This window comes from Bos grunniens, chromosome 11, assembly GCF_055505025.1.
Source record: "Bos grunniens cultivar Pamir isolate PY7600 chromosome 11, Bosgru_T2T1.0, whole genome shotgun sequence".
Lineage (NCBI taxonomy): Eukaryota > Metazoa > Chordata > Mammalia > Artiodactyla > Bovidae > Bos > Bos grunniens.
The window spans coordinates 81314156-81444699 of record NC_141175.1 but is presented as its reverse complement, the minus strand read 5'-3'; the positions used below and the strand labels follow the sequence as shown (position 1 = coordinate 81444699).

The 130544-nt window shown below is 37.8% G+C and overlaps 1 protein-coding gene, 1 long non-coding RNA gene, 3 other non-coding genes and 1 pseudogene across 7 annotated transcripts; 3 read left to right on the top strand and 3 right to left on the bottom strand.

Annotated features, from left to right (window-relative positions):
• Positions 1-1943: 1943 nt before the first annotated feature.
• TRNAY-GUA (transfer RNA tyrosine (anticodon GUA)) lies at positions 1944-2015 on the bottom strand. Its single transcript has one exon. It is a non-coding gene; the product is annotated as a tRNA-Tyr (tRNA).
• Positions 2016-10389: 8374 nt separating this feature from the next.
• Positions 10390-109768, bottom strand: LRPPRC (leucine rich pentatricopeptide repeat containing). Of its 3 annotated transcripts, none has more exons than XM_086327197.1 (38): positions 109578-109768; positions 97836-98035; positions 96383-96505; positions 92435-92556; positions 92271-92329; positions 91517-91603; positions 90723-90849; positions 90044-90188; positions 89585-89730; positions 89230-89335; positions 89041-89148; positions 81591-81709; positions 80035-80128; positions 76790-76856; positions 70503-70530; positions 67948-68005; positions 66755-66861; positions 66456-66533; positions 66081-66125; positions 65632-65736; positions 64527-64657; positions 63735-63820; positions 62106-62313; positions 54471-54595; positions 53848-53954; positions 42687-42755; positions 41793-41883; positions 35709-35851; positions 35467-35572; positions 30767-30893; positions 25038-25126; positions 21223-21427; positions 19293-19432; positions 19049-19164; positions 16548-16622; positions 15287-15371; positions 12654-12796; positions 10390-10548 (listed from the first exon to the last, which is right to left on the bottom strand). In XM_086327197.1, exons 1-38 carry the CDS (start codon positions 109724-109726, stop codon positions 10492-10494), a joined length of 4176 nt encoding a protein of 1391 aa, XP_086183323.1. In that variant the 5' UTR covers positions 109727-109768; the 3' UTR covers positions 10390-10491. The 3 variants fall into 3 exon arrangements, with proteins under 3 accessions (XP_086183323.1, XP_086183324.1, XP_086183325.1); XM_086327198.1 differs by lacking the exon at positions 109578-109768 and adding an exon at positions 108933-109518; XM_086327199.1 differs by lacking the exon at positions 109578-109768 and adding an exon at positions 108558-108576.
• LOC147363412 (heterogeneous nuclear ribonucleoprotein A1-like) lies at positions 32824-33870 on the top strand (annotated as a pseudogene).
• On the top strand, positions 44854-44940 carry LOC147363411 (small nucleolar RNA SNORD35). Its single transcript, XR_015137498.1, has one exon. It is a non-coding gene; the product is annotated as a small nucleolar RNA SNORD35 (small nucleolar RNA).
• Positions 109769-110058: 290 nt separating the features above from the next.
• Positions 110059-119075, top strand: LOC147363409 (uncharacterized). Its single transcript, XR_015137043.1, has 2 exons — positions 110059-110343; positions 118917-119075. It is a non-coding gene; the product is annotated as an uncharacterized LOC147363409 (long non-coding RNA).
• Positions 119076-125506: 6431 nt separating this feature from the next.
• TRNAS-GGA (transfer RNA serine (anticodon GGA)) lies at positions 125507-125579 on the bottom strand. Its single transcript has one exon. It is a non-coding gene; the product is annotated as a tRNA-Ser (tRNA).
• Positions 125580-130544: the final 4965 nt, after the last annotated feature.

The window sequence follows — 130544 nt, the reverse complement described above, 5'->3', positions numbered from 1 at the left end:
GCAAGTCCTGGGCCACTGTAAGGCTAGGAAGCCCAGGAAGTCTCCAGAAGATGAAGAGGTTTATGGACACTGTGGCAGCTCAGCCAGGCCTCTCACGGTACATCTCACCTCTCTGGCTGAGTCTCAGACCAGTCTGGAACCTTTTGCAGTGACTGGTATGGCCCTGGTCATGTGTTTCCTGTCTGAGCTTTGAGGACCAGCTGACCCAAAACAGGTACACAGAAAGTAAGGAGGAAATTATCCTCAAAGGAAAACCAGAGTGTGAAACAATAAGAAGGGGCAAGGTAGATGGTTAGGAGGCAAACAGTGAATGTTCTCCTCGGGTTTCCTAGACTATCCCTACTTGAAGTGTGAACCCTGGGCAGCAGCATGGGTCCTGCCTGGGAGCTGGTTAGACTGTCGGTATCTCAGGCACCAGCCAGACCCACTGAATCAGAATCTGTATTTTGGAAAGATCGCCCGGGCTTCCCTGATAGGCCAGTGGCTAAGAATCCTCCTGCCAATGCAGGGGACTTGGGTTCGATTCCTGGTTCAGGAAGTTCCCGCATGCTGAGGGGCAGCTAAGCCCATGCGCCACAACTGCGGAGCCCACATGCTGCAACTACCGAAGACCATGCACCTAGAGCCCGTGCTCTGCAAGAGAGAAGGCCCTGCAGTGAGAAAGCCTGCGCACTCCCAACAGAAAGCAGTCCCTGCGTGCTGCAACTAAAGAAAGCCCACATGCAGAAATGAAGATCCAGTGCAGCCACAAGAAAATTAAGAAATACCTATATCCCCGGCCAAAAGTAAATAAATAGATCCCCAGGTGATCTGTATGTACATCCAGGCTTGAGCAGTCCCTAGCACACTTCCCTGATATAAGACATCCATCCAACTTGGGATATTCATGTTACACTGTAACACTTGACACGCGTCACTGTAACACCACACATGTGTCACTGTTACGTTGCCACCATCCCAAGGGCGGACCCCACTCAAGACTCATTTACTGTCCTGACAATGCCTGCATAGCAAAAGGAGCCAGGGCAGGACCAAGCATTGGATCTAGGCGTCAATTCACTTTGGTCTCTTTTAGTTTAGAATAATCCTCAACTTTCCTTAACTCCCATGACCTTGACACATGAGTGTTTTGTAGAATATCTCTAGATTTGGTTTGTCTGAAACGTTTTTATGATTAAATCCAGGTCATGCCCCTTTGGCGGGAGTATCACAGAGGACTGTGCCCTTCTCGTTGCATCCTCTCGGTGGCATGTGATTTCAGTTTGTCCTGAACTGATGTTAACTTTGACCACCTGATCAAAGGAGTATTTGCCAGGCTTCACATGGTCAACAGTTTCCCCTCCTTTTGTAATTATTAATAAGCATTTGTAGGTAGGTATTTTAAAACTGCTCCTCAAATTTTCCATTAATTCATTTTAAAATTTATATCAGTATAAACCTGTGATTTTCTATTTTATTCAGTGGGCTGTAATCTTTTACTATCATTCTTAATTTAGATGTGCAAACTGTCCCTGACGTGGCCATGAGAGCCTCTTCAAGCTGGCTCCTGCCTCCTTTTGATAAGTCCTCCTCATTCTCTGAACACTTTTGCAACTGTTTCAGACTCATCTTGTACTTTCCCACCCCACCACCCCTCAATCATGGAAGCAGACATTTCTCTGAAGAATCTTGGTTCCTTTCAGGGGAAAATGCCATTTAGAAGCCATTAGAAGCCAAGATATGAGTGATAAGTACGCTCATTGCCATTGGGGCGTCACTGTTTCCAGGCCCTCAGTGGGAATATATACATTTGCACGTGTACACACCAGTGAACCAGTGAAGTTGCTCAGTCGTGTCCAACTCTTTGCAACCCCATGGACTGTAGCCTACCAGGCTCCTCCATCCATGGAATTTTCCAGGCAAGAGTACTGGGAATGGGTTGCCATTTCTTTCTCTAGGGGATTTTCCCAACCCAGGGATCGAACCCAGGTCTCCCGCATTACAGGCAGACGCTTTACCGTCTGAGCCACCCGGGAAGCCTCTGTCCAAATTTTTATATATATTAATATTTTTCTCCCGCACCGATACATCCAATTCCAATCTACCACCACAGAGTGGATTCTTCTTCTCTTTTCACAATTGTAACTCCCTCCTCCCATTGTAGGAAACCTGGCTTTCACTAACCTTAATATTTTCGCTTATTTTGTTCATCTCCTGTATATAACAAATCTCCCAACTACACCATACTCCTTCGCCTGTGTGGATACCCTGCTAAGACTCTGACTCCCAAATCAAGCTGTCTCCAAGTCAGCAGAGATGCCCTTCTCACCCTACTCTGGCCCATCACACATCTCTCCCACCCCCATTCACAGCCCATAGCCCCCAACACCCAGGCTGTGGTCACCTAGTGGCTTTTCACCTAGTGGCTTTAGGCCTGAATGGAGAAGGGGGAAGACCACGGGATTTTTTCTTTAACTCCCCAGTGATTCCAGCATGTAGGGAGAGTTGACGGTCACCAAGGTACATCATGTGATTTCATTCTGCAAAAGGTTTTAGTAACTCAGTGGGCTATGGTGTGCAGGACTGCGGGGTCACGGAACAAGGGGCAAGGTGCCAAGGCAGGAGAGATGCAGAAACTCCAGCAGGACCTTTTTTTTCTCTCTCTGTATCCTGGAGCTTTACTAAATACCAGTGTGCATGTACCCCCTCAGAGATTCGTTCCACTGGTCTGTTTTTAAAAATGCTCCTCAGGGGATGGGAGGCCAGGGAGAAGAACCACGGTTCTCGAGGCATGCACACAGTTCAGTGAGCCCTCCCTGCTCTAAAAGGGTAGAGATCTGCTTCTGTGTAATTATTAAAAGCAGGGGTTGTGACGAGAACATAGAAAACATTCCTGAACATAAAGAAAAGCAATATTTTCTTAGGTCAGCCTCCCAAGGCAAAAGAAATAAAAACAAAAATTAAAAAATGGGACCCAGTCAAACTTAAAAGCTTTTGGACAACAAAGGAAACCATCAACAGAAGGAAAAAACAACTTACGGGAGAAAATATTTGCAAATGATACTATCGACAGGGTGTTAATATCCAAAATACACATTTTTTTTTCCAAAATACACAAACAGTTTATACAACTCACCAGCAATTTAAAAAAAAAAAAGCAAAAATTGGGCTGAAGATATGCAGATGGGCAACAGGCACATGAAAATATGCTCAGTATCACTAGTTTTTAGGAAAATGCAAATAAATACAATGAGGTAGCACCTCACATCAGTCAGAATGGCTATTATCAAAAAGTCTACAAATTATAAATGCTGGAGAGCTTGTGGAGAAAAGGGAACCTCCTACACTTGTTCATGGGAATGTAAATTGGCGTAGCCACTATGGAAAAGTGTGGTGCAGTGTGGAGGTTTCTCAAAAAACTAAAAATAGAGCTACAGGATGATCCACCAGTCCCACTCCTGAGCATATATCAAGAAAAGATAAAACTCTAATCTGAAAAGGTAGATCCACTCCAATGTTCACAGCAGCACTGTTTACAACACTGAAGACATGGAAATAACTGAAGTGCCCATCAACAGACGACTGGTTTAAGAATATGTGGTGTATATACACACATACACTAAACAGAATGTTCAGTTCAGTTCAGTTCAGTTCAGTCGTTCAGTCGTGTCTGACTCTTTGCGACCCCATGAATCGCGGCACGCCAGGCCTCCCTGTCCATCACCCACTCCCGGAGTTCATTCAGACTCACGTCCATCGAGTCAGTGATGCCATCCAGCCATCTCATCCTCTGTTGTCCCCTTCTCCTCCTGCCCCCAATCCCTCCCGGCATCAGGGTCTTTTCCAATGAGTCAGCTCTTCGCATGAAGTGGCCAAACTATTTCACTCAGCCATAAATAAGAATGAAATACATGTGTGCGAGGAAACTGTCGACCGAAACCGGCTGGCTCAGCCAGGCATGATAATAACCACTTGCATGAGTTGTCTCACAACAAGAGGTCCTGATAAAAAATATTAGTGCTACGACGAAAAACTGAGGAGAATTCAGGAGGGGCCAAAAGGAGGGAGGAGATGCCAGCCCATAATATGTCCTGCCAACCTCCCAGAAACCCTCACTCTGGAATCCATCATGGCTGAGAGATACATACACTACCAGGAAGAACCCCAAGGCCCAGGACCAAATGTAGGCACAGGAATGATGATTGGCCAAGACAGCCTGGAAGGCTAACCCCATCACTGTCAAACCTGACACTGAGTCACGCGGCAGAGCTGTTCTCTTTCCCTGCTGTTCTTCACATAGGTGCCGCTTTCCAACCAAGTCTTTTGCTCGGTCAGTCCGTGTGACTCCTCAGTTTACTTCCTGGTGTTAAACAAGAGTCCACTCTCTGGCCTTGGACAGAGCCCCACTCCAGTACCATCTGCAGCAATGGATGGACTTAAGAGAATATCATACTAAGTCAAGTCAGGCAGGCAGACAAATATTATGTGATATCACACACGTGGAACCTAAAAAATAATACAAATGACTTTATATACAAAACAGAAGCAGACTCATAGACATAGAACACAAACTTACAGTTACCAAAGGGGAAGGCTGGCGGAATATAAATTGGGAGTATGGGACTATAAAGAAAGCTGAGCACCGAAGAATTGCTGCTTTTGAACTGTGGTGTTGGAGAAGACTCTTGACAGTCCCTTGGACTGCAAGGAGATCCAACCAGTCCATCCTAAAGGAGATCAGTCCTGAATATTCATTGGAAGCACTGATGCTGAAGCTGAGACTCTAATACCTTGGCCACCTGATGCGAAGAACTGACTCATTTGAAAAGACCCTGATACTGGGAAAGATTGAAGGTGGGAGGAGAAGGGGACAATGGAGGATGAGATGGTTGGATGGCATCACTGACTCAATGGACATGAGTTTGAATAAATTCCCAGAGTTGGTGATGGACAGGGAGGCCTGGTGTGTTGCGATCCATGGGGTCTCGAAGAGTCGGATGTGACTGAGTGACTGAACTGAACTGAACTGAATTTATGGGATTAGCAGATACAAACTAGTACACATAAAATAGAGACGCAACAAGAATTTACTATACAGACCAGGGAACTATACTTGTTATAACTTACAATCCAGGTTCGATCCCTGGGTCGGGAAGATCCCTTGGAGAAGGAAATGGCAACCCACTCCAGTACTCTTGCCTGAAAAACTCCATCGCCTGTCGCCTGAGGACCCTGGTAGGCGACAGTCCATGGAGTCGCAGAGTTGGACACGACTGAGCAACTTCACGACGACGAATAACTTACAATGGAAAATAAACTTAAAATGTATACATGCAACTGAATCACTTTGCTGTACACCTGAAACTAACATAATATTGTAAATCAGCTATAATTAAAAAAAAAAGCAGGGTTGCAATCTTTCCCCTTTAAGGGTCAGATAGCAAATAGTTGTCTCTGTGGGCCATACAGTCTGTCGCAACTGCTTAAACTGGCTGTCACAGTGCGAAGGCGCCACAGACATCTCTGAAGTCTGGGTGGTGTGGCTGTGTTCCAGTGAAACATTATTTACAAAAACAGGCGGCGTGCAGATTTGACCTGAGGCTGTAGTTTGCAGACCTTTGATCAAAAGGTAAAGCGTTTGAAATTTGCATTTTTAAGCCCTCTGATTTCAACTTGTGCTATTGACAGGGAAATTTTAATTAAGCAGAAAATAATTACCTTTATATTGACTCAAATGTTTCCTGATGAGATTTTTTAAAACTGCTTTCGCTCCTATAAAGAAAGATTATTTAAGATGCAATCATTCCCTCGGTCAAGCTGATCTCCTCGGTCAGGCTCATAGAAGCAGATCTTGCATTTGTTTCTTTCCTTCCGCTTTCTTCTTGTTTTGATCCCAGATTAAACAGCTAGCAGCAGTGATCTTTAAATCTGTACCAAATCCAAGTGTGAACTACAAACCTGGGGCTAGGGGGTTCTGCTGAGATGTAAATTAGTCACTGGGCAGAGTTTAGCACAGCTGCCCTGGGCCCCTCTCCTTCAGGCCCAGTCAGGGAGCTGGAGCACCAAGCAGGCTCTGAAGGAGAGAGCAAGGGCCTGGGATGCTGGTATGCAGGAGTAAGGAAGCATCTTGCTGGCTGATCTCTGCTTATTTACATCCAATTCTCATGCCTGAAAGCATCCTGATTTGCAAACAGTCTAAACTAGGTAATTCAAATCTCAAATCATCTGTCATCTGTGTTGATAAAATGACTGGTTCTTCTAAAGTGGCCAGGGCATGGAGCCTGTCTTTATCCCATAGTCTGCCTGGGTAGGGCAGGAGGCAGGCAGATGGAGCACAGCCCATTTTCTGGTGGCAGCCTGGAAGTAGCCGTGCGTGTGGTTGTTAGCAGCTAATAATTAAAACAATCGTGTTTTAAGCACTGGGTTGAGACTTTTAAATACTTACCAACTCAAAGACTGGATAATACTTCTCAGCTTTCCAGGTGATGGTGCTCACAGTTATGGTTGTTTCGTGTTTCCCCAAACTGCTAAAAAGCCCCATCATGGTCCCATGTTAAAAACGCAGCTCTTTGTGTTTGAGTCCACTCCTGCACTGTGCTTGTGCTCAGCTTGAGGTTGTCTGATTTCATCACACATCTGTGAGCTGTCTTCCTCCTGGCAGCCAACCTTGAAATGCTTACCTGCGGGCACACAGGGTTTGCGACAATTCCTCGGGCGTCAACCCCAAGATCCTAGTTCCGAGCTAAAGGTGGTGCCTCTATCTCCTATGAAAAGGTGTATGAGGAAGAATGCCCACCCCCCAGCACACAGAAACAATAAAAGCAACATGCCTTGGAAAGGGGGACAAGTGAGGTACCCGTTGATTTCATTCAATGATGCTTACTGGGCACCTACCACTGCCAGAATGGTGGGGCCACAGAACACCAGGAGAGCTCAAGTTCTTGGGGGAGAAAAACCACAAGTAAATGATTGAGAGAATCTCAGCAAGTGCAGGGCAGTGGCAGGGTTGGTGAGATCTGTTATTGATCTCTTGAAGATCCAGAGTCAGGGCAGTGGCAGGGTTGGTGAGATCTGTTATTGATCTCTTGAAGATCCAGAGTCCAAACTCACGTGCAGGGTGGTAGATCTGAAGCTGGTTAAGTGTGTTTGCTCTACTTGGACCTGATGACATTGCTTTTCTTCATGCAAAAAAACCCCGATAAGTGCCTATTTCAACTTGCTAATACAGCCATTTTCCTTATTAATACTAAAGCTGCATAATGTGGGCTATGTAAAAGTCCGCAGGCCTGCAAACAGGGTATGTTTCGGATGGAAACACTCACATGTATGATTGCACAATAGCAAAGAGATAAATGACCATGATTTTGTAACCCCCTGCTGCTGTTAGCTTGACCATACTTCAGGAATGTTGCTTTCACTTATAGAAACTACACAAAGGTTGGTTTGTCAAAAAGACAAATATTAAATGAAAACTGTTTGCTTGAAGACATGAGAAAAAGTGTGCAGAGGACACACACTGCACAGACTGAAGAAATAAAATGTTCCAGGAAGATTCATTTGCAATATAAAGCTTAGTAATTTATTGCAACTTGAAAATTTGCTGATTATGCCAGACACTGGGGATTAGATTAAATGGAAGAAAATACCTTTATAGTGCAAGCTATCCAGTCTGGAACACTTGTATTGATGTGAAAGGTTTTAAAAATATATTCTTAAAGTTTAGAGATTCTGATTTGATTTTTAACTGAGTCTAAGATTGCATCTTTTGTTGTTGTTGTTGTTTTGGTATTCTCATAGTAATAAGTACACGTCTGTCTGGAGTCCTGGCCATATATCGCTGATTCCGGGCAAATTAACTTCTGTAAGCACCTCACTGTGGGTATCAGGCAGGAGGGGCGTGTGACACATGGGAGAACCCACAAAACTGACCACTGACAACTGGGGAATGCACTAGGCTACGATACAGAGACAGGAGACAAAGCACTGACCCTCAGGGAGTTCACAGCCTGTGTGACTGGCTTCTGCTCTGCTTTCAAGCAGCTGCGGGGGTCTGGAGAGCAGGGAGGCGGGCAGGGACACTGAAGCATCCTCAGAAAGCACTCACAAACAAGGCACAGGAGAGGGAAGGCAGGAAGACAGGTGTGCGCGCAGCCCTGGGGGAGTGGAGCCCACTCCGCTACACAGCTTTAAAATGCTTTGTCTGACACTTAAAGTCCCCCTTGTTTTGTCATTTACCACATCCAACTCTAATTCTCACCAACCATGGACCTCGGAGATCTCAAGTATCTGCGCATCCTTAAGAGAGATAAGCAGTGACTTCATACGCACAAGCTGTGCACCATTTGACAAGCAAATTCTGGCCACAACAGAGGCCACCACACAATTTTTAATTAAAAATTTTAAGACTCAAGTCCTTGAAATGGCTTAAAGTGGTTATATAAAAATTTGATAGGATAAAAATGAACAAGCCCACAGGTTGCTCAAATACAATTTATTCAAAGCAATTCACATTAAAATATTAGGTTTAAATACACATACAACTGTATTATAAAACACTACACTTTTCCAAGGTTTATGACATTTACTTTTTAGAATCACCTGTATGCTTCTAATTTGAGTCTAAAAGATACCACTGAGTGTTGCTATAATTGTATTTATATTCCCATTTATTTCAACTGTGCTAATAGATATTTAGAAAGTATTCATAAGCTCATCTAGAATACACATGGTTATATGTTAAATGTTTACATTTAAAAGGGGAAGCCAATACAGTGCTACAGATACATGACTTGATAGTTCTTTAATATATGAAATATATTTAATGGTTCAGCTTGCTAGAAATGTTATTAAGCAGGAAAAGCTCATCAAGCGGTTTATATCTACCTCCTCTGCACTAGACCCACATTCTACCAGAGTCCTTATACAAGGCTGGCTGGGAGTCACTTCACGTAAATGAGATTGTACTCTTGAGTTTCTGTAAAAATGACTGGGAAGTTCAGATTTTGCCCCAAGGTTGTTCCTCATCTTAGAGATCTATGTCAATGATTATTAATAAAATTTAGCTCAACTAACCTATGATTGGCATAACTCCAAAATACAGAGCCTGTTTCAGTGGAATCCCAAATGAGTGAGGCTCATGGCAAATCAGGTATCATCAAAACAGCACGCGTAGGTCCTGCACCAGAAAAGTGCACAAAGGGAAGCTTAGGACTGCGTTCTGGAGGCTGGGACTCGGCACTGACCGAGCCCCATTCCTCAGGTCTGATTCTACAGAGCAGAGATGAAGAAAAGTATGGCTGCTGCCACCGTAACATTATTCCTTGGCTTCCCTCTGTCAACCCTTTCTTATGACACCTGCAGGCCCCAGATGCAGGACGGTTGGTCCCCAAAACACACAAGTTAGCAGCATAAACAGCGTGGGGCTGGCTTATTTCCCACCAAGGCAAGGTCCCCCTTCTTGTACATGGTGGGAACCAAGCAACCTCATGGAAACCAAAACAGTAGCTAATCACTGATTTCAAATGAACAAGGAATACACCAAATGGGGATAAGTCCAATTAAAGCATTCTCAACTTTTAAATAATACCATAATCCCCAAGTAGGTCAACATTACATAGTAAGATGACAGACTATCTTGACCACCCCGCCTTAGATTCTTTTATAGTAATGACTTACAGTGTAGATATTAACAGGCATGAAGGCCTACTTGAGGACAACTTTGGTAAAACTGAATACAAACCAAGATTTCACTCCTTCATATACTTATTTACATATTCACTGGGTGTGCCATGAAGTAACAAGTCCAGTGCAGGGTAGAGCTTATGCTGATGAAGACCTGAAACCGGGATGAACGGAATGTATTGCTCTACTTCATGATCAAACTCATGACTCAGATGCAGATCTGGAGACTTCAGTGAACAGAGGTCTGTGGGAGCCACTGTGGTAGAAGGGAAGGCTTGGAGGGAGCACCCTGAACCAGCAAGTCTCTTTCAGTCTTAGCATCTCACTGGAAATGACAAGCGATGGATTTGATTAAACGTCAGATGCCTCTGGCACCAACATTTTACAAACTGGAAAGTATGCGGGGTGTGTAAGTAAAGAATTTCATAGAATATTAAGCACCAGAGAGCCCACTGAGCATCATTTTGTCTGGCTCCAAAATTTTTCAGATAAACAATACTGACAAGCAAGTCAACTAAAGGGACAAAATAGCAGAGGATCTGAAAAGTCAATGGGGAGAAGAACCCTCAAAAACTATGGCCTCATACACCAGGAGCTTCAAAGAAAATGCCATAGATTCACAGTGTAGGCAAAACCCAAAAATGTCCAGTGACTTAATATACACAGTTATGGTCAGTAAGATGGTGAACATTATCAACATTATGAATAAATAAAAGTACATAAACAAAGTCACTTTTTATTTGTTTATTTTGTCCTCTAAAACACATTTAAAAAATAATATTTAGACACAGAATCACAAATACACATAAAATAAAACAGTGCTGGCTTGCTTCACAAATGGGTTTCCTTTGACTCCTTTAGCTGCTTTGCATAAAATTCAAAGCTCTCCTGTAGACAAGAAAAAAGGGAGGGAAGTTACAGATAAGAGTTACCAGCAAGAGATGATGGCACAAAACTTGGAAATCATAAAGTACTGCCAACTGGCAGGACAGACTGCTGGGCCCATGACAGCTGCCGTCCCCTCAAGGCTTCAGCACTCTGCTTTGTTTCATGAAATCACCTATCCAATAGCCTCCAAGTCAGAGTCAAAGCACCAAGAGCCCCTGCTCTGTGTGTGCAGGTGTTAACACTTGGGAGACTCTGCAGTCTCCCTTGGGAAGGTTAAGAGGTTTGAAATAAACATGTTTTAGCCACTTCCAGTTCAGTGAAACAGTAAAAAGGAATTCTGCACATATGATTTCTCTTATTAAACAGCCAAGTAAAACAAAATTTCCCAGGCAACCTACTGAATGGGAGAAAATATTTGCAAAGGTATTTATCTGATGGGGGTTAACTGTCATACAAAAAATTTATATAACTCAATAGCAACAATGGAACTGAACAGACATGTTTCCAAAAATGCACTACAGATGGCCAAGAGGTGCATGAAAAGCTGCTCAACATCACCAATCAGGGAAATGCAAACAAAAACACCCTGAGATGCATCTCCCTTCATATCTGTTAGAATGGCTACTGTCAAAATATGACTAGAAATAACAAGTGTTGGTGAAGACATGGAGAAAAAGGAGCCCGTGTGCACTGTTGGTGGGAACATACATGGTGTAGCCACTAAGTAAAACTATGGCAGCTCCTCAAGAAATCCAAACGAAAACTAACATATGATCTAGCAATTCCACTTCTGGGTGTTTATCCAAAAAAATGAAAACATTTATTAAAAAAGATATATGCTCCCCGCATATTCACTGCAGAGTTAACAGGAGCCAAGACAAGGAAACAACCTCAACACCCATTGATGGATCAATGAATAAAGAAAATGTCGCACACACAGACACAGGAATATTATTCTGCCATAAAAAGAATGCAATCTTGCCACTTGCAGCAACAAGCAAGGATGGACCCCGAGAGTACTGTACTAAGTGAAGTAAGCCAGACAGAAAAAGATAAACACTGTGTGATCTCACTTATATCTAGAATCTGAAAAACACAAAGCTCATGGATACAGAGAATAGATTAGTGGTTGCCTAAAGGTTGCCTGCGGAGAAGGCAATGGCACCCCACTCCAGTACTCTTGCCTGGAAAATCCCATGGACAGAGGAGTTGGTGGGCTGCAGTCCATGGGGTCGCTAAGAGTCAGACACGACTGAGCGACTTCACTTTCACTTTTTACTTTCATGCATTGGAGAAGGAAATGGCAACCCACTCCAGTGTTCTTCCCTGGAGAATCCCAGGGACGGGGGAGCCTGGTGGGCTGCCATCTATGGGGTCCCACAGAGTCGGACACAACTAAAGTGACTTAGCAGCAGCCACAAAGGTTGCCTGAGGCAGGAAGGGGTGAGGGTTGGGGAGGATGAAGATGGGTAAGCCATGGGGAGATAATATACATATATATATAGTTAATAATACTGTACTGCACATTCTACAGCAGCTAAGAGAGCAGATCTTGAAAGTTTTCACACACACAAATTTTTGAGTATGTATGGTAGCCACTGTTAACTGGACTTACTGTGGTTATCATTCTGTAATATCTACAAATATCAAATTATTTTGTACACTTGAAATTAATATAATGCTATGTCAATTATACTTCAATTAAAAATCCTAGATAAAGAAATAAAAACCAACTTATTTAAAAATGGAAATGAACAAGTAATTAACTGTGACATAATATGCTTAGCTATTGAAATACAGGCCATTAAATCCTATTTCAAGTTGAAATGAAGAGAGAACTGCCCCAAGGACATTTGATAAATTCATACCTACAGCTGAAGGTCTGAGAGTGACCTTGTATTTTAAACCCTGGTCTCAGAGGGCTATGTTCTGCGGCAGCCAGACCCGTAGCATAACTTTAGTTCCTGAAGCCCTCCCTGGAGGGTCCTTCACAGAGATCTAATCCTCATGTAATTAAGTATTCACCTTATTTTTCACACATTATTATGAAGCATACACAAATCTGTAGAGGTATTTTTCCCCCCTCTTAATTAAGAAACACTCACAGGAGGTTCAGTGAAAGGGACAGACTCTCCAGCATTCTTCAGCAGAACTGCGTAACGCTTTAGAAACAGATCATTCAATTTTACATTCTTTGCAGTCAAACTTTCATATAGTGCTTTAGCAGATGCAACATCATTGTCGAAGACTAGAAAAAAAAGATATTAATCATAGATAAAGTCAACCTATCTTCTTGTTTTTCCCAAACACTTAGACATTCATCGATACCTGGATCCCTTTATCCTAAAGGAAACCAATACTTAACTACCTTCAACAAAAAACCATATCCAGGATCTACAATCCAGTCTTCCTTCCCCACACCTCTCACTCAGCATTACCCACTGTGAAAGAGAAGGCATGACAACCCAGCTATTTTAAAAGACCCATGCTAGTTCAACTGACCACAGACAGAAGTCTCCAATCACAGAGTAAGCGCATACCATTCAATCTTCTTCTGTTTAAAACCACACTTTGAAATCGGCTAATTCAGTGACTTTTGTGATGAGGGGCATGTGAAATAAGTAATGTGGAGGTCTGTATCTACATCAAGATCAGCTGCTAAACAACACCAGAAGACTTTCAGTATATTCTCCTATTCTAAAATATGCAAATGAGGCATACAGTTAGCTAGTGATCCCCCCAGATTCATATACATTATTAATATACATTAAAAAACTACATACATCTGTGTAACAAGCTACACTAATATTTCATGTAATTGGATGATGCAGCAGCCTAGGAGCTAAGTTTACCTGGCTCTCTACTTGTGGCTGACATGCAAATATTTTTAAGTTCACTGTTGAAATTATACAGGCTCTGCTAAGAATTGTTAGTGATCTGACTCTTTGATCTTGCATTAGATTGTTAACATCTACCCTACACTGATGCTGAATAATTAACCCCAACTCTACCAGCACCAAGGTGAGCCTCCAGGATGAAGTGGGATGTTCAGGGATCAATCAAGGATCTCCCTAAGGGACTGAGGATGACTGTACACCTCTCACTGAAGCTGAACAGATCTTTAGTTTGGGTGAAGTCAGTTTCCTCTGTGTGAATCCTTTGTTCCCGTCCCTAAGAGACCAAAGCCTTCTCTTTCCACTGCCAAGTGCTCAACCCAAGCTCTAGCATCTTCTAGGGAGCTACTCCCAAAACTCTATCTTCTCTTTCCTTACTTCCTGATCTCCCTGCTCTTCTCCCTCCCAACTATCACGCAATTTAGTAGTAACTTCATGCTGTTTTACACTTCATCTTACATTTACTAATACCTGCCAATGCTAAAGCTGAAACTCCAGTACTTTAGCCACCTCATGTGAAGAGTTGACTCATTGGAAAAGACTCTGATGCTGGGAGGGATTGGGGGCAGGAGGAGAAGGGGACGACAGAGGATGAGATGGCTGGATAGCATCACTGACTCGATGGACGTGAGTCTCAGTGAACTCCGGGAGTGGGTGATGGACAGGGAGGCCTGGCGTGCTGCGATTCATGGGGTCGCAAAGAGTCAGACACGACTGAGCGACTGAACTGAACTGAACCTTAAAAAAGTTTATGATTATAGCACTATTTCGAAATATATCATGTTCCGCTCATAAGGGGAACATGATATAAAAATGGAAAATTCTGATTGCTAAGTCTGGTGTCCTGCCAACAATCAAGTCCACAAAGCAACTCTTTATTTACCCTTTGGCTCAAGTGAACAAATCAGCGGGTCTCAGATGGACAGCTGATCATAACTTACAAATGCTGACATTCATCTTAATTACTGAGGAAACTTTAGACTAGTTCCCTTCCACATGTGGTCGCCTGGCAACCAGGGAAGAAAACTGTTTAAAAGACTACAATTTCAAATCTGTGACTTCAGGTAAAACCTCGGGGCCCACTTTTTAATTAAGGTGTTTGCTATTTCCAAAAGGAGGTAGGTAGGCCACTGAAGGAGCAAACAGGCAAGTGAAGTCTTAAACATATAGCCATTTTACGCTGTATTTCAGGTGGCAGGCCCCTGGAGGGGCAGGATTGGTTCCCAGAATGTACACCCAAGTGGACTTCAAAGTCTTTCCAGGAACCTGGATTGTAACTCAACAAAGCAGGGCCTCACAAAAGATGCTCAGAGATGGTTTATAAGAATAATTTCAGATTTTTTTTTTTTTTTTTTAAATACAGGGTTTCTTTTTTTTCTTTTTTGGCTGTGCTGGGTCTTTGCTGATGCATGGGCTTTTTTCTAGTCATGGCGAGCAGAGGCTACTCTCCAGGGGTGGTGCGCAAGCTTCTCACTGCAGTGGCTTCTCGTGTTGCAGAGCACCAGCTCTAGGGCACATGGGGCTTCAGTAGCTACAGCTCCTGGGCTCTAGAGCACAGGCTCAACAGCTGTGGCACACAGGTTTAATTCCCATGGCATGCGGGGATCTTCCCAGATCTAGGATCAAACCCACGTCTTCTGCATTGGCTGGCAAATCATTTACCACTGAGCCACCAGGGAACCCCCTTAAATATAGTTTTAAAACGTATCCTAAGGCTAAATAAATTATTTATACCATAAGCAATTATCTGATACTCAGGATTACTGCTTTTGAGCTGAAGACTTGTTGACTATACTACAAATATTTAAATCACTTAAATAATGCAGTTACATGAGACTTATTACCATAGCTTTTCATGAGGCAAGTGTATGCTTCTTCCTTGTCAATTAATTCAGGAATCAATTCTAACAAAGACTTCATAACTGGTGCCTAGGAAATTAAATATAAGTAACATCACCACAACTCAAAAGAACAGTGAAATATGACACTGATATATGGACATTATATCATAAAAACTTAACAATAATACAGTAGAACTGCCTACTCAATTTAATGGACTATTTCCCTTTTGTATCTCTTAGTATAGTCAGCCCCTCTGTTACCTGTGGGTTCCAAGTCTGTGGATTTAACCAACCCTGGACCAAAAATATTCAGAAGAAAAAAAAAATTCTAGAAAGTCCAAAAATGCAAATGTTGAATTTGCTGGGTGCCAGCAAATATTTACATAGCATTTACGTTGTATTAGGTATTGTCAGTAATCTAGGGATGATTTAACATTTACAGGTAATGAGTGGTAGATTATATGTAAATATACAGCATTCTATATAATCTCATAGAAAGGAAAAAAAGGGCAACTCAGTACTTCCTAAATGATGCTTGCTGTAACTAAATACATGAGTCAGAGAGAAAAGTGCAATTAGGTAAATATTTTTCTTTTGAAAAGTGTGTTTATGTGAAAATTAAGGAAAATTAGTTTCCAGAGTTGGAAACAACCTAAATGTTTCACATAAAACAAACATTACAATTGGCGCTCAGTTTAGAACTTTATAATGTGCCCAATAACCTAAAAACAGGGTTTCTGGGGCCCACTCACAGGTAAAATCGAATCTAAAAGGACAGTTTTGAAATATGCTTTTCTTCTTTTTCTTTTTTTAAAATAAACATCAATAAGACTTGGTTCTGTTTCATACACACACACACACACACACTTTTAGTATAAATAAGCTAAAGAGCTCCTCCACCTCGCGGTTTCTCCCTGAGTGACCTGACAGGAGGCACTCTGGAGCAGGCAGCTCCCTCAGGCTCTGCGCTCTTGAAACTCACCCAGCGACCCAAGCAATGGGATTTGTATCTTACATTCCTAAGGGTCCTTTCTTGGGGCTCAATGCACTGCATGAACCTGTTTTGCATTTCCAATACAACCAAGGAGCCAGAATTGACTTTGCATCAATATAAAAAGTAAACAAGTTCAGGCCAGCAAGTGTTCAATCTCTATAGCATTTTTAAAAAAGGTCCTGAATCAAAAAGCTCTTCTATGGTACTCAATACCTTTGAGCAAGACTAGCTCATAGCATTATTGCCTTGGCAGCAAGTACAGCACCTTACCTTTCCTGATCTCTGAGAATTCCTAATACAGAACACCAAGAGAATCGGGATTTGTTCAGCGATTGCACCACACCTCTAAAAATTGAAACATTATTCAGTAAGTGACGGTTTTGATAAACAAGGGGACCAAGGTGAATATTTCCAATTAAGAAAGTTCACAATAATATAGTAATGTATCATTACTAACAGGAAGGCCTAATAGTCAACCAATTGTTTCAAAGCAAAAAAAGAAAACAAGTGCAAGCTCTGCCAAGCTTTTGTGAATGTTGTCCTCGGCACCGCAAGTATAAAGTTTGTTTAAAAAGAAAAGGGAAAAATTAAACTAATGCTTCAACAACCACAGAATAAGGTTTAGGACTGCAAAGAAAGAGGGAAAAAAGAAACACTATGCCTCTCCAATTATACTGCCAAGCATTCACAAGTGAGCTAGGGATCATAAGGTTAATTATACATTTAATAAGGTGTCAGGGAGATAACTGCTCGTTTCTTTATAAAAATTAAAATGTACAAAGCAAGTTCTCTTTAAAGTATAATTACCTACACTTATGCATACAAAAGGACTGATTTCAATCTCTCTATTTTATAAAAGGCTTTCATTGCAACAGACAGCCAGTGCTTGAGAAAGAGACAAAAGTTAAACTCAAAAAAAAAAAAGTTTATATGACAGACCAGCTAAATCAAGTGTCTATCCCATCTTAGATGCTATAGTAAAATCAAATATGGCAAGACAATATTTTAGTTTACATTCATCGCAGATGTCATTCTCTTAAGTTTCCAAAAGCACATTGCTCTTTCAAAGCTTTAAAACATTGTCAATACTAAAACGACTAGTATAAAAAGAACTTTGGGGACACACAGAACATTTACACTATAAACGGATGCTTTCGACATCTGTGAACAAGGCATTCTTCACTACAGTAAGAATAATCTTTAACTGTTTGGCAGGCAGGTAAAGAATGGGTGAAGGGCTTACCATCTGAAACCACAGTCTATTGAAGGAACAAACATGCAAAGACGATGCTGTTGCAGCAGCACTTGGCTGCCATAAAGCGCTCTGGACAGGCTGCTGCGGGCACATGCAGCTCTGAGGGCGGCCATCACATCCCCAGTGCCTCCCACCCTGGGCTACTAAGTAGAGCCTTGATGACCATGGCTCAGAAAAAGCTTGTAAATGAAATACCAAGTGCATCTTTCTAAAGAGCTATTGTAATAATGTGTCACAGCTGAATGAATACTCAGCTAGACATGCATATACCTGAGTAGGTACACTTAGGTATGTACCATACAAAGATAAAACATGAGAATTTACTCTTTTCAAGATAAAGCTTTTAACACAGAAGGCAAGAAGATAGAACAATGAAAAGATTCTTGAATCCCCATTATAAATTGCCATTTCTGTTTCAAAAAAAAATTTTTTAAGGGGAAAAAAAAAAAGTAAACAAGAAAATTCTCAAATAATTCGAATTTCTGTCTCTCCAGGAACAAAAGGAAAAAAAGCCTTAGAGGCAGTGCCAATTTATACTTTTCACAAAACTGTTAACACAGAGAAATTTCTTAGGAATTCCTTTTACAAATGGCTTGGATTCCACTCTCGAACTGGATGACCCTTCAGGATCACAAGCAGGTGAGTTCACTTTCTCCTTCCCTATCTGCTACCTAAGATGTGTCACAGCTAGCAAAAACACAAGTGAATGTAATACTATTTACTATCAGAAATTGGTCCCAGGCCTCAATTTGACACAGGGAGTCTACACAAACACAGCCGTTGGCGGGATCACGGTGACTGTTTGACTGCCACCTGCTGGGAAGGGGCTCCCTGGCGGTGCCTGTTTGTGTACATTACCAGTGGCAGCTCCGATCACCCACCGTTCTGTCGGCACTTGGCGCAGCTTTATATTTAGTGCTGTTAAAATGGCATGAATGCAGTTGTCTCCTTCCCTGAAGATTGCTAATTTAACTGAGAGTGCGGGCCACAGAGACCTGCATTTGTCATTTAATGTGTCTGTGACACACAAGTGAATAGAAAGCAAATTTGACTCTTAATAAATCTTGAATAAGGCACCAAGAGTGTTTGAGTATTCAAGAGAAGCAGTACTTGCAAAGCAAACATTTCCTACTTTTTGTTTGCAAACTGTGTTGCCATGGTGACGCACAGTATTTAGAGCGCTAGAGAAATTAAACTAGGAAATCAAAGGAACTGTTTTGCAATACCTATCTGCGCTGAAACATTTGTCTTTAAATCATTTTGGCAAAAGATGTCTCTTTCCACCCCCATTTAACTCTAAAGACATTTCCAGTCCAATGTGGCATCTTTAAAACCAGCAAGCTGTAACATACAATCCAGTCCTTGTCAGGTAACCTTGATTCACACTGAATTTAAACGTGCTAGCAGTGCTGCACTTCACTTCCGGTCTTCCACCACATACCCAACCCTAGTAATTTCTCAGCTGACTTCACACAAGTCACAAAGCCTCACTGCTCCACGTGTGGTGGGTCATTACCTGCAGGAGAGCTCTGGCATCATCCACCTTGCCTGAATCCACAAGCTGAAGGAAAAGATCAGTTACAGGTTTGTAAACTGCAAACTGATTGGCCAATCTCTCCGCCATGATGCTTACTGAAAAAAAAAAAGGACAAGAAAAATCTTTCATTTAAACAATGGTATAACTCACTCACCAAAGACAGTCAGTCCAGACAGGCTAGAGAAAGTGCTTCTTTGCTCTCCGACCAGAAGAGCTCACTTACTCTTTTCAAGTGCTGGTTCCAACTGTCCCTCTATGACTTTTCGGAATAAGTATGCCAAGCCAAAGTACTGAGGGTCCACGGTTTGGTTCTCTGAAGTAAGCATATTTTCAATGCTTTCTATTGCAACATCTATGTTATTACTGTAAAAGAAAGTAAAATAAATTATAAAGAAATATTTGCTTTTATATTAACATCACAGGCAGTTTCAGTACAGGTAATTTAGTATTTACACATGCAAGCACTTTAGGGGAAAAAAAGACAATATATTTATAATTAACCAGATAAAAAACATTATACAAGTTGAACCAAATTACATTTACGTGACAAAGGCAATCACGGGGTGCTTTATGCTGCGACAAACAACTGAAGCAGCTGCTTATTTTAAAACACTGCTCTAGAGAAAAGAACAACCAACTATATACAGAAGAATTAAAGACAGTAATTTAAAAAATTACTGTATTTCAAAGTTTTGTTTTTGCAGCTGTTTGGATATGAAATGAAATCTTTTATACTTTATACTTTGGCGTTATAATCTATAACTGGTCACTACTGCATGAAGTAATAAAGATAATGTTAATCTCAGGATTCTTAAAATTGCTGATGATGTCTGCAAAAGGTACATTTTCAGGTCTCTCAACCCACAGTCACAACAATTTGTTCTTTTCAGGTGATATACAACATTCGAAAAATATTCAATTTATATCAAAGTTCTCTGAACAAAGTATCTTCATACTTCATTCTTAAAAAATTAATTACATGGCCTTATTAAACAACTTATGATGAAAAGTATCTTTATGACTAACTTTTTGGTTAAGGTGCTCTTTAACTGATACTTTACAGTTTATGGTATGGTACTCCAAATCCAAATAATCAATTTTATGTTGGAATTATCACCTGAAACAAGAATTCTCTTAAAATGAACCCCATTACAATAAATTTTTCTTAAGGGTTTTAGTTAGAGAATTATTTAATAGTCAATTATATTTGATAGTTAATAAAAACATCTCCACATCATATAAAACTCTGATTATTTAACATTTAACATTTAATGTAACATTTAAAATTCATCCAGATCTTTCTTAAATAATTTTCTGGAATTTTCTAACTTAAAATAATAATCACATTTTCTTACTAAAGGTAGAGTTAAAAGTTCTATATGGGGAAACAGTTTTAAAACGGGGAAAAACCAAATAACTTCTGTCCAAAGAAAGAGGAAAAAACAAAAACCCCATAAAAGCCAATAAGACATTTCAGTATCACAAGCCATTACCTGTATGTAAGAGTAATTGCTAACGAATATTTTTTTCCCTAAAAGCATGCAGAATGTCAATTTCATAGTTACCCACATGAATCTTTAACTTCACCAGTGAGGCTAATAAAAATCAAGTTCTTATTTATTTCTAGAATAGTGATTCTCAATAAGCAATCTAGAAATGGTGGTAAGAGAATCACCTGTAAATACCTCCCTCTGTGTGGGTGTGTGTTGACAGGGGTGGATGAACAGGAGAGTGGACAAAAGAGAAAGGTGTGTTTTTAACGAGCTTGCTGGGCCCCCCATTTCATGATGTTCTGGCAGAGTGTCACTGTCAAGTGTTGCTGACATTCGAATGAACTTATTTTTCACTTTCGTAAAGAAGTGTTTCAACAAGGGCCTGGCATGTATGAGTGAGGAAAGTTACCAACTGTGGGGCAAATTTTATGAATTTGAAAATTTTGATCAATGTTGTTTACGATTTAATTTACAGCTAAAACATATTTTGTAACACAAAATTATTCCCTGACAATTATAAAATAGGCAGCAACTGACACACTATTTTCTCTACAGTTGACACGGTTTCTAATAGCCTGCCTAGTTTTTAAAAGGTGGTATTTGAGATAATGTTCCTTCCAGTGTGTACAGTGAAAGAAAATAAAGTTTGAAGATACTCACTTCTTTATTTGTGCTAAAGCAATGTTATTGATGAAAACCATACGAGAAAGTCCAATTGAATCCTCGAGTCCATTTACCAACTTCTGAATGTCCTGTACGCTTTCTGTATCACCCTTCAGGGCACATGCCTGAATAAGGCGGGTCACTGCTAATCGAGATGGTATCTGGTCCAGATCTAAGGCTGTTTTTAGTGTTGTCAGAGCATCTATAATAGAAAAGCAGGCGACAGTTTTTCTTATATGAAATGTACTGACAATACAGTTTGAGAACTAGCTTTTAAATATGAGCACCCAATGACTATACACAAAAAGCTATTAATACTTTTATTCTATATTAAATATTAATACTCTATGTGAAATTTGAAAAAAAAAAAATTTGACTATATCATAGACCAGAGAAATGTCTTCTTTAAGTCACACAGAAAATGCAAATGTTACTGATAGAAAGCAGCTTCCATTCAGGGATAACATTTAGTGACAAATTTCAAGGAAGTTGACAAGTTTAGAGAAATATAAATAAGGAAGAATTTAAAAAATTACAGACTTTCCAAAACTATGTAACTTTTACCCGCATTCACACTTCCCCAGATTTTATTACACTCCAAAGATTCATGATTATCAAAAATCTTCTAATATCCCAAAGATTCTTTCTTGAAAACAGTATCTCTTTCTAATCCAAAAAGGTTTGATCATACAAGATGAACAGCCAACCTGGAACATTCAGCTCACACAGAGACAAATTTATTTTACATGATTAAATACCATGCGGATATTTTCTTGCACTGATTTTTCAGAGAAAAGAAACCTTATCAGGTTCCCAGGGAGACTCTCCAAGGGAGTTTGTTTTTTTAATATCAAACTTACAAGTATTTGATTATGGATAAATATGGAATATCCTTCTGAGTTACTCACTTAAGTGCCAGAGTAGCAAAATAATTAAACTAAATACGTGGTGGACTGGAGGGAACATGTAATACTTAACATAACAATCACTGCTACCGAAGAAAACTTCATGGCTCTCTAGCAATTAAGGCAATGCAACCTACACAAAACTAAGACTCTCAAAGCAGCTTTCCAAATAAGAACAGTCCATCATTAACAGAAGAATAGGGAAACGGTAATAATTAAACACACTATTAAAAGTGACACGATCAAAGACATCACAAATTTATATTTATTACTGAATAAAAAATTTATTGTTACTCCAAATCTATACTTTAAATCAGTGATTCTTAAATGGGGAAAGGGAAAAAAAGGTTAAAAGGTATATTCAGTAAAATTTTACAGATACATATGAACACACAGGAAATAAAAAATTTTATCTATAGAAAATAGGCTTGATAAAATCTTCTTAACTGGTGGTCATACACAGATAATCAACTTTGGAATATTCATATTAGCCAGCAATACTGTCAGCTAAGAGGGCTCTTCCTACAAGTAGATCAAATAACAGTTACGATAATCATGTTGATGATAGTAACTAGCATTTATCAAGTTTTTATTACGTGTGTTGAGCACTTTCTACACTCCAGACACAGATCAAGCAGTCACACTCACAACTAACCTTCTGAGGTACCGAATTTATATGTGGGAAACTAAGGTACGGATAAATAATTTCCTTCGTTTTTTTAAGGTCATACTGTTAGACACCAACCCAAGAACTTAACCACACTGGAGCTTGCATCTACAGATGCGCATGTGTGTCAAAGAGTGAAGGCTCGAGAACAGATCACCATATGTCTACCCAAAGGAAGCAGGAGACCTTGGAACTGAAATCATATTCCCATACAGAATTTGCCTTCTGTACAATTCATGACTTCTGAGACATCAAAAGTGGTTCCCATGCACACCCTCTGCCCCGAGTAATACTCATTATATTGCCAAGTTCTGATGTATCAGCTATTAATATTCCACAACAGCATAAGCTAGTTAAATTAGATTAAGACTGAATTGGCTTTATTCTTCTTCCTGCTTTAGATGGAATTGAAAAAAAGAAACCTGAAATTTTTTTTTTTTTAATTGGGAGCTATAGTCAGCCATGGACCACAACTAAGGTAATATGGATAGTGCCAACACCATCCTGCCCTTGACAGTGACCATTGGAGGTTATCAGTCGGTGGGAGGCACGGAAAGCGGGCTCATGACTTCTGCTCTCAATCAGTCTCCAACTGAATAGATGAAAACAGATGTGAAATTATATCAGTTTCTTGTTGTTTTCACAGGATAACCTAACATACAAGTAGGGTAGCAGTCAATTAAACATTGATCAGATTCTGCTCAAAAAGCAACCTCTTGAAATTAAAAAAAGTATTTTATCCTGATCTCTATGTCTACAGAAATATAAGCTTTTTACAAAAATGAGCTTATTGATATGGGGAGAAAATTTAATTTTTTGATGTTTTAAAATTGTTTATCAGGGACTTCCCTGATGGTCCAGTAGTTAAGACTCCACACTCCCACTGCAGCAGGCATGGGGTTCGATCCCTGGTTGGGAACTTAAGAGTCCAAATGCTGTGTGTAATGGCCAAAAAATAAAATAAAAATACAAAAAGTAGAAAAAACTTGTTTATCATTTCTGCGTTTAAAAGCAACTTGCCCAAAAGCCTTTGCTACTGAAAATGAAAGCTTTTAAAGTTTTAATAGCAAACCTTACAACACTCCATTATGACTAAAGGCTGGGCTGTTTAATGCGCTGGTCCTGCCTATAGAATACTGAAGCAGCAATTCTGCAAAGGCAGAAATCATCGCTTACATACTCAGTCCTCACTAATTAGGAAGACATCTATATAGTCTAATACATCTAGGCATTACAGGTAACATTAAAGCTGCACAATTAGACAGCAACTTTCAGAGATGTGAAATTCTATTATAAGCATGCAAGTGAAGAATAACACCATTCTCACAGACTGAAGAGAAAACTAGGTAATATATATATTCAACAGTTAAAAAGCTGTTTCAACCTTCCTTAAAGAGTTCCTAAGTAGGTTTTGCTACATCGGCAAAAACTGTGGTTTTTGGCTAAAATTCAAACATAAAATTAAATATGAACAGATGCTTATCTAAATTAAGAGAATCATCATTTTTCCCCCTTGGGAGCTCATTCATAAGCCCATCCCATCCATATCCATCCCTTTGCAAACCCATAAATAGCCTCTGCCAAGCAAATGGCCCCATGTCCCAATCCTCCCCAAAGTCATCTCCAATTTCTCTGGTGTTATCCTCTTAATATTCATTTAAAAACTCCAAACTCCAAATAAACATGGTATCTTACTGCTGTTGGTATTATGAACTATTAAAAAAGTATTAGATTAAGTTTTAAAAATCAATATTATAATCATTTGGTGCACAATCCCACACATTTAACACTCAATTTAACTCATTTGCTATCTCACACACAACCAACACAATATGCAAGAAACAACTGCTGGGAATTGTTTCAGATGCTCTAAAGTATGTTAATTTCCAAAGCAAAAAATGACTTGTGCTGTGAATTTTAACGCACTTGAAAGCCTGTACTTTCTCTCGTTCTGGAACACAAATTTTGCATGTCTGAAGAGCTGTGATTCATCTTAAGAAAACCCATCTTGTGTTAAATGGAATGGAAACTGGACTAAGTGGTCAAATGACAAGTACATTCACATTCAAGCTGTATTATAAATGCATGTACAGTAATTTACGTCTCTCAGCTACCACAAAAGGCTCTTGATAAGCAGGTAATTTGCTAAATGGACTCCTTTATCCAAGTATTCGAAGGGCGTTACAAGAAAAATCTGCAGAGGCATTAATGTGACGTAAAGGTCAAGCATTGTGACATACCTTTCAAATAATCCCGCCTAACTTGCGTTATGATGAGGAGGCTGTTGGCAGCATCGTTCAGTGTGAAGCCCTTGATGTGGGTCTCAGCGCTAAAAGAAGCAGACATTTAGAAAGGAATTACTGACATGCTTCTGATACGATAATAAATGGTTGAGCACCAAGGTGAAATTATAAAAACTACTGTTCGTATGTTAAAAATATTGCTGCAAAATATCGACCTGGAGACAGCTTTTGTGTTATCCTGTCAATGGTTATAGAAGGATAATTTTTTTTTGCATTCTGACAGATGACAAAGTTGGAAATGAGCAACAAAAGAAACAAAGTACAAGATTTTTTTTAAACAATCGGTTCAGATTCTTGAATGCTGACATATTAGATGACTAAAATAACTGCATGCCCTGCATTGTTCTACTGTATCCTAAGCGGGATACTTTTTCTTTTTTTTCCGACACTCACCGTAATTTATAACATGTAAAACTAGTCTTTCGGCAACAAAAATGAACATTTATTTTCAGCACTTTATATTTTAAATATAAACTAAAGCGTATTATTAGCACCATCTCATTCAGTTGATTAATTTTCAAATTTCTGTCATCTAGATACATAGTTTTTAAAGGTGAACCTACTGCAGAACTAAAACCACGGTTACAGTAAAATGTAAGATTTCACATAATCTTGTCCCAGCCTTAAATTTGAAATCCCCCAACTTTTTAAAACTCAAGGGCAAAAACTTGCTTTACTTATGACTAAAACCTACATGATTTAATAAAAAGAAGGAAAAAAAAACCCTAGCCAGAGATGATCTGTTTGCTACACAGTGTGTGTATCACCTGTATTGAAATTTCAGCTTCCTTAATGCCCCTGGGGTTCATCTCCTGATCAGGAAATCTCCAAAGGTCAGAAGGAGCAAAAGCAATTGCTGCCATTTGCCTTCTCAAGCTCAGTGATGGTCTGGCTGCTAACAACCTTGGCCTGCCGACACGAACATCTAAGCTGAGCAGATTGCGAGAAAAGCAGGGTCACTGCTAAATTATTCTCATCAATCCCAAGAAAATCCTCCAGAACACCGTGATGTGCCCATCCTCTCAGTCACTTCCAGCCTCTGGGGATCCCCCCTGCAGTTCCCGGGTGCAGGATTTTCTTATTCCCCCGACGATCCTCTTAATCCCACCAAAGCACCCACTGCTCAGTTCGACTTGTTTCCTTTGTCCCATCTGTCAAAGCTCTTAAGTCAACAACTCGTGCATGAGACTATAAACTGCAGACAATAAAGGATTTACGTTCTCAATCTCTAGCACGATTAAATAAACAAGGAGACACTATTAAAATTAACCTCACTTCTTATGCCAACATTATTACATGTATTATACGATACTTACGTGAAAATATTAACTAAAATTCATTAAAACCACAAGGTAACAAAACTTCTGACACCACTTGATGTCAAACCTTTTGAAAATCTCAAAACACAGAATATTTTTCTTTTAATAATTTCTTCCTATCTCAAGAAGGTATGTATTCAATACAAATTTGAAATTGGGGATAAACAGGAAGAAAACTCTCCCCAGGTCTATTATATGCTGAATACATACACGTTTTACATATAGAAACTGACCAATCACAACCAAAATGTTTCAAACTGACAAAGGGAGAAAACTACAAAGCATACTGATAACTTTGCAACGGATTCACTAATAGAACAAAATAAGAGAAGTTTACTTCTGATTCTTAATTATGATCTTTCCTTTCGGAAAAAAAATCTAGTAGAGATGTCAGATCAAACTTACTGTGATGATGAGAATATTTCTTATTCATGTCACCCAATAGGGTAGCCACAAGTAACATGTGGCTACCTGGCTACTGTGGTGGAGAAATGGAAACTTTAATTATATTTAATTTCAGTAATTTAAATTTAAGTGGGCAGTTATAGCTAGTGGCTACTGGATTGGACAGCACAGAACTATAGATATTTTAATTTTTAGAGCTGCCAAAATAAAGGAAAAAAAATCACAGAGAGAAAAGGGTATCAATCTTTTAACTCACAATCAACTGCAAAAGTTAATCTGTCTTAACCAAAGAAGATAATATTATAGGGAAAGTTTCATCTTAGAGATTTCAAAGCAATGACTGGTCTATGGATTGTACTTACATAACATGCACGTGGGGCATTAGGCAGTGATCAGAATTTATCTTACTTTGGATAACAAAAACTGGCCAATCCAGTAAAAAGCATCAGTGATTGATTTAACATTATTTTTAGACAGAATAAATAAGCTAGTAGGAACAAAAGAAAATAAAGTGCTATTCTCCAAAGATAAAGCAGAGCTATCACCACATGATTCTCAAATTTCATAACTATACAGTTCAGTGTTAACAAAGATTTAAAATAACAGTTTATATAACCCTTACTGATTTATGAATAAGTAGTTCCCCTCCTCTGAAAAAATTCACTATACCTAAATTTTTTTTTGGAACACGAAGAAATGTATTTCTAACTAAAAATGAAAGAACATCATTCTTTCAAAAATTTTAAAGGCATCTGTTACTTTTGAGGTTTCATTACTTGTTGGGAAGGTTAAATAACCTTCTTAATAAAACTGAAGAAATCTCATTAGTAAGTAGTCAAGTGAATCTGTAACACATTAGAGACAGCAAAGGTATAGCAAAAACAATGACTGCATTAGTTCAACGGGGAAACAACCGTTCTTAAGAATGAACAAGTGGCATCATGTAGGGAACTATAAGAGACTGCTATTTATGGAGTAATGTGAGAGTAATAGTGCCAGAAAAATACTAGGGGTACAGCCACTTGCTACAGTAGCTCATTTGGCCAGACCATATTAAAGTAATGATGGCTCTAAAAAAAAAAAGCAACAATTCTGTTTCATTCTGATCACTGATGCAGAGCTGGAAGTGGAAAAGATGACCTAGTGGAATGTTGGTAATAAACCAGGAAACCAATGGAGGGAAGTTATAGGACATTCCTTTGGTAACAAAGAACTGGAACTCTAACTTCCACTTCTGAATTCCCAGTCCAGAGGTATTTTCAAAACTACCCAATGCAGATCTAACCCAAGATACAATCCTTACAATTATTCATAGTTAGATACAACATTTTATTGGTTCAAGGAAAAGGATGTGCGCAGATTCCTAGATTAAGTGCCTCTGGGCATTCGAAAGCTTTGCACCTAGGATTCTCTTTTGCTCACACAACTACATGGGGAAGCCATCTACAAAACACTCCCCAAACGGTAACACAGCAAAGATGAAAGTGACCTCAGTAGTACAGCAAGGGTTCGTGAAGATGCAGAGAGGGACGGGAGGAAAGAAGATAAGCCTACATTTTACAGGCTGTGGACGTAAGTGGAAATAGATGGGATGTGCTTATGACCACCTTCTAGGTCAACAGCTTTCACACTTGTTTGATGGAGATTCTCAGTCAGACATGGTAAAAAAATGATGTGTTACACCACAAACCAGCACACCAATATACTACACACATATAACAGAGAGCAAATGTTCACAAAATATCTTTACTACATGGAGTGCTTTGGTGTTTTCTATTCATTAAAAAAGATGTTGATTCTGCCCCATTGAATAAAATTCATCATCTACTAACTGGTTACAAATACAATCTGAAAAACGATTCTAGACCAGGGGACTTCAGTAAGAGTATGCACACTGTGAGAATGCTCTAGGCGATGCAAGAAAAGGCTTGTGTCTACTTTTAAATCTTATCCTCTGAAAAATTTCTATTTTTGGACTATGTTTTATAATATATTTACATATCATACAGTAGTGCAGCTCACTGAGAATGGTATGTGATCAAAATGTTTAAGACACAAGATTCTTGAATCAGCTGCGATGTCTAGTAAAATGCAGATTCTTGGGCCCTACCCTAGATCAGGCGAGTCAGAACTTCTGGGGTGGGCGGAGAGGAACCTGTGCTACCAGAATGTGAGGTTCACCGTTCAAGAAGCAGCCAAGTTACAATGAAAGAATTATATAATCTGTGCTTTGAGGAAGTATTTCAGAGGTCTTTGTGGCCAACCTCACGATTATAAGACTTTTGAAAAAGTTTTCTTTGTTTCCATCTCCTCAGATAATCTCAACTCAAAACTCTCAATATCCAATTCTCAACACAAAATGTCCCCCTTTTTTTCCTGCTGTCCCTTCCTCCCAAATCCCTGTTGCCTCAAAAATACCTTTGATAATTAAGCATAGTGTTTAGTCAATACTTTTTTGAGAACAGTAACTTTTGGAAAAAATCTGCACCTCCTGGATGACTTCAATGGTTGTAGATGACAGGATGCTGTTCAATGTCAAATTTTTCAAGTCACTAATTGAGGATACACTGAGTATTCCTGAGATAGATAATTTAATTACTAACAGCAACTGAGTAAACACACAAATGAGACATAATGCATTAAGAATCTAACCTTAAGTCTTAGTGTGGCTGTTCAATATCAAATATACAAATGACTCAAGATCATAGATAAATATGATGCATGGGTATATCCACATACGTAGCACTTATATGTACATATTATGAATGTATATATATACACATGGCATGTGTATATATACAGAGATATAGATGTATTTCCATACACAAGTACAATCACACACAACATATTTTTCAAAATAGAATATCAAAACATAAACAGTAAATATGGCCCTATGGTGCCTAACTTTAACATAACACTAATATTAACATCAGGTTTTCCAGTGAACTCCAAGAATGGCAAACATCCGTCTTCTATTCAGGATTCTAATATTCCAAAAGTGCTGCAACTTAAAGATTTTGAAGGCCAAAAATTAGCCAGGAAACATCATTTCAAAACTTGCAATATACTAGGAACACACTGACTTTGGCCATTGAAAAATAAAGCTATTGACTCATTAACAGGACAGGTCTACATACCAGAGCAGGTAACCTTGATCCACTCCTTTCTAGGCCCTTCCTCATTATTTACTTAATTTCTGAAGTTAATTCCTTGGGAATAAGACAACTGAGTCAGTTAACTAACACATCAGGGAAGAAAGCTTTACTTTTCTGATTTAAAAAGTATTTTACTCTAAGGAACTAGCCAGAGAGACAAAACCATTACCACTTACACACCACAAAACAGGTTACAAAACAAGAAGGGACAGAGAAAAGGTATTTAAAATGTGCTGAGTACCATATATTTTTTCCTACTTCACCCTATGTCTTTCAATGCCTAGAAGAATTAATGTAAGATTTATTATCATTTCATTACAGAGAAGAAAAACTGAGGTTCAGAAATAGGAACAAATTTTCCAAAGGGCTTTCAAGTACAATTCAAAGCCTTGCGTAAGTTCAAAACCCTTGATGCCTTCATATATTAGGCTGCTTCCACCATAAAAGGTACACAGATCGAGCTGCTGAACAAGAAATAAAACAGATACCTATAAAACAAAACAGAACCCTCCTCCCAGAAAAACCAAACTACTTTTCTGTATATGAATAGCATACATGAGTTGCGAGGTTCTATACGGTAAAAATAAAATAAACTGCAGTGTGCAGGACAAATAAAAGTTCTATCTTTTGTAGTTTAAAAACCCCCTTAAAATTAAAAAACCATTTATATAATTCCTATGGGTAGTTGAAGACAATTAAGCAACTGTTACTATAATACATTAGAAAAATCCTAATTATAGGTTTTTCTTTTTTGAGTGTGAAGTTTAATAAATGAACTGATACTTACAAATCTTTCACTTGCATTGCTTGCGTAGAATTATCCTTCATCAAAAGTAAGTTTATAAGCCTGGCATAAGCTTCATTGTCAAACACAATGTTTTGCTTTTTTGCTGTCAGGAAAATATTAAATGCATCTATGAAGGAAAACAAAAAATGAGATGACATTATTCTGAAATGGCAAAAAGGAGGGGGAAAGCCCTGAAGCAAAGCCCCAAACTCCCTATTTCTGCTTCTTTTAATACTCACCCAGTACACCACTCTAAGAGATACATACTGACCAAATAAGCAGATGGTATCACTGTTCCAATCTTTAAAAAAGTAAGGGACAGTTTTGGAAACTACTACTTAATTCCAGTGGATGGTAATACAAAGGGCTTCCTTTTACAATGATTTTTTCATACTAGCTCTCTAAAGTCAATAAATTATTTTCATGGCAGTAAAAACAGAACACAGCTCTTCTGAATTTGTTTGTCAAAAGATCCCAGTTTCAAAATAAACTGTAAAATGTGTGTTAAAGTCCAAATAAACCAGGGGTATAATTTAGATTGAGGGGAGCAAAAGATTCACTTTAAAGCAATCTTTAATCTATAAGTGGGTGGTTACTACGGTTAACATTTCAACACAATAGCATTAAAGTGAATATAGCCTATAATTCTAAAATTAGGAGATCAAATTATTTGGCTACGACAGGACTTATACAAAAACATACAATTTTCAAATATACAGATATCTAACAAGTAAACTAAGCAACATTTGTTTGACTGATTAACAGTTTTATTTCACTTGTTCACAATAACTGTCAGTGAATGAAAAGATGTTACCAAAAGAGAAGTAACTACACTTTTCAGTCACTTACTTTTCTGAAATAAAATTGCCTGGCTATAAACACCCAACTGAAACTATAATCCACACTCTGTTGTGTATAAACAAGTCACAAAAAAGGTGGGGCATAACGGAACTATCACTCAAGACCTTTTATGGATATAAAGCTCCATGTAAAGAAATACAGAACACATAACTAGGAATGAACATGATATTAAAGCTCAGAAGAATATTCTGTGCTACTTTAGACATTTCTTAACAAGCAGGAAAAAAAAAAAAGAAAGCCCAAGCAGAAATTATGCTTGTGTTTACAAGTTATGGGAGCATGAACTAACCCTTCAATTAAACTGAAGAGACAATACCAAAACCTTAACCTTTCAAGTTAAATTCTGAGAAAACAAGAGAAAAAGATATGACACTAATATTTGCATCTTAACTAAGAAAAGACAGACTTTATCATTCAGTACATAATGCATATATTTTTCTTTAAAGGTAGCTTAGAAATTATGATGTATTGTAATTACTGGCTACAATAGGTTCACTACTTTGCTAAGTGAAAATTTATAGTAAGTACAGTCTGAGTACTTAAGATCAACAATGTAATACAGAAAAGCTTACTAGTTGTTTTCTAAAATTGTAGTCTTGAATTCAGTTTTCAAAGTACATTTTGCCAAGCATTTCTATACAAAAGTAACTAAAACCTCTTGAATTAACAGAATGAAACCAACTAGATAAATGCATATGGTATATTAAAACTAAAGCAGGGGTATATCTTTATATTTATAATGCATTATATTTAGTTAACTGGTTAGATGTTTTTACTTAAATAAAAACAACTAAAAAAAGGCAATATATGGAGTTTTGGAATCTTAAAATAGGAAGTATACACTAAATGTACATTCATTTCAGTTAAATCAAAATTCTATTAGAATATTTAAACAGTATCGATAATAATGAACTTTAGGTTTAAGAGATACATGGCAAAAGACTCAAGGATGTATTAGACTGAATATGCAGCCAAAGAAAGTAACTCAGAAAGAATAAAGTTATTCTGCAGGATTGAGAAAGCTTAAAAGTTTAGCTTAATTCCTACTTCAGACACTGTATATCTGTGTCACAAAACCTGTCACAAAATTTCTAGTTAAGAAATTAAGAGTGAGATATGTTCGTTATGTTCCTCCTTTCTGCCCATGGACGCCGCCCCGAAAGCATCATTGAAGTCTCCCCCTCTCCACTGCCATCATGTCTAAGTCAGAGTCTCCCAAAGAGCCCGAACAGCTATGGAAGCTCTTCGTTGGAGGACTGAGCTTTGAAACAACTGATGAGAGTCTGGGGAGCCATTCTGAGCAATGGGGAACGCTCACAGATTGTGGTAATGAGGGATCCAAACACCAAGTGCTCCAGAAGCTTTGGGTTTGTCACATACGCCACGGTGGGAGGTGGATGTGGCCAGGAATGCAAGGCCACACAAGGTGGACGGAAGAGTTGTGGAACCAGAGGGCCGTCTCAAGAGAAGATTCTCAAAGACCTGGTGCCCACTAAACTGTGAAAAAGATTTTTGTTGGTGGCATTAAAGAGGACACTGAAGAACATCACCTGAGGGGTTATTTTGAACGGTATGGGAAAACTGAAATGACTGAAATCGTGACTGACTGAGGCAGTGGCAAAAAGAGAGGCTTTGCTTTTGTAACCTTTGATGACCATGACTCCGTAGATAAGATGGTCATTCAGAAATACACACTGTGAATGGCCACTACTGTGAAGTGAGCCCTCTCTAACCAAGACATGGCTAGTGCTTCATCCAGCCAGAGAGGTCGAAGTGGTTCTGGAAACTTTGGTGGAGGTCGTGGAGGAAGGTGCAGCCATCGTGGTGGCAGATATGGTGGCAGTGGGGATGGTTATAATGGATTTGGTAATGATGGAAGCAATTTTGGAGGTGGCGGAAGCTACAGTGATTTTGGCAATTACAACAATCTTTACATTTAGGACCCATGAAAGGAGGAAATTTTGGAGGCAGAAGTTCTGGCCCGTATGGTGGTGGAGGCCAATACTTTGCCAAACCACAAAATCAAGGTGGCTATGGTGGCTCCAGCAGCAGCAGTAGCTATGGCAGTGGCAGAAGGTTCTAATTACTGCCAGAAAACAAGGCTTAGCAGGAGAGGAGAGCCAGAAAAGTGACAGGGAAGCTACAGGTTACAACAGATTTGTGAACTCAGCCAAGCACGGTGGTGGCAGGGCCTAGCTGCTACAAAGAAGACATGTTTTAGACAATACTCATGTGTATGGGCAAAAAACTTGAGAACTGTACTTGTGACTAATTGTGTAACAGGTTATTTTAGTTTCTGTTTTGTGGAAAGTATAAAGCATTCCAACAAAGGGTTTTTAATGTAGATTTTTTTTTTTCCCACCCATGCTGTTGATTGCTAAATGCAATAGTCTGTTCATGATGCTGAATAAACGTCTTTTTTTTTTAAGGTGCTGTGTAAAGTTAGTCTACTCTGAAGCCATTTTGGTAAACTACTCCAACAGTGTGAAGTTAGAATTCCTTCAGGGTGATGTCAGGTTCCATCTGAAATTTATTTACAACCTGCTTTGGTGGAGAAGCTATTGTCTTCAGAACCTTGGTGTAGTTGAACTGACAGTTATTTTGTTGTGACCTGGAGTTCACCGTTAAAAGGGTCACCCTTGCCAAGTCATGGAGTTCTTTTTTGGTTATTAATGATTGTTGGCATATCCTATGCAATATATTTAAATTGAATTATGGTACCGATACAGTTATAGATGGGAATGAAGCTTGTGTATCATCTATTATCACGTGTATTCAATAAAAAATTTAATACCCTCTTGGGAAGAAAAAAAGTTAAGAGGTTCTATAAATTTCTAAACTGATGGCTTTCTATGGAAGAGAACTCAAAACTGTCAATACTAGAATGAAAACAAATCTGCTGCATAATGGTTAAATTATCATAAAGCATACTTGGAAATCTAGATAAAAACTGGAGAAATTAGAGATAACAGAAGCATTCTACAGAGAAAACTTAAGTGAAGAAAATGGAAGTAGTGCATGATCTGGGAAGAGTATGATGAAGTCTAAATGAAAACATCTAGAATGTGAAAGGCAAGCTTGTAACAGAGGGTTCAAGATAGTCATAGAAATTTTAAAGTAGTCTTAAGAGAGGTAGGCATACCTTCTGGAAATATTACCACTGAAAAAAGGGAAGAGCAAGAAACGGGTCTCATATCCAGCCTACAACCTTGAGATGTTAAGCAGAGATACTGTATGAAGCGTGAAGTCCTAACCGTTTTTTGCTTTCACATAAAATCAAAACATGTAACAAATACATTTGCCAAAAAATTTATGATCACGTTATTTTCAAAGTGCAATTTTGATAAAATAACATCTATTTTAGTTTTCATTATGAAAAATTTCAAGTGTACAGAAAAATATAAGGAATAGTATAATGACCCCTGCCATATACTCATTGCCTACATCTAATAAGCAACATGTTTCCTGATCTGTTTAACCTTTAAACACATGGCTCCTGACTTAAATATTTTATGGCTTACAGCTTAAGTATTTTAAAATAAATTACAGAAATCTTCAGTTTTTTCATTTCTCAATACTTCACTACTGATCTCAAAACTCAATGACATCTATAAATCATAAGCTGTTATTCTATCTAATATAAACATGAGAGTGATTCCTTAATTACCTACTACTGAGTCGACATTTAAATTTTCCCAATTGTACCAAAATGTCTTTGTTAAGTGAAAGAAAATAACTAATATATACAGAGAATTCCATCTCTTCCTAAATCACTACTGACTTGCTGGGCTTAGATCCCACGCTGCTATCTAAACGAAGACCCCAGGGCACGTGTTTACCTTTGTTTCTCCTCGTGCGGCAGGCATTCAATAGCTCTTTCTGGAGATTAACTTCTACAGGTGAGGGTAATGAAGTTGGGGAATCTTTTTCTTCCTCATACCACAACTTAAAAATAAAATTATTCAGTTAAAGAAAAAGTGGTAAATACAGCAACCATTTTCAATGTAAAGCTGGGTTAATCTATAACCTAAATTTACATCGACGACAAAATCTATTATGCTTGTAGTTAAAAACAAATTACCTCGGGTACATCAAATGGAACCTCTTGATTATTGTTCCTAAGGATTTCTGCTAATAACCTTAATGTCTTCTCACGAGGAATAATATTTTCTTCTTGCATTTTATTCCAGACAGCATCAGCTTTTTGCCAGTCACCATTTACTTCTGTAAAAATAAATAGAAACTAATGAACATACTAAACAAAATTCATGAAAATATTGAAAACTTTTTATTTGCTGCTAAAGCAAGTATTCCAAACACTGCCTCCAGGGAAAGGACCAGGGTATTGCGGACCAAAAGTGAGAAGACTTCTCTCTGTACACCCTTTTGTACCTTTTGAAGTTTAAACCACAGAAAGTCCTTACCTATTAAAACACAAGAAAAGAAAAACCACACTTCATTAAAAACTTCTCAACTACGAGCAGTAGACTCTGGAAAGATGATAGGATGCACATACACAGTCCAGTACACAGCTACAATGACTGAAAACGTACAAAGGTATGAGCTTTGTCAAAAGCGACAAATCAACAAAGTTTTTTGCTTAGTTCAATAGGGAGAATCCTGTCTCTTCTGTCGACCTTAAGAACTTCTGTCAGTGTGTAATAGATTTCTCATGTCAACAGACTTAAGTAAGATTATAGGGGGAGAGGAAGGTTATTGGAAAGAAACTGGCAGATTTCCTTCATAATGAAATATCTAGTTTCTTCTGTGTGATAACCTAGTTTTCACAAATAGCAAAAACTTTAAGAATCAAGACTTCATTTTTAAACATTCTATGAATTTTGAAAAAAGAGAAAGTCATTTAAGTTTCTGCCTGTGAAAAATTAGAGCAAAATATGAAAAAACTTATGACACTAAGTTCAATACACCTGTTACAAAGAAATACTGTTTTAAAAGTGGCCTTTTGAAAATATGAATAAGAAATATATCAATGGTGTATGGTCAGCTGCAGGAAGAGGGTTTGTTTCAGGACACGAATGTTTCAGAAAACATAAGAATGTTTGTTTCTCAAAAATATCAAAATACTAAAACACATTAAATTTTCCTAGATTTCCTCCCACCCTAAAATTGAAAAGCTAATAAGCTTTTTGATAACGGACTCTTCAAAGTAAAAAAAACTCAAAGAACAAAAACAAAACACATTCACACTCCATCAGAAACGTCCAGTAAAGAAAAAGAAAACAAGTAGAAAATTTCCTAGGAGTCATACATAGATGGCAGCCCAAGGTTTCATACGGAATATACTAAAAGGTGAACCAAACAGTAGAAATTAACCTAAAGTTCAGAGTGATTTTATATACACTTTGATAATAAAATTAGCCTAACATAAAATCCTTACTAAATTTACAATCAATTTTCAAAGCAAGATTCTCATAAGCTAATTATGCTTTTCCTTCATTAAGATGTTTTCATGTAATATAAAATTCAACAGTAATTTTTCAAGTATGTTAATATATAAAACTTTATATATATAAAGGTTATCAAATACACTTTAATTAAATAAAAACAAAAACCCAAGCCCCCAAATCTTTAATTCTGTAGAAAGGGAAAGGTGGACCACTTCTGTTTCATGCCAAAGGGTACTATGGACTGTGGAGGACACAGGGAAAGTTTCCACACATTGGGGACAGAACTGCTTAGGCACTTTTTTTAAGCTAATAATTATTATTTCGGATAGTGAAGAGATGGATGCGGTTCCATGCTTTCAGACTGGAAGGAGTATGGGAAGATAATTCACTTTGGTAGAACAGGCTACAACAGAGAGGCACCTGTTCAAATGGACTAACAGCTTACAAGAAAATATTTCAGAACACAGATGAGAACTAGACAGCATATACAGCACGAAACTGAGATATACACACTTTCTATCTTGGAAATGTACCTGGATTACAGAATATAGAACAAAAATTTGAGGCAACCAAACTAGTCAGTGCCAAAATCGGTAGCCATGCTCTCACCAAGACACACAAAGGCTAAGGCTTTCATAATATACCCCGGGGGCTTTAAATTCCTTTAACCAAAACAACAACAATCATACTTGTTATCTGAAAAATCAAACAGCCCACAGACTTGGCTGTAACCAGGGAATGGGCACTGCCTCAGTAATTCCATCACTTTCCTGGAACTCATGGTTCCTTCTTTAAAGAACAAAAGCACTGATGTACTAAATGATCTGAGAACTCTTAAACTATAAAAACCAAGGAATTTTTGACACTATCAGTGAATTTTACAGGAACATAGCTGTGGGACTTCAATGTGGGGCCATCTGACTAGCATGTAACAACAGTTGGCACTTCACACACGGTTCCTATAGTGTTAAACTGAGACAAAGATTTCTAGAGTTCAGAGTTTTAATTATAAAGATATTGGCAAGTTTTTATGTATTACTGACAGGATGGGGTAGTTTCTAAATTTCCCATGTGTCAATCACCAGATTACGGTCTCTAAATATCATTCCTCTCTAAAATAAGGTTTGGACAGGAATTACGCCACATAAGCCGGGATGGTCCTGCTTGGCCTAAATATACGGACCTATCAAAGACTAATGCAGTATGTCAAATGACACAGGGAGCTGATGTAAAGAGGTTCCCAGTGGCCAAAGACAGGACAATTTGGGCACCAAAAAGAATAATGACTGCAAGGAAATGAAACACAAATATACCAAAGAGTTCATAAACTCATTAAAAAAATGTTTAATGACCAACTTAGGAGGTTCCAGGGATACCAGCACTTAAAACTGGTTAACTAAAAGGAGAAAAGCAAGCATGTATCTTTTCCTATGAATTTATTTCATATTAACAAAATAAGCTACAGAACACAGCGCACAAAACATGTAGAGCATTAAACAATCAAAATAATAATAGGTGTATATGCAAAAAAATACACGGATACAAATGTAGAGAGAGTGATTTGGAAGGATGGCCATGGACACATTAACTCAGGTATTGTGTGGACACAACATTTGACGTTTTGCTTTGTATACTACTGTACTGGCTGGGCCCTTCAGTAATTCAGAATACATTCATGTTGTGTGTGTGATAATGGAGGAGGGAAGACTATACAGCATGAAAAAGAAATGTCAATGGTCATAAGTAAAGAAAATAGCACATAAATAACATCGATAAACACTCAGGGCGGTTTTCCTGTTTTCTTTTTCCTCCCAGTTGTGCCATGCAGCACATGGGATCTTAGTTCCCTGAATAGAGATCAAACCCAGGTCCCCTGCAGCGGAAGCATGGAGTCATAGCCACTGGGACCACTAGGGAAATCCCATAAGCGTTCATGTTTTAAATGCTGGGGTTTTAAAAATAGATTCAAAGAACTTTTATTGCAAAATTATGAATGTAAGGCAGCTCAAGTTTTGGCGAGAGTACTTTACATATACAAAGAATAAATTCTCTTCTTTGTATATGTAAAGAAACTGAAGTGTTTTGAATATAATAAAACTGTAAGAAGAAAAAACTGTCCTTTAGAAATAAGAGAATATTCCTTATTAGTAATGTTAAAATAATAATATATATGCAGGTGAGGGAGTTGTTTCATTCATGTAATGTTTGTTGCAGGGCTTAGGAGCTAATTTCACAAGACTATCACAGTGGGAAGTCAAAATACCTTAGAAAGGAGAGAACTAAAGTTTGAATTATGGCAGATTCCTATAACAGATCACCTTTGAACATCATATTATTAAGTAGAAAAGGAAAGCTGGTTTAGTAGAGCTAGTATTTACAGGAATGAAGAGAGTTACATTTTTATTCCTTAACCTCCATTATAGTTCCATGGAGGCTGGGTGTTACAGAACCATGGAGCAATGTATCTCTGTCTTGTGCATGTTTCTGTAGTGTGCTGTAATTCACAACAAAGTAAGTGTGTACATGTGTGTGAAAGGTACTATTTTAAAATAAAACAAGCAAAACTGCCCTTTAACAAATACTCCAAAATAATAAAATGAACTCCTTTCAAGGGCTAAAATTATATTATGAAAAAGAATGAGTTCATAAAAAATTCCAATACACTGAACAAACTGTTTTCTCAGAAATCCAGTCTGGACTTTTCATGTGTTACAGGGCCACATTTCGTATATCATTCCATACTACATGTTCCTTTTCAAATAAATTGTGCTTTATAAATTATTCAACATATTTAAGTAGTGGTCCAAGTTAGAGGGCAAAAAAGGGGCAGGGGGCACATGCAGGAGGAGACAGCTTGCTTCTTCTTTCAGAAAGGGAAGGTTTAGGGTTACCACAACCACATTATTGATTCATAACATGACAGAAGCTGGGTTAAAAAGTATACACTTCCCTATGATGATTCCTCTGGATTCCAGTCCCATGAGAGGCCACTGTCATGCTATCTCACCCTCAGAGGCTCCTCGGCTGAGCAGAGGAGAGCTTCTCAGACTATTGGCTCAAATACAGAGCTGGGAGGGGGTGTCCATCAGAACAGACAGAGGGATTAAAGAAAACGCTAATAAACCTCAGAGTTTACTGGTAAGAGTTCCTGCTTATCCCTAAAGGAAATTTTAAGATGAACTTAAAACTTGTTTTTCCTTTTCTTCCTTTTGCTGACAATAGCAAAAGGTCAGCTCCAGAGGGAGAAAGAAGCCTGTAAAGCCGGCCGCCTCTCATCTTCCCTGGACGCACCTCCTGTGTCCTTGCAGCTGTTCTTTCAGCCCAAGGGATCGGCAGTCCCAGCTCAGGTCCAGCTCTTCTGAAGAACGCCAGTTTTCTATCTGCAGTGCCTACCTCAATGCTAGCACTGTGGGCTTCAGAGATATTTCTGAGTCAAAGACTTCTATGGGGATGACTTTAAAGGTTGAAAACTCATTTAGATGTATCACTTCGGTATTTTTAGTTTGCAAAAAATTAGAACTTATGAAAGAAAGAATTCTCTCAAAGTAAGAAAAAGCAGGGGGAGTGGGGAGAATTAGCACTTTAATACAGGTTATAAACTACTATTTAAGGATTAAATGCCTAAAACCCAAGTTTTAAAATTCTATACATTCAACAACAACCTCAGTGTTGGATGCCAGAATCTGATCATCATTCAAGGGAAAAGTTTTAAGAATTACATGTGAACTGTATGTCAATGTAACCAACGAATGAAATGTAAGATTTCCAGCATATTTAATATACACCATCAAGATGTAAGACAAAGCCTCCAATGATGATAAATACGAGTTCAAAAAGACAAATGAATCAGCTTATTCACTGCTGTCTATGTTTGGTGAAGGAAAAAGAAGAATAAATCAAGATCAAATATCTTATGTAGGAAAGGAAGGAAGAAAGGTCACCGACTATTCCATCGTTTCTCTCCACAAAATACCTTAAGAGACTACACAGTTCCAGATGTGTAAACTTGCATAAACATACTAGACAACTCCTTAACAGCAGAGACCCCAAGTTTCAGAAATGACCGTCACTTTCAACCCTTAGTGCAAATACAAATTCAGCTTAGGGAAACAATTAAGGTTGTGAACAAAGATTAAGGTATAAAGACGACTAATGTAGTGTTTTATAAGATGGAAAACTAAAATCTAGTCACACGTCTAGCAGTCGGAGACAAGTTGAGTAAACTCTAATATATCTGTTCAATATAGTCACTGGCGGATGATAAAGTGCAGAAAAAGGTTGGTAATATAGAACTGAGTCAAAACTATCTTACAATACAATCACATTTTGAAAAGGAATTTTTTACAATGAGTCTGTATATAAACATGCATTTTTCTGGAAAAATATCTAGACACATGAATATGTCAATGATTACTTATAGAAGTGACTGATAAATTTACTAAAGAATTTAAATTAAAAGAAAAAAAGAATAGTTTCTCCTCAAAAACTCCCATTAAATTCTGTGGCTCTGATGAAGAGTTTACTCACTTTCTCATTATTGCAGTAAGAATGTCAGGGAAGACCGTAGGATGTCTAGTGAAACAACACAACATTTTGTGATATAAATTCAATCTAGCCTCTACTTGAGCCTCTGTGGAAGACTCCACAAGTGAAAACCCCCAGGAGCTTCCTCAGGGCCTGATGTTCCTTTCCAGGCACTGCCTTCCACAGAATAAATGTCTCAAAATACAAACATGAGAAAGAGTCATATTACTTACTATATAGTTTTAGCAGACTGTAGTATAGCTGGTCTCTATCACATTCAAATAGCTTCTGTGTCAGCTCCACTAATTTTTCTAGAGTTTCAACCTTAAAAATAAGATTAACAGAGGGATCTAGATTGTATAAAGGATGCATTTTATAGTTGACAAGTCACAGGTGAATAATCCTTCAAATCAGCTTTACCCAAAGGGCAGGCTAACTTTACTTCAAAGGTTAAAGGACTGAGCACAAGAATGTAACTGTACTTAATGCCACTAACTATACATGTTAAGAATGATTAAAATGATAAATGTGATGCCATATGTATTTTATCACAATTAAAAACAATTTTAAACTAAAGAGCTAAAGGATTCTTTGGAGACAAGAATACATATGAATGACTCTCTAGTTGTGAAAACCTCCACGGAGGAGCATTTTGGAAAATTCAAAGATACTGAGGGTGGAGGACTCAGTGAGTACATCTATATCTGTTAACAGGAATATTCTCCACCCCAACTTTATACTCCTCTTTCCCTGTGGCTTTTTCTTGGCACGATGTGAGAGGCATCTGGGCTGGAGTAAAGTAGAAACTCCACTGGGCTCCCATCAAGCATTTCCTCTGGTCACTAACGACTGAAGCAGGTTTCAACTGCCAAGGCAACGTCAGCCCTGCTCAAACCAACAAGCAGAATGAAGCCAGCTGAAATCTTCAGAGCCCATGTTATTATTTTTAGGGATTCTGTAGACCTCAGGAACCAGAATTAAGTGATTGCTTATTTGGAAAATCACCAAGGTAACCAAAGGTAACCAAAGCTACATCTCATGAAATCCCCAAATGCTCACAGGACATGGAGGACACTTGCTTTCTACTCACAGTTTTGGGTGAGGGAGACCAGAAATTAAACACAAACCTGATTATTTGCAATACATCTATCACAAAACCACTGAAGTCTTGTAGGCCGAGCTCTAATGCCTGGAGTCTGTAAAATAAAATAATCATACAGCACACAAGGTAAGGCTTTAGCCAAATGTTAATTTTCCCTCAATGACAGTTTTCCTTCTAATGACCCTGGCTGCCTCCTTCCCAAATGTATATACTAAAAGAAATCTATAACTTAATCCCACAGTTATCAAGGACCTTTAGGATTAGAACAACCTATACTTAACCAATGTCTAGCAGATTCGGGTTATTTCAAAATGCTACTCTGTAGGTCAATTTTAATTCCATAAATCTATAATTATTAAAAATGGCTAAGCGTTCTGTAGTTGAAAAAGAAAGAAACCTTGAAATGATGGACTAAATCAACTCCAAAATATATCAAATTAGACACACACACACACACACTTTATAGAGATCCCAAGAGATTCAGAAAGCAAAAATTATTAATACGTTTCATAGACTTAATAATTATCACAATGATAAACCCATGGCTTTTACAGAAACATGCCTTGTAAAACTTAGTGATGAAAGTATTCTGATTACCACACATGCCTGCCTAGTATCGAAAACTAAATGTTTCAAGAGCTAGGTACTAAAAACAATCCAAGTACTCAGTTAGTTCATAGTCTTAGCTTATTTCAATAATTGAGATGTATGTTATAGCCTCAATTAGGAATAACTAATAATTAGTCAATAATTCTAGTTTCAAAACAATTACTTTACAATTTTGGATACTAAAATAAAAGACAAACCACTTCACATTTAATTTCAAGGATCTATCACTCTACCCATAGCATCTTCATCATCTATGAGGGCTTCCCTATGAAAACACTACATTATTTAATACATGATCACAGTATTATGACAAGAAAACAACATACCCTGGCAGCTCCAGTCCAGAGGACATGCCTTTACTGCTTTGTTCACTCAGTTTTGTGGACTACACCAAGCAACCCTCAAATCTGATCTCTTATTTCTAAGTCCTCATTATGTTTTATTTCTTAATATTGTACAATGTTAAATTAAAAGCTGATGCAAGAACCAACATCTCAGGGCTTTGGTAGAACGACAAAAAAATTGGTATAGAAGTTTGTAAATTAAGTGTTCTCATTCTAACCGTGCAAGTACCCAGATTTTGGGTTACAAGAAATAAATGTGGAATAAATTAACTGTTGATATATATATATTCTCAAACATCACTAATTTTACTTTCACATCCAATTTCTACTCAAGGATGTTCTCACATTATCTGTTCTGTTTCACGTGCATTACACTGAAAACGAAGCCAACATCAAATGTACACAAAAAGCCCTTGAAAAAAATACTAGATAATCCTCTTTAGAACATGGCAAAATGTAAGGGCTACATTCACTAACAACTTTCAATATTACTGCTCATCCAAATGGCAATGATCTAAATAGCACAACTTTCATGGCAAACTCTTCCTTTTTGTGGCCGATTAATCTGCCTGTCACTGGCAGGACAACTGACTTATATGGCAGATATTCCTATGCTTCATTATGAAATTAAGGACTGTTTTCCCAAATCAATCTCAATCATCAAAAGAACATCTAGGTCAGATTAACTAAATCTCCTAGGCTTCTGTAACAGTCTACATTTCTGGCTTATCTCTTAACATCTTATTGAATTTTAAACACTGTAAGTTGAAAGCAAAAAAAAAAAAAAAAAAGAAAATGTAATAAAAACATGGAGAATAGAATTCCAATTGGGATGCTAAATATAACTTATCCAAAACTAGTTAATGCTTAATTAAAACAATGAACTCATCTTTAATTTTTCCTGTTTTTCCTATGCACAATCTATTTAATAGACAGTGAGGATAAAGTAATTATTGTAATTTCAAAAACAAACAGCATGTTTGTTTCCACCTGGGTTACTGTGCTTCAAAACACACTTTGTGCAGCTGCAATTCAGAACCAGGTTCACTTGTATTAGAAAAAAGTAATCCCAATTTAAAAAATAATTTTCATTAATTTCGTTACATCACTGATATAAATTTGCTTTTTTCATAACAGGCTTCTATGTATATTAGTAGAAACAGATATTAAGTATAATATTGATACTTATCATTTTGAAGTGAAAACAGATGAATATTCTTCTACTTCAAACTCCACCTCAGCAAATGATGTCTATTTCACGATGCTCTTCAGATGCCCACCCTGGGCAGTGCTGAGAAGGCCACTTGGCACAACTGATGCTGGAAGCAGGGCTTCCTGGGAACCCTACTCAACGGCCCCCTGCGTCCTGGACACCCCGGGCTGCCCATGGCTCCCTTCCCTGTGGGGCCTGACCAGGAACTGTCCCCCATCCCCCCAGAAAAAAAAGAAAAAAAAAAAAAGACAAACTCCCCTCAAAGGAAATCATTTTAAATTTAACTAAAATAGTGATTTTTACCTGTTCTGAGTTTTGTTACCATTACTGCTAGAAATGGAAAATGGAAAACCACCACTCTGGCTGCACGTCCTCTAGCTGAAGTAGTAGGAGGACAATCAAATGCACGAGGAGGAAGGGACAAACAAAACCAGTAAGAACCAACTATCTATCCCCAGAGCCAAAACAGCAAGGAGTAAAAGGGCATCATGGTAAGTATTAAACCTTTCAACAAATGTCCTTTCTCTACACTCTCCAGAGACAGGCTTAAAGACCATGTCTAGTAAGGAGGAAAATATGGCTGAGCAAGTCAAACCAACCATCTATCATTAACTAAATATGATCCCAGTGTTACAGAAGATACTAAGTAACTCGTGAGAGAGAGGGAGTATAAACTGGCACGAGAACTGACATCTCCTGAAATTTGGGGGACGGACGCGGAGGAACTGGAGAAGGAAATGGCAACCCACTCCAGTATTCTTGCCTGGGAAATCCCATGGACAGAGGAGCCTGGCGGGCTGCAATCCCCTGAGTTGCAAAAGTTGAACACGACTGAGCACACATACGCACACAGTGGGGGAGCTAGCTCTAAAATCCCTTCTTTATATGTGAGATCCATTTTGGCTTATTAAGGAAGGCAAATTAGAATAAAGCCCTGAATCTGATCTGTTAAAGAACAAAGGAAGGAGGAACAAAGGTTGGGAGACTGCTATAATCCAAAATTTTGGTCCTAAAGGCAAAGTCATAAAAAGAAGGGATATGCCCCCTGAGAAGATAGCAAATTTACTCTGGCTGAAATGTTATGGAAGAGAAACAGCAGAGAAAGAGAGAAGGAAAATTCAAGAAAGAGAAATTCTGGAGAAATTTTAAGTTGTTTTGGTGATTCAGATATTAAAGGTTGAGAGATCATGGAGGCTGAACTGAATACATGAAAAAGAAAGTGAAAGTGAAGTTCACTCATGTCTGACTCTTTGAGATCCCATGGACTGTAGTCCACTAGGCTTCTCTGTCCATAGAATTCCCCAGGAAAGAATACTGGAGTGGACTGCCATTCCCTAGTCCAAGGGATTTTCCTGAGCCAGGGATCGTACCCAAGTCTCCTGCATAGAAGGCAGATTCTGTACCATCTGAGCCATCAAGAAAGCCCCATACTGAATACATAAATACATCAAATCAACAGGTCCAACACCTTAAACTTAATGAAACATTATATCTTACCTTAATTTTTTAAAAAGAGAGATCATGGAAGCAGAGGCAGAAATGGTGTAAGTGTACCAACAGAAAATCTGAAATTTCCAAGTCCATGACAACTACTAACTAAATAACCTCCACACTCACACCCTGAACTGAAGTTTCACCACCCTAATTACTCCTCAGAGTTGTTCTGTGAGGCTCACAGGAAGATGCACATGAAAATCATTTGAGAAGTGTTAAAATGTTACTAATATTGGTTATACTACTTAGCTTGTAATCTAGGTTTGAACCTTAAGAGATGAGGTTAGAAAGAAACGCTAAGTAAGTTTAAAGTAGACTCTTACTCATATTTGTGTTTGTATCCTGAGAACTTAGCTGTAATTACTTTGCTGCTCAAAGAGTTAAGAATAAAACTGATATAATTCTCTACAGAAACTTTTAATATGGTTATTTAACATTTCATGTCATTATTTAACTTTCTGTACTTGTTTGTACCATCTCTCCCTGGACTTAAGCTGCAATCTTAAAAAGATAAAATGAATCATCTAAACAGTGTTAATTTATTTAAATGACCCACAACACTTCTTTCCTGGGAGGCGAATGAACTTGACTAAAAGAATGAAGTCATTTTCTCTAAACAAAGAAATACCACCCTATTTTATCATAATATGTAGCAAAAGAAGTATAGGACTAAAATACTAGAACTCAGGAGGCCTGGGTTTTAGTCCAATCTTTGCTACTATGAACCATAAAAGAGGTATCATCTATAAACACACAACAAAATTTTTGTCTTTATGCATCAGGGGCCTTAAAAATAATAACATATGATCCACTTCTGAGAAATGATCCTAAGTAAATAATCTGAAAAACAAATAGGCTAGGAGGTAAAGATGTGAATTATGATGACTACTTACAATAGTGAAAAATGTTCTCAAAAGAGGAATGGGCAAATAATCTTATACAAAAGAATGATGTAGTCATTAAAAATGCTTTAGAACAGTTCTTACTGACGTTCAGAGAATGCAGAGAGAGCAATGTAGGGTGAAGAAAGTATTATGTAAGCTATATGATTCAATTTCAAGTATATACAAAAGAAATATGCATTGAATAAAGGACAGAAAACCTACAAAGATGACTAGATGAGTAGAGGCACTGATAGTGAGTCTTAATAAACTTGGTGTATTTTAAACAGTAACACATGTTAAGCTTTACTTGAATCTATACACAAGCGGAGGGTTTCCCTGATAACTCAGCTGGTAAAGAATCCGCCTGCAATGCAGGAGACCCCAGTTTGATTCCTGGGTTAGGAAGATCCCCTAGAGAAGGGATAGGCTACCCACTCCAGTATTCATGGGCTTCCCTGGTGGTTCAAGACGGTAAAGAATCCATCTGCAATGTGGGAGACCTGTGATCCCTGGGTCGAGAGGATCCCCTGGAGAAGGGAATCCAACCCACTCCAGTATTGTTGCCTGGAGAATCCCCATGGACAGAGGAACCTCGTGGGCTACAGTCCATGGAGGCTGCAAAGAACTGGACACGACTGAAATGAGTAAGCACAACACAGCATCCACAGGGGGAACAATCAGGCTGCCCATCATCACTGGGAGACAAAACACAACACACAAAGTGTATTTATCTGATATTGAAGTTTACAAAAATAATTTGTGAACATTTCCCCAGTTGCACATTTCATTCCAGAATGTGCCAGAAGAATACTGGAAGGAACAAGGGACAGTCAGCCTACAGAGGATGAGACTGAAGATGAGAGAAAAGGGTTTGACTTCAACACAAGAAAGAACATCACAGAGAAAGCAGAGCATAAAGCTAACATTCAGTGTTTAACACTGTCCCAGACACTCTAGATGTGGTCTTAGCAGCGTTGTCTGATAAAGCCTTAAGAGAAAGAACAAGGATAAAGAAGAGAAGTCCTGTCCTGCTCTGGGGCCTTTGCACAGGTAGTGTCCTCTAAGTGAGATGTTTTTGCTTCCACTCATTACCTGCCTTGCTCCTAGTTCATCCTTTAGTTCTCATCCCAAACATAACTTCCTCAAAAAGATCTATCTAGTCTTGAAATAGATACTTTTATAGCACGTTCTGTTACAATAAAACAATTATTGCACTTTCATCTTTCTAAAGTCTATCTTTAGGACAGACTGTAAGATGTGATCCATAACTGTTTACTGAAGGAAGGAAGGGAAGAGAGAAATGGAGGGGAAATTGATCACACTGGGAAGCCACGCAAATTTTAGAAACCATGCAAATTTTGCCCACCACCTTAGTTAAAGGACTTGACCCAGTTTTAAGTTATGAAATCTGCCAATGCCAACTTTATAAGGGTTCATGATGGGAGGTGCTGTTGTCAGACCTCAATGTATCTCAAGTCAGAGCTTAGATGCTCTTATGCCTCTGTTAATTCATCATTGTTGTTTGGTTGCTCAGTCATGTCCAGCTCTTTGCGATCCTATGGACCACAGCCTGCCAGGCTCCTCTGTCCACGAGATTTCCCAGGCAAAAATACAGGAGTGGATTGTCATTTCGTTCTCCAGTGGATCTCCCCATGTCTCCTGCTTGGCAGGCAGATTCTTTACCACTGAGCCACCTGAGAAGCCCTTAATTCACCGTAAGTCAGTTCAGTAGCTCAGATGTGTCCGACTCTTTGCAACCCCATGGACTGCAGCATGCCAGGCTTCCCTGTCCATCACCAACTCCCAGAGCTTGCTCAAACTCATGTCCATCAAGTCGGTGATGCCATCCAACCATCTCATCCTCTGTTGTCCCCTTCTCCTCCTGCCTTCAATCTTTGCCAGTCTCCTCCATACTTTCTGCTAATTAAGGTCACTAGCATTGAGATATCTACTATTACGTATCATTTAAAATGACTGAGTAAAGTGTCCTGAAAATCCCCACAACCACTATCCTAATTCAGATCCTATTAATCTTACTGTCCCAAACCTCCTTTCATCGATCACACATCCTTCTACTAGTATAAACTTCTTCCTAACATTGCTGAGAGTTCACTGTCTTCTGAATGAACTCCAGCCTGCTTATTCAGATACTGAAGGGTCTCTGCGAACAACCTACCTTTACAAGGTATTTCTTTTAAATCCTATACCCCAGGATGAAAGATTTATTTAGGAAATCAGGAAAAAAATAAAACTGGCTTTGTTTGCAGATGACAAGATCTTATCTGTAGAAAATACTAAAGACTCCACCAAAAAAACTATTACAACTGATCAATGGATTCAGTAAAGTTGCAGGATACAAAATCAACATAAAGAAGTCAGTTTGACTGCTATCCACTAGGAACAAAATATCTGAAAAAAAAATTGAAACAATCCTAATTCACAAGATTATCAAAATGATTTTAAAAAACCAAACAAACCCTAGGAATAAATTTAACCAAGGCTATGAAAGATCTGTACATTGAAAATTATAAGACTTAAGTCAGACACACAACACACACACACACACTCATGCACACAGAAGTCCTGCCATTTGCGACAACACAGACGGACCATGAAGGCATCATGCTAAGGAACGTAAGTCAGAAAAAGGGGAAGACTTTATGATTATCACTTATATGTGAAATCTAAAAAACCCAAACTCCTAAAACCAGGGCATAAAATGGTGGTTGCCAGGGTCTTGGGGGTGGGGGAAACAGGGAGATGCTGGTCAAACAGTACAAACTCCCAGTTCTAAAATGAGTAAGTTCTGGGGATCTAACATACAACACTGCAATTAAATCTAATAATACAGCTTATGTACACACACACTCTCATGTATTTGAATGTTGCTAAGAACAGATCTTAAATGTTCTCACCATAGAAAGGGTAATTATTACATGAGGTAACAGAGCTGTTAAATAACACTACCATGGTAATCATTGTGTAATATATAAGCATATCAAATCAACAGGGTGTACACCTTAAAGTTATACAATGTTAAGTGTTACTAATATCTCAATGAAGTTGGAGGAAAAAAGGAACTATTTAGAGATTTCCCTTTTCTACTTCTTTGCTCTACCTCTTAATACCTTTAACACACTTCCAACCCCATCAAACTCCCAAATGTGAAGAGTGCTACCACATCCATCAATCCGCACCTTAAACTCCGTTATCAGTAAAGTCACCTTATTTCCTACATTAAGAATAAGTTTCTCTCTTGAACTCTCAAAACCATTTATATTTTTCTTATAGCAGTTAACAATTATCAGTCTAATACAGATGTTATCTTCATGTATTAATCTTATGTTCAAGAAGCTTCACATTAATTCCTTGAGAATCAATCTAGGTCTGATTTACTTTTCTCTCCCTTAGCCTTTCTTGTAGAGGAAAACAACACTCTTTCTGAATATATATAGAATAAGAACATATATATATCCTCATTACTGAAAACTCAAGAAAATACAGAAAAGTATATAGCAAAATACCAGCTATAATTCCACTCTCCTGCAATAAACAATGGTTAGAAATATAAAACTATGTTAAAACATAATACATTTATGATATATGTAAACCAACTCATTTTAAAAACACAGGTCATATAACACACCAAATCTTGTCTTGGTCTTCATTTAAGGAGAGCATAAAATATGACTGGTTGACTGGCTTATCTTATCTCCCACAGTGCTTAGGATACAAAGAAGCTTTATTGCATATTTTGCTTTGGAAATTCAACCCTAGTGAATCTACCCTTGGATAACACACTGTTGCATTTTGGGGAATGATAAAAATGTTGTTCAGTATTTATTATGTTCTTTCATATGCTGGTACTGTCCTCATTTATTAATATTCATTACTTTTAAGATTTTCAATAATCCTTAGAAAATCACAAAGGAGAACTCCAGGCCTTGAATTTTAACAATCAAAATATCGAGTTCCCCCTCCTACACTGCTGGTGAGAATGTAAACTGGTACAGTAACTATGGAGAACAGTATGGAGGTTCCTTAGAAAGATAAAAACCGAGTTACCGAATGACCCTGCAATCCCACTCTTGAGTATGTATCTGAAGAAAAACATGATCCGAATGGATACGTGCACCCGGGTGTTCATTGCAGCGCTGCTTACAATAGCTAAGACATGGACGCAACCTAAATGTCCATCAACAGAGGAACAGATAGAGAAGATGTGGACCATACATACAATGGAATACTACTCAGTGATTAAAAAGAATGAAAACTGCCATTTGCAGCAACATGGATGGACCTAGACAGTGCCATATTCGGTGAAGTCAGTCAGTCAGAGGAGGAGAAAGATGGTACGACATCCCTTATATGTGGGATCTAAAAAGAAATGATATAAATGAACTCACAAAACAGAAACAGACTCACAGACTCCAAGAACAAGCTTATGGTTGCTGTTGGGGGTGGGTGGGGGGGAAGAATGGGGAAAAGGGATAGTTAGGGAATTTGGGATGGACATGTACACACAACTATATTTAAAACGGATAACCAGCAAGGACCTACTGAATACCACATGGAACTCTGCCACTCTGTTAAGTGGCAGCCTGGATGGGAGGGGGAATTTGAGGGAGAATGGATATATGTGTATATATATATATATATGGCTGAGTCCCTTTACTGTTCATCTGAAACTCTGATAACACTGTTTGTTAATTGGCTATACTCTAACACAAAATAAAAAGTTAAAAAAAAAAATTCAAGTTCTTACTTTAATTCAACTCCAACTAACCATTAACAAAAACAACTAAAAATGTGCCTCAAATATTTCCATATATTGCATACCTTGCCGTCCTACCCTAGGGTACTGCAAAAGGATTCTGTAAAGCTATTCTCTATCCTTTAAGCAGTTCTATACACTTTCACTATAAAATTCTGCCATCAGTATACAGCCATTCCTAAATGATTACACTCAACTAACTGTTGTACACTGGCAAAACCTTAATTAATTAAGAGGTAGCCTCCTTCTCTTGCCTGTTCACGTGACAAGAATGTACCTTACACTAAAGCATAATTTTGTGAATTACGTGGGGTGAAGAAGACAACAGAGTCTTTACCTTTAAGGGGCAAAGAGGATTAATATTATTGATTACTATCATAATCCAAGAAACATGCAAGCTGCTTTACATACTAAATTATGTGATTCAATCTTAAAGAAAGATACTATATTCCATTTTATAGATGAGAAAGCTTAAAAAGGTTTAGTAACTTATTCTTTATCACAATAGGAAGTAAATGACAAAAGGAGAACCCACTCTTAAGCCTTTTGCTCTTCCTATTATGTCTTGCTTATTACACAAAGAGAGGCACCTGCTTTCCTGCTGTAGAACTTCTAATCGCTATTGTCTGAATACCTGAGTTTTATTTCTGCTCTGATCGGTGCCTTACTATATTGATAACATGCATACAGAGGAGCAGAACTCAACAGGCAAACAGCTCCCCTCATCTTCAGATACCTACGCTGTGCACTTTCAAGTGAGAGAATTTATACCATTTCCCAGAAAATACAAATGAACTACTAGAGCTACAAAGGCACCTGTCCGAGACAGTACACCTTACTTCCCTCTGCTAGAAGGACAGACTGGATTAAAGAGGAAAAAAGAAGAAAGTTCTGAATTAATTTCACAGTCCTTTTTCATGCTAGACGTTTCTCTTCTTTGAAAAATGTCAAGAGAAACTAGTAATTTTCTGGGTTGTGTGCCTGTATTTTCAAACCCATTATACGCAGTCATCAACATAAAAGCAAGGAGGCCAAAGCCTACGTCTATGTCTCGTCCATCGTGGGCACTTTTGGGAAAAGACATGGGTAGCAAGCAGTAAGGTCTATCTGAGAGAAACATGATGACTGATATATTTACAAGTTTATTTTACACACATTAAGCAATATCTAAGATGATGTGTCCGTCTTCTATGAAATGACTTTTTAGGGGACACAGGACTGTTTTAATAGTGAAATTAATCACAATTTGGACAGACTTCATAGTTGCCCTTTGACTTATCAATTTCAGTAAGCAAAATTTCAATCAAGCCTAGATAAAATATACTAATCCTAAATAGCCCAGGTTTGTCACCTACCATTTCCCATAAACTGCTTACCATAGTGAAAAAAAAAAGAAGAAATTTTAAATTAAATGCCAAACAGTTGCAGACAGCACTTGTTTGGCTGATTAACTTGTAGACAAGCATTACAAATAAATCTGAGCATGGTCTGCAGCAAATTAAATTCCACTGCTTTTAAGAACAAAGAATTCCTTGGCAAAGAGGATTAGCAACTTTACACCCAGGAATGCCAGTTTAATTTAATTGTTCCACAATCCAAGATTTAATATGCAAATGTCATTTTGATATATAACAGTGAATTTAACAAAGTGAAGAAACAAATTCAATATACAACCAGGCTGCCTTTTCTGAACTGTAATTACATACAATAAAGAAGCTGGCCGAGTCTCCCCCCAACCCTACATTATTGGGACTGAATTATATTAACATGAATCAAAAAAAGTGTAATTAAAGGTTAAAATTTTAAAACATATTCTAATTAAGAGTCTAAATAGCTGTACAATTACAATACTATAGTTAACATCATACCTCAATGATCTTCTTGGCCTCTTTGTAATTTCCCGTTTGTAGGAAGGCAAAGAAGAGATCATAGAGCATAGTCATTTCACCCTGTTCTTGGCTCACAAAGTCCATTGCTAGAGAGGAAAGAAGAAAATATATTAGAAGAAAAAATATAGAGTAACACAGTATCACTTGAAGAATTCTGAACAAATATCAGAAAACTTTAAAATAAATATTCAGAATAACTTAAAGCTGATAGCTATATGAAACAATTTTCTGTCACATTCTTTACCTAACAGCATATATTTATGACATTAAGCACCTATGACTAGTTTCAAAGAGAACTGGTGAGATTAAGGATGAAAATCCCCACAGAGACAGCTCATCAACAAGTGGGGCAAAAGAAAAACCACAAAGGGCGACTTTTCAAAATGAACAGTTACTAAAAACAAGGACATCTGTAATGTTAAAAAATTTACCTGATATTCTTCTCTTCAACTCAGAAGCGCAACAAAAGAAAAGTTTCTCTGGATATGCTTGTCTTTCTGTTAAATTTTCTCCTCACAGCAACACATTAAGATTACACAAGCAAGAAAGAGGAGGGAAAAAAAAAAAGACTAACAGCCCTAAGATATCAGAAGGTGACTAACCTTTCTGAATTAGCTCAGTCTCGCCTTTCTCTATCAGCTTACACAAGACATCATGAATCCTTGGCAGGATTTTATACTTTTCATAGCAGTCAATGGTGCTTTCAAGAGCAGCAGGTAAGTCATCCCTTGGAAACAACAAAATATTAACAATGAAAAAAATCTATCTAATTAATCTGAGAGATACACAATGACCAGTCAAAAAGTACACAGGCAGCTTTTACTTAAGTAGACTACCACAAAGCCAAAATGGAAAAACAAACAAACAAAGAAGAAATAATCCTTATATAAAAATCAATGTTCAGAGTACAGACATCATTAGTGGCTCCTTGCTTTCTCTGCTTCACCTTTTATTATTTCACTTGCTAAATGGCACTTTTTAGAGAGTCCAAAAGATGAAGGCATTTCGTCATATTATACAGAAGTTGCTATAAGAATGCATTATTTCTAAAAACAAGGACTACTGTCAAATATTTTTTCCAACCACTTAAGTTTATGGTTCTCAATTTCAGATTTGGGAAACTTTACTAAATGTGCATCAACGGTCATCAAGAACTTTTCAAGCACGTTCACCATTCTCATCATAATTTTCAAACTGTTGCCTCTCCAGATAAGGAGGAAATAACTTCAGGACTCACAGTAGGTGTGTAATTAATTAGAGTAAAAAGATATTTTCATTAAGTTATTTATTAAATAAGAGTATGGAAATATATTCTGCTGTTGCTGCTGCTAAGTCGCTTCAGTCGTGTCCGACTCTGTGCAACCCCAAAGACGACAGCCCACCAGGCTCCACCCTCCCCGGGATTCTCCAGGCAAGAACACTGGAGTGGGTTGCCACTTCCTTCTCCAATGCATGGAAGTGAAAAGTGAAAGTGAAGTCACTCAGTCTTCGACTTAGCGACCCCATGGACTGCAGCCTACCAGGCTCCTCTGTCCATGGGATTTTCCAGGCAAGAGTACTGGAGTGGGGTGCCATTGCCTTCTCCGGAAATATATTCTGTGGGTCCTCAAAACGTCTTTTATCCTTTGGGAAACAACAGTATAAGAAGTTATTAAGACCTTGGGAAAGCTGTTTAGATAATGTGATCCATGTCTACCTGCCACTTTCCTTTATTTTTCAATAGATGAGGAAATTAGGGCATCTAGAGATTGACTGATGAGCCTAAGGCCACTAGGAAGGCACTGCCATCAGGTCACTGGACTCCCCCTTTCAGAGTACATCTAATTACACATTATGCTCTATTAAAAAGCAATGTTGTTCCTTTAACCTAATAAGGTGATATAACTTGGAATAATAAATTTAAAAGATTATTTAAAAGAAAGTATGAACTGTACTTAGAAAACAAACAAACAAACACAGTTACAGGTATGGACCAAAAAGTACAGCTAGTGATAATCCTTGTGGAGAAAACATATTTCTCTCACACGTACAACAGTTTTCGAAAGGAAGAAAAGCCTTTTAAAATTTTCCGCTGAAGCCCTAACATTTTGGTTCATTTTGGTTCATTATACAAATGTTATGTTGCCCTAGATTGAATTACTATTTTATTCAGATTAAGATTTTAAACTGTACTAAGAAGTACAATACCATGAAGAAGCGTTAATTTCACTGCAATAATACTGACACAGTGAAAAGGAGCCAATCGGAATGGAACTCCACCTCATCCCCTTACTGAGCCCTGTTTACAGCGCATCTTCTGGTACCCCACGGAGTCATTTGAATTTTTGTCATTTGGGGTGAAGACTAAATTATAGGTTAATTTCAAAACTGCAAGTAGATGTTGCAGGCTAGATTACTGTCATACAAGGGAAATGCTACAGAAGCTACCACATATGATATAAAGCTTTATATAATCAGTATTTTCCTTTGCTTCAGATACAAGTTAAGTTATTACGTTTCCACAATTCCAGTTAAGGGAAAAACTACCAAAATATTTTCAAAAGAAAAACTAACACATAACAGATTTTTAAAAGGCAGGATGATTTGCTTTTTCAGGTCAATTCCCAAACTGGAATAGTATTGTATCTCAATTGTATTTTCCCTACATTAGGTCAAAGCCATCAATAAATGAATGAATAACTGTCCGGTCAATCAAGGAGACACACTAATAGTCTTTGGTCTCCAAATATATGCTTCTGAAGATTACACATGCTCAGAACAAAAACAGAAAAGGATGGCAAAATGGAAATAATTCATATATATATGTTAGTAATTTTAAATAACAATGTCACTGATCCCAGGTTGCCAACAAAATGAATTAAAAATCTGTAATGAAACATTTCATACCTACTGATGATAGAAGTAACTAATGACTAGTCATTTCTTTTCAATTCCTATTTACATTCTGACTTGCATTTGGCTGGTTCATGTAACTTTAAGAAAGAGACAAAAATGTCCATTCCTCATATAATTTGATGTCATCATTAATCTTTCCTATTTAAGCCTGAAAATTCTGGTTATGGAAATGAAAAATATGAGAAAGTATCTAAAACTGACATTGCTACAATAGTTGTATACTCATAGGACTTTTGAATTTCAACCCTAATTGACAAGTACTACACATAGCTTGGCTATAACAATGTGACACATTTCAAGAAGTGGTGATAAAAAGTAGATTATCTCAACAGTTGAACTCAAGGATCTTTGGGTCTCCTCTCAGTGGGAATACTCTAACGTGAGGTTCTATGAACTGGAGCTTAGTGGGTTCATCATCTCAAATGTTTCACACCAGCAGAGAAAACCATCACATGACTACTACTTGTTATTAGGCGGGATTACATCAGTAAGTGCAGCAAAATATCAAATGGAAAAAGGCTGAAACCGCTTTACACCCAAAACGTGGGGGAAGGTTCAATTAATCAGTGTAATTCTATATCCTAAAACAACTTTGCTTTCCTCTGTATGCTTTAAAACACTAGAACTGATTTAAAACTCTACTCTAAATAGAAATAAAAATTTAGCCACTGCTATCAGAAACCTCAAATAATACTAAGTGAAAACCAACTCTAACATACTATTATCTCTAAGAAAAATCCACTATGATATTTTCAATGACTAGATACCCCTCAAAGTATTTCAATGATATACATAATCTTCATAAATAAAATATATGCTAATAAAAAGTAAGCAATCATTTAAAAGTATTTGTGACTGATGCAAATTAACTCAATATGACTTTAATCAAAATTCTACAAGCCGATGAAATAAAAGCAGAATCGAAGAAAGATTTTATAACAATACCAGAAAACAAAGCCCTCCTAACTCAAATTTCTTTATAAATAAACTAGAAATCACAAATGGGTTTCGTACAAACTTGAACTGTTAGAACAAGAGCAACCAGTGATAACTATCTATTTACCTATCGATAGCTTTAAACTTAGTCTGCTTACCCATAACTTCCAATTCAGAAAGTATACTTAATTTAATCAAATTTTTAAATGACAAATATTGATTTTTTTTAATTGGAATAAAGTGCTTCAACATTAGGCATAAAGTGCTGGTGAAGTGGCAATTTACCTAAAGAGCTTACTGACTGAAAAGCTCTCAAAATCTGAAATCACTAGAGAAAAGAAGGTCGTTGAGGGGGGAAAAAAGTTCAAAACAAGGGAGAGGGGGAAAAAACACCTTAACACTCTTAAACACCGACTATTCTATAAATCTTAAGCAGATGTTCAGTGTGGAAAGAAATCATTCCAGGAGAAACCACAGACTTTGCAAAAATTATTCTGTTAAGAGAACCAGTCCCTGAAAGAGCTAAATGTTTTTTTTTTCTGTTCATCATCTATAAATGAGGAATCTTCAAGGAGACTGGTGTTGCAATTACAACTAATCCTCCCCAAAAAATTAACTGTGTTGAAGGCTTTGTAATTTCCCTAGGTACAATTTAGCTGTCATTTACTTTAAAATTTACTCAAACACGCGTTCGGAACAGCACTAACTTCACATGTCAAGTGCTTTCCAGCCAATTGAGTCTAAACTGGAAGTCGGTGTTAAACAACTGAATGATTAGACAAGATAGCTCATTTCCCTGCTCTTTTGTTCAGAATAAAATGCCACATTTACATTATCAGGCTCAACAGGATTTTCTGACAGAGGGAGAAAAAACCCTACTGAACACTGTCCGTACTAAGCACATGAAGCCTGTCATTTACCAATCATCCTTCAAAAAGCAATAGCCATGAATGTAACTTAATTACGACCCAATGATCCTTGACGAAAAATCATCTTATCACTGTCCTGTTCCCCTAGGGCAAATGAACCACTTTTGTCCTTTGGCACGGATGATGCTAAATTCTTAAGTGCAATAACGGAGTAAAAGAGCCAAACCTCCTTAATTTCCTTTCCGCACATAAAGAGTTTTACTCTAGAAGGCACGCATTCCCATAAATAATGAAAGTATCCAGTACAAATGAAGATGCCAAAATTAAAGGGGAGTGTATATGACAATAACCACCATCCTAAAAAAGTGTATTTCCCACTTCTGCAACACACTGAGTGTTACAGTATGTGAGTTTTAAAATGTACTGGCATAGGTTCATCGTACAGAAACTGTGACCTTTATGAAGAACTCAAGATTAACACAGCAAGAATTCTGGGAGGATTATATGCACAAGTCCATGATTCACTTAAATGAAATGCATGTGGGTATATACAGCTTATAGCACAAATCAGCACAGAAAAATCCTTAATGGAAAGCAGAAATTAAAGTTTCTTTGATCATTTGCACTAAATAATCCAGTTAAACAGCTTCAAATATTTTTCATATGCAATGAAACCAAAATGGATCAGCTATACAAGAATTTTTGTGAATCTGAAACTGCATCATACAAATTCTTAGGCTTTTAAGACTAATGGCCAGATTTCATTAATTTTATTTCCTTTACCATAGCATAAAGACTAATCAAAAGCTCTTTTAACCTACTTTAAAACATTTTTCTTTCTTTCTTAATATGGAGTATCCAGGTCATCTTTCTGAATTCAGAATGATTTCAATTAAAAAAATATTTAAGTAGTTACAAAGGAAAATGTTAAATGTTCATGTGGACTACATGTAGACATGTGGCTTATAGAACCCCAATGTAAACGAAACACATGAAAATTTTGTTCAATTTAGCATGCTTCTTTTCTGTTCAGTACAAGCATTACTTTGATAATACAAATCAGATTAAACAACTTCTTCAAAATTTTGCAAACCCGTCATTATTTTGGATTTCCCTGAGCAAACGAATAAAACCAAATGCATTATTTTTCATAACAATAAGGATTTTATACACTATCCAGTAACAAACAGATACAATTACATTTCTCCTGTGTTTTAGCCAATGCTGGAAAAATCAGTTCAAAATTAAAACCTACTGAATCTTAAAGATCACCTTTCTAAGGAACTCAACCTCACAGATTTGTTCCAGAATTACAGTATGTAAGTGACAGCCTTCTTCACAGTCTGGCAATGATTTTCCAAAAAGGAAAGGATGAAGATTTTGTACCATGCTTTGAAATGTTTCTCTTAATTTTACCTCAAGTTTGAATAAAAGGCTCATTATCCAGATGAGCTTATACCTGCTGAGGCCAGTTACATGATATTATTGAAGACCAAACATATTTAATCAAGTCAAATATATGTAGACTTTTGGGGAGGCCAGTGTAGTTAATCCTAGTACTGCACTTGTCATGATTCTGAGTAATTAGCTATCTTCCATCATTTGGGAAAACACAATTGAAAACAAGTTTCAAAATCAATGTTTTCCTCCAACTTAGCCCTGACTAGGAGTGTGTTATTACTGTTCTCTGCAAAACATGAAATTTCCTTTATCTCCTTAATTTCTTCTTTCTGACTCTAAAATAGAGTCGACAGAAAGTTTTTATCATGACAGATGAAACTGAAAGATCTTGTCAGGGAAAAAGCCTCTGCAAAGCACAGACAGCAAAAAAAAAAAAAAAAAAAAAACAAAGTTAGGCAAATAAAAATAGAAGGTAACAATTTCTCTTTATATCTGAAAGCAGTAAAAAAAAAAAATCATAAAAGGTACTAATTTACATTTCTCTAGCCCAATTAACAGGGACAGTCAAATTTAACTGAGACAAACAAATCTCTGTACTATTAAATCAGAAGCACAGAGTATGCTCCATGTTAACATCTGAATCCCATGCTTTTTCCATTTTCCTTTGGGGGAAGTTCTCCTTGGTTCATGAGCCCCATCTGCAGACCTTTCTCGGAAAACTTTTCATCTTCTGTCTCACGATATTTCTGTTTGTAAGATACTTCTCTACCATGGCCTCATTTTCATTGTTAATTATTTTATTTTTGCCCACTGATGGAGGAGAGCCTAATTCTTCTGGGCACTGGGCCCATTTCTTTCAAACCCCTATGCAGAGCTCCACATGCAATCTGCAGAGATGCGTCTTTTGAGATCAAAAAAATTCTTGGAGGAAGCATATTAATTACAGGATTTCTATATAAAGTTGGCTGTGAACACCAGAACTCAATAACACAGTAATTGTTTGAATCACTATTCTTTAAAAAGATGTAATGCTGAGATTGTGGAGGTAAAGACTTAGCCAAATCAGCTAAGTTGATAAACTGTTTTTTGATTGGATGTCAAAGAAAGTATTTCACAAAACATTTGTGTGTATGAACCTGTGTACACATATATACATATGTATAAACATAACATAGTTAGATGTTTTTTATTCCACACCTTCAATTCAATATTAAATCATTCATTATATTCAATTAATTGTGCTCTTAGTAAATAAAGAAAAACTACCAGAAATTTGGGAAGAATGTGAGTACACTAAGATTTATCATTTACTCTTCTCCTGGCATTGATACAGCAACATCCAAACTAAATGAGAAAACCTCAATCACAAAATAAGCAAATTAGAAAACTGCGCTAAGTCATGGAAGGGAATGGCAATGGGGTAAGATCTGAGAAATTTTTAAAAACAGAAAAGAAAAACAAATGCTAGAGGAAAAGAAGGTAATAAAGGATGCTTTATTATCTTACTGAAATGTTTCACTCTGTACTAGAACATAGGTTGACTTTATGATTTACACTTGAAAAAAATACCTTAAATTGGGCACCAACATGAACATTCCAAACACAGACATTTTCAAACTCAGTAAACCTTACCCTATTAACAAAATTCATCTTCTTGCCACAAGACACAGAGACATCTTCTACAATAACTTACCAAAGCTACAGTAACTCCTGTGTTGGTATATGCAGTTAAAACACTACACGGAAAAAAGGATCCCTCAAGAGACACTGCCACATCACAACATGAACAACAGTGATGAAGCATAACCAAAAGCCCTTGAGAATCCTTTCTTTTATTTATTAATAATTAACACTTATAAGGCTCAAAACTGGGGAAAACTACATTTGGTTTCATGTAGCATCATCACATGCCCCACCAAAAAAAAAACCCGACATAGATCATTCCACTGAGAAGTAATCCATAGGACCACAGGATTGTTGGCAATTTTAAAGGTCACCTACACCATAGACATTCTCTTATTCGGTGGTAAATAAGGCTTCCGCAACATCACAGAGAATTTACAAAATAAAATCCCTGTATGATTAGATTCATTATTTCAATGCCAACATTCAAAACTGAAAATTCAATTAACTTACTTTTCCAGATATAGGGTGACCAATGGGGAACTTAAGGTGGTAGATGGTTTCGCTAACCCTAGGGTCACGATGGCTTCGTGCAACTGTTTTACTGTTTCAGTTTCACCTCGTAAAGCTGCGCCATTTAGGATGTGGAAAAAGGACAAGACTGTTGCATCTTTGATAAGAACATCCTTCTCTTTCATCTCCTTTAGAATGTTAATAGCATCTACAATGAAGTAGCACAAAAGACCCTTAGGTAATTTCATGTAGGGAAAACAAACTGCTATTAAAACAGCATTTCAAGCCCAGCAGGAATGTAAATTCTAGTGTATAATGCCGATTTCAAGTTAATTACTACTTGCATTTCTAAACGAGACTACAATTATAAATCCACAATAGCATGGTTTTATCATTTCCCTGCAACTTTGACTACAAATTATAGATAGGGACTGTGTGCCCACTCTGCACCACATAACCCTGTACGGTCTGCCCTATAGCTGTAAGATCCTCCTAAATGGATGCTTTTATCGTTCAGAGCTAACATCTGCTAAATCACACCATTGTTTCTTCAGCAGATGGCTTGTCAGGAGGCCAGATAATAAAGATGTGTTTACACTGTATATACAGCCAGACTAATGGTCTGATACCGATAGGGCCTGTTTGCTATGTCGATACTAATTAGCCAAGCAGAGCCAATGAAAGCTTTCCAAAAGACTGCATGTTAATACATTAGATTCATTAAGCTTCATTAGGAAGGCAGAAACAAACATTTTAGGATATGGAATAAGTGCATTTTTATAATGTTGTTATTAATTACTGCACACACAAAATGTTTTGACCACTTTATAGAAAGTGATTTTAAAAAGGAGGCTAATCTTCATAAAGGATTGTCTGTGTTAGAAAAATTTCCTAGGGAAAAATTCAACGATTAGGTCAAATACTTTCTCCATACATTTTTCTCTATAATGATTTAAAAACAAAAAATCTTCTCTAGGAGTAAAAGGAAGACAGGGAGGTTTTTTTTTAAAGTTTCAAAATAAAGCCAAATGAGAAAGTTAAGAAATAAATAGTTAAGAATAAATTATTAAGTATAATTATATTAGGCTTAGCATTATCCCAACTATAAGAAAGTTAGAGGATACACATCAACTATATAATCAGTTAGGCTCTCCCTGCAAACTTCTATATGAAACCTTATTGAAGTATACATTTTGTGAATGTTGTTAGAAGTGAAGACAAAGATGCCTGCAAAATTCATATTCTTAAATAAAGGTTATATTTACAGGATTTATGTTCAGCCTTCCAATGTTCTTAAGCAAAAACAAAGCCATTAGTGCAGGCATATAGGCAAATTGTGCCATAAGTCATGATCTTCAAACTCAATCCAAACAGCAATGCTAATAAAAACTAGCTGCAGAAATGCAAAAAGCACTGAGCTGTGCAAATGTAAATGACAAGCTTGCCAATCCATTAAAACTAATGGCCTACACTGTCCATGCAGCTCTGGTTGGATTCACATGCAAATTTGTATGCAAAGTGTTCAAGCACTTTGCAGGATGGACATGATATACCATTAGTATCAATTCACATGTTATTCCAGTGGCAAGATACTCGCATCACACATTTCCTTTATGTGCTGATGCTTACCTTGGAGCTTGCCATGTTTTCCCAATACTTTAACGAGCCTTACATACTTGCCGGTGTCAAGGACAGCAGAAGAATCTAAACGGTCACTAAAAATGAAAGCCATATTTATATAATGTTAGAAGCTGTTTAACTGTTAATAGCAGTGCAGTATCTACTTGATCACTTTTCTAAAAATCTCAGAATCTGAATTTTTATTAACACTGGCTTCAACCTTTTAGTTCAGGTTATTTTGGGGGCCCTATACAATCTACATGCAATTATATTCAAAGAAGTAAAAATGTAATATTACATGTATACTACATCTTTCCATCTGCAAATGATACAAATAAGGAACGCTTCTGTTGCATGGCACTTAAGGTGATTCTCACTTTGTTGCAAATATTGAAATACTCCCAAGAGACATTTTTATTTGGTAAATCTATCAGTGGGAAGCCAAGGATACCTGAGAAATGGACAGAATTCTGTTTACACTATAGTACAAAAAGGGGAATATTTAACAAGCCTTATATAATAGTTACAACATCACTGTTGTGATATGCAGTTGTATAATCAAGAGGAAAAAAATCTTGGCTTCAAGGAATAGAATGTCTTATCACACTTAAACAAAGACTCCTTGCTGAAAACAAGCCATAATTAATCAAAGAGTATTACAGTATGAAATTTCAAAAGCACTCACAAAAGAGAATTTTTAAACTTTACATTATATGAGAGTGGTATTCACTCTACATGAGCCATCAAGGACTATATAACAGCACAAATGCTGATGATTTGTTTCAGTGCCAGGGTACTCACAATTCTCGTTTCAGGTTCAATGCATCTTCTGCATTATCATGTCGACAGCACAAATTTATTAAAGCTGCATAGCCACCGACAACCATATCTGATTCATATTTTGCCTTCAATTCAAGAGCTTTTTGCATGTTCTAAAATAAAGGAAGGAAATGAAAAAGGAGAAATTAATATAAAAGTGTAAAATTTCTAGCTTCCATGTTCAGAGTGTAGAAAAAGTTAACACTACTTTTAAAATAAATGGATACACATTATTAACTTCATCTTGCTCCCTGGTATTTTTAATCCACCTTCTAAAAAGCAGGAAAGATATATATGAAGGATTCAAAAGATTTGTTATCTGTGCTGCAAAACTGATCACTATGCTAAATTTGATGTTTTAGGTTTGGGTACTGTATTATGAAAAAAGACTTCCAGATTAAATATGTACCAGGTGAGTTCAATTTCCATGCACAGAAATATATATTTCTGTTCCTCAGTCTGTAATGTGCAGGAAATATTTTAGAATTTAATAGCGCCATATTATAACCTTAAAGTTAGCTGTATTTTTTCCCCCTAAAAACACAGGCATACGACCAAATGACACTGAACTAGAAACTGAAAAAGTCTAGTGATATACCCCAATTGCAGACACACACTAAAATGAACACAAAGTACAGCTGGACGCCTGCTGAAAAAAGGCAAGAGACCCTTTATCTCAGAAAGAGCTTTTTTCCAGCAGGAAAATGGAATTTCAATCCCTGCATTAACAACCCTAGTAATATTTGACTTGCAAATGACTACTGCATGTATCAGTTGCTTGACAATCTAGATATGAGAGACCGGAGCCATGGCTTGAAAGGACATTTGGCATGTATGATAAACCTATCACGGCTGTTACTATCATTCACTTTGCAGATTATCGTAAACAAACTACGGCAACCCGAAAACATGCCATTCAAGGTGTAGCTGAAGTTAGTTAACCTCTCATTTAATTGCATTCTTCACAGACATGATGTACAATAATCAATTGTAAAAATAATAAATTTCATATTGGGCTTTGCTTACTTTTATCTGTAAAGTTTTTTTTACCTTAGTAGCACATTTAAAATATTTAAACAAACGTTACCTCTTCTGAACATAGCATTAATATGAGCTGCTTTAGGATATCACCTATAGGTTGATTTTCAGCTTTTAGCTTTTCAAGCTTAGACTCCAAATCAGATGATGAAGGCTGCGAGGTAGAAATGGGAAGAAAAAAGAAAGAAAGAAATTTACTACAAAAAAAATGCACCCTTTGTCACTCTTCTCTTTAAACTGCCCTTTCCTAAATGTCATAAATGCTATCAAGGATATTCAGGTGGGGACCTGGGATGGGCTCGAGGGGTTTATAAAGCTCCTGATATTATAATGCAGATTTCTTAGATATAATTTCTGGTAAATGGCTTTTACCAACTTCTTAGAACTATGCTAGAGGCAAAAATGTTAGGAACCACCGGTTTTAAAAGGACATAGTCTAGAACTCTCATTAAATGAGGTTATTACAGCATGTAGAATCTACTCAAAGAACATACTTACTTTTCTAGAGTCTGTCTTCTCTCTTTCAACCAATATATTAACATCCTAAAATCAGGATTTAAATTAAGATTAGAAAACATATGGAAAATATACTAGCAAATGTCAAAAGCAAATTTTGGAAGTCTCATTTCATGTTTCCATTTTCCAAAATTTTCCTGAAATTCTCTTCAGACTTTTTAACCACTGTAAAAAACACTTTTAAATACATTCTTCAATATATAAATAGCATTCACCAATAATCAACAAAAAGCCTTGTTTTAAAGGCTATCATTTAAATAAACTTTTGGCCAAAAGCAATATATTTAAATAAAACTTTGACATGCCTCTATATATAAATTAAGCATTTTAAGAAGTTGATTATTATTTCACACACACCTTAATCAATTCAGGAACATGGTAGCTATCCAGCAGATTACGAATGCCTCTGTAGATGTTTTCAGGAATTTTTACATTCTGTGCAAAGGGGAGGGAGGAGGAAAAAAAAAAAAAACACACAAGTTTTAGACAACCAAACTGAAATTTGTCTAGCAGAAATTATCTCGGACATAATTTAAGTCTCCAACTCATGTATGTCATTGAGAAGTGGTCTGGTTGTACTTAAAAGCAGCAATTTCAAATCTAATAGATACATGTCAGACAGGACAGGCATTATATAGCAAAAAATGAAATGGTACCATCTCCTTCAGCTGATGGAAGTATTGTCTCAAACGCTCCTCCTTGGCCTGTACCTCTGAGTCACTCATGCTGTCAATCAAGTTATAAAGAAAATAGCCAACAGCTTCTGTGGAAAAAAACAAGAGAAAGCATTCCACTAAAATTACTGAGACTGTCATGTTATCAAGATTAATTTATAAGAAATCATTTTGGTGTGAGATGTCACCCTGATGAGAGGCTCTGAAATGGCAACAATGATCACTGAGGCATAGAGATTATGTGGTTTGGGAGCACACATCTAACTGGTGAGTGAAAGGAATATTAATTATTTTCAGACCGAGTGACAGCTTTTCGGTACTGAATCTTACTTCAATCTATTTTTTTCTACCACTCTGTGACAGAAGTGGTCCTGCCCAAGGCCTTACCCCTTTCCTGTCCAAATCACAAATAGTGAGAATAAACAAATGCCTCCTATATATTTCTATATTAATTTTTGGTGGGCAATATTTAGGGAAACATAAAATTAGAGGATTGGTAAATGTTGAGTATAGAAAGTTAAATAATTTTAATAAGATGTAATATTCCTGTGGAGAGCTGCCTATTAGCCAATGAAAAACCGAGATTAACAAAGATGTTTCATAACAACAGTAATTTTCCTATGCATCCAAGCATAAAATGTATAGGGCCATGTGTTAATACACAGGATAGAAAAATACGAACTTTCAAGAAAGATACCATATGGTTTTGTGTGTGTGTGTTTTAACAGAAAACCACATATGCTAGGCTTTATTACATGAAAACAAAAATCATTAAATGTCAAAATAATGTATTTTGGGTAATAAATAGTGGAAAAATCTACAAGACCTCTTTATTATTTTATATGTCTAAATTATACCTGCAAAACATTAAAGTCACATAAACACTAAAGATTACTGATTTTTCAGGCTATTTTGATGGATGCTATAAGAAGCATTTCCTCAATATCTGAAAAGAAAAACCCTCCCAACCCTGTCTTTAGAAAAACAATTATGGTAATACCAAACACCTCACAGATCTCAAAATGATGAGGTTATCAATGTAAAGATTTATAAACAAATGCTTTCAAATTTCACTTTCAAAAACAAAATGTTTACTGCTGTAATCCTTCTAGCCCATCATTACACAGAAGAATGGATTTGTGGATAAGTTACAATCATCAAAATTGAAACGCTACCCGTTGGTCCTGGGGGCTCCTGGCAATAACGTCCATCCTTGTACAACAGTTCTGTTATCTGGTAAGACAGAAAATGCGTGCATTGCAGCAACAGAAGCAAACTGAACAAACACAATCTGAAATTGAATTCTTGAAATAATAAAGCCTCTCCCCAGTAAGGTATTACTCTATGTCACAGTAATTCAACACCACCCCCACTTGCCAAGGAGATTGTTTCGTTTTTAAATAACAGGTTAGTCTTTTAGAACAAAAACAAAACAAACCCATGTTGAAGGAAAACTGCAGTATTTCATGATACATCACTAAGAAAACCTCTAAACTGTTCTGGTTACATATTGTTTTAAATAAACTGTTACTGTAGAAAACAGCTTATAGGAAGTATCAACCAATGTTATTTGTCATTGTATTGTTTTTGGTCTTGCTGAAATTCAACCAGTTTCCTCCTTTTAAATGAAGTTTTACAGCAGTAAGAAAGTAAAATATCCTGAAACACTAAATACTTTTTAAAAAAGTTTTTCAACATTTTGCCAGTCATTTTAATGGCGTTAAAACAAAATGGAGGCTTTCCTGGTGGCTCAGATGATAAAGAATCCGTCTGCTATGCAGGAGACCTAGGTTCAATCCCTGGGTCAGGAGGATTCCCTGGAGAAAAGGGAATGGCAACTCACTCCAGGATTCTTTCCTAGGGAATTCCATGGACACAGGAGCCTGGCAGGCTGCAGTCCACAGGGTCGCAAAGAGTGGGACAGGGCTGAGCAACTAACACTTACTTACTTAAAACAGAAGGGGGTCAAAAGTTGTAATATGTTTGTTCTCATTGATTCTTATCAACTGAATACACAGAAACTACAAGACTTACTCTTCAACATTAACTCTACCCACAAAATTTCAATTAAAAAAACCCAAACCTATTTGATGACAAAAACAATTACAAAACCTATGATACTGAATGTAACTTTTGAACACAGTATTTTGACTATGTATCAACAGGCTGAAGATAGTAGAAAGGAAGCATAGGTTTCTGAAGTGATATAAGCTACAAATTCTCAACTACTTCATGTGTATACTATAACTGAACTTATTTGCTCTTTAGATAGTGTCTGCTCAGTTGCTAAGTCATGTCCGACTCTTTGTGACCCCACGGACTGTAGCCATCAAGCTCCTCTGTCCAGGAGATTCTCTAGGCAAGAATACTGGAGTGGGTTGCCATTTCCTTCTTCAAGATAGTGTTTGGCCACAGCACAAGTATTAACAACTAAAACTACAGTTACTTCTCTAACTATGTATTTTCTAATATGGAAAATTAGGTAAACCTGATCATATCCCACTTCACTCAACAATGAAAGCATGATGTGATAACAGCAATCCAAAGGACAGTAAGGTAGAAACTATTTAAAAGCAAAGCAAAACAATCCTATTTACAATTTTTTTTTAACCAACCCAGACATGTAGAAGATAAGACAATAAATTCTACCAGAAGTTGTAGCCATACATTAGACATATGACAGCCACATTAAAACCTAATTTAAAAGACACATTTAATATGCCAATGAAAAAGTCTTTATAGCCAAAAAAATTGCTTATAAATATCTTAACCACCTATTATAACTTACATAGTATGAACGGCCGTTTAATACTAAAAACAGAACTGAATGAAAATAAGATTTTAAGAAATATTTAAAATGGGAATTCCCATCAATAATGTGCATTCTGATTGTGTTGTTGTTTATTAGCCAAGTCATGTCTGACTCTTTTGCGACCCCATGGACCTTAGCCCAACCAGAATCCTCTGTCCATGGGATTTTCCAGGGAAGAAAACTGGAGTGGGTTGCCATTTCCTTCTCCAGGGGATCTTCCCAACCCAGGGATCAAACTTACACCTCCTGCATTACAGGCAGATATCTTGTAATTCAACATAAGGATTGTTGTACTTCCTGCATAAAAGCAGTTAACTTCTTAAAAAGATAGCAGTTTAAAAACTGATGTATCATTCACATATAGATATACATATAGATACACCTGACGATCCTATGTGGCACTAGTGGTAAAGAACACCCTGCCAATGTACGAGACGTTAAGAGAAATGGGTTTGATCCCTGGGCCAGGAAGATCCCTTGGAGGAGGGCATGGCAACCCACTCCAGTATTCTTGCCTGGAGAATCCCTTGGACAGAGGAGCCTAGCAGGCTATAGTCCATAGGGTCGCAAAGAGTCAGATACAACTGAAGCAACTTAGCACATATATAGATATATACACAAATATGTATAACATATATAACATGCATATATTTTTAAAAATAATTATTAAATACGTATGATCACTGCCATAATGTTAACAGTTGTTTTTTAGAAAAGTTGAAAACTTAAGAATTTAGGACTAACTCAAGGTCACTTCAACAATAAATTTCATGATCCAGGAAGGTAGTTTTAAAACTAAAACTACCATTTCAAGATTCTAAATTCATTAACTTAGAGTGATGTATGATAAATGCATGAAGCTATTATAACTTGCTTTTTATTTATCACACTATGATTTGCAGTATTAGGAATACTTACCTTGCTCCAAAGATTTATATTCATAGACCTGCAGGGGGCAGCAAAGGATTGAAAATAAACCCAGAGGTTTAAAAAACATTAAAATATACTAGCAATCATTATATGCAATACATACAGATCAAAGCCTTTAAAAAAAAAACAAAACGTTTCCAAAATCAAAGTTAATTTTCAGGGCAAGATAATTTAGAAAGACTGATTCACTTATTTTGAACCCTCAAAATAAAGAGTGGTTTGGACACGAACCACTAAGAACCATCTCTAAACCTTGGGGTCCCAGTTTCATGGAGCAGGTATCTGCATGGTCTCTAAGGATCTCCCCGAGACTGCTTATTACTTGTAATGGTAAAGGCAGTAACTACACAGTGGAGACGCTGAACCAGTATCTTCACTGAGTGATCAAACTTAACATCACTAATGAGGTGCTGACGGACACATTTTAGATTTAATTTCCCTGAGAAAAACAGAACAACATTCCTGTGGTATTCCAGTCAGAAACGTAACATGAAATTAAACATGAGGAAGCATCATGAGGAACATTCTAGAAAATAACTGGCCTGTTTTCTCCAAATCTATTAGTATCATAAAAGACAAAGGCTGAAGAACTGTCCCAGATTAGAGAAAATTAAAGAGAAAAGATGACTAACATCTATTCCTTGACTGGATTCTGCATAGTGAGTGAAGTCGCTCAGTTGTATCCGATTCTTTGCAACTCCATGGACTGTAGCTTACCACGCGCCTCCGTCCATGGAATTTTCCAGGCAAGAGTACTGGAGTGGGTTGCCATTTCCTCCTCCAGGGGAATCTTCCCAACCCAGGAATCAAACCCAGGTCTCCCGCATTGCAGGCAGATGCTTTACCATCTGAGCCATCAGGGGTTCTGTATAGGAGGAAGGAAAATAAGGGCCCCTCCAAAAAAAGAGTGAAAATACTTGACAGAACTGGTATATGAGCTCTGTTAGATAAAAATATTCCATCAACGTTAAATATCCTGAGTTTGTCGACTGTGATGTGGTTGTATAAGGGAATATCCTTGTTCTGTGGCACTGTGTATCTGTCACGTGCCTGCCTCTTTGTGACCCCATGAACTGTAGCCTGCCAGGCTCCTCTGTCCATGGGATTCTCCAGGCAAGAATACTGGAGTGGGTTGCCATTTCCTTCTCCAGGGGATCTTCCCGACCCAGAGATCGAACCCATGTCTCTTCCATCTCCTGAACTGGCAGGTGGATTCTTTACCACTGAACCACCTGGTTGTGTAAGGGAATATCCTTGTTCTGTGAAATTATATACTGACATATTTAAAGATAAAGCATCATGACATATGCAACCTAAGCACAAACAGCTCCAAAAAATTAACATTTATGTGTATGTGTGTGTGTGCATGCGTGTGTGTGTAAAGAAACGGAAAGTATAATGGTAATTTCACAAAATGCTAAAAGTTAATAAATGGGGTATGTAAGAGATCTCTATACTACGCTTATAATTTTCTATAAATCTGAAATTATTTCAGGAAAGCAAAAAGAACAGCTCACTCAAATTGTGACTGTTAAAAGGACAAACTATTGATAAAATTGGGTAACCAATGAACACTAGGTCTTAGACTATTTGTAATCTTTGTAAACTTAATGTCTATAAGCTTTGTATATTTAATTCAAACACGGAATCTACTTTCAGCAGATTAGTTATGTGTTTTAATGATAATATTACAATGCAAACATAATGTATATATTTACTATAATTATGTATATTATACTTACATTGTAAAAATACCCACAAAACTTACAGACCTCTTAAAATCGGCACCTACAAAAATTCACAGGCCTCTTTAAACTTGAGATTGAGCAGTTTAGAGTGAACTGTTTTGGTACAGTGAGTTAATAAGGCACTTGTTTTTACTTTAAAAACATTCCAAAGGAACTACTGACACACGACAACTAGGATGGACCCGGGGGCATTACGCCACCTGGAAAAAGGCAATCTCAATATACGATTTATGTAATTTTTTTCCATTTATGTAACTTCTGCAAACTAAAATTATAAAAACTGAGAACAAATCAGTGGTTGTCACAGATTAAGGACGGTGAACGGAAGCCTAAGAGGCAGTGGCAGGGAGGTGGGGAATTTGTAGTGATGGCATAGTTCTGTATCTTCACTGCAGTAATGGTTACTCAAGTCTATGTATGCGATAAACTGTCAGAACTACACACGTACATTGTACGAACGTAAAATTCCCAGTTTTGGTAATGCACTGTAGTTATGTAAGATGCAACCACTGGGGGAAAATGGGAGAGTGCATATAGACCGTTTGTGTCTTATCCTTGCAACTTTCTGTGACTCTAAAATTATTTCAAAACAAAAAGTAAAACATGTCCCATGCCCTGCCAGAATCCTCTGCCTTATGATAAAATCATTCCTCCTACTAAAACACATTGAGAAAAAGTTTTTAAAAAGATGAACCTATATTTGTAAGTGGAGAAAAATGTTTACAAAGCCCTGCATTGCACACATATTCTTTTTCATTATAGTTTATCACAGGACACCGAATACAGTTCCCTGTGCTTACAGTAGGACCTTACTGTTTATACAGTAGTTACCATCTGCTACTCCCCAACTCCTGATTTATTCCTCTCCCCCTTTTCCCCTTTGGTAAATCATAACACCCTTATGATAGATAGCGAAGAACTAAAGAGCCTCTTGATGAAAGTCAAAGAAGAGAGTGAAAAAATTGGCTTAAAGCTCAACATTCAGAAAACTAAGATCATGACATCTGGTCCCATCACTTCATGGGAAATAGATGGGGAAACAGTGCAAACAGTGGCAGACTTTATTTTTTTGGGTTCCAAAATCACTGCAGATGGTGACTGCAGCCATGAAATTAAGACACTTGCTCCTTGGAAGGAAAGTTATGACCAACCTAGACAGCATATTAAAAAGCAGAGACATTACTTTGCCAACAAAGGTCCGTCTAGTCAAGGCTATGGTTTTTCCAGTAATCATATACAGAGCTGAGAGTTGGACTATAAGGAAAGCTGAGTGCTGAAGAATTGATACTTTTGAACAGTGGTGTTGGAAAAGACTCTTTTGAGAGTCCCTTGGATGGCAAGGAGATCAAACCAGTCCACCCGAAAGGAGATCAGTCAGAGATCAAACCAGTCCACCCTAAAGGAGATCAGTCCTGGGTATTCACTGGAAGGACTGATGATGAAGCTGAAACTCCAACACTTTGGCCACCTGATGTGAACAGCTGACTCATTTGAAAACCTTGATGCTGGTAAAGATTGAGGGCAAGAGGAGAAGGGGACGACAGAGGTTGAGATGGTTGGATGGCATCACCGACTCAATGGACATGGGTTTGGGTGGACTCTGGGAGTTGGTAATGGACAGGGAGGCCTGGCGTGCTGCAGTTCATGGGGTCGCAAAGAGTCGGACACGACTCAGCGACTGAACTGAACTGAAGGGAAACATGGATGTGCATTTCCATATTGGAATGCAGTTTTTGCCAAATTCAGACTTAAACTGAAGAAAGTGGGGAAAACCACTAGACCATTCAGGTATGTCCTAAATCAAATCCCTTATAGATTATACAGTGGAAGTGAGAAATAGATTTAAGGGACTAGATCTGATAGACAAGAGTGTCTAATGAACTATAGACGGAGGTTCATGACATTATACAGCAGGCAGGGATCAAGACCATCCCAATGGAAAAGAAATGCAAAAAAGCAAAATGGCTGTCCGGGGAGGCCTTACAAATAGCTGTGAAAAGAAGAGAAGCAAAAGGCAAAGGAGAAAAGGAAAGACACAAGCATCTGACTGCAGAGTTCCAAAGAATAGCAAGGAGAGATAAGAAAGCCTTCCTCAGCGATCAATGCAAAGAAATAGAGGAAAACAACAGAATGGGAAAGACTAGAGATCTCTTCAAGAAAATCAGAGATACCAAGGGAACATTTCATGCAAAGATGGGCTTGATAAAGGACAGAAATGGTATGGACCTAATAGAAGCAGAAGAGGTGGCAAGAATACACAGAAGAACTGTACAAAAAAGAGCTTCACGACCCAGATAATCATGATGGTGTGGTCACTGACCTAGAGCCAGACATCCTGGAATGTGAAGTCAAGAGGGCCTTAGCAAGCATCACTACAAACAAAGCTAGTGGAGGTGATGGAATTCCAGTGGAGGTTTTCAAATCCTGAAAGATGATGTTTCCCACAGGACTAGGTAAAATGACTAAGATATCTCACTTAATGTTCTGTAATTTACTGCATTTCTGTTAAATATGAATAATTATTTCTGGTAAAGTGTAACTCCTAAGTAACTTTAAGTGAATCTCTTATGTGCTAATCCTTAAGGAGCTGAAGGGCTCTACTGGTGATATCTATCAGTTCTGTTTTCAGAACAGCTTTCAGTCAGTCAATTCTAAAGTTGCTAGATTCTTAGAACTCACACATGGACTGGAATAGTTCACATTTCCAATAATCTCAAAACACATGGGCTAGCAGATAAAGTATCAGGACCAGGGAGAGCTACCTTAATAGCAGGGCTCAACTAATTTAGTGGGAATACTACTAGACTAAAAGCTGCTCAAGTCCTACCTACGAAGCATAGAATCCAAGAGATGTGGGTTGGATCTCTGGGTTAGAAGATCCTCAGGAGGAAGAAACAGCAACCCACACCAGTATTTTCACCTGGAAAATGTCATGAATAGAGCAGCCTAATGGGCTACAGTCCGTGGGGTCAAAAAGAGTATGACACGACAGAGCACACACACACACAAACACACACAAAGCATAGAAGCATGCACTAAGAAAACTTGTTTCAAGTAATTTAATTCAAGATCATCTCAGAACAAAGCTCAGAAATATTTAGAGGAATTAAAAAAAAAAAATCCACATTCCCCACCATAAAATTCACAACTAGCATCCAGTCAGAAATTGTCAACAAGCACAAATGTATGATGCATAGTAAGAACAAAACTTATTTAACAAAATTAGGAGGCAAGGACAGCAAAACATCTGTCATTAACATCTCCATACAGAGAAGAAGGAAGAAAGAAGCATGAGCATATTAAGGACACACGGCATATATTTAAAAAATAAAAAACCCCAAATGAAAAATACAATGTCTGAGATTCAAATACATTCTAGATGTATCTTTGCCTTAGCCAAAGCTCTGCACAGTACAAGTTAGTCTACCTTCTTCAGAATAAAAGACAAGCTCCTTCATGTTTTTTAAAATATTTTACAATCTGATCCTAATCAATGTCTCCAATCTCAACAATAAATACTTGCTGAATAAAAGGGAATGCTCAAAAACAGAGGCAGAAACACAGAATAAATAAGGCCTCAGTAATTGATTCAACAGTGTTGATTATGTGCCAGGTTAATATCTATGTGCTGAACATAGGGCAATAAACATGGAGTTTATGTCCTAATAATCAAAACAGCTGTCACAAAATCTTTTGTCACAAAATAAGAGCAAAATATAAAAAATAAAAAAATATGGCATGCCCTTAGAGGCTTTCATTTTTCCAAACTACCACAAACCAGAAGCAACCTACACGTCCATTGACAGATGAATGGATAAAGATGTGGTACGCCCTATACACACACATACATGCAATGAAATATTATTTAGCCACTGAACAGAATGAAATATTGCCATTTGCGGCAACATGGATGGACCTGGAGATTATACTAAGTAAAGTAAGTCAGAGAGAGAAAAACAAGTATCATATGATCTTGTGAAATGTTAAAAAAAAAAAAAAAAGATACAAATGAACTTATTTACAAAACAGAAACAGATTCAAAGAGAATGAATTTATGGTTGGTTACCAGCATGGGAGAGGGGAGGGAGAAATAGATTGGGAGTTTGAGAATGATATGTACAAACCGTTATATTTAAAATAAATAACCAACGAAGACCTACAGTTAAAAAAAAAAGTCATCTTGTAATTAAATGCTCAAAGCATAAATCAAATATGCATGCAAATTTGTCTATACCTCCTACTCACCATTTTCAGAGTACTTTCTTTTTTGAAACAAAACCTTTACCTGATCAGTATGCATTTCTAGGAAATGTTTGATATAAAAGGCAGCCTAAACTCAATTCAACTACTTAGTAAGAATAAAACAGACCCAAACAAGCAAACAAACAAAAAACAGATAAGATTATTTCAGGTAACTAATATATTACAAGATAAGCATATCTGTTTCTTTCCTCGAATAGTAGGTAAAAAAGACAGAAGAAATCAAGTCCATATTTAGACAAAGACCATATAAGATAATCATCTTACCTTCTAAAGCCTAGAATGAGGCTGCCTCTCAATGAAGCAAATGAGAAAGGCAATGTATTTGATTCCACTGCAAAAGAAAATTATCATCATAAAATTCCAGACCAAAACCAAAAACTTGCATTATCAACATATTTGGAAACACATTTATACCAATATCTTTCAGTTTTCATTTGGGAAGTATTATTTTAAAAATGGAAAAATTTTGATACAAAGTTAATTAGAAAATTGCAGTAATACATATTGGCAATATAAGCTATCTTTTTAAAATATTTTACCTCATTTACATAAATCTATACAACTAATGAATTTATAAATATTCTTCTGTATAACTACATTAACTAACCTAACAGTGTACTCAAAGTCAGCCTGGTACATATACCAAGACTGTATGTTATCGGACAACATGGCACTATGAAGGGAGAGAGTGTCACCACCTTTTAAAAACAGAAGATGCGGGGGGGAGGGGATGCTCCTTCCTGAGAGTTGTGTAGGATTATGTTGAACCATTCACATTTCCTCATTCTACTTTTCACTATGATCTATAATCTGCATTCATGCAAGAGTGACAACCTAAAGCCATAATAACCTCTTGATCTCTGTTAAATAACTGATTTATATTGATCTTTCACTTTTCTGATGATTTTATTTCCTCTACTATTCATTTTGGCATTTAACAGGCACGTTTCAGTGAAACCTCGCATGTTTCAATGCTGACAGTCTAAGCCTAATTTGCCTTAGTGTAAGAATCAGGCTTTAATGCATAAAACCTGACGCCCCACATAACCCTTGTCATAACAAGCATGGGACAGAATCATGGCGGGCATCTCCTGAAGTTATTTTATATAAAATAAATACATAAAATGGTGCCATGTTATAAGTAATTGTTTTCATCTTTTCAGTACATTATGTAAAGTGGCTACAAAAGATTCAAGAGGAACAGAATTATAACAGGTAGGAACCCACTGTGGAGGCAAATTCTGAAGACAGAATTAATAAATAGTTTAGATACCTGGTTAAGATTTTTTAAAAATTCATGGGAAAAGTCACCATAAGTTTTAATATTATTTGTTCATCTCTCTAAATATGAAAAAAAAAGTTAACCCACACACATAAGGAGAATTACTCGAGACCAACTGTCAGATCCCTTGAACACGAAGCCCAAGTTTCTCAGTGGTTTCATGTGACATTAACTCTAAAACCTGTCTCTGAAATGACCTGAATTTAGTTGCTCCAGGAATTTGAAAGTGGATGCACCACATGCTTTTGGGTAACCCTGAATTTCGCTTGATCACGTTATTTTCCATGCCTACAAACTCAAATGGAGAAATGGTTCTTACTATTCCACAAACTTGATCAAGATTAGCTATTTCATAAGTCAGGGGGTTGGAATATACAGCATGGTGACTACAGTTGGTAATACTGTATTTCATATGTGAAAGTTGCCAAGAGATCTTCAGTCCTCATCACAAGAAAAAAAAATTTCGTAACCATGTATGGGGATGGATGTTAACTAGATTTATTCTGGTGATCACTTTCCAATACATACAAATATTGAATTACTATATTATAATGCCTGAAACTAATATTTTATGTCAATTACACCTCAATTTAAAAAAAAGACAATCCATTTACTTTTCGCTACTACTTGCTATTCCTTATAGTAACCAAAAGTGCCTCTCTACAAGCAGCCTACAGCAAATACCAGCAATTACAGAACTAACCACTCTTCAAAGACCTGTAATTCAAGGGAAAGGGAGGACACTCATGGAGTGAGCCGAAATCTTCTGTAGTCTTTAAGTTCATGGCAATTTTCTTTTTCACATTTAATAAACAACCTCTTGAAAAGTTATTTCTAAACTATTCAAATTAGTATTTTACAGATTATTATCAAGCTTTTATTAATTAAAAAGGTCACCAGAAACATTTCAGCCAGCTGGAAGACTGCTGACAGAAAGCATCTAGTTTCCGTAGCAACAAACAAGTCTGAAAAAAATCAAGAGGTTGACAATGAAGTGGAATGGATGGTATGATAAAGGGAAAGGCATCTCTCTTGTATTCACCTTATGTGCCCAGATTCCTGTTAATGCTTCTGTTTTCAACTTGTCAGTATGAAAAATCTATATATTATACAGAGTGGAAGGCAAAATCAATACACTCGGATAGCAGCCTGCATTAATACCCAACCTTACACTCAAATAACTACACCTCTAACAATCACCATTTTTCATACTGACATTTCACCTTTCCCTTTACAATAATACCATAAAATAAAATAAATCCAATTTGGGCATATTTTGAATTAGAGGCTCTATTTTAAATAATGTAGACACAGGTACTATGTACCAACAATCTGGTTTTCACAAAGCTTCCATTTATACAGTTTGAATACATGTTAATCAAAGCTTAGCTTTTAACATTTTAGTGGGCTGGATATTGATGTTTGTATGTTTGTTTTTAAATGGTGCCTTTTCACAAGACCTGAAACACTGTCAAGTTAATGCCATAGATAATGTTAAAATTTTTTAATTAAAAAATGTCTAATTTATTAAAATTAAAATGTCTGATAGTAAAAAAATAATAATAATAATAAGGTTAAAGTTACATGATCTTGGTCTGACTCAGTCACCAACTTTGGCCAAATCATTTAACCTCTCTAAGCCTCTCTTCATCTACCAGTGTATGACTTTTATTAATATGTGATGAACACTGTAAAGCACCCTACCATTTATAAGTGTTTAGTAAACATTTGCTGTGTTTCATTAATGAGGACTGGGGAGCTGGCTTCACATAACTGAGGGCCATAATAAGCATTAGTTTAGAAAACACTTTCAAAAACCACATCTCAGAGGATTTTCACAACTCCCACAAGGTAGAGAGACAGGCAATACAATCCCATTTCATGAAATTGAAACAAAAGAATGGTAGAGAGATTTGTTTCTGATCCCATAATCAGCAGTTTATTATAAATAAGATCCAAGCCTTTCAGGTCCCCATTCCAACCTAACACCATGTTACTTCCAAGGTTCTTTACGTTTTAAAACTATTTCCAAATTATTTTTAAGTTTCAATTCATAAACCGTCTTATCAGGATAATTTTCAAAAAAACTTATAAAAACTTCCTCCCTTTCATGGAAATTACTCTGAACTACCCGAGGCAGGGAGTGAGGGCATGGACTACCCTGTATGTTCTCAAAAGTCACAGAAATTAACACCCGCCAAGTTTACTCCTTATGTTGCATACTTACTAAATGATAAAATATAATCTAAGTTTCCATTTACTGCTTTACTTCTCAATTCAGCTTGAGAAAACACATTATCATCATGTGGACATCCGTTTTCCTAGGGATAAAGCATATTTCAATGATAATATACCTCAGCTTAAAATATTCAAATTTCCTGTTTTTCCATTTCTTTATATCAGAAACTCTAATGATCTTTTATTTTAAAAGATCATTTTCTAAAATACAAATAAATTGAATAACCAAACTTTAGCAAAAGCTATGAATGGAGTTTCAACATCCTAAATTAAATGTTTATCTTTAAATTTACATAATCTGTTACTATTAGAGTGCCTTCCTTCTAGGGAGAGTTTACTACTGAAGACATTAGAACTACTCTCTCATTTACAACAATGTACTAATCCAAAACAAAGAATGTATTGATCCAAGATGATATTTTAAGGCATATAATGAGGTACAGGTCAAATTTATTTTTATTTAACTCCAAATGGGTAATTACTTGTCTCAATATCATATTTAATAATTTAAGTAAATGAGTTGAAATTCACCTGAACATATTTACTGAACCACTTTATAATAACAGCACAATATTAAAAATCAACTAACCAATAATAAGAAATAAAGATAAATTATGGTACATCTATACAATAAGACATTCAATCATAAAAAATAATTTGTGGAATTACATACTATAATGTAAAGGTGCCAAGTGAGAAGAGTAGGTTTTGGGGAAATATGTGGGGAAACTACCTTTTTAAGTGCATTTTTTAACAGTTAAATATGGATAGCACAGTCTCAAAATACACTGTTAAGGACTCAGGGAAGAAAGCTAAAGACACTCAAGACATAAACTGTATCTTTAAGAGGACTGTAATTATGAAATTATTTAAAAGAAAAGACACGCTAACAATATAGAAAAATAAAGGCATTATGTGAATAACCACCTAAGAAACAGGTCTTCTGAGCAAAACATTACATCTTAAAGTATGTGTACTCTACAGAGTTGTTCCTAATTGCCCAGTGCTTTATTCTGAAAATCAAAGTGCAACCATTTGCTGAGCCAGTGCACTATCCAAGTCAATTTTTCACAGGCCCTTTTATAAATGTCTTGCTTATTCTGGTGGGGACAGGAAGTATCTGGTAGGAAAATAAAGCTTTGGGGTCAAACAAAAAATTATTCAAAAAAAAACCGGAATAGTAAATTTATTAAGAGTTTATTATGAAAATTCATAGAGAAGTAAAAGTACTACTCAAAACATAGGTACAGCTACATTGTAGAGTGGGGTTAGAGTGAAATTGTTTTATTTAAATTGTGTGTGATATTGGCACGTTCTCTCTTCAACACAAGACAAATGTTATTTTCCCTTTTAAAGTTTTTTTTAAAGTTTAACAACCTTACAGGTGTTACACTCACCAATATTTTTTTACAAAGCTTTAGAAAGTTATATACCAACATGACCATTTTAGTACTCGGCTCAGTGACTTTTTCCTTGGTTACCACAAAACACTAGGGAGGGAAGATGCTCTCTTCAATTATGAAATTAGAGCCACACTGTGCTCACCTGCAGAACAGCACGAACTGACTTTATACTATCAAAGCTCGGAAACACGTAATTAACGTACGTCTCCTGATCAGGAGTCACTCCCATCTCATGCATTCCTTTCAGGACTTCCACTATACCTGTAAGATCAAATTTAAGAACACAGAGATGAAGAACTGAGAATACATTAACAAAAGATCAAAGTTCAGTTCATCTATTTGAATTTTAATGCAGGAAAAGTACTCAGCATTTTGTTTGTCTGAAAGAGAAAGAACAAAACTGGGTGATAAGATGCTAAATGAAAAAAATTAAACTGCTCCTTCCTACATCTCTCCCTATTAATTCATAAGAAAAATGAAAACAATTAAGCCAGATGCTTAATAATTTCCAGTATCCCAACTGAACAGAGATCATAAAACATCACTGCTATCACACAGCATTGATGGATCTACAAAATAAAACTTGACATGAATAAATATCAGAGACAAGGGATTAGAGGAGTGGGGTGAGAAGAGATCTGTTTAAGACAAAAGTTTTTAAGTTAAGCACGTATGTAAAGAATTCCTTGTGAATTCTTATTAATAACTACCCTGTGAATTCTTATTTAATAACACAAGAAAGAATAATTGATTCTAATGAGCTAGTCTCATTGTATTTTACACTATAAAAGTCTAGTAAATTGTTCGTTCTTTCATTTCCCCCATTCATAAAAACATCTTTTATTAACTTCTCAAAAGGACAGTTCATGTTTTCCAAAGCTATGGTTAGCTTCAAATAGTACAAACATTTTTTTAAATCAGACAATTCTAGAATATTGTCAAACTATTCAGGTGCTACCTACTTTGACAGAAGCAATAGTTTAAGAAAGACCTCATTTATTTTTCTCTTTAGAATTTACTTCTTTAGCTTTATTACTTTCACATTGTTAAAACTTCCCCTAAAAAAAATCCCTGTTTTTGATTTATGGTATTATCTACATAAAAACTATATTTCTTTAAGTTTCTTATGTAATAGATTCTAGTACCAAAACTTGACTATAAATTCTCACTGAATACAGACTTGCATATAGAGACAAGTCTGACTACATTATGAATATTGCACATTTTTTAGATAAAATTCAGATTATGGATCAAAACCTTTTAAATTTAAACAGTTCATTATATTTAAAATTACCCAGTATTTTCAAAACCTTAATTAAATGTATTTTTCACTATGTAAAAACAACACAGGAAAAAAACCCCAAAAGACAAAGCAAGTGCTTACATATAGATTAAAGAGAACATGCATGTCAAGTTGGTCCATACAGCACACACAAGCCTAAACAATAATTGCAAGAAAAATCTGAAGCTATTCCTCCAACAACTCCCTGGGAATTAGTACTAACAACCTTTATATCTATCATAAAAATAGCAAGTCACACTGGGCTCTTCTTCATACGCAAAAATTACTAAGCACTTGGCGCAGTACATAGCTGCTTTACAATTACTAGTAATAGACCTGTGCTAATCTAATGTCCTCAAAGTATCTTCTGGCCAGTAATGACTGCTTTCATGACCACGGTTTAAAGTAAATTTCTAAATTTCAGGTACGACATTACAGTGAAGTGACAAAACAAAAGCAAGGTTTGCAGTTTAAAGAGACTTAGCTTTCAACTCTGGTCCTGGCACTTAATGGCAGAGTAACTGTGAGTAACTCCACTTTCAGTTCAGTTCAGTTCAGTCGTTCAGTCGTGTCCGACTCTTTGCAACCCCATGAATCACAGCACTCAAGGCCTCCCTGTCCATCACCAATTCCCAGAGTTCACCCAAACTCATGTCCACTGAGCTGGTGATGCCATCCAGCCACCTCATCCTCTGTGGTCCACTTCTCCTCCTGCCCCCAATCCCTCCCAGCATCAGAGTCTTTTCCAGTGAGTCAACTCTTCGCATGAGGTGGCCAAAGTACTGGAGTTTCAGCTTCAGCATCAGTCCTTCCAATGAACACCCAGGACTGATCTCCTTTAGGATGGACTGGTTGGATCTCCTTACAGTCCAAGGGACTCTCAAGAGTCTTCTCCAACACCACAGTTCAAAGGCATCAATTCTTCAGAGCTCAGCCTTCTTCACAGTCCAACTCTCACATCCATACATGACCACTGGAAAAACCACAGCCTTGACTAGACGGACCTTTGTTGGCAAAGTAACGTCTCTGCTTTTGAATATGCTGTCTAGGTTGGTCATAACTTTCCTTCCAAGGAGTAAGTGTCTTTTAATTTCATGGCTGCAATCACCATCTGCAGTGATTTTGGAACCCAAAAAAATAAAGTCTGCCACTGTTTCCACTGTTTCCCCATCTATTTCCCATGAAGTGATGGGACCAGATGCCATGATCTTAGTTTTTTATTTCTGCTTTATTGACTATGCCAAAGCCTTTGACTGTGTGGATCACAATAAACTGTGGAAAATTCTGAAAGAGATGGGAATACCAGACCACCTGACCTGCCTCTTGAGAAATGTGTATGCAGGTCAGGAAGCAACAGTTAGAACTGGACATGGAACAACAGACTGGTTCCAAATAGGAAAAGGAGTATGTCAAGGCTGTATATTGTCACCCTGCTTATTTAACTTATATGCAGGGTCCATCATGAGAAACGCTGGGCTGGAAGAAGCACAAGCTGGAATCAAGAGTGCTGGGAGAAATATCAATAACCTCAGATACGCAGATGATACCATCCTTATGGCAGAAAGTGAAGAGGAACTAAAAAGCCTCTTGATGAAAGTCAAAGAGGAGAGTGAGAAAGTTGGCTTAAAGCTCAACATTCAGAAAAACTCCACTTTACTGGGCAACAATTTCTTAGCTTACACACTAGAAATGGCAATATACCCAACCTGTGCCTTCTAGACATTTTAACATATAACAACAATTTAACATGTAACATTTGACTTGATCCTTCTACCCACCATCCATGTAATAAGGCAATACATCAAGGCACTCAATAAACAGAACAATTTTCTGACCTGTAAGAGTCCATGCCTATTAAATGGATGGAAGCAAAGTATCAAAACTGCAAATATTACCCACAGGTATGGAACAAATTCCTGTGGTCTAGGCCTACAGGAAGATGGAGGACATCTGAAAAAACATACTGAACAAAAAGAATCCCAGTATTGCAACTCAGTTTAAACTGATCAGTATATAAAGTTCTATATTAAGAAGGCTTTCATCTCAGCCTACTCAGGGGAAGAGTATAGATTTCTCTACTTAAATAAAGTTGGAAATGCCTCCAGGAGTCCAATAATCTTAATTTTAACAAAAGTGTTAAAGTAAGCATTTTCTTCAATGTCAAAGACATGTCCTAAAATAGAAACACTGTTTACTAACTGCAGGCAGGTGCTTGAAACACTACAAAAAAGGAAAAGCCTACACTTTCCCCTCCAATCAATCAGAAGGACCTAAGATCCAAGTCCTTTTGGACTCAGGAATGATAATAAAGCTCCGTATTATACTTCTCAGGGTGGTCACTAAAACTAAAATCTGTGTGAAACCCTAAAAATACTAAACAAATGTTAATAGTAACAACAACTAAAATATTTTTAGCTGTCTTAAAATACTCTAATAGCATAAAATAACTGTTTCATTTTCTTGCAAACAGGTCAACAAACTAACTACAGACCGAAGATTCCTATACAAACACTTCTCATCATCAATGCCTCAAATATATTTTAATCTCTTAATTCTTCAATCTTCTAATAATGCTTTTAAGGTCAGGAAGAGTGCATTCTGCCTGTTTAGATGACCTGCATTGGTAGCATTTTTAACTTATGTATCTTTCCAACTGAAACTAAGGCAGTTTTATGAAAACCTGGATTCCCATCATTGCTCAGATGAGTTCAGTCAAGGATATTCACTTCAGTAACTATAGTCGGACAGGAAGATGCAAACACTTCTCAGTAAGAAAGGTGACTGATCTGACACACCTACATGTATCTTCCTCAAAAATACAATCCACATTTTAAAAAAATATTCATATATTAACTTAGATAAACAAGGATCCCAAACCTCTGTGAACTTAGAAAATCTAAACGATCTAGTAAACAGTATTTCAAATGTAAGCACCATAAAGTTTATGAATCAAAAGGAAAGTCTCCATTCAAAAGTTTTAAAGGAATTAAAGTACTTCAAACTACTGGGAAAGATACATGGGTTTTCTGAACAAATCCCACTGACTAGGGTTGTTTATGCCACATGATTTTAGACTACCCAGAGAACTCACTTTACAAGGAGGGAATTTCTTATTTTTTTAAAAGTACCCCCTAAAATAAGGATTCTTTTTTATTCTACTTGTTTGACTTAGTATGAACAGAATGCCAGATTTCTAATTTATATCCACTGAAAACTTTGATACAGTTCCATGTATTCTGGCATCAAGTATTACTGCTCAAAGTCTAGAAAACTTATTACCTTAGTGATCTTTAAAAACAAAAAAACTGAACAAGGTTTGAAGCTTCTAATCCAATTCTGAGATTATAGAGAAAATACTATGTTTTAAAAAAAAGAAAAAAAAAAACAGGAAATTAATGTGTGATATAGTATTGTTAACTAAAGTACAGATTTTGTTCAAATTAAAAAAAAAAAAAACTTACTGTAAGCCATTTGGGGAAAAAAAGTAAACTGCTTCCGATAAAACCAGACACAGATGCATCTCCATTTGTTTAGATTTTCAACAGAAAGCATTTTACTAGAAAAATAAAAAGTACCTTCTACTCAACCATTTTACTCAACTGGTATTTAGGCTTTCATACCAGCCTTTCCTTTCATATTTTACCTTTTATATTCTTATTTTCAGGTTTCTAAAAATATACCAAGGCATGTAGATCCTTAATCATTCTGCATTATTTCCTCTCACTTGGGCCAGTCCACTAAAATTCTAAGAGAGGATTTTTCCATTTGTGCCACAGAGAAACACCAGCAAGAAAAGCCATGAGGAAGTCGCTATAAGAATCTTTTTTAGGGCTTGGTGATGGCCAAATCTGCAGCCAGAAAAATTCTATTCAATAAACGTTTGATCATGCTACAGTTGAAAACTTGGTTCAGTCTGATCTGAGCTCTGAATACCTTTCTTTGATTTCCTAGTTTTTATTTTTTCCTTATGAAAAATACTCCTCTACATCCTCCATCTCTGTAGCCATTACTTTCTTCTATTTATTTCTACCAGTTTACATATGACATTCCCCAAAAGATAAAGTCACTGCACTATTAAGAATGTTACTTCTTTATCTTACAGGGTGCTGGAGAATTGATGGTTTTCAACTGTGGTGCTGGAGAAGACTCTTGAGAGTCCCTTGGACTGCAAGGAGATCAAACTAGTCAATCCTAAAAGAAATCAGTCCTGAATATTCATTGGAGGAACTAAAGCTCCAATACTTTGGCCAACTGATGCAAAGAACTGACTCACTGGAAAGACCCTGATGTTGGGAAAGATTGACAGGAGGAGGAGAAGGGGACAACGGAGGTTGAGACGGTTGGATGGCATCACTGACTTGATGGACGTGAGTCTGAGCAAGATCCGGGAGTTGGTGATGGACTGGAAAGCCTGGCGTGCTGCAGTCCATGGGGTCGCAAAGAGTTGGACCCGACTGAGCGACTGAATTGAACGAAACTATATAAAATATGTACAGTCATTGACCTGTTACATGAAGAAAAGTCTGTAGAACACATACTTTGTTTTCAGGACTATTTGCAAGAGAGAAATGAGTTTTTAAAAACTATAAACCAGCTGACAATCTCTTGTACTCTCAGGCTAACTTCCTCAGTTTTCCTATTTTCCCAGTTAAAAATCTTCATTGATTAAAATAACTGGTACCACTTTTTTAAAATGTCCTTAATTCAAAAATCAATACCTAATTTTTAACCAACAGCTAAGAATTTTTAGAAAACAAATACAGTATATTTACCAATGTCTAAATATGCAGTTGTTAAGGTATTAGCAATGAGTATTTACAATAGGAGGACAGAAACTGTGTTCTAATCCAAGCACCACTGACGACTACATGTAGAACCTAAGACCATTCACTGACTCTCTGGGCTCTCAGTTCCTTCATTAATATAATGGGAGCTTCCAAAAAGGTACCTTTGATCCAAACAGTCTAAGAAAAGAGGGCCGGGAGACAAGAGTCCACTTTTCTACCAGTCTGAGATACAACTATGGAAAGAAATTACCTGAATTCTTCTTTCATGTTTACTAAGTAGTAAAATGTAGTAAACAATTCAAGTCTACATACTGTGATAGGTTGAGGGAAAAAAACTGACCTGATGAACCAACAAAGGTTTCAACGGGAGTACTCAAAGTATTTTCATATCTGTGTACAATGGACAATACTAATATGCCCAAGGGATTTTCATGGAATGATGCAGATTTTCTGTGGTTCAAAAAGACTAGGTTAAAGGTTACCTCTTGGAGCTTTCAGAACTGGAGGATACGCAAAGAGTTAATCAACTAACATATTGTTTTCCCAAAGATTTTTCTAAAAAGGATTTAGATACTTTTAGAGCCAGAAACAATTAGGGAAGACTTGTTTCACTATTTCCTTGAAACCAGAAGACAGCTATATATTTAAAACAAAATTGCAACATCAAAGTCTGCTAAAAGCACTTTTTTGTTGTTTGTGCACTTTGTTTGTCACCCAATGTCATACTAACAACCCTGCATCTCATTCTAAAGCACATTATACAGCAAGATAAAATGAAAAAGACCATTTTTTGTTTCCCCAAGGGGGAAGTACTTCTGTTAAAAGCATCTTTTTATGAGACTACTCTTTCTGAATTACCAATAATGCAAACCAAGGAATTAGATACTGTGCTCTAAAATTTAATATTTGTTCAATTCTTATTCATATCCTATAGACATCCCATGTGTACAGGGAAAAGCATGCTAAATGCTTAAACGTACTTAAGAACCTGGAAGATTGAACATTTCTGTCCTTCAATCAGTAGGCTGTCAGGCCATGAGCACTTATTTTGCAATAAAAGTTCTCTTGCCTTTCCTATTATTTTAACAGCTCAGTAAAGGAAAAATAGACTGGTCCAGAAAGAAAACGGTCTAGTTGTATGGTATATAACATTGACTTTAATAAGGCTAGATAAACTAATTTCAAACACTACATGTATGTAAAACCAAGAACTAAAGCGTTTTTTGAAGAACTTAAAAATGATGAACTATTTAAAGCCACAATCACAAGTTTGAAAAAAAAAAAAAAAAATCACACGTTTGAATACCAAGATTAGAGATGAAATAAGAAATGAAATTAAGATGAAAGAAATCCATTATGTTTGTCTTTTAAGCTTTTACCTAATACTTTACCATGGCTTAAACCAATTCTATTTCCCCATAAGGTTTAATAAGTATGTTTCCTCAAATAATTCAATTAAATGTGTACAGAAACTGTTATACTGGATATCTGAACCACTATATCTGTAAAAGGTAAAACCAAACCTTGAACATTTTTCTCCTTCTGATGTCCAACTAGCAATGGCCAAAAATAATGAGTTCTAATAGGAAAACCTTCTTCCTTCAAAGCCTTCATCAGCACTTTTGCCAAATCTGAAAGAGATACCATAAAATATATCAAAGCTACCTCAGCAAAACTTGCTTATGTGAGTTCTAATTATGAGAATACAGTACCGAATTTTTGAGCCACTAAAGCACACTGGAGTGTGAACTGCAAAGGCGACGTGTGCAGCTGGGCTTCCTTTAGCTTCTTACAGTAGTCTCTAAGCTGCTCTGGAGGCTAGAAAAGAAAGGCACTACACGTCAGTTCAATCTGCAAATATCCTACCATTTGACCTTCTGCCTTTGAGACAAAAGCAAAGTGTGAACCCCTCATCCTCTTTCTGCCCAAAACTCTTCCAACACAAAAACAAAGCTTTCTTACTATTTATATTAATAGTTGATCTAGTCTCATGTTCTTCTATTTTAAACAATCGTATTTCACTGCCGATTACACTGTCTACAAAGTAAAAATGGACTATTTGAATACCGTATTCACAGTCACACAATGTCGTAAAAAGAAACTGCCAAAGTCATTCAGACTGCTTTCCCTTGATATAGGACATGCTAATAAAATCTGCAATGCCGTATCTTCCAATTTTTCAGTGACTAAAAGCAAAATGAGGTTCATTGTATCTGGAAAAAAACAAAGACATCTTTTGTTACTGATTTAAACAAAATCTGTTACTGATTTCCCATTCATATCAACATCAAAAGACAAACTTATGAACTGCAAGTACCAAAAAGGATTTATCTGCCTAAATAATAAATACTTCCAAATCAAAATACTCCCATGTATTCACTAACTCAATTTTTTCAGTTTATTAAAGCTTTAGAAGAATTGTATGTTCATCTACCACAATACCCTATTGCTAGAGAATGTCCATTCCGTCATGTAAAAATACTTTTATTTTTAGAAAAATTATGAAAATAAAAACTTTAAAACTACCTGGAATATATCTTCTTTCATATGTAATTTTTTCCAAAATTTCTGGGACATATTGAGGATACCCAGCTTTACTGAAACTCAAGATAATTTGCAATAAATCACGATCCATAAGATAAAGATCAGACTTCTCCACTTTCTCCAGGGTCTAAAGGAAGGTCCAGAAATTAAAAGAACAAATGAGATGCAAAATTTTTTAAACTGAATCTAAATAAATTAAAATACCAAGATTTTAAAATTTTATATATATGGTACAGTGGTAAAGAACCTGCCTGCCAATGCAGGAGACTCAAAGAGGCATGGGTTCAATCCCTGGGTCAGGAAGATCCCCTAGAGTAGGAAATGGCAACTTGCTCTAGTATTCTTGCCTGGAAAATCCCATGGACAGAGGACCCTATCAGGCTACAGTCCATGGAGTTACAAAGAGTCAGAAACGACTGAGAGACTGAGGACACACACCATCTAAAGGTTTAAGACTTCTTTTGTAAAACAGAAAATATTCTGTTTCAGCAATAATTGTTACATCAGCAGCAAAGTACTGAACTACAGTAAGAATTCTCCTTCAAGACTATCTATAAGAGATATCATTAAAAACAGATATACACTATACTTTTCCATATCACACAAAATTCAAGAGTTTATACAAATGATTTAAAAGTATGTTTATTTATGTAAGTCACACCTGTTTAACATGGTCAATATCACCCTTCTCGGCATATGCATTCAATAGTGCTAGGTATGTGTCTGGACCAGGCTCAATTCCAGCCTCTTTCATTACTGTGAGAATATTTTCTGCATTCTCCATCTCTCTGTACATTAATTCAAAGAAAATAAAACAGATTACTATAATACTGCCAAATGTCATATCATTTAATCTACAATATATTACCTCTGCTTATTAAAAATTCTTAATTCTTAAGTACAAAGATTTAGAATAACATCAGAAAAGGAAAAATACATATTAGATATATATTATAAAAATGTATATGTATTAACATGTATTAAAAATACATATTAAACTAGTAATAGGTTTCCAAAATAATAAGGATCCTTAACATCTCAAATTTTTATAGCTAACTTTTCCAAAACCAAATTAAACCAATAATTACAGACATTAAAGAATGTGCCCTCTTCCATTGGGTATGTTATGACTCAAATCTATCTTTTTAGGAAAGAATAACATTTAGTAAAATATTCTTCAAAAATAAAAATATTTTCTAGGGCACTAGCAAAACAGTTAATAAACTTTACAAAATCAGTTACTTTGGATCAAGTTCAGTTTTTAAAACTGAAAACCTTCAAATAAAAATTTAATCAAACAGATAATTTAAGAATAACTTATATTAAGATGTGCATATTCTACCACATAGACTCAAAAGAGTTTTTTTAGAGTTAAACATAGTTTTAAGAATTTTCTACAATAGCTTCCTATAAATTAAACCTCACTTGAGAGTAAATCCCTAGGCTGAGCATTACCCAGATCTTGCATGCCCCGTGACAAGAGCACTGAATACTGCCTCTGTGACTGGAAGATCCTTAGTTTTCATAAATCCAAGAATCGTGCTGCAACAAAAGAGAAATAAAAATACTTCTTGGAAATACATGAAAAACACTTTTTACAATATGTGCACACAAAAATCCCACTCCCTGAAGTTGTATCAATAGTTTTCAAGTACATTTGTTAAAGATAGAGGGTAAATTTTAAAAATCTGATTGTTTCTTCTGTACTACTAATTAAGCTTCAAAAAGCATAAAGTTTAACAAGATTCATTTCATTAAAAATGAGATTGTACATTTCAATTTATTCCTTATTTCCTAAACCCTCCATCCAAAAGTAGGAATAAACTATCCATGAACAATGTCACAACTGATTTTATATAAAACGTGTGAAATAAAGAGAATATTATCAGTTTTATAAATGAATACAATGTAAATGGTTACCAACATTTGTTTTTGGAAACAGCAATTTAACGAACAAAAAAAGTAAAACCAGCTTTTAACCCAACAATTTTAAATTTCTGCTCCAGTAAATTATATTTAATTAAAATAGTAATCTTCAATTAATTAGCTTTCCCCTTTTACACAATTTAGTATTTTATCTAAGTCATATGACCAAATTCGCTAGGCTAAAATCCTTCTAAAATAATTTTCTAATTAAAAAAAAAAAATGACTATATTCTAGATCTACAAGACGTACATATTTGTTTGCTTAAACATGCATTTATAATACCTGGCACCTTCAATATCTCCCATATTACAATAAGCAGCAATCAACCTTTGGTATGTCACCTGTCAAAGAAATGGGCCAGTAAATACTTTTTAATAATTTTTTTTCTTGGTTAAAAATAAAAGTTGATATGACCAATAAACACATCTGTAATAGCAACTACTTACTCGATTTGGTTGAACGTTTCCTTTTTCCATTTTTGCCAAGAAGTCAGTTGGTGAAAATTTATGCTCATTTTGAAGGTAGACTTTAAGCAAAGCATTATAGTGACTTACATCATACACAGTACCTACAAGTGAAATTTATATAAAATTTTTAGAAAAGTCATACCCTTTATCACAACTAAAATATGTGCACTTAAATGTAACAAAAAGGGTAAAATGATCAATTCAGAATTTTACCCCATATTTAGACCCATCCATGTAGAAATCCTGTCAGAACAGAGTAAACTAAGTATACAAGAGTAACTATTGAATTAAGGGACAGTTACATGCAACCATCTATTCAAGTATTAAAAGGCCTCTTACTTATGAAGCATAGTATTCCCTTCCAATCAGAAATTGCTTCCTCTAGTGCGCATTTTCCTCTAATTTTCCTCTAGAAAAAATAGTTCCTCTAGTATGTTGGAAAAGCTGAAAATACTGCTCAAAATCCAGGTAAGTGACATCTACTGTGGTTTTTCAGGAAGATTTTATGGTCAAGATAAAAGTTAACGTAACTCTGCTGCTAAGTCGCTTCAGTCGTGTCCGACTCTGCGACCCCACAGACGGTAGCCCGCCAGGCCCCGCCATCCCTGGGATTCTCCAGGCAAGAACACTGGAGTGGGTTGCCATTTCCTTCTCCAATGCATGAAAGTGAAAGTGAAAGTGAAGTCGCTCAGTAAGTGTCTGACTCTTAGTGACCCCATGGACTGTAGCCCACCAGGCTCCTCCGTCCATGGGATTTTCCAGGCAAGAGTACCGGAGTAGGGTGCCATCACCTTCTCCGACAAAACTCTACTAGGTTTCATTTCTTTATTTCTGTCACAATAACATAGTTCTGCAGATGACAAAAATATTTCTGTGAATTTCATTAAAAATGTTATCTGCATACTTACTATTACGTCTAGTTAATTTCATGGGTCATTTCTCGAAGAGAATTTTTAAAAAAAAATAAATACTGTTATCTTTCATAGAGTGAATTGAGAAAGTCTTTAACTGTCTAAAATTTACATTAAAAACTCAAAGTTTAGGGACATCATCCTAAAGCATCCTACTTTAACAATAAAAAGCTATAAAACAGCTTGTCCTTATGTATCTTACCATATACCTGTATACCTTTAATACTATCTCATGGCTCTGGCTGTACTGTCCATTACTTTTAATGTTACAATATCATGTTCTTGTTCAATCTCATTATGTAATAATTTTACAAATTATCATCAACTTACTTTGTTCAAACTCAAAAGAATATTCTAAAACATTACTATTTTAGATAGAAGCCAGGTTTCTTGCTAGATTAGCACTCACTCATCCACTGGTGTGATCTGGACAATTATTTTCTCCTCCATGGACTGCCTTGTGCTTGCCCACAGTAAAGGTCTGACACTTTTCTGTCATTTCACAAGCCTTTTATGTGCAGTTATGTTTATTAGCTTGGCATTCTACTGTTCAAGAAAAACATAGAGACCTGAAGATGTCATTATATAGCTCCCTTCATCAAGATTATGTAATTGTATTAAATGTGGACCTGCCCTAATACTAAAAAACATGTTTGTGCTTTTTTGTGCAGAGCAGTTTTTATCCCTACCTTTGTCTCTAAATCAGAGCTCTAGTAGTCAAAGTTTTTTGCAGTTTCAAATAAATTAATAGGCTTTGTAAGAAAACAGTTTTATTAAAAAAAAAAATTACATCTATCCTTTTCCAAAATGTGATTATTATCTTAGAGAATTTTTTTTAAGTTAAGACTTGACTGACTGACTATAGAGTGGACCTGGGTGTCTGGGGAACACCGGTCCAAGCCTTTCACAATAAACTTTACTGAGCCTTTCAAAACTGAACCATGCTAAAGTCTCACTATTTAATGAAGTAGAATTTAAATTTTTTTGAAGTTCATTTTCCACAATTTCAATTACTATTACTTTAGTACCCAACATATGCAAAACACTGGAAGGTTCATGATGAAGATTCAAATATGAATAAGATCATCAGCTGCCTAGAGAAGAGTATCTATTAATATTAAAAAGACAAATTGACAACTCTAATGCAGGCAACCGATGAGATACACATTGGGACTGCAAGTAAAAGTCTAGATTGGAGGGATTTAAATTATAGCTTGAAAAATGGATTGCTTTCAAGAGTAAGAAAAAAGAACACTCCAAAAGAGGTGAAACGACTTGAACAAAAAAACTTAAGGAGACATATATTATCAGAATGGGGCCAAGAATACACCAGAAGTAATTCTATTTTTAAAAATTTAACATGCGGCAACACTGAAATGAGAGCCTACCATTTCCAGTGTTTCCTCCAGAATCCCCTGTACTCTGGAAAACTCAGTTCCAGTCTCAGCTCTTTCACAGCTCGTTTTGTAACTTTGGACATGTTATCTAAGCTAAAAAAAAGTCTCTTATAGCTTGGGACTTCCCTGGTGATGCAGTGGTTAAGACGCCGTATTTCAAGGCAACGGGCGTAGGCTCTATCCCTGGTCGAGGAACTAAGACGCCACATGCTGTGTGACAAGACTTTTACAGCTTTAAACGTCTGCAAACAAGTCACAGGTGCAACCTACCAGGTTTCTAACAATGTTAATTCAACAACTACTTAACAAGTATAGTGAGTTCAAAGCACTGGTCTACTGGCAAAGAGAAGAAGATACTATGAATTTTAGTCTCACAAAGGATATACGGTGTAGAGGAAAGGTATTTGTGAGAAGCTCAATTAGAAAACACTACATGTCTTTCTATTGAGGTATTAAATGTCGTACTACTGTGTAAGGGCTCTTTTCTATTTGAGAATATAACCCATTCTCACAAATACTTCTAGTTCAACATGCGTCTTTAAATTATGTGACTGACATATAGACATATATAGTTTGTGAAGATTTTCTTAAATCAGGAATGAACATTGAATTTTATCAAATTATCTTTTACACGATTTTATTTTTTGAATAGGTACTATGTTCACAGTCCCAAATTGAAAACGTATAAAAAGATATTGGAATTCCCAGGCAAGAATACTGGAGTAGGTTGCCATTTCCTCCTCCAGGGGATCATTCCCACTCAAGGATCAAATCCAGGTCTCCTAATTGCCAGGTGGATTCTTTACCACTGAGCCACCTGGGAAGCCAGAGTCATCGACTATAGTTTAATTTTAAAAGAAAAAAGTATGGTAAAAATTATAGCTAGTGTATACTACCCTTCCAGAAACATTTTATTATACGCACAGACACATATAAACATTTTTCTTCACAATGGTAGCCAACTATACATCCTGTTCTGCATCTTAATTTTTAACTATACTTTGGAAACACACATTAGTATATGAAGAACTCCTTTTTTTTTATGGTTGCACCATATTCCATTTTATAGACACTCTAATTTATTTAACCAATACCCCTAGTGAGGGACATTAGAGTTGGTTCCAAATTCTTACCATTGCAAACAAGCTACAATGAAGAATATCCTTTTGCACATGTGAGTATATCTATCTAAATTCTAACAAATGGTCTATGTTGTATACCTGAAGTTAAAATAATTTGTAAATCAAGTATACCTCAAAAGACATTTTTAAAAAATAAAACATATTAAAACACTGAAATGCTTGATATGTCAATAAATTTTAACAAACAGAACTACTTGGTCAAACAGTATGTGCATTTGTAACTTTGACAGACCAAATGTCTATTTTGTTCTTTTTAACTTACTTGTAAAGTATTACTTGTTATGAAAAATTACTTTATTCTTAATGCCCCTAGATGTCACTATAACTCACCAAATAAGTCATATCACACAAGAAAAATATGAATCAAGTAAACCCCTTCATAAAACTGAATGACATTTATGCACAGAAATTCTTTTTTTACTACAAGAAAAAAATACCCACACCCTTTATACACATCATATATTCAAACAATCATACCCAATTTCTGAAGTTCATCCCATATCTTATGAGCAAATTCTGTTCTCTCAGAGAGCTTTAGTTCAGGCAAGAGAGACCCACAGCTGCGCAGTAGTAGCAAGGCTTGATTACCACCCGGGCTACCTATGAAAACAGGTTGATGGTTAATGTTTAACACCGTACCCTGTATCATACAGATAAACCTAAACTGAAATCTGTAAATACTTAAAAATGTCCTGCCTCACTAAAGATAATATTAAAAGGGTCCTAATCAGAAAAATCCTATCTCAATCATCAGGTATCATTTAAAACGTTAGTAAAAGTTTTAAAAATTGGTCTGCTTTCTTAGGGAAGCTAAGGTTAGAGATCTATACAATCTGTAAGACTACAGAGTACATAAATACAAAGGAGCTAATTTATATGCACTACTTCTTGCAACTGAAAGGCTATGGTTCTCAGTATCTTATGCAAATAGTACAAAGCAGCCCAATTAAAATCCATGAATATTCAATTTAGGTTTACAATCCCTTACAAACACTAACTTCCTTCTCCCTTAAGCCACCTGTCCCTGAAAGCTGATTTCAAAACAAAAATAAACCACTTATTGCCAAAATTCTGTTCATATAAAGTATCCAGAATAAGCAAACCTTTAAGAAAGTACGCTAGCGGTTGTCTAGGGCTAGAAGGGATGCGGGTTTGAGGGCTGATGTTTAGCGGTGTGGAGGTTTCTTTTGGGGGTGATAGAAATGTTCTAAAATTGACTGCTGTGATAGCCATGTAACTCAATAAATCAAAGGCAGAAAATGATAAAAACTGTCTTTAAATGCCAGTTATTACTGATACTTCTTTGGTATTCCTCATCATTAGATTCTATAGCTTCTTAATGTGACTGAAATCATGGATGAGCTTTAGAAAGCTGGTGAACAGTCTCAAAACTATACACAAAATTATACGTATGGCTTGCGTGCAGGATTTTGTGTGAGCCTGTGTGGTCAGGTTTTTTTTCGGGGGTGGGTGGGAGAGGGGCTGAAGGCCTGTAAGTTTCTATCGTATTATCAAAGTTACATAAGTGACTCGAATGTTAACAGCTAAGTGAAAATGAAAGTGAAATAATGATTATCAGTCTTCAGTCTTTCTGAAAATTTTCATATGTGACCATCTTAGGGAAAGCAGACACTATGCAAGAGAAGATAAAAACTAGTATCTTCCAAGAAAATTTACCACTGAAAGTGATTCTTTTATAAACTGTGGGAAAAGATAATTTTTATTTGCTGATTTTGAAATAAACATGCAAAACAAAATGTTTCACTCAAAACTTTGCTCTGTTGAGTTGGGGGGAAAAAAAAAAATCACAACCATAAAATCACAAATAGAAAATGACAAAATTTAAAGTACCAAATAATGTGCTCTGTAATGAGCTTACCATCAAACCAGAATTTAAGTTCAACTTTTTGAATAGATAATCTTGAAATACCTGAATGACAGGTGTTATCAAAGACTTTTTGTAGAAGAGTCTTAGGGATGCGGCCAGTTCTTCGGACAGAATTATCTAGCCTCATTAAAGCCCAATCAAATTGGCTGGCATTCCTTCTATGAGAAGAGGTGGGCTCCTCCTGAAGATCATTCTTTTTTTCAGCAGCAATGGAATGTAGCCTAGCTTGGCTCAGTAGACCTCTACAAAATGAAACACAATTAGTAATAAACTATGTCAACTACTATCCACATAGGTCATCTTTGTGAGTAAAATTTATACAAAGCTTTTTTATTAGTTACTAAATACCTAAATTCATAGCATAATAGCAAAAATGTCCAGAAGTATAAATTGGTAGGGAAGAAAGTTTTGACCTTTGCTTTAAATAAAATTACAAGCACATAAATTGTATACAAAGTAACCTCTTGAATAACTGTCTGACAATGTCTCTTGATAACCTCCCACATGGAATCATCTCAAACTAAGACAATATGGTATGTTTTTAAATCTCCCTTATCCAAAACCAAGTTAATGAAGAAAAATGAAGATTATGCTACAAAGCTCTTCTAACCTCTACAAATGAACAAGAGATCTAAAATATACCTAAAATTCTGAAGAATTCTAAAGCACTCTGAACATTTTCTAGGTGCAGATATTGAATTATTAATAAGACCCATTTCCAAGATAAAAGTATGTAGTTTTTTATCATTAATGACAAAAGTATTCCCCATCTTTCTAAATAAATCTAAAACATTTAAGTAAAAAAAAAAAAAAGTTAATACATTAAGGTCAGACTAGCTTATGTGTTTACAAAAAGCAAACAACCCTTAAACCATTTATTTTAATAAAGCAGGTCCAACATGCAGGCCAAAACATGAAATCAGAGGCATTTCACACTGTAGAAACACAGGCTGTACCTGACTTACAAACATGAAACAGAAATAATCCTTATGTGTGAAGGAAGCCCTGTCATGTATCTTTGAATGAGAGCTTCCCATACAGTCAAATCTCACATAAAATCATCTAATTTGCAGAGATTTACACATTTACCCCCAAATATCTTAGACTTTTCAGAAGTAGTCAGTAAGTGTAACTAAAGAATACACACTAAGCAAATATTAACTAAGTAATAATGTAAAAACACTCTACTTATTTTTTTAATTTAAATGTATTTATTTTAATTAGAGGCTAATTACATTATTGTATTGGTTTTGCCATACATCAAAAAACACTCGTTAATTCAAGAAAGCCCTTACGATAACAATCAAGTTTTTTTTAACATGTCACATTTTTTTTTTTTTTTTTACCACAGTCAATTAGAGGATGAGATGGTTGGATGGCATCACCAACTCAATGGACAAGTTTGAGCAAGCTCTGGGAGTTGGTGATGGACAGGGAAGCTTGGTGTGCTCCAGTCCATGGGGTTGCAAAGAGTCAGACACGACTGAACAACTGAACTGAACAGTCAATTACCAAAGTAAATACATACTCATGAGTTTAAAAATAAAATTGTTCACTTCTTATGTTATTAACCTGAAAAACCAATCACAAAACTTAATGTTACATAATGTTAAAGAAAGTAACACCAGTAGTTTCACAAGTTTATGCATAACACAGGCAGTAATCGATACCCAACTAGAAATTCTACCACTGGGACCCGGGACAAGACACAACCACTCTGGCCATCAATGATTCCACCAATGTAAAACAGCAGACTGGAAAACAACGGAAAAAATCAGAATACTAACTAAAAACAACGTCATCTTGCTTAATTAGGAAATCTAATGATCAGCACTTGTAGACGGCTAATTGATTAAAGTTAGTTAAATGAACTGTATTAATACTAGATTTTTACCTATGAACCACAGAAGATACACTGCTACATATTGCTACATATATTTATCCCTTACTTTCAAAAGTTTTATTGGCTGTTTTATCTACGAGATCAGTTATTAATAACCTATCCCCATGTTAGTCAGGCAAACACAAAATATTTTAAATCACCCAGAACAATGTGTCAGGTTCAGGTGAGTGTAAAATACTGCTCACCAATGAAAGCTAAATAAGAGATTTCAAAATCATAGTGAAGGGACTTCCTTGGTGGTTCAGTGGCTAAGACTCTGTGTTCCCAAAGCAGGGAACATGGGTTCGTTCCCTGGTCAGGGAAACTAGATCCCACATGCTGCAACTAAGATCGAAGACCCTGTCTGTGTGCCCCAAGTAGCCAAATAAATAAAAATAAATCTTTTAAAAATCGGGGCTTTCCCTGGTGGTCCAGTGGCTAACACTCCGTGCTCCCAAGGCAGGGGGCCTGGGTTCGATCCCTGGTCAGGGATCTAGATCCCACATGCCACAGTTAAAGACCCAGAGTGCTGCAACTAAGACCTGGAGCAGCCAAATAAATAAAAATAAACAGTTCTTAAAAATTGTAGTGAAGTGTAGTATTTGTCAATTTTTTTTTATACAACCCAAATCTGATAACTGTTGAGGGGCATAAAAATAAAATCTCTACTCAAAATGCAGTTTTAACATGTAACATCAAACAAACAAAATTCAGGCAGAAAACAGAGATGTTAATAAACCAGCACAGCAGACTGAACATTCTAAAGCTATTTTTTTTCTCACAAATCTTTAACGCTGTCAAATCTCTTTCACGTGTAAGTGTGTTTAGCTGTATTTAGTTAAGTCAAAATATGACTCTACTATAAAATAAACTGAGGAGAAGGGTTACATATTTAAACCAAAGGATTCTTCATTATTCAAAAGGATTCTCCAGTGTTTCCTCGTAGGACTGCGTTTTCTATCTTTTTTTATTTGAGTCACAATTTATTTTCAAATTCACTTGAACACACCCTGAAAGAAAAAGAATTCTGTAGCTAGGGCTTCCAGGTGGTGCAGTGGTAAAGAACCTGTATGCAATGCAGAAGATGCAAGAGACACGGGTTCGATCCCTGGGCTGGGAAGATCCCCTGGAGGAGGAAATGGTAACCCACTCCAGTATTCTTGCCTGGAAAATTCCATGGAGAGAGAAGCCTGGCAGTCCATCATGGGGTCACAAACAGTCAGACATGACTGTGCAACTGGGCACGCATGCAGTCTAGAACAACAGGTATGTTGTAACAGAAAGGAAAGAACACGTGCAGGGATTAAGGTGGGTCCACGGCAAGGCAGGAACCTACACATCTGGCCTGCACCAGCTGAAATGCCCTGCTCCAAATCCTGATGACCCAGTGACATAAACACATAAGGGAAAAGCATTTCATCATGCCACTCATGTCATATATGGCTCCTTTATATTTTTTAAGTTAAAACTTCTCAGGTTCCTCCTGAGACTCCAGCACTCACTACTAACATCCAGGTTACCACTGAATTTTCTGACAAAATCTGGCACTTAAAAAGTAATTTTTCTCAGGTTGTTGTTTTTTTTTTTTGCCTTTGTTTTTTACTAATTGCTGCTAGTGATTTTTGACCCTTTAGTGCAAAAACAATGATTTTATAGTTGAACAACCATATTTCAAAAACGTACAAGGGCTAGATTATTATTAGACTGATTACTATTAGCCTATTATATATAGGCTTCCATTGGACTCCCCTATTAAGCCTGTCACTTTTTAAAATATCTTACTTTTTCACAGCATTTTTAAGTTTACAGAAAAACTGTTCAGAAAGTACAGAGTTACCATATATTATATCCTTTTTCCCCTTGACCCGATTTCCTCTATCAGCATTCTGTATTCGTGTGATATATTTGTTACAAATGATGACCAATAGTTTACAACAGGGTTCACTCTGTGTGTGTACATATCCATGCTATGGGTTTTGACAATTACATGACATGCATTACAGAACCACAAAATAGTTCCACTGCATTACAAATGCCCTGTGTCTAACCTGCTCCTTCTCTCCCCCTCCTCCTGAACCACTTTTCACTGGTCCTGTTTTGCCTTTTCTGAAATGTGGATAGTCTTTTCCAGATTGGCTTCTTTCACCTAGCAACATACATTTAAGATTCCTCTGTGTGTTTTCATGGCTTGATAGTTCATTTCTTTTTAGCATTGAGTAACATTTCCTTGTACGGCTATACCACCATTTGTTCTCAGTTCACCTACAGAAGGACACATTAAGTTGCTTTCAATTTGGGGCCACTATATTGGGCTTCCCTGGTGGTTCAGACAGTAAAGAATCTGCCTGCAATGCAGGAGACCAGGGTTTGATCCCTGGGTCGGGAAGATCCCCTTGAGAACGGAATGGCTACCCAACTCCAGTATTCTTGCCTGGAAAATCCCAAGGACAGAGAACCCTGGCCGGCTACAGTCCATGGGGTCCCAGGGTTGGGCACAACTTCCACTTTCACGAACAAAGCTACTGTAAACATTTGTGTGCGGGTTTTGTGTGGACAGGAATAGAATCCTGGTCTCCTGATTGCAGACGGATTCTTTATCGTCTGAGCCACCAGGGAAGCCAAGTAAGTATTAATAAACCTGATAATCAATTAAATTTAAAAAAAAAAAAAAACAAAACTCACCAGTCATGTTAAGTTCTACTAATGAAGTAAACAAGGGACTTTCAAGAAAGAATAACAGCACAGTTCTACTTTGGATTAAATGTACCAAGATGACACTCAAATTTCTAAACTAAGGATGAAAAAAAACCAGCCATACAGACAGCAGAGGATGAGTATTCTCAGCAAACGAGAGTAGTAGATAGACCAAGCAAGTCAACAACAGATGGAATGATACTGGAGAGGAAGGCTGATCTAGACATGGAAGATGAGTATTCTCAGCAAATTAGAACAGTCGGCAGACCAAGCAAGTGAACAATAGATGGAATGATAACTGGAGAGGCAGGCTGGGCTAGACATGGAGGACTGTGAAAGTAAGGGGTCTGGATTTTATTCTAGGTACAGATGTCATCTCAAGTACAAAACTGTATCAGAACTCTACTGAAGGTTTTTAGGGTTCTGATACAGGGGTTGTGGTATGATCTACGTCTGTTTTGAAAAGATCAGTCTAGCTGTGGTGGAGAATAAATTAGAGGGCAATAAGAATAAACAGATACCATTTTAGGATGCTGTTACAGTAGTCCAGGTGAGAGACGGACAGAAACTTAGGGTGGGCAGTGGAGATGGCAAAGAAGCACATACCACTGACACCCCCATCTAATTTCGCTACATATTCCAGGCAACAAGTCTTGCCAGTACAATTTGTTAATTTTCACTCCCATGTAAGAGAGAAAAATTCAGGTATTAATAAAAGTACCCTGCTGCTGCTGCTAAGTCGCTTCAGTCGTGTCCAACTCTGTGCGACCCCACAGATGGCAGCCAACCAGGCTCCCCCATCCCCGGGATTCTCCAGGCAAGAACACTGGAGTGGGTTGCCATTTCCTTCTCCAAAGCATGAAAGTGAAAAGTGAAAGTCAAGTCTAGAGAGACTTAATTTATCCTCTGCCTATTATGTATCAATTTTAGAGACAAAAACAGAAGGCTTCATGGCATAGTAGAAACACCAGCTTTAAGAGCATGGGCTTGAGTCCTGCAGACTGACCTGAATTCAGGCTCTGAATTCTAAGATGTGTAACTTTGACCAAGTTATCACAACTCTAAGCCTGTAAAATTTCAGAGATAACAGCATTTACCAAACAGGAATCAATGTAAAAAGACAAAATTAACGCAATGTTTCCCAAAATGTTGCACTTCTGTTAACAGAATGTTCCATTGGTACCCAATGTTTTTGGATACCAAGTAGACAAAGACCTAATTCTGCAGCTTTATTTACTTAAGTAAGTATTCTGAAATAACTATTGCATCAAGCTCTTTATTTTTCTAATATTCTTGCTGAAAACAAAATTAAGTTATAGCAAGATCAAACCAGTCAGTCCTAAAGGAAATCAACCCTGAATGTTCACTGGAAGGACCGATGCTGAAGTGAAGCTCCAATACTTTGCCATCTTATGTGAAGAGCAGACTTATCAGAAAAGACCTTGATGCTGGGAAAGACTGAAGGCAGGAGGAGAAGAGGACAACAGAGGATGAGATGGTTGGATGGCATCACCGACTCGATGAACATGAGTTTGAGCAAGCTCTGGACAATAATGAAGGACAGGGAGGCCTGGCGTGCTGCAGTTCATGCGGTCAAAAAGAGTCGGACACAATTTAGTGACTGAACAACAACTCAATTTATCTGACTGATCTTTTAAAAAAATCTTTTGTAAAGCTGTCACAATGAACTTTTCCCCTGCACTATTTTCTCCCTGAATTTTGCAAGACCTCATTTCTCCAGAAAGTCTTGCCCAGTTAAGCTGTTCCCCCAAACACTGCTTTGTTTTATGGTAAGTAACAGAATTTTAGAATAAAAAAGTCACTTGCAGCCCTTCTACACTTGATAACAGTCTCCTGGCTTGAAATGCCAATGCCATTCCTATCCACCTACTCAGATGTCCCCTCCATTTCTGGCTCCTCCAGTCCAGAGGCAGGTCTCCTTTGTCTCAGCTTTGATAGGAAGTGATAAATCAGTCAACCAGGCTGGGACCTACAATGTGATGTGGAGCAAGATACTCTGCAGAATCTATAGCAGAGTGGGATAGATTATTCTCCATATTTACTCCAGAGTTTACATTCTGAGATCTTATCATGTGCTTACTTTCTTGTGATCGCCTTTAATTCCTCAATTTATAATGTATTAGGCATTGCCTTAAAAAAAATCTTTTTATGTCCATAAGCAATCCCTTCAGTACCTAAACCACAACATATTCAGAACATGTGGGAACTGAGAATCACAGCATCTGGGGATGAATCCCAGCTGTGGAGATTCTAGATAAATTTCTTCACCCTTCTAAGCCGCAGTTTCCTAATTTGTAATAGAACAAAGCACAGAAGATAAAATGCATATGTGATATAGTCACACACACACAACTTGACAATGGTAAAGGTCTACACCAAAGGTATTATCCTTTACCTCATCTCCAACTCGATTCTTCCTAACATCCTTGCCAAGCTCCTGTTCTCTCAGAAAAGAAATCTATCTTCTCTTCAGTTCTGCACCACCTAGTTGAGGCCCCATTAACCCTGATCTGCAGTATAAACATTGTTCCTCACTGGTCTATCCATTCCCAGTCCCTATCTCTCCCAGAGTCTATGGAAACTGTCAAGACCTGTACCTCTCAAAACCCTCCAATGGCTTCCAACCAACTTTCTAATCAACTGACTGGCCTTTGCAGTGTCAACTTCCATTACATCCCACCCCACAGAGACATAGAGAATAAAAGTACAACCTCCCAATTTCTTCCTCTGTTAACACTGACTACTCATTACCAATGTCCTCTTAAACACGAGCAATACCCTACCACCAAACAAATGACTCTCACCAAACATATTGCAAACATTTCAAACATGACTCTCTTGTCTCTGAAATGCCACATTATTACATTCCTCTCTTATGGACAGCACATATATCAATATAATAAGCCACACATGCCTACCATTGTCCTCTGTAACTGATAAAAGGAGTAGAGGCTGAATCGCAACTCCAAGGAACCGAGACAGACTTTTGACATTTGCTGAAACAGTTTTTTTTAATGAGAGGTAAACAAGGAAAACCTTTCTTTCCTTTCGATTTTAGAAGTCACAACAGTCTGTCGTAAGGCAGTATGTGCTCTTCACCCTTAAGACAATGCTCAATTCAGACCTGCCACCCAAACTGATTTAGCTCAAAGCTTACCCTTCCTCTGATAAGCACATAAGGACTGATGAATAAATTCTATAATTTCACTCAATAATCCTCATCTGTCCTTCTCAGACTTTCCTGGAAATCAAGATCAAGGTGAATTTGTGGCGATCCAATGGATTACATAAATGGGAGTACCCCTTCAAACTCCTCTGCCTCTCACAAACATTCCTTCCTCAATGTCTAAGATTTTCATTGATTTACTCAACAAACATTTGACATCTACTATATGCCACAAAGTTAAAGACACCAGGGGAAACAAAAAGAGTGAGACAAAAAAAAAAAGACAAAGCCCCTGCTTTCAAGGAGCTTACAATGAAGTCTGCAATGCTAGTGGGTACAAACCCAACAGTGTTAACTGATGCTTTAGTAATTCCGCACAAGGCAGTGGTCAATAGCGAGAAGCCAGCAACAGAGATTTAACAGAGGAGACATATTTCAAGAGTGAAATCACCATCAGAGGCAGAGAGGTGGAACGGGGCCCATCAAAGCCTTGCTGGTTCCCAGGCCAGCAGCACCTTTATCATCCGGGGGCTTGTTACAAATGCAGAATCTGTCTCCTGCCTATCTATACCTACAAAACCAGAATCCACATTTTCACAAGACCCCCCGAGAATTCCTGCATTCATTTGAGTTTCAGAAGCCCTGCTGTCAAGGACTTTGAAGCAGAGTCTGGATGGCATGGGAATGAACTCACAAGAAGGGCAGCTCCACAGGCATCTCCAGATCACGAAGCACCTTACCCTGGAACCACCACCAGGGAGCCACCACCGTGTCCTATTTTAAGCAGGACAATGACATGATCAAATTATCACGGGAACTACAGAATAATGTGGGGAGAAGGCGGGGACTTATTCCAAATGAAGCAGATCTAATAGAACATCATCATTTCTGCAAGCAATACACAGGGGTAGAGGTGGAGACTGGAGAAGGCGATGGGACCCCACTCCAGTACTCTTGCCTGGAAAACCCCATGGGCGGAGGAGCCTGGTAGGCTGCAGTCCATGGGGATGCGAAGAGTCAGACACGACTGAGAGACTTCACTTTCACTTTTCATTTTCACGCATTGGAGAAGGAAATGGCAACCCACTCCAGTGTTCTTGCCTGGAGAATCCCAGGGACGGGGGAGCCTGGTGGGCTGCCGTCTATGGGGACGCACAGAGTCGGACATGACTGAAGTGACTTAGCAGCAGCAGAAGAGGCGGGGACAGGGAGGTGTCAAGGAAACGTGAATGAAAAATCTTTTAGCAAACTGACAGAAATAGCAAAGTTCACTAAAACAGGAAAACACAAGAGGAACAGATACAATAGGAAAGATGAATCCAGTTTGATATGCTTTTTTTAAATTTTCTAAATTGAAATACAGTTGACTTACAAGGGTGTATTAGTTTCTGGTGTAAAGTGATGAATCCAGTTTGAGATGTATGGGTTTGAAGTACCTATAGTTCAACTGGTTGGAGGTACCTAGTGGCAGTCCATACCCAGGAGAGGAACTGTTAACATCACCAGGTAGGGAAGTATGGCCTGATGCAATAAAAGCGGAAGAAGTCACCCAAGGGAATGAAAAAAAAATGAGAAAACCAAAGGACTAAGGACAAATCCCTCCATCCCTCAATGCTCCCCTCCCCCGTCAAGGCATCAGCATTTAAGAGATGAACAGAGGAAAAAGGATATGGCAAAGCAAGTGAGAAAAAATTTAAAGAGAAAAAAAAATCAAGGAAAAGAGGTGTCATCAATTTTTATCAAAAAAAAAAAAGGGGGGGGTGGGGATTTCATTAAGGGGAAAATGGGAGACTAATGCCAGAGGTTGAGGCCTTAGAGAGGATTTGGTTAAGAAGTCCCTTTGAAAAATTAGATGAAATAACCTTATATCTCACATATATCTAATTTCAAAAGATATAAACACCCACATATCTCAATGGTTCTTTGTGGGTGATAGAATTAAGGGTGATATTTAACTTACTGCCTCCCCCTACCCTATATTTTGCAACTGTTCCTCAAGGCACACAAATTCTAAAACTTAAATACACATAATAAAGTTAAATAAAGTGATGACAGCTTTTCCTAGTGGTGCGACTACAGTGAGTCAAAGAGTGAATTCGAAGTTAGCAAATGAAAGAGAAGTACAGACAGGAAGAAGAGATTGGGAAGCATGAGAGGTTAAGTCTAGTTTCGGGAAGGTTTTGCTTTTCAGGTAGGAAAAAGGTGGGCATGCTTACAGGCTGTGGGTTGGAAACTGTATAAAAGTATTCTAAATCCAAGAGAACAAGAAAACAAATACTTCTTTAGTGGCTTGCTATGAGCTGAGCACAAAGTGGTGAACAAGACCGAGTTCTGCTCTTCTGCAACTCACTTCCTACTAAGGAAATAAACAGCAAGCAGATAAAAATCAGACAAGTGAGACTTGCTGTGATAAACTAAAATAGAGTCATTTTTTAGACTGAGTGTTGAGTCTTCTCTTAATGGCAAGAAATGAGTTTTACAAAGAAGGGGGTAAAAGGCCTTGTTACCTCTACAAACAATGAGCTGAGGATCAAAAAAGGTTGGTAAAGGAATTCCCTGGTGGTCCAGTGGTCCGCTTACACTGACAGGGTCTGGATTCTGGATTTTTTTTTTTTTTAAGGTAAGGTAATGCTGCAAGGAAATGGATCCCAGGTCTGACAAAGGCCCAGACCAACACCCTTGCTACTAGACTGTTCTCTCCACTGTTTTCCTCAACTACAACAGTGAAGATGAACTGTAGCCTCCACCATCCTCTGGTCTCAAGAGGATGCTAAGAACTAGAAAAATGTAAATAATGGTCATAACTTTCTCAAAGTACCTCGCTGAAAGCCAAGAGATGTAGTTCTGTGAAAGCAGGCACAACTTTTAAAGGTTAACTGTTCAGGCCTAATGAGAAAATCCAGGTAGGCTCCAAGTTAGAAGTGCACTATATTTCAAAGATGTGTAAGAAATCATAAGGCATTTCCTCCATACAATTCTACACACAGAGTTGGTTTCCAACCTGATTCACAAAGATCCGTGCAATCACAGGAAACTGAGGCCTGTAAATGTTAACTTGTCCAGTGGCATAATACAGATCAGCCTGCAGTCCAGCCCTGGCCTACTCCAGAACCTCAGCTCTTAGTCCTTATGCTGTCTCCCAAAGTACCTTTATTTATATAAACACTAGTCTTTCAAAATCAGTTTTGCTTCAATTATAAAACCCCAGTGCCCATCTACCCTCCTCAGGTGATTAGAATAGTAGTCATGTTAACACTTCCATCAAGCTTCCATATCCTCTCCTTGGCAAAGTCTATACCAAACTAACCTTCAGATAAACCTCAATCCATGAGGGTATTTATTCACAAATTTGACACTCACTGAGAACTCTACTTGCCTTTGCACCCCCAGTTCCCACGGAGTGCCTAGAACGTGTCCGCTCATTCATTCACTGACACGGAGCCTACCGTGAAAACTCCCAAACCATCTCACATCCCCGTAAACGCTGAGGTGAACACCACTCAAAACGCAGGCAAAACCCCTAAGGTGTCATAATTAAACTTCCACCTTTAAGCTATCCCTAGCTCACCCAGAATTCCCAACCTACCCTCCTTCCCAAAAACAAAGCTCTCGAAAACTAAGTCCCAGCTGGTGCAATACGGCTTGCACCTGGATCAGCATCCAACCTACTCAATGATTAAGCAGTAACACCTGACCCCCGGCAGCAGCCTTCAAAGCCCCCCTCAGCTTCCTAGGCTGTCCGTAACCCGAGAGCAAACAGACCAAGTCCGAAACGCAAAGGTTATAACCCATGCCGGAAGCATGCCATGCCCGTGACCTTCTGAACGCGATCAAGCCCGCCACCCAAACTCCGCCCCTCGGAGATGGGGAGTGCGGTAGGAGACCCGGGGACGCCAGGCCCAGGAGCCGGGAGTAGGGTGTGGACAGAGTACAGGCAGGACCCGGCCCTCGCCCCCGGAGGGACCCGGGGGTACCGCCGATCTGCATACAGGAAGGCCGGGGGAAGCGGCCGGGAACTCACCCGGCAACAGGCCTGGCTCGAGCGGCGCGCAGACAGAGAGCTGCGTGAGGCCGGCCCGGGCCGCCCGCGAGGAGGCGCAGGGAGAGCGGGAGGTAAGGGGCCGCTGTGGCGCGAAGGAGCCAGCGGGCCGATCTCAGCAGAGCTGCCATGGCTCGGTCGTCCCCAAAGCAGGATGCACGCCGAGCGAGAAGGACAGGAGGGGCACGTGACCGTAGGTTGCCCGGCGCGGAAGAGACCAACGACTGGACGGGCTAGACGTAGGGGGAAGCATCTGTTGTTATAAATCAGGAGATGGAAAACCTTGCTTTTCCCAGGACATACCGTCCCCACGAGATATTTGTATAATAAAATAGCTTGATTTATAATTTCAGGGGGCGTCTCTTTCGGTCCTATTTCCTTCATGTCGGCATGTTCAGTCCTTCCACCCCTAAACGTTTCAGTTGGTAGAGTCGGAAAAGGTCGACTCCGCCCAGGTTAGCGCAAAGGCTTGCGGCTGGGCCAACTAGCCAGAATCCCCGGGAATTCTCCAGAAGGGCCGATTATGACGATCCAGGAGTGTGGGACAATTCTCCGCACGCTGCGGATTTTGCGGCCGTCTGTTACGGCTCCAAGCACAGGTTGCCACGCCTACCGAAAGAAACATTCTTTACGCTCCAAGTGTGGGACGGGAAAACGTTAAGGACCTTTGCACTGTGCTGGAAGTGAACGCATTATATTCCCCAACTCCCACCCGCCCCTTCCTTCAGTAAATGCACTAGCATCGGAGGTAAGATCACAGTATAATTGAGTTTTGGAAGGAAAAAAAAAAAAAAAGAGTCCTGCGCCAAATCTGGGTCCCCCAGCCTTCCGACCTTGAAGGGTCCCCTGCGCACATAAATAAACTTAAAGATATTTTGTGTATTGTATATGTAAACTTTGGTTACAAGTTTCCAAGTTACCCAGAGGTATCCACTCAAACAACTCTTTTAAAACAGTACTATGCTATCATGCAATCTTAGTTTGTAAAAACACTTAGGTGACAGTCAAGTTATGTATTTTCCAACACAATTCGGAATAGCTTTCTCAGCAAAGTTTTGCCCTTTTCAGAATCTGTTGGGGAAATAGGAATATTTGGGAAGCCAAGAACTAGCTTCAGGTGTAACCAGCTGTCCCCACGCCTTCTTCACCTAGCTGCATTCTAAGCATCCCCAACTGAATGCTCAGAAATTTTCTCCGAAAACCCTGGAGGGTCATTTCCCGTCAGCACACGAGCTCCTTGAAAGCAGGAACTGTGTGACATTTTCCAGTAGTGGAAGCGCCTACCTGATGTGAAGCATTAATCATTGAATAAATGTGTTTGGAGGTATTCTAGCTCATTTCTCCTTTGAGAGTGAGAACAAGAAGATCCAAAAAAGAATAAGTTAAATGATTTACTCTGGGTTATACTACACTGGAATGTGAAGTCAAGTGGGCCTTAGAAAGCATCACTACAAACAAAGCTAGTGGAGGTGATGGAATTCCAGTTGAGCTATTTCAAATCCTGAAAGATGATGCTGTGAAAGTGCTACACTCAATATGCCAACAAATTTGGAAAACTCAGCAGTGGCCATGGACTGGAAAAGGTCAGTTTTCATTCTAATCCCAAAGAAAGGCAATGCCAAAGAATGCTCAAACTACCATACGATTGCACTCATCTCACATGCTAGCAAAGTAACGCTCAAAATTCTCCAACCCAGGCTTCAGCAATATGTGAACCGTGAACTTCCAGATGTTCAAGCTGGTTTTAGAAAAGGTAGAGGAACCAGAGATCAAATTACCAACATCCACTGGATCATTGAAAAAGCAAGAGAGTTCCAGAAAAACATCTGTTTCTGCTTTATTGACTATGCCAAAGCCTTTGACTGTGTGGATCACAACAAACTGTGGAAAATTCTGAAAGAGATGGGAATTCTAGACCACCTGACCTGCCTCTTGAGAAATCTGTATGCAAGTCAGGAAGCAACAGTTAGAACTGGACATGGAACAACAGACTGGTTCCAAATAGGAAAAGGAGTATGTCAAGGCTGTATATTATCACCCTGCTTATTTAACTTATATGCAGAGTCCGTCATGAGAAATGCTGGGCTGCATGAAGCACAAGCTGGAATCAAGATTGCCGGGAGAAATATCAATAACCTCAGATATGCAGATGACACCACCCTTATGGCAGAAAGTGAAGAACTAAAGAGCCTCTTGATGAAAGTGAAAGTGGAGAGTGAAAAAGTTGGCTTAAAACTCAACATTCAGAAAACGAAGATCATGGCATCTGGTCCCATCACTTCATGGGGAAACAGTGGCTGACTTTATTTTTTGAGGCTCCAAAATCACTGCAGATGGTTACTGCAGCCATGAAATTAAAAGACACTTACTCCTTGGAAGGAAAGTTATGACCAACCTAGACAGTGTATTCAAAAGCAGAGACATTACTTTGTCAACAAAGGTCCATCTAGTCAAGGCTATGGTTTTTCCTGTGGTCATGTATGGATGTGAGAGTTGGACTGTAAAGAAAGCTGGGTGCCCAAGAATTGATGCTTTTGAACTGTGGAATTGGAGAAGACTCTTGAGAGTCCCTTGGACTACTAGGAGATCCAACCAGTCCATCCTAAAGGAGATCAGTCCTGGATGTTCATTGGAAGGACTAATGTTGAAGCTGAAACGCCAATACTTTGGCCACCTGATGCGAAGAGCTGACTTATTGGAAAAGACCCTGATGCTGGGAAAGATTGAGGGCAGGAGGAGAAGGGGCCGACAGAGGATGAGATGGTTGGATGGCATCACTGACTCAATGGACATGAGTTTGGGTAAACTCTGGGAGTTGGTGATGGACAGGGAGGCCTGGTGTGCTGCAGTCCATGGGGTCACAGTCGGACACAACTGAGTGACTGAACTGATGCTACTAGGCATTAGCATATGATTTATTTACTCACTCATTGAACACATATTCAGTGCCAGGCACAGTTTGAGATGTGGACATAGCAGAGAACAATAGAGACCAAGTTTGGACTTTGATTTGATTCGCTCCAAAGTTTAGTTTTGAAAGACAGAGGAAGACTGATGTGAAATAAATATGGGTAAAGGAATTAAGGGTGGTATGCTTAACCCCCTCGGAGAACAGTGAGGATGGTGAGGATGAGAAGAAAGAGTGAAGAGGTAGTGGAGGGGATGGTGGGCTTGAGGATCTGAGAGGCAGCTGGGGCCCTGATCATGCAATGGTGTAAGTGGCCATAAGGACTTTGATTTTTATTCAGAAAGAGGTAGGAAACCTTGGAAAGTTTAGGGTGTTGTGATATGAATCCATTTGCATTTTTAAAGGATCACACACATTGCTGTTTGAAAAGGTGATTTTAAGGGAATAAGGATAAATGAAAGGGAGACCAGTGAGGAGGCTCTTGCAATAATGCAGAGTAGAGATGGTAGTGGCTTGGACTAGGGGTTGGCAGGTCAGATAATAAGAGTCAAATTCTCACTCTATTTAAATAATGGAACCAAGAGGGTTTACTGATGGATTGACTGTGGGATGTAAGTAAAAAATGACCCCAATATTTTTGGCCTGAATAATTAGAAAGATGGAGATGACACTGATTAAGGAGAGGACTGAGGGAAAAACAGATTTAAAAGTTGAAATCAGAGTTGAAGTAAGTCAGAAAAAGAAAGACAAATACTGTATATTAACACTTATATATGGAATTTGGAAAGACGGTACCAATGATCCTACCTGCAGGGCTGCAAAGGAGACACAGATGTAAAGAACAGGCTTTTGGACTCAGCGGGAGAAGGCGAGGGTGGGATGATTTGAGAGAACAACATTGAGACATGTACATTACCATATGTAAAATACATGACCAGTGCAAGTTTGATGCATGAAGCAGGGCACCCAAAGCCATCCTCTGGGACAACCCAGAGGGATAGAGTGGGGAGGGAGATGGGAGGGGGGTTCAGGATGGAGGGGGAACACATGTATATCTGTGGCCAATTCATGTTGATGTATGGCAAAACCATCACAATATTGTAAAGTAATTATTCTCCAATCAGATTGATGTTTTCTAAATATTAAAATCAAAAGTAATCTTCTTGAGGTGCCTGTTAGACATCTAAATGTCAAGTTTGAGTAGGGGTTTGGCTGTTTGACATACAAGTCTGGAGTTGAGAGCTAGAGATACACTTGGAGTCTAAAGTCTATATCTAATATTTGAAGCCATAGAAATGGATTAAAGCACCTAGGAAGAAAAATATGGATAGATAAAAGATGCAGTCAAAGGTCTGAGACTTGTGACATTTCAGTATTTAGAGAATGCAAAGATGAAAATCCAGCACAGGAGACTGAGAGAGAATAGCCAGAGAAGTAGAAGAAGAACTGAGTGATGAGTTCACGAATAACAGAGAGAAGTCTTGCAATCATGGGAATTATCAGCCATGTAAAATGTGGCTGTTCTGGTAAAATGAGCACTCATCCTTGACCATAGGGTTTCTCAACTTAGAGGTCCGTGGTGATGTTTAGAAGAGCTATTTTTGTAACATGTTGAGTCAAACGATTGTATGAAGTGAGTTTAAGAATACATGAAGGATGAGGAAGTGAAGATTTAAATTCAATTTTAAGAGGAAGTGAAGATTTAAATTAAAGACTTTAAGATTTTAAATTAAAAATTTAAAAATTAAGTTTCATAATAATTAACCACATTCAAGTACTCCATAGTCACATATTAGCTATCATTTTCATCATCATAGAAAATTCTACTGGACAGTGCTCCAGTAAGGTGTGAAAAATTGATAATATATAAGAGGGAGAAAGAGTACATTGAATATGCAAGATGAGATGGAATCCAATACAAAAGTGAAGGGATCAACTTTAGGTAAGAATCCAGACAGTCCAGCCATTGTCACAGAAGGAAAGACAAGGCATATGGCTGCAGAATCAGGGAGGCTGGTAGAGGTAGTGGTGAAAATGGATGGATATTCTCTTCTACTTGCTTTTAGCTCCAAAACCCTTAGTCCCCAACCAGCATTCTCTCTATTCTTGTGCGAGTTGTCCTCTTGAAGTGTGAGGCAATACTGATGAAATTTGTCTAGGCATTCACTTATTCAATCATGAATGTATCCACTGTTTAATAAATACCTAAGTTCTATGAGGCAGCAAGTTAAGTGCTAGAAAATATAGGATGGGCAAAAGCAGGCATGGTCCCTACAGTTATGGAGGTTACATTCTAAGAGGCAAGGCAGGTGTTAATCAAATAATCACACTCAAGGAGTTACACACTGAAATGGGTTCTGAAGAAAGAGACATGTTTCCTTGAGAGAATGTGCCTCATTTGGAAATTTTTAAATTTTCCTTTAAAAAGGATCTTTATGTGGAGATCTGAAGCATGAGTAGTTGTTAATGCACGCAAGATATGTGCACACATGTTGTGTGTGTAAGTGAGAATGAGTGATTTTTCCTTGTTTACCAGTTCAGACTTCCCAAGTTGTTCTCAGATTTCTTTAGTCTCTAGAAGCTGTGGAAGAGAAGTCCAGGTGGATCATCCTTGTTTTCTCCCTTAGCTTATTCTGAACTATGAAATACATTCGACTGTTAGTTAGAGGATGAGATGATTTGAGAGAGTAGCATGGAAACATATACATTACCATATAGAAAATAGATGGCCAGTGGAAATTTGCTGTATGACGCAGCAAACCCAAAGCCTCTGGTGCTTTGTGATAACCTAGAGGGGTGGGATGGGGTGGGAGATGGGAGGGAGGTCCCAAAGGGAGGCGACATATGTATACCTATAACCAGCCAGTTCATGTTGATGTATGGCAGAAATCATCACAGTATTGTAATTATCCTCTAATTAAAAATAAAATTTAAGGAAAAAAGAAAATTAGGGGTCCCCATCCCCAGTTAATAGAATTGCCTTGGAACAGAATCTTAACAGTTTGAAAAATTACTTAACTGTTTTTTGTGTGTGTAAAAAAAAAAAAAAGTGTAAAACTGGTGATATCTACTCTTTCCTCCCAGGATTTTTGGGGAATGTTAGAACTTGCATAGGAAACTGAAAAATTATTGTTGCTTTTCATAATCAAGTCTAAACCTCATGAATTTGGGTTCTTCTCCAGTCTCTCCTTGGGGTCCAGTTTATGACACCAGCATCTTTACTGCCTAATAATCTATAGCCATTGTCCCAAATTCCTATCTCAGTTTATTCAGTTGTTAAATGCTTAGTGTAAGCAGATCACGGGGCAATTTATATCTCAGGGCAAAAAAATTATCTGTCCTACACGTGATGAGCTTAATTTATAGGAGAAGATAAAACACATACTGTACATAGATAACCACCACATTAGGCAGTGTGGTGAAAAGAATGAAGAAGAGGTGAGCCAAATGACAGCCAGGCAGGAGAACAGAAGAAGGATTCATACTGGGAACGTCATTTCAGCCCTTGGAGCCTGGGTAGGATGTGAAATAGTAGACACGGTGGCGAGAGGACTTCTAGGCAGGGGAAACAGCAAAAATAAAGAGCTCTCCTTTCTGTACATACATCCCTCCTTAAACTGCAGAGGATGTTTTTGGGCACAGAGGTCTGCTCAGAGCCTGCTGAATAAAGGAGAGGATCATTAAACCAACAGTGTTTATGCTTCTGTGGCTATGACCAATGATAAGAAAATTCATTTTATAAATGACCCGAATACATGCATAACCAAAAAATTTCATAAAATAATAACTAACCTTGCTACATGTGATGCTGTTAGATATCTACTAATCTATCTTCTTCTGTTTCATTTTAAAAATTTTGTTGTCTTTTGATGTGGGCCATTTTTAAAGTCTTATTGAATCTGTTTCTGTATTGCTTCTGTTTTATGGTTTGGTTTTTTTGGCCATGAGCCATGTGGGATCTTAGCTCCTCAAGGAGGGATCAGCCTACCCCTCCTCCATTGGAAGGCAAAGTCTTAACCACTGGCCACCAGGGAATCCCTCTATTTTATGTTTTTAAATCCTGATTGGTCCTAATTCAAACCAGCTATAAGAAGACATTTTTCAGACACTTGAGGTATAGTGCATAATTCAAGAATTGTTGCTTTTTTAGTGTAGTAGTGGAATCTGTTTTTATGTAAGAAAATATTTATATATTTTTTAAAGATAATATGCTGGCACACGTGCTTCAGTCATGTCTGACTCTTTGCCACCCCATGGACTGTAGCCCACCAGGCTCCTCTGTCCACAGGATTCTCCAGGCAAGAGTACTGGAGTGGGTCGCCATGCCCTCCTCCAGGGGATCTTCCCGACCCAGGGATTGAACCCATGTCTCTTTCATCTCCTACATTGGCAGGAGGCTTCTTTACCACTAGCGCCACCTGGGAAGCCACATGCTGGCATATGTAGAAGTGAATTAACATTCTGTTTGGAATGTTCTCGAAAATACCTCCCAAGGAGTAAAAGTTGGAACAACAGGACATAAGAAGCAGGTGTGAACATCTTGCTGTTGTTAAATCTGGGTGATGGGTGTATGGGAGTTCATTTTACTATTTTCTCTACTTTGTAGATGGCACTGTGTTCATAAAGAAAAAGATCTTAAATTCTGGTTATATTTTTATTTCATTATTCACTTGTATCATGAGTTGGCGGAGAAGGCGATGGCACCCCACTCTAGTACTCTTGCCTGGAAAATCCCATGGATGGAGGAGCCTGGTAGGCTGCAGTCCATGCGGTCTCGAAGAGTCGGACACTTACTGAGCGACTTCACTTTCGCTTTTCACTTTCATGCATTGGAGAAGGAAATGGCAGCCCACTCCAGTGTTCTTGCCTGGAGAATCCCAGGGACGGGGGAGCCTGGTGGGCTGCCGTCTATGGGGTCACACAGAGTCGGACACGGCTGAAGCGACTTAACAACAACAACAACATCATGAGTTGGAGTTTGAAAAACACTGTACTCAACCATGTTAATATAAATGCAAGGTAGACAACAGGAGACAGACAGATGTATCAGGCTGTACCTCTTGAGCTGGAGATTTGTTCACGGGAACAGCAGGTGATTGACTTCTCCAACAAATAGTTGCTCCAACATCAAAACTACCTGTTGTTGCTAAGTCATTTTACACAAAATATGAAATATCTGAGATTGTCGCCAATACAATCTAAGGTAATGATTTTCATTTAAGACCAAAGTTTAAAAAAAATAAAAGTATCTTCAAAATTCTGAGCTGAAAGTATGGTACTCAATTCCTTGAATGGAAAATTTACAAGGGAGTGGACATTAATCTCTTTACACTTAGGTCAAATTAACCTTTTCTTGGCCTCATATAATTTATGTGGAATCACAAAGAATCAAAAAATGGAACTGATCATTCATAATTATTTGTTGGCCTTTTTAGAGACTCCTTCAATCTTCACACAAATACATTCAAACTAGCACAAGCAAAGAAACAAGTGATTGCCTTCAGTTTAAAAGCCTGTTTTGGTTAAAAGCCTTAACATATTTTAAGCAGCAGATTTAATGTTTAGTTATTGTATTTTCTCTTAAGGCAACTTGTTTGATGAATCAAGGGCTAAATCCATCTGTGACTACATTCTTCATATCCAAATTTATTCATTTATGTAATTCCCAATTATTCAAAAAATATTCTGCTCAGACCTTTATTTGCACACAGCCCGAGATTCTCATTATAAGGGGAGGTCCAATTTGTCGCTGTTACACCCTTCGGCAACAGTTCTGTCAAACAATAGTTCTTTCCTAAGCATATAAACCAGGAAGACAGATGCAGGGTCACTTCCTATAAGAAAGTAACCACCACTGGCAACAAGGGGTTATTGCTGGTGTTTTCCCAGTGTTACCATGTGTGACGGCTGAAAGTTTATGTGTTTCCCATAGGGCGGATAGTGTCTGGATAAATCAATATAGCATAGTGGTCAAACATAATTGTCATTTCAATGTACTCTGCAACTGAGTCCCTTCAAGACAGAGAGCAGTTATCATCCTTGTATTAGCTGAACATGAACTTTATGAAGTCTTTATTAATAGTCATTGTTAATTCCTAAAATGTAACATGGGTCTCTTAAATTTCCTGTATAACTGTTTTTGTTTGTTTTTAAGGAACTAGAAAATATAATTTCTAAGAGCAAGGGGTATTGAGATATTTTTTTTTAGCATGTGTCTAAAGGTTGGAAAATAATTTCTTTTGCAAGTTGAACACTTTTATGCAACCAACCTTCTAATAATTTCAGCTTAATCTGAAGAGGGAAACTACTAGAGTTAACTTGTGCTTAGCAGAGAATTTATGGATTTTTCATTGCATTAAGGTGCAAAGATATTGATATGGTTGTTGTTCTTGGCTACCCATTTTGCTTTCCAGGCCTGACCAGGAAGAATGAAGGTCGCCTGGAAATGTGATACAGCAAGCAAGATGTAGAAATAATGTGTGTCCTGGGGTTGTCTCCCACTGGAGAGTGAGTGTTTTCAGTTGAGTGTGGAACAGTTGAATGATGTTAGATTAAAGTACTTTTAAAAATTATATGTGGGAAGAAAGATACTTGTGTGTCACTGCATGTTTAGAAGGAAGATACTGGCAGCATTTTTTGTTGTTTCCCAATGTTTTCCCTACTTTCAAACTTCTGATTTCCAATATCACCCCCACTAGTGGTAAACAGATCTGCACATGAGCCAAGCCTAGAATATGAGAGAATCCCATCCTTTGGGCTATGGCGACAGGGACCCAAACTAAGGTAGTTGGCATAATTCATTGAATTTACTAACTGCAAATGGTAGGAAGGACATCTTATCCTGGAGTTATCAGCCATGAAAATGGGAAGCAGCAATTGCTGGTGGTCATTCTCTCTGCCCCACAAAGCCACCTGTATGTAGAAGAAGAGAATGAGAACAACACAGAGAAGCAGAGCCAAGGTCCGGAGAGAAATCTGATGACTTCACTGGTGTTTCTGAATCCAGTTGTGCTTGAAGCCACATTTACCCCTGGACTTCCCAGGTACATAAGCCAATAAATCACCTTTGTCCTTAAGCTGGTTTGAAAGAGGATTTTGCTGTTGCACTGGAAAAAGGCCCACTTAATACATACTGAGTTTGGATGGGATCATTATCCACTATGCTATGCTATGCTGTGCTAAGTCACTTCAGTCGTGTCCGACTCTGTGCAACCCCATAGACGGCAGCCCACCAGGTTCCCCCGTCCCTGGGATTCTCCAGGCAAGAACACTGGAGTGGGTTGCCATTTCCTCCTCCAATGCATGAAAGTGAAAAGCGAAAGTGAAGTCGCTCAGTCATGTCCGACTCTTAGCGACCCCATGGACTGCAGCCTACCAGGCTCCTCCATCCATGGGATTTTCCAGGCAAGAGTACTGGAGTGGGGTGCCATTGCCTTCTCCGATTATCCACTATAGTTTTAGGTTTAATTCTTTAATAGCATGCTTCCTATAAGCATCAATAATTAGACTTTTTAAATTATTTTTAATGTTTTAATTCATTCTCTGTGTTCTCACTTTTCATTTTGTTGATTATAATTTCATTACATTAAAAGAAAATAATGCCCTGTAATTAAAGATAATGCCCTGAATTTAAAGATAATGCCCTGAGATTAAAACATAACCAAGCTATACTCCAAAGTTTCAACAAAAGGGAAGTCAAAAAATGAATTAAAAAAAAAAAAATCAGATATAATCCAAATTGAAACTAACACACCAAAAATATTCCACAGCAAAATAGTGCAAGAAGTTGAAGAGAAACACCCTAGAACAAAGGTGAAATGGTCTGCTGATCAAGTGGCTTGTACATAAGACACTGAAAGAAGAGAAATCTCCATGCTACACTTCTCCCACCATCTCCCCAAATATAATTAACTGCACTAGGGAGCTTAGTTTCTTTAACTTCTACAGACTCCACATTTTACATAAACTCCCCAGGTAATTCTGATGTGCACAAATTTTAAATTCATTGTGTGAAATACATACTTTAACTCATCCAACATTCTTAACGGTTCTGTAAGATGGGATCTATTAGTAACTACATTTTATAAAAGAGAAACTGAGGCATAGAAAAGTTAATTTGCCCAAAATCACACAGCTGTTTGGAGAAGGAAATGGCCGCCCAATCCAATATTCTTACCTGGAGAATCCCATGGACAGAGGAGCCTGGCAGGCTACAGTCCATGAGGTTGCAAAGAGTCAGACATGACTGAGCGACTGTCTCACCACTGAGCCTATCTCACTCTATGTCACTCACTCACAGAGCTGTTAATAGTAAGTGGTTGAGTCAGGTTTGAAACTCAGGCGAGTGGGTTCCAAAGCCAGGGTGTATCTAACCACTACCCTACACTGTTTTAAAACAATAATCACAATGCAGAGACACAGCAGCAGTGGCAGGCAGGCCAGTAGAAGAATATGTCTGGGTTCATTTGGGGTCTTTTGCTACTCTGCCCCCCAGGAGCTCTTCCACCCCAGCCAACACTGATTTCTCTCATTTCTGAACTTATATTCAACTTAAAATCAGTATCGCACAATTTGGCATTTAATCATGCCCCTTTCATTCTGTTAGTCTGGCCTTCTCAACTGGATGAGAAATTTAGATCTCAGGTCTAGTTTTTCATCTCCCCTTGCTTGTGGCACCTAGTACAGGGCATCAGAAAGTTATTTGTTGCCAGATTTGGAAATGCTAAATTGACTTTAGAAACCTGTGAATTTTAGACTCACTTAGGACTGAATTCATGAGACTGACATTTCATTTTATCGGTCCCTACCCATTTGCAGTTTTAGATGTATAACCAGAGATTTCCTTCCTTGAGTCACACCAGATATTCTTTTGTTGATCCACACTGTTCAAAGCCCCCATTTATTTTGCTAATCACATCGGTGTGGGAACGTTCCCTTCCTGCAGCTGAGAGCAGTTCTTGAAAGATTTTCTTTTTAAGAAAGCTTCCAGCAAGCTCTTTCGTTTTTGACTTTTGTTTGCTTCCTAGAAATGCCCATGCTGGGACAAAATTACTTTATCCAGATGCCAGTGATTGAAAAGACATTCTAATTATCTGCCGATGGTAAATCATAAAACTTGTTTGGAAACCCTTTGTCAAGCCTGTGAACCTTCAGAGGAAATCATGTTTTACCTGGGACCGCTAAAATAAGCATGGTATTTGGAAATGCCGTAGGCTTGATTGCATTGAATTATAAATTGAATCATTACTAAATTTCACCTCTGAGAGGTTTTCAGTGATTGTTTTATTCAGCTTTGCTGACTACCCTGCCCATAGCAACTCTGGCAATGATTCCCCTAGCGGCATGATGGGGCTGCCCAGCTGCAGAAATTCATGACGGCTGCATTTGCCTGCAGAGTTTGGAAAGATCTAAGGTCTTTGGAGACCAGAAATGTGTTTTTTCCTTGTCTTAACTGGCAGTATGAGCCTCTGGCATTTCAAAGTGCAAGTCATTAGTGTCCACTGGGGTGATGTTAATCTATCTGTGTTTCAGTCCCAGGACATTTTCCAGTTGCTCCTGCCACAATGATCTCTGCCATCTCAGTGCCTTTGATGCCCCTCGTGAATTCAGGAAGCTCTGCAGTGCCAGCAGGGCTTCACAAAACCCAGTTGCTCCCCAATCCTCTTTCTCTTCCACCTCTCTGTCATCTTCGAAGAAATCTCAAAGCTTATTTAAAAGGTGGGGCTTCTGCCAGGCATTTTCAAACTTGAATTGAGAGAAACCTGTTATTGTTAGGAGTTTTTTTTACACATCTCAATAGGAAGAAGACTTTGTTTTATTTTGAATTTAGGGCTTGAGTCACATAGTCTGGGGAACTTAAGCCGACATTGATCACATTCAGGAGAAATAGAAGACTAGTGTATGAAGAGGAGGCAGACATGAGAATTGCCAGAAAGCAAGCAAAAACAGGGCCCTTGAATGGTTGGAAGGGACTCTGGAAAGCCAGAGTACCCAGGTGATGCTGGAAGTGGGTGTGTGCCGTTGGAATTGGCAGGACAGCCTATCCTCCTCCATCTTTCCGGAAAGACTCAGCTGAACCCCTGCTGTCTGAGCTATGGTTTGGGGGAGGGCTGAAAAGGGGCAGGGGCGTTTCTTTTATCAGATTGTTCCGAACTTCCTAGTGGGTTAATGTGACATGGAGCCAAACCACACCGAAGAGCCTATTTACTGTTGTTAAGAGCCTTGGCCTTTTATTTAATCATCAGAAAAAAACCAAGGCTGTAGGTGCCGGTAAAGTGCCAGATTAATTATTCAGAAAGAAGGGCCTGGGATTGGACCAAATGTTGTCTCATTAGCATGCAGTGTCCATGCTGGAGTCTGGTTAGACAACCAGGAGAGGTCTATGGGAGGGAAACAGGAGAAAAACAAAAAATTACCTTTCCCTGTGTTGTGCTGTGGAATATCACACTGTAGAATGCCCAGTATAGGGTACTCTCCAGCAATGTGCTTTGGGCCAGGCCTTGTTCAGGAATATGCAAGACAATTATTCTGCCAGCCTCCTGAATCTCTGCCCATAAACTTGGCTTTCTTTCCTCTTACAATCCACTGTGTCTAAGGACCACCCTCCCACTTTTCTTCAGATCTCACCTCCTCTGGCCTACTCAAAGACTTCAATCCTGAAATTTTCTCTTCTTTTTCCTGTGCCGTTAATTTCCCCTCTCTACTAAATGATTCCCATCAGCATGCATTCTAATATATTTTTCATCTTGAAAAAAAAAACACCTCAAGACTACTTCTCCCTCCAGCTTCTCTCTCTCTCTCTCTTTTTTTTTTCCCTTTACAGTAAAATTCCTGAAGAGTTGCCTATACTATTTTTTTTTCCCCTTTACTCCATTCATTCTGGAACTTCTTCATATCAGGTTTTGTTCCCACCATTTCACTTACCAGTATGGTTGAGTAGCCAAATCCAGGGGTGACTGTTCCTGCAAAGTCTTATTTTACTGGATTTCCTCCTTTTTCCAGCCTCTAAACAATGCAGTGTCCTGGGCCTCAGATTCCTTGACTCTACCTTGTCAATCCCCTCCAGTCTCGTGGCTCTGTATACCAATCTTTAGGATGATGACACCCAAACTCATATCTCACCTCTCTCTGAGGTCCAGTCTCCAATTTCCCCTTGGATGTTTAAAAGATGTCACAAACCTCACACGTCTAAAGCAGAACTCTTCATGCCCTGTTCTCTCTGACCCAAATTGCTTCTCCCACAGTCTTCCCTGTCTCATAGCTGTTCCATTCTTCTAATTCCTCAATGCAAAATCCTAAATATCATATTTTTCCTCCCCTCTCTCTCATACGATGCCTCCAGCCTATCAGCAAGTTCTGTCAGCTCCACATCATGTCATACTGCACTTCCAAACACTTGCTGCTGTCTGCCTCATCACCTCTCACAATTATCAGCTCTCACCCAGACTGCTAAAATAGTCTGCTAACCACTCAGCCACAGTATGTTTTCTACATAGCAACCAAAGAAATATTTTTAAAACATAATTGAATAATTTAATTCCCCTAATCAAAACTCTTTATGGCTTCTCCATTACACTGAGAACAAAAATCCAAAGTCCTTACTCTGGTCACATGAGCTCCTCTCTGATGTGGCCCCTGCTTGTTTTCACAGCTTCACCAACTTGCTGTCTGTCGGTGCCTGTTTCCCCTCAAACCAGCCTGCCTGTGATGCCTCCAACGTGTGTAGTTTGTCTCTCAGATGTTGTAGTCCAGGTTTCATTTATAGTAACAGCATACCACGTATGGAGAGCCTACTACAGGCAAGCCAATACCTAAGGCATTTTACATACATAATTTTTAAATTCTAACCATAGGTGTTATTATTATCTCCTCTTTACGAATAAAGAAACTGAGGCTCAGAGAGGTTAGGTAATTTGCCTAGGGTAGCAGAGCCAGACAGTAGTTGAACTGGGATTCACGTCCAGGTGTGTCTGGTTTTAAAGTCTAAACTCTTCCCACTGCATTCTGCTACTTCTTTGTGATCACAATAAACTAGCGTGGATTTAACGCCCTCAGTAAAATGTTACTTTGAGGGGTGTGTTGTGTGTGTGTATGCTCATCTCCTGATATTCATTATAAAGTTAACTTAAAGCTTTTCAAAGAAGTTGCTAAGGAAATTGATCCTGTTTTAAACTCCTTGGATTCCTAGAAAAGGTGTGTGTGTGTGTGTGTGTGTGTGTGTGTGTGATGGGGATACAGCATCTTCCCACCTGAGGGATGGAGCCTGCAGGGCCGGGGAACAAGCCCCAGGGTATCAGCTGCAGTGAAGGCTCTCTTTTGTCTCCAAATGCTGATAGTTCTGGATTCAAAATCTTTTCTCTCTTTGACTGGACCCAGAGATAATAAAAAACTTACAGCATATAATTTGGCATTTTACTGGTATGGTAGGCTCACAAAAATTTTGTTCTCCCTGACAAGGCTCAGATAATTCTATCAAAATAAATCTCTGAAGGAAAAAAGCTTTCTTTTAAAGTCTATGAGAAGCCTTTTCAAGAACAAAAATAACACTTAAAATGGATATTCTATGTATCTTCTTTTTCTTCTCTTTTTCAGAAGAAATTCTACCCTTTCTGATAAGAGAAAATAAAAACGTCGGGGCGGGGGGGGATGTCAAAATTTGGCAATTGTAGAGAGTGGAAATTTCCTCCAACACTGTACTTTGAATTTTAAAGAGTTTTGGGCACCGGTTGTGCAGGAGTCAGATTTTCACAACTACACGTATCCTTCTTCAGTGCCCACGTACATGAGTTCTGCACTCAGTCATCAGACGTTGACTGAGAACATGACTGTGTTAGGGGTCTCCAAAGAAAGAACCAATAGGGTGTGTATATATATGAAAGTGAAGTCGCTCAGTCGTGTCCAACTCTTTGCGACCCCATGGACTGTAGCTTACCAGGCTCCTCCGTCCATGGGATTCTCCAGGCAAGAGTACTGGAGTGGGTTGCCATTTCCTTCTCCAAAGGATCTTCCTGACCCAGGGATTGAACCTGGGTCTCCTGCATTCCAGGCAGACGCTTTAACCTCTGAGCCACCAGGGAAGCCCTGTATATATATATATATACACACACACACATATATATAGTTGTTTAGTTACTAAGTTGTGTCTGACTCTTTGTGACCCCATGGACTGTAGCCTGCCAGGCTTCTGTGTCCACAGGAATATACACATATATATTCTTGCCTGGGAAGTATATGAGTCAGCAACAACAACAACAAAGGAGACAATATTAGAGGATTTGGCTCACAGGATTATGGAAGGCAAGAATTCCCCAAATCTGCCATCCACAAGCTAGAGGACCAGGGAAACTTGTGGGATAATTCAGTCTGAGTCTGAAGGCTTGAGAATCAGGAGTGTTGATGTACAAGGGCAGGAAAAGATGAATGTCCCAGCTCAGATAGAGAGCTACTTTGCCCTTCTTCCACATTTTTTGTTCTATTCAGGCCCTTAATGGAATGGATCATTCCCTCCTACACTGATGAAATCAATTTCTTTACTTAGTCTACCCAGTCAAATGCTAATCTCATCTGGAAATACTCACAAACAGACCTAGAAATATCTAACCAGCTATCTGGGCATCCTTCAGCCCAGTCAAATTGACACATAAAATTAACCATCACAGTAGCTATTTCAAGAGCCACATAATTTAACATCTCCTCTAATGGTCTCTCTGATGTCTACTCTCTCAAGTTTTGTGGATACTTCTCTGTCCAAAATGTGCTTGATGAGAGATGGCCAGTATCTTGCAGCTCGACCTCACAGGAAGGGTGAGTAGACAAACTGAAATTTGTATGATTTCGGTAAAGTCACATTTACCATATGTTCAACATTGAGCTGGGTAGTGTGATGGCTACAGTGGGGAGGAAGAAGAGAGTAAACACTCACTTATTGAGAGCCTATTGTGTGCCAAATAATTTATAATGTGTATATAATTTAATGATATATAGGTTAAGCATTTTTCTTCATGGTTGAAGAAGAAATGAGGCTTTAAAAGGTTAAGTACCTCAATTCAAGCTAGGGAATGAGAGAGTGAGAATTGAGATTGAGAATTGTCTGATACTAAAACACATGCCCATTTTATTGTACTACATTGGCATAGGCACAACTAAAGTTGAGGTTCCCTTCTAAATGTGCTATGATCCAAGATGAAATACCAAATTTTTCAAATAACAAATTCTGAAGGAATTTGGAGAAGAGGAAAGTGAAAGTGAAAGTTGCTCAGTCATGTCTGATTCTTTGCAACCCCATGGACTGTAGCCTGCCAGGCTCTTCTGTCCATGGAATTCTCCAGGCCAGAATACTGGAGTGGGTAGCCATTCCCTTCTCCAGAGGAGCTTCACAACCCAGGTCTCCTGCATTGCAGGTATATTCTTCACTGTCTCAGCCACCAGGGAAGCCTGGAGAAGAGGAAGAAATAGGTAATCGGATTATCAAAGAAGATCACATGGAGGAGACAGTGTAGGAGCTGAACCTTGAAATCTGGGTAGAGTTCATATGAGAAAGTAGGAAATTCAGAGGGGAGTTACAGCCAGGGAATCAGAATGAACTGAGAACTAGAGGAGATTGATAGTCACATGTGAGGAGTGAAAAGGCAATTGCTGTCTGCTGCTGAGAGTGTATGCTGAAAGGAGATCAGGCTAGGCAAGTATTGTGACCAGGTTGTAGAGTACTTTCAAAGCCAGGTAGAGTTTTAACTAGAGAGGTATGAGGGAGAGAGTGGATAGCCAGTTTGCCTTCCAGAGGGGGGTCTTTTATGATCAGTTGATACATGGTAGAACTTTCAGTGTACATAAATACTACATTGAAATATAAGCCATAATTTTGTTCTTCAATATTGTAAAAATTAAAATTGCTCTTAAAATAGAAGATAAATACAACCATGACCATTTTGACATAGTGTACAGAAGGACCTTCAATTCATCATCATCAGTGTCTCAGAAATAGGAGAAACAGTTATGTCTACTTATGGCTCAGATGGTAAAGAATCTGCCTGCAATGCAGGAGACCTGGGTTCAGTCTTTGGGTTGGGAAGATCCCTTGGAGAAGGGAATGGCAACCCATTCCAGTATTCTTGCCTGGAGAATCCCATGGACAGAGAAGCCTGGCACATTACAGTCCACGGGATTGCAAAGAGCCAGAGACAAGTGAGCGACTAAGTAAAGCGAAACACTGGTTGTCAGCACCATGGACAGCGACGCTGTAGCCGCATCATCTCCAGGCAGAGGAATTTAGCATTGGTGAAGTACATCTGTCGTACTAAACCAGTGAGTGGAATACAGTCTTTCAGGAATTTCAGAGATGAATCTTTCTACCAAGCTTCTCTTTCTTTAGACTCCCACATGGGAGAGGAGAGCCCCACGTGTGCTCTCTATAGAAACTTGATGTGTAGATGTGTACAGATGTACAGAAAACTCAAAGCTTTCAGAAAATGGAAACTAATTCTTTTCACAAAGATTAAGGACCCTGGAATAAGAAAATGGGTAGTGGCACTTTTTATACTTCTGAACTCAGTTTTCCTTTATTACCAAGACATGGAACTCAGTTATCCTTCCTATTCAGCTCCCTAAGACCAGTCAATCCTTTCTAGTCTGAGGCCCCCAGTTTGCCTCCTACTGAGGCCCAGAATAGAAAAGGACAAGAAAACTGCAGAAGCTGCGTGGCCTCATTCTAAGGGTGTATTTTGAGGTTATTTCTAGTTTCTTAATTCTTATCTGCAAACTTCTCAATCAGACTTAGCTTGAGGTTAAACATCTGAAGCTGGACTCAGGATAGTATTCTTTGCTTAAGAGAGGAAAAAAAGGAAGGAAAGCTAAGTGTAAATGGATTTAGTATCTATAAAAAGCATCTGAATCATAACTGCTCTTTTTTAAAGGGGCAATTCTGTCACTGAGGGACATTATCAGGTTTGCTCGTACTGGAGATGCTAGACTCTGATGGGACTTCTTCCTGACCTAACAGATCTTCAATGCATAAAACAGTCTTATTGTTCCAAGTCTTTACAATGACACCCATAGGGTCTTCTTCCATTCTTTTGCTCTGGGCTGACCTTATACTAATGCCTATCACCCACTGGACTTCTCTTGTCTAGTGCTTTGCCCACATCAGAACTTTAGGGCCTCCACACCATAGTTCTTACTGTCCCCTCTGCCTGCCATGCCCTAAACACTCCTCACCTTTGTCTCTTCTGAAGATTTTGCCTATTGTTTAAGCCCTTACTATTCAGAGGCTTTTCCTAAGCTCCCAACTAAATAAGGAGCCTTAAGGTCCCATTGTATCTAAAACACATAGCTTTGCATGTTGGTGCTTCATGCATCTGGATTCTCTCTCTTCCACTAGGTGGTAGATTCCTTGAGAGCAGGAACTGTGATTTATATTGTATGTACCACAAGCCTTCCTGGTAGCTTAGTTGGTAAAGAACCCGCCTGCAATTCAGGAGACCCCGGTTCAATTCCTAGATTGGGAAGATCCACCGGAGAAAGGAGAGGCTACCCACTCCGGTATTCTTGGGCTTCCCTGGTGGCTCAGCTGGTAAAGAATCTGCGTGCAATGTGAGAGACCTGGGATTGATCCCTGGGTTGGGAAGAGCCCCTGGAGAATGGAAAGGCTACCCACTCCAGTATTCTGGCCTGGAGAATTCCATGGACTGTATAGTCCATGGAGTTGCAAAGAGTTGGACACGACTGAGCAACTTTCACTTTCACCACAAGCCATCCATAGATATATCTCAAGTTTAATTATTTGGAAAAATTCTGTCAGGCTACACTTGTGTACCAGTCCTTAAATTAGACCTTCAAAATAGATTCTGAAGGCTGAGAACCTCTTAGAAGAGAAGGAAAAACAGACAGGACTTAAGTAGATTGCCACCAGTCACCTCCCCTTGCCTCTCTTGAATTCCTTTGTAGTAAAGAGAAAACAGTGTTGGCTTCCTCATTTAATCATTACTGTGATTTTTGAGACTCTTAAAAATTAACTTTACTTAATGCTTTTCTAAAATGCCACTTGACAACAGTGTACAGGTATTTTACATAACTGCTGTATACCAGAGGCATCTTCAATAGAATGTAGTGATCAAAATCCAGATCATAATAATTATATCCCGTCAGGGTTTCCATTATAAGCTCCTCTCCGGAAGGGTTTGTTACCCATTTGTTTAATTTGTATCAGGCTTCAGCCTGACATGCAAGTTCTCAGTCTGACTATAATGTAGGGAATCTTTTTTTTTTGCCTCAAAATATACATTTTAATCAGTAGAGCAATTCTCTATGCAGAATACTGAATTTCTTTGCTGGGGAAGCAGACTCAGTTATTTACACTTGACATTCCTATCAACACTAGGTATTCATATCATACCTGGAGCAACTCTGATGGTCAAGGCTGCAGCACTGCTCAAGGTCCCCTGTTAGCCATCCTGTGGATTGGGTATCAATCCTGGACACAGTGATCCAAGGGCTCTCAGGAACATGAGTCACTCGTGAGTGTTTATTACCCTGAATTTAACTGTTAAAGAGAGGGGGAACGCAAGGCTTTCCTCAGCCAGGATGCCCAGCCTCCTGTTATCTGCTGACCTCAGCTAGCAGTGGATCCTCAGGAAAACTAAAGGCTCCCCAGGAATCAGTCTTATTCTCTTGCCTCTGGGTTTTGCCTCAGCTGTTGGAGACCCAAGTTTACTGTCCCTTCACCCCTCCTAATTCTGAGTAGGTTATACCTGCCAGGGTCAGGGGTTAAAGGAGAGAAGTACTTGCTCCTCACAGATCTATTCTGAATGGAGGACATTCCTGGTCTTCTTTCCCTCAAGTCCTATTCCTCTTGATATTCTCTTTGTTTTTAGACATATCTAGTGGGTTTTGCCTTCCTTATCTTTACATTGAATTTTCCTGGGGAACTTCTGTGAAATTAAAGCATAGATAAAGGCAGGGACTGGAAGAATAGAGGAAAGGTAAAACCGAAGGTGGTTCGTTTTGAGTCTCACAAGTTGGTTGTGGGAATTCCTCCTAGAAAACTTTCT

Coding starts and splice junctions, on each gene's coding strand:
- LRPPRC (XM_086327197.1), bottom strand. CDS start 109,726: ATGGCAGCTCTGCTGAGATCGGCCCGCTGGCTCCTTCGCGCCACAGCG. Junction 81,710..89,040: donor GAAGGAGAAAAATGTTCAAG/GTTTGGTTTTAC, acceptor TTGATCTTACAG/GTATAGTGGAAGTCCTGAAA. Junction 41,884..42,686: donor GATGTATTGCAAATAATCAG/GTTTGTGTTTAA, acceptor CTTATTTTTAAG/GTTGAAACTCTAGAAAAATT.